The following is a 115,000-nucleotide window of genomic DNA, read 5'->3' as shown; positions in this document are numbered from 1 at the left end:
TAGTGATTTAATATGAATTTGGGTGGCAGGTGCTCTAGATAAACAATGAGTTGCAATGTACAGAGCAGGAGATTTACCTGATTACAGAAAACAGAGCTGACAGGTGTTAATAAGCATAGGCTGAGACCAGAGATGACCAGTGTGCATGTTATTGTTATGAAAACATCACCAACCAACCCTCTCAAATGTTTACTTTACAGTTAAAATGAAGATTTGGAGCAATTGGTAGTTCTTGTTAAACTAAGGAATTTGAACATCAACCTATACATCTTCTCCAATTTAACAGAGTCATTTACATTATTTATTTAATATTATGACTTTTAAGTATTATTATAAACTGATAGTGCATGTTATGAATTACAGTATATACCATAATGGCCACTTAAACATTTGAAATAACTAATAATAACACTGACTATAATGGTCAAACAATTTTCAATCAACCAGTATCGACCACTGGCCCGGTCAATACTCATATTGACCACTTTTTTGCTAACTCTGTCAAATTTCAATCGAAAGGGACCTCAATTTTTACAAAATTAACTTCAAACTCATTGCTTGAACATTGTGATTGTGTTGATTTCTCTTCCATGCTGCTTTGTTTTGTCTCGTGATGTACAGGAGGAGGTTGGAAATGGTCTGGTATTGTGAAAAGTGACCTTTTGATTATCCCTTTTGGAGATGGTGTCTTTATCAATGGCCTCTTTACTGTACATTTTGGAGTACTTTGCTTAGCAATAATATGTTGCCTTAAAACACCTGCAAATTAATACATTGTCTTTTAAATTGTTTGTTTTATAAGTAAGATACCGGTAATCCTGGTTCATAACCCAAGTTGAAAAAGCTATTTATAAACTTAAGCTTATAAGTTGTATAGTACCCTCAAGTACAATGTATGATTTATCTGACAGATAATCTGCTATAGGTTTCAATGCATGTACACTTAATGGAGCAAATTTACAACTTCTTTGTCAGTTTATTTTCAAATTAATTATATTCAAAATATAAACATACCTAACAACTTATCTCTTTCCTTCTTCATCTGGTCCACTTTCGTGACCATTAACTCGTTGAGTCTACATACTCGATTCAATTTGTTCGTACAATGACTGCACGCGAATGATGCGTCTGTTGGATGAAATTTGAGGCACTCGAGGGCATAGCTGTATTGTGCAACTGAAGTTTTTGACGACAGCGCCCTGTAACCGCGACCTTTGATAGTGGCACAACAAAACACACACTCTTTCATGGGCGCTGCCATTACTGTTGACACTAAATGGGGCAGGCGTTAAATCTAGTACTCCCGACGGTCCCGGATTGCGATGTTTTATAGATGATATTAAAACCGGCCAACAGAATAACTTCATACTTCTTGGGAACAATCTTTATGCCCAGATTGATTCATACAATAAAAAACACCAAACAGTTATAATAAGTAAGCATCTCCTGTCGACCGGTCACACCGGTAACGGGACGTTTCGCACCAAAAGACGTTTCGTACTTCGACGATTCGCACTAGGACGGTTCGCCCCATTTGTGGTGCGAAATGTCCCTGCATTTTCCAATTACTTTGGTTATTATCTATATAACTACATATCTAAGAAGTTTTGTCTGATTACATTTGATGTTAACATATATAGACAGGCATGATACTAGTCCATGTACACTGAATTTCCTCAATCAAATTAGATCTTGATTTTAATTAGTACTTGAGTGTGATTGAAGTTTCCTTTTGATTATATGATTATATTCATATTTAATGATATGAAAGTCTGGTTGGACAGGGCAGCTTAAACATTTTATATATGATTTATAGTCACATGTTCAAGTAATACAGAAACGGGATGGGATCCATTGTCAAAGCGTAGAGAAAATCATCGACTTATTCAACTCCACAAGATATACCATAACATGACTCCCTAAACAATAGAATTCAGTCTCTGAAAAATCAAGGTCACAACTACAACACAAGAGCAACTAATTCACTGCAAGAAATCAACCCTAGAACCAAGCTATATTTTAATTCATTTTTTCCATCTACAATAAGGAAATGGAATGCACTTCCTCGAAATGTCCAATTAAATCCCTCTCTATCTAGCTTTAAGAAATATCTTAATATAAGTGTCGTTGATATTCCAAATTATTTTTACTTAGGAACCAGAATCGGACAAACTCTTCATGCAAAACTGAGATTAGAATGCAGTGCTCTTAATCTTCATATTATTTCAACTTTGTCTATAGTTTATATTTATTTGATCTGTATCGACACTTATCATTCATATAAACGTGTGTTATTTTTCTCCCAATAATCATTTCCAGCTTTTCTCTTTTATTCCTATTTCTTTTTGCATGTATTGTAATAATTAGTATACGACTTATTTTACTTAGAATTTTCATTCACCTCTTACTTATAAGATATTTAGAGCGAGATTAATATAAGCCTTTTGGCTTGTTTCTCAATCTATTTCATGTATAAGACATTGTTTGTAAAAATTATCGAATTATTTACGAATAAATATTGTTTAAGCTAAGTAATACAGAACATTCAATTTTTCATATTTCTTAATCGAAATTATTCATGTATACCCGGTAGCGGATTTAGGAGGGTGTATCTAAGGAAATCATGGTGTCTAATTTAGAAAAGCAATCTTTCTTTTCTTTTTTTCACTCTCAGAGAAATAGATTTACAACTTGGAACAAATTCAAATGTTAATCTGGTACGGCGAAATATATTTTTCAAACAGAACACCATGCAATTCCTTTAACACAACACCAATTTTTTAAAATTATCTATATTAACGTATCTGGTATTGTATATGAAATTTTCATATTTTTGCCAATGCAAAAATTCGATCCATAAACCCCACATCGTTGCTATCTCTGCTATGTACGGATTGAAGAGATTATTTTAATTTTATTTTTATATATAAACGGAATCTCATAATTGAAAGGAGTCTCTTCATTATATTATCCGTGGAAATGACATCTGGAGCATATCCGCAAAATATAGATGCTAGTTTGTTGAGAGTGTTAATCCCTATAATTATAATTCCACATGTTTGATTATTTCTATAACATAGGCTATTAACTTATTTTTTAATCAGTATGGATATTTATAAACATTAATCTACAAATTAAAGAAAATAAAGACAGTCACCAATGTAAGTTTAATATCAAAGTGCGAATCGTCTTGGGGCGAAACGTCTCAGAGTGAATCGTCTTTTGGGGCGAATCGTCTTAGCACGAAACGTCCTCAGGGGCAAAACGTCCCGTATTCGTCACACCCGCCGTGAGCCAAATATCCTCATCAGGTTAACTACAAACGGAGTTATCCGTAGTCAAAATCAGTGTGCCGAGAACGGTCTAACAATTGGTATAAAACACGTCAGACAGCATTTGACCCAATGATAGGTTGTATTGGCAAACTAGATCGTTATAACGACCATGGAATTTGCGAAATACTGACTTCAATCAAGACTGTAGACTTGCTCAAGTCTCCGTGTTTAATAATCGTTACTCTCTTTAATACTTTTTAATAATGCCAAACATAGAGACTTGTAAACCCTGCAAAATCACCGACCAGAATACGGTCGGTAAAGGTATCATATTACAACACTGCAGTGTGGTGTTGCAGAATCGCTGATAAGTTGACAGTTGATGTATGGCTATGGGGATTTCCAAAATGTTACAAAGTTGAACAATTAAAACTTCTCTGAATTAAAATGAACACGGAAATATCTAATCTTCTAAAGCCATATCATAAGGATTAAATCAGTTGTCTATAAGTGACTTAAAATTTAACCAGAAACTAATCTCTTAGATGTTCCATGTCCATAGGATTGCAACAGACTTCCTATTGTTCACTTACAGTTTGTCTTAAGTTTCAAAACACGTTCATTCACCTTATTGACTTCTCTTGCACACTTAAAGCAAACTTTATCAGTATGGGTGTCTGGATTTATGTCAATGTACAAGTAATATCTTTCAATTAGCACAAAATATTCTGTCTTTGATGATCCTTGGAATAACTTTGCAAAATTCACCATTTTTTGTATTTCCAAATTATGCAATTAGTTTTTATACTGCATCAGTAAACTTAAAGAAGTTCTTCAAATGATAAAAACAATAATCACTATAATAATTCTGGCTCCACCCTGAAACCAAGCCTTACCATTTAGAATCATGAAATTTACAATTTTGGTAGAGGCCTTAAATTCCTACTCTATATCACTAAGCTTTTAGTCTTTCTTAAAAGATATTCGGTTATATAGAAGATTTTGAGAAAATTGGTCTACTTTTGGCAGTTTTTGTCCCGCCCTAAGGCCCCAGGGGTGCAGGGGTCCTGAAATTTACAATTTGTGTCCCCCTTGTCCTGAAGATTGATTGATGTTTTACGTCCTGTCCCGAAGATGCTTCATACCAAATTTGAAAGGAATTGGAACAGTAGTTATCAAGAAGTTTAAACAGTTCTATTTTTCACACATTTAATAACTGACCACTTTGGCCCCACCCTGATACCAAAACCCCTACCCCCTGAGATCATCAAATTTACAATTTTGGTAAAGGACTACCTTTTCTTTCTAAATATCCATTTAGTTACAATTTAGTATCAATAGCACAAAAGAAGATGTTATCTAAGCGTTTTACACAGAAACACTATAATAATATATCACGTTTGGCCCTTCCCTGGGGGTCAGAAACTCTATCCCGGGGATGGTGAAATTTACAGTTTTGGTAGAGTCCTTCCTGATCTATATCACAATGCATTTATTTTTTCTTACACATGTGTGGTGTCTAGAGAAAATATTTGAAAATTGGCCAATTTTTGCCCTGCCCTAAGGCCCCAGAAGTATAGGAGTCCTGAAAATTACAACTCATGTCCCCCATGTCCCAAGGATGCTTCATAGAATTGGAATGGTAGTTATCAAGAATTGTTAACTCACAATGGACGCAGACCAGTTGCAATAGGTCACCCGATTTTACTAAGGTGACCTAATAAAACTGAAAAACTTTCACAGTGTAGAAACTGCCATGTGAATTGACCATATGGAAACACTAGGAATGAAACAGCTAAACTAAAACATTTTGATTTGGGGAAAGGTCATAAAACACCTTACAGAGGGATACACGATGACAGATTTAATTAGGAGCCTGATAAGCCCTGTGCAGGGTTTACAAGTCTCTATGTTTGGTGACGTTTAATGATATTTAGAATTCTGAAACACAGAAAAATTTGAACGAAATGATAAAGTAATAAAATTAAACAACATAGAGACTTGAGCAAGTCTATCAAGACTGTTGAAACCCCTGTACCATCAACTTGTTTGTCAGTAGCTTACCTCGATTTAAAAACTGACCATACGCAGAACAAGCTCTTGCGTATCTAATCAATTGAGAGATATAAACACCATATGCAGGTGATAATGGAATATTGCCACATAAATATGGGAAGTTGACGATGGATAAACTGAAATCACGCCGTTTGTCATACAGTTGAGTTATCAGTTTGCCGTTAATGTCTACTTTCAATAAAATATTTAAGTCTGAAGTAGAAGTGGACGACTCTGTGGTGTCTTTTATTTCGAGCTCACAGGGATATATCGAATCGACGTATTGTATTAGCATGGTAACATACCAAATATCAAAGGCCTATGTCAAAAGACAAAAGGGTTATGGTTCGGACAAACTTTGTATGGGAAGCGGAAGAAGATTGATTGATTGATTGTATATTATATTGTTTAACGTTCCACTCGAGAAGTTTTCACTGATATGGAGACGTCACCATGGCCAGTGAAGGGCTGCAAAATTTAGGCCTATGCTCGGCGCTTATCGTGCCACTGGGATTCGGTTTTTGCGGTCTCATCCGAAGGACCGCCCCATTTAGTTGCCTCTTACGACAAGTAAGGGGTACTGAGGACCTATTCTAACCTGGATCCCTATATGAGTTAGCGGAAGAAGAATTTACAATAAAGCAATACCCCTCTTCTGGGGAGGGGAGACATAATAATTTGATAGTTGATCTGACACTCATGAATATGAAAAAAAACTGAAGATGACCAACAGGCATATGACATATAATTTTGTTAGGAAATTTACAGGGATCATTCATTTTTGTATTTTAATGAATTGTAGCATGAGTTCTCATGACATCAAAGAGGTATAAACCGCCTTGGTGGTCTAGAGGTTAAAGCGTTCGCCCCGCATACGGAAGGCCGGGGTTCGAATCCCGGCCGCGACAGAAATAAATTGTTATAATAGGTAGTGACAGTTTCATCGCCAAACGCTCGACATCAGGTGTGAATGTCACGGGTTCTCGGAGATTACCTTAAAAACGGATGTCCCGTGTCACAGTAGGTGTGGCACGCTAAAGAACCCTCACTGCTCAATGGCCCTAAGCGTCGAGCAAAGGCCAAAATTTGAAGCCCTTCACCGGTCTTGGTGACGTCTCCACATGAGTGAAAAATTCTCGAGAGAGACTCTAAACAAGATACAATCAATGAATCAAAGAGGTATACGGTGTCAAAATCAAAAGTGCAGATTTGTTTCTCAATCCTTTTCTCTCTGAAATATATATATTCATTAAACAAGAGACATTCTGAATTGTATGAGCTGATTTGGCTTTTTAAAATACTACAAAAACATCACAATCAAATTGATCAATTCTACTAACAAATGAATATTTTGGTTGCTTAGCACCAACACTCATAGTTTAATTTTGACCATCATTTGCCTCTCGGCATCCATTCGACACAATTTAGATATTATTACATACATGTAGTATGATGATTAGTAAATGCCACATTATTTTTTAAATATAATCTTTAGACAGATCCTCATTATGGCTCGGAAGTGACGCAGACAGCATAGTGATAGGAGAACTCGTTCCGGGTGGTTATGCTGTACAGTATACTCCACATCCCCAGAAAGAACCGTAAATGTGGCGGTGTTGCATTCATTTACAACAAAAATCTTCGTTCCATTCAATTACAGTTAGATGATTCGTTCCATCATTTTGAGCACATGGAATGCACGGTGTTTTCACAGAACTTGAAAATTCTAATATGTATAGTCTATCGGCTACCATCACAACAGCTTACTGAATTTTTCAATGAATGGTCGCACTATGTAAGTCGCCATGTAGTTTCATCGGACGAACTCATTATCAAAGGTGACATGAATTTCCATCTTGACATGGTTAAGGACCCAAATTCCAAAATATCCATGAACTCTTTCAAAGAGCATGGGTTAACACAGCATATAATTGATGATACTCATGCTCGCGGGCATATACTGGACGTACTTATTACCAGAGATGACAGCACAATCCTGAATTCCGCTCCAACCGTTGATAATCAACTCATATGTGACTCAAAAGGCGTTTCATTTTGTGATCACAAAGGCATTCATTCCATCCTCAAAGTACAAAAACCTCAAAAACAAAGGAAGTCCTTTTATTTTCGCAAAATACGAGAAATTGAACACGACAAGTTTTGCCTGGACATTGAGTCTCGGTTATCAAAAATAAAGAGCGATATTCCAATCGAAGACATGGTTGGCCTTTACGATGAGGGTATCCGTGATGTGATAAATGACAACGCACCATTGAAAGAAAGAAATGCGATCGTTAGACATATTTCGCAGTGGTTTACAAAGGAACTTAATATGCTAAAACGAACTAAGCGAAAAAAACGTACATGGTGACAAACACGTATGACTGTACACCATCAAATATATAAGGAGTCAGTTCGAACATACAGCAAATCCTTAGCTCAGAGCAAAAAGGAATATTATTCACACAAAATAAACCGAGTGTGGCAGAGACTCTAAGAAGCTCTGTTGTCTGACGAATCGGCTCATGGATAACACGTCCGATCTCATTTTACCTTCATCTTCTGAGGGAAAGGAATTATCGCAAAACTTTGCTAAATATTTTCATGGGAAAATAAGCAATATTTGTTTATCAGTTTGCGAATCTATTGCTTCGAACAATGGCGCAAAAGATCCTTTTTGCTCTGATATTCCATTTGATGGTCAACACCTCAGGAAATTTGCACCTGCAACTACAGGAGAAATTCGAAAACTCCTTATGAACTCAGCACCCAAATCTTGTGAATTGGACCCAGTTCCTGCGCATATATTGAAACAATGCATCGAGAGTTTCTTAATCATAAACAAGTCGCTTTTGGAATTCATTGTTTCTAGTGACTTTAAACAGGCAATTGTTCGACCATTACTGAAAAAGCCAGGGGTTGATAAAGAAATTTTCAAAAACTATCCCCCTGTGTCAAATCTCTCTTTCGTTTCAAAGATTCTTGAAAAGGTTATTGTAAAACGAATCGAAGCCCATCTGGAGATGCATCAACTGCATGACAATTTTTAGTCCGCGTACAGAACAGGACACTCTATAGAATTGCACTAATGAAGGTACATCATGACATCGTAAGTGCACTTGACAATAACAGTTGTTCTATCCTTGTATTGCTCGATCTCTCCGCGGCTTTCGATGTCATATACCACAATATCCTATTGTTTGGAAAACATGTTTGGTATCACTGGATCTGCATTGAAATTGATTAAATCCTATGTTAGTGATAGATATCAATGTGTTGCCGTCGATTCATCGTTGTCTGATGCTTGTCTCGTCGAATGTGGTGTGCCGCAAAGGCTCAGCCCTGGGTCCGAGACTCTACTGTCTTTTTTCAAAACCCTTAGGGGAAGTATGCAGACGTCATGATATGACGTATCATATATATGTCGATGACACGCAGATCTATGTCATCGTTGAACCTGGTGACAATTGGACTTATTTGTCTCAAACTCTCAAGTTGTTTATCGGACATGAGTATAAGTATCAACCTCCTCAAACTCAATGAAGATAAAACTGAACTTGTAGTCTTCGCACCAAACACAGACTTAAAGATATGAGCAGTTTTGATCTTGAATTTGGTGACTGTGTTGTAAGTGATTCATCTTTCGTAAAAAAAAAAATTAGGCGTATTCTTTGACAAATCCCTTACCATGGAAAAACACTGTCTCTCTATTTCCCGCTCAGCATATGTGAACGTTCGCAGAATTGACTGTATCCGTTCTTTTATCAATGATGAAACTGTAATAAACTCGCTAGTTACATCCAGATTAGATTATGGAAATGCATTGCTTTATGGTATTCATTCTCAACACACCAGCAAACTTCAGAGGGCATAAAACACAGCTGCAATATTAATAACAAGCTAAAAAAAATCCGACCGTATTACTCCTGTTCTAATAGATCTTCACTGGCTCCCAGTTGAATACAGAATTCAATATAAGATACTTCTTCATACTTTCAAACCCCTCAACAACCTATCTCCAGTTTACTTAAAGGATATCCTTACAGTTTACAATCCCACACGATCACTAAGATCCGAATTTCTGTATCATCTCCAGGTACCTCGGACACGTGCGAAAACATGGGGCTATATAAATCTTTTAATTATAATTACAATTTGCAAAGTTTTTGAAACATAAATTATGATGAACATAATGAAGAGAATTAAGGTCAAATGTCATCAAGTGCAAATTTCAAACTGTATTTACATTTCTATCATTTTTGGGCAATATTGTTTTCTTGCCAATATGATATGTCTCACTAAATGCAGTAAATGTTTATCGAAAATGATTTCATTTTTTGTTTTAAATTTATTTCATTGCTAAATAACACCATAGTAAATGTTATCAAAAAGTGCTACCAGTTTTCCTTTTCAATTTCAATGCTTAAGTCTTATTTACCATGCCTAAAAATTGATAAAGTTCAACTACATCTAGACTTGCTCAAGTCTCTATGTTTAATAATCAGTGCTCTCTTTAATACTTTTGATAATGCCAAACATATGTTTGGTGACATTAAGTATGGTAGAGAGCAGAGAAACACAGTAAAATTTGGATGAAATGATAATGTAATAAAAACAACATAGAGACTTGAGCAAGTCTAAACTACATCATGTACATGTAAATTTTTCAAAGAATGTCCAAACACTTCCACAAAGACACATGCACATCTTCAATGCTTCCATAACAGCTGCACAAGGTCTAAAGGATGTCAAATAAATGCTATAAGAGGAGTTGATTTCAAAAATATATACCGTCAATTCAAGACATGATTTAAAAATGACAAAAGTTCAACTACACGTAAATTTTTTGGAAAAATTCTGATCACTTTCAAAAAGACACATGCACATCTTCAATGTATCCATAATAAGTAAGTAAGTAAATGGTTAATTACAGTGACATGTGTTATATACAATCAGAACATGAAAATACACATATGATAGGAAATTAAACACCCGGTCCATCGGGCCTATATGTCACATTTAACAGTAAAATTGAAATACAAATTCAATTAAAATACACTGACATTACGCATGGTGTTTATATAGTATACATAATAGACTGTCTGTGAGTATATGCTAAGTATAAAAAGTTTGCCGTTTGTCTAGGAAAATAACCGTACAAAGTTTGAGGAATGTCAAGTTAGAAGAGTAAGAGGAGTTGATTACACAAAATAGGCACGTCTAATTAAGACATGCTTAAAAATGACGAAGTTCAACTACATGTAAATTTTTCAAAAATGTCTGATCACTTTCAAAAACGCACATGCACATCTTCAATGCGTCCATAACAAATGTACAAAGTTTGAGGAATGTCAAGCTAGAGATGTGAGAGGAGTTGGTTACACAAAATAGGCATCGTCTAATTAAAACATGCTTAAAATGACGAAGTTCAATTACATGTAAAATTTTTAAAAATGTCTGATCACTTTCAAAAACGCACATGCACATCTTCAATGTATCCACAGGAACTGTATAAAGTTTGAGGAATGTCAAGTTAGAGATGTGAGAGGAGATGATTACACAAAGTAGGTACTCTATTACAGGGATGCCAGCCCACCCACCTTCCCACCCACCCATCATTCACCACCCTATTAGCCGTCTGCACATTGTGCAACCCGACCAAAAACCAAAGCTTCCGTCAATATGTGTTCAAAATGCATGGAATAATTTTAGGATACTTTACCAGTGTAGCAAAGTATGTAAAGAAAACATTGTACGCACCGTGTAGGTGCCACCATGATGCCTAGCATAAACATGGGGGTAAATACAGAAGAAATTCAGGTTAAAACCTACATGATCCAAAAAAAAATATATCTGTAGCTCTGAGGGAAAATGAAAAGCCCCCGATTTAATGTAGAATTTTAAGAAGAGCAGATTTGGTTCTTGATTGTGCAGTGTCTAAATCTTTTGCATGGTAGGGTGTGTATTTTGTCGAAATTAGATAAAATATAGGCAAGAAGAGGGCACCTGCCGATCAGCTTATAGCACATCACATGTAATTTATGGTCACAAAATATTTAAGTGCATGTATTTGATATACATGTATTTAGATAAATGACAACGTTGACTGATGTATCCCCTGACACACGCACGCATATTTCACTTCATTCATGTTACAATATGAAGAAAATAACCCAAATTATGATAATATACAAGTTGCTGTCCTTTTAAGAAGGACTGCAATGCGTTGATCATATGTACGTTTTTCTAACAGAAACGTAATATTCTAAGGTGATCATGAAATCAAAACAGATTTTTAAAAATCTTTATTTATACAGGTACCTATATTTCATTACATATCGCTTCATTGGTTACCTGCGACATATCGAACGAAATATAAAATCCTGTTGTATACTTTCAAGGCTCTACATGGATTAGCTCCAGCATACATCCAGAAACTAGTTCAAGTCTACCATCTTCAGCAAACCCTTCCTTCTGTGGACTCGTTGTCCCTTCTAAAGCCACGTGCCTGTACTAAACTGTATAGCGAAAGACGGTTTGATGTTTCCTCATCAACTCTGTGGAACTGCCTTCCGCTGGATCTTTGTGTCGAAGGTTCATTAGCTATTTTTAAACACAAACTTAAAACACATCTTTCCAAACTTGAATTTAATTTGTAATTCGATAATTTTGTATACAGTTATTAACAAATTAAAATTATTCTTTGTTTTAGTTTGTTTTTTTATCGTTTCACATGAAAAGCGCTTTAGGGTAATTGTCTTAATTAGATAAAACTCTATACAAATGTACAATGATAAAAAAAAATAATATATTGCTAAATCTGTACTGATCTGCCTAATGGCGTAGCTGTAATCTTTAACCTCAGAATTAAGTGCCATTCTAGTATACATGTATATATATTGAATTTGGACCTTGGCAACAAAATACCGTAATCCAATGGCAGAGGCGGGTCTAGAGGGGGTTACACCCACTCACCTACCCTTTGGTTGAATTTCTTCTTTTTCTCTCCAAAAGATCATTTTTCCATTTCTGGGCCTTCATCCCAGCTCCCCTCTTCTTTGGGCGGAAAAGGGTACTAAATTAAGTCGCAGCCCACATCCCTTTTCTAAACCCGCCACTGAAATACCTGTATATAAATCTGGCAACAAAATATTGATGCTCACAAACTTGAATGTTGGTTTTCATTTCAAAAGGCATAAATGAAAGGTGAAGATAACGAGCAGTAATCAATCTCATAACTCCTATAAGCAATAAAAAATAGAGAGTTGGGCAAAAATGGACCCCTGGACACACCAAAGGTGGGATCAGGTGCCTAGGAGGAGTAAGTATCCCCTGTCGACCGGTCACATCCGCCGTGAACCCTATATCTTAATCAGGTAAACAGGTTGGGAACACTTCCCCTATAGCGAGATATTCTCACTAAAACGCGATTATCCCTCTCTAACGAGAGTAAATATATTCCGTACAACCGAGAAAAACACTCGTGGAGTACATCTCTTCGTGTTTCACGTGAAAAGAAGAAAAAGTGCTAAAATGACTGATACTTCTGCAAATATATCAATCAAAACAAAAACACTCACAATGTGTATTGGATTTCAGACTGCTTCCCTCTTACGCAGCAACTTTGATATGCAATTCCTTGACTATGTTGTCAATTTCATAGAAACAATTTGCATCATGTTGGGTGCGTGTGTCGCACTTATTCAGCGTTGCACGGGATTTGGCATTATTTTCAATAAAGACGTCAAAACACCTGTTTATGGTAATGTTTATTTCTCGCTAAAGAGGGATAATCGCGTTTTAGCGAGAATATCTCGCTATAGGGGAAGTGTTCCCAACCTGGTAAACGGAGTTATCCGTAGTCAAAATCAGTCTGCCAAGAACGACCTAACAATCGGTGTGAAACGATGTCCATTTTAAGATATGAACAATGTCCTTGTGCATGCGCAAGCTGACTTTTCTCCCTGTGTATAAATAAAGGTAGTGACGTTAACCTCCGGTGCAATCGGAACATCGCTTATCCTTTCCCGTCATGTCAAGTTTTTCTCGACTTGACGGAAAAGGCTGAGCGATGTCCCGATTGGCTCACTGGAATGAGTATTCTACACTATTTAAAACTACATAACCTATAGGTTCTCACACAAATTGAATGTCATGATATTTATTGTTTGTATTTTTATTGAATAGCTTTCACCTTACATCAAATTTGTTTTCTCAAATTACCAACTCCCACGAAGGAATTGAAGTTAGTAAGGTAAGTTTTAAAAAAGTAAGAAATTGGTCAGAAACAAACAATATGTAAATCAACACAATCTGAATTCAGTTAAGAACGAATTGTATACATCTATAGCTATACCATCACACGGTAATGGGAGAACTAAAAGGCACACATACTCCTATTCTTCTGTTAGATTTTAATAGAGAAGATATTAATGCTACTATATTCTATGGATAAAAATGGGGGAGGGACTATTAGCTATGCATGCAAAATCTTCGATTGTAAAGATATAAATGAAAATACATGTAGTTTCAAAATACAGTCTGTCTTTTTACACACTTTCTTTCCGAAACGAGCCGAGTGCAGACCACGTGACTGTCTTGAGAGCATACCCTGTGCTATTTTACCAACAGTTCTTGAATCTGTACATACTTATATAATTACACTTTAGTGTTTTACATATGATCTAACATAATGAATTTATTCTATTCCTTACTCCTATCTCTACAGTCGATAAACTTACATGTGCCAATTTCATTGTTTTCTTTCCCACCACGTGAGAGGAAGGCACACACACTGCATACATTATACAAATAAGAGCAACTGCCGATGGTCAAGAATGAATTAAAATATGAACTATAAAATGCTGGTAAATACATTTTACTTCTGTTGATATCTCTGAATTTGCACTTCGTGGTCCGTATCTATTGTTTGCATTTTTCTGCAACTACTTGTTAATTTATTAATGTAACTTTATATGGTTATTGTAACCTGTCAAATCTTCATTTTGACTTTTCAAATCTATTAATCGACATTTCAGGAAATAATCTGCAAATATAGGAACTCGGTATCTTGTCATTTTAGTTTGTTTATATACTTCTGAGCGTTTTGATTGGTTGGGGTCAAACAAACTAGAAACAAAGTTATGTTCACCTTCACGTGCCTTGGAGGTGAATATAAGATTTGATATTTCCAACATCGGAGCAAAATTAATTTGGGAATTCCCAAATTAATGCGATTAGTTATCATTTTTTGTTTTCGGTCGTCCAATGAAAACATATTTCTGATCACTTTGAACTAGATCTTGCACTGTAGTTGTGACCATAGATGGCCGACTAAGTATCGTTTTGTAGGTTTTTTTGTAGCTTGTTTCCATGTTTTCAATCATATAAAACGGCGTCTCGAGTTACTTTCGACTAGGTCTTGTACCCTAACGGTAAACAAATATGGCTGCACAGGTATCGTTTCGAAGAGTCTAATTGCTGATTTTTAGGTTTTGAATTAGCATTCAGTCATATAATACAACATTTTACCGACATTTTCTTGGTGAATACAATGATTTAGCTGCCCCCAAAGTACAAAAAATGTCAATTCTTTTTTATTATATGACAAATTATTTTTCTAACAACTCTTGTCAGATAATCATTCCATAAAGAGACGACAACAATTAAGCAGTAACACGTCTACTGGATAAAATTTTAAAGTCGACTTAATTACTTAATTAAGCGGTAGCAGGAATATTTCACTATTGCATGTGAATATTTGACCATAGCATGTTAAATGTTGTATAAAATGGTTTCATCGTAGCCAAACTATCTCAATCTTTATCACCATGTATTCAACTTGGCATTTCAAAATCAATTTGAGAAATATCAAAGATAAATCAAACTCTGACATCCTCACTACATTATCTATCACTAATTTGAACTTGGTTGTAAGTTCATCTCGACATAGTTATCTAAGTCATCGTCATCTTCCTCCTCAGCACGGTCTGAGAACTGGTGAATACCATCCTTTGGTGGAGCCATGGACATGCGCATGGCCAAGTAACCGTCCTTCTGACTCTCTGTGTCTGTGTCGTCATCATCATCATCAGACGGAGATCTTCTTACACGTCTCAGCAAAGCATCAACATAAATATTCAGCTTTCCTTTTCTCTTCGGTGTCTCTAGACTGTTTTCCTGTTCAGCAGGGATATCCCTAAATAAAAGCTACACTATGTGATAAAGAAAATATTTTGTGAGCAAATCCTTCCTGTTCATATTTAAAATAGACAATGGATGAAGCTATTTTAATTTGTTTCAATTTCATTTCCCCCTTTCATTATATAACTTATCTATTTTTGTGTTAGACTCGGTCTTCCTCTCTGCAACAGAACGCTGTACGTTACACAAATATACGTAATAGATGTTGTATAAGTTGAAAAATTAAAGTGAAAGTGCCAACAGATTTTATCCCTTCCTTAACTATGTACATCAATTAGTAGAGTTCGACACCTCTGCTCCGATAATAACTCGTTTATATGATGAATTCTGCAATATATATATTCTCGTAACTTATCAAATTGATTTATTACATATACTTTATGTTCAATGGCCAAACGACATCGTGGCACCGTAGTAGATGACAGGACATTTTGCTCATTGACTACAAAATTGTTTTCCGAATCTAAACAGACACATTTGGAAATCAAACACAAGATTTTGTGAATTATTGATGCTTTATTTGAAATGTTGATGGATACCGTAGGAAATAGGTTGTTTATTTTACGTCCCGTCGAGAATGGTTCACTAAATAAAAAATATGAAAGAGTTCCTCATTGACAATATCTTCGTGGTCTTTGGTGATCAGGTCTTCCAACAGTCTGTTGAAATTCCCATGGGCACCAATTGTGCTCATTTGTTAGCTGACCTGTTTCTATATTCATATGAAGCAGAATTTATTCAAAACCTAAGTGGGAAGAAAAATTCTCTCGCTGTGGCCTTCAATTCGACATTTAGATATATCGATGACATTTTGTCTATTAACAATGATAACTTTCATTCATATGGCGATTTGATATATCCCTGTGAGCTCGAAATAAAGGACACCACAGAGTCGTCCACTTCTGCTTCATACTTAGATATTCTATTGAAAGTAGACATTAACGGCAAACTGACAACTCAACTGTATGACAAGCGGGACGATTTCAGCTTCTCCATCGTCAACTTCCCATATTTATGTAGCAATATTCCATTATCACCTGCATATAGTGTTTATATATCTCAACTGATTCGATATGCAAGAGCTTGTTCTGCGTATAGTCAGTTTTTAACTGACAAACAAGTTGATGGTACAGGGGTTTCAACAGTCTCGATTGAAGTCAGCATTTCGCAAATTCTACGGTCGTTATAACGATCTAGTTCGTCAATACAACCTATCATTGGGTCAAATGCTGTCTGACGTGTTTCATACCGATTGTTAAGCCGTTCTTGGCACACTGATTTTGACTGCGGATAACTCCGTTTACCTGATCAGGATATTTGACTCACGGCGGGTGTGACCGGTCAACAGGGGATGCGTACTCCTCTTAGGCACCTGATTCCACCTCTGGTGTGTCCAGGGGTCCGTGTTTGCCCAACTATCTATTTTGTATTGCTTGTAGGAGTTATGAGATTGATCACTGTTCGTTATCTTCACCTTTCACATTGAGACGTCACCAGTTGTAGGTGAAGTACCACAGATTCAGACATGTGCTTAGCGCTCAGTGCCGTAGTAGTGAGAGTTCTTGAACGTGACAACGCCCGCCGCGAAACTGGACGTTCAATGTTAAGATCATTTCCCAAAGACCTGTGATTTTCACTTCTAAATGCCAAGCGTTTGGCAAAGGAACAACTACTACCTATGTTTATGTCTCAGGTAACGCGGTCAGGTACGAGCAGACTCGAACTCACAACCTACCGGTTACGAAGCGAACGCTTTACCACTGAGCTACCGCGATCGGTCTTTTAATTGATGTGAACTGGATGCTTTTTTTTCAGTAGCGTACATTCTTGTTCATGAATATTTTCTTTTCAGAGAAGTACGTGGAGATTCAAAGCGAACATAAGAAGTAACAGCTCCTTCGCCAAACGCCAGGCATTTTTAAGTGAGAATGACGGGTCTTTCGGATATGACCTTTAAAACGTGGCGGGCGTTGGCACAGTATAGAACCCTTATTGCTACGGCACTGAGCGCTAAGTATATGTCTAAACCTTTGGTACTTTACCTACAAGTTGTGACGTCTCAGTATGAGTGAAAAAGTCAAGACGGGACGTAAAAGAATCGATCAGTCATCTTAGGTTTGATGCGGTCACGACACGAGTGGGACTCGAACTCACAACCTCCCAGTTCCAAAGCGAATGCCCTACCACTGAGCTACCTTGATCGGTCCATGGGGAAAACAGATAATAAATTCAGTCTAAAAGTATAAGAAGAAAGTACTAAAAACCTTAGCATTTTACAATCTATTTGAAAGACCTGTTTAATCTTGAAAGTGAGTTTACCGTAGCAGACGTTTGAAAAACTGTAACACATAATGATCAAGAATAGTATATTCAATATACAATTATTGATATTTCAGAGGTCAATGAAAGATCAATACGATGATTTGACTGCCGACAAGTACGATCATTTTTACCAAGCAACAGCAATTTCTTAGTAATCTAAAGCATGGTATTGGCCTTACAAATGTCAATAAGTGTTTTCTTATATAATTGAATAAATTTAAAACGCCGAAACTGGCTACTAGAGCTTAAAAAACAAAAGCTTGTTGGTCATTTTTGGTTACTTATATAGTGTAAGGCCAAGTTGATGATACAGTTATCACAGATGAAAAGACAATTTTAATTGAAGACCTTAAATGATAACTGCAATCATATCACATTCCCAAATTAAATTTGATCTGATATTAGAAAAACCCAGATATTATATACACCGCGAAGGTACGCTGAGGTGAACATTGCGTTCTTTCTATTTTGTAGGATGAAAAGCAATGATAACAAATAGTAATGGATCTCATCAATCCTATAAAGAATACAAACTAGAAAGTAAAGCATACACGGACCCTTGGAAATACCAGAAATGGGACTAAGTGTCTACGAGGAGTAAGCATCGTTTCTCGACTCGTCACACTTACCGTGAACCCACTATCTCGATCAATTGAATGGAATACGTAGTCAAAGTAAGTATCTAAAGAAAGGCCTTATAGGTAGTATGAAACACATCAGAGAGCATCCAACCCAATGACGTTTTGAATTTGCAAATTATATCATGATAACGACGATAGAATTTGTAGAAACGCTTGTAATATCACCTTACTGAGCGGTAACCTGCCTCAATACAAAAATTGATCTAACGCAGAACATGCTATTGCGTACTGAATCGATTGACATGAACACCATATACTGGTGATGATAAAATGTGTGTGGTGCTGTATACGTATGGGGGGGGGGGTTAAGATAGAGAAGCTGAAGTCATACCGTATGTCAGAAAGGTGAGTTGTTGAGTTAACGTCTATGTTCAATAAATGTCCAGAGATGAAAGAGATATGGAAGACTTTTTTGGTGTATTTCATTTCGAGTTCACTGGGCTATATTTAATCGACATATAAATGGAAATTATTATTGTTAATAGATAAAACGTTTTCGATATACCACAATGTCGTACACAGCAAGATATTTTATTCTTTTCATGTAGAATCGTGTGAACAAAAATCTGCATCACAAGAATACAAAACAGGTCAGCTAATAACTTAACAGGTCAGCTTATAAATGTGCACAATTCGTGCTCATGGGAATTCCAAAAGACTGTTGGAAGAACTGTTCTCCAAAGACTACGTCGAAATAGTGAATGAGGATCTCCATTCTCCAGCATATTTTCAATAACAACTTCAGATTATTTGTGAGTAGAATCGGAGTGGTGTTGAACAAAGTAATTTTGTTCGTGTCGTTGGTCATTTTAGTGCTTTGTATAATTTTTTGTATTTGACCTTGTATCCATGATGTGGATCCGACACTTTTAGGTATCGGGTGTTGTTGGAACTTAGTGCTTATATATATATATATATATATATATATATATATATATATAGGGAGGAAAACCATCTGACTTGCAGTCTGCTTTTGCACAAGAATATTTTACCGTCCGAGTCCGAATCTTAAATTAATTAGAGTTATCCTTCTTTGTTACGCAAAACTACAGAAATGCCAGTCTCACAGGGGCTAAGCCCGTTTTGGGCCCGAACTCTGTGATACCATGAATATATACTAGCGGAAAAAAGAAACTGTGCATTATTTAATATATGAAAAAATAGTAAAAAATAACAATGAATAAATTTTATTTTTTTGTAATATTGTTAAAAAATGTATTCGTTACAACATTTCATAAGCCATTAATGTTAACGTCGAATAACGTCAATTTCAGCACACTCAATACGACACTGGTATTCGAACTTGAATTAACAAAGTTAATAACGCTTGTGACCACCATTTGCATTCACGCATGTTTGACAAAGGCGCCTCATTGATGTCACTAAAGTGATCAGAAATGCTTGAGGGATGTTGTTCCAGATGTTGGTTAAAGCCTGGCCTAAATCAGCCAATGTCACTGGCTGATTTGGTAAACGGCGTAGACGTCGTTCCATTTCATCCCAGACGTGCTCGGTCGGCGATAAATCGGGGAAACAGGTGGTCAAGGCAAGTGCAACATGTGGCCTTGCGTTGTCTTGCTGCAGAGTGATGTGATTTTGCTGTCTCTATATGAAGGGTATCACATGGCGCTGAATAATTTCGTTTCGATAGCGTACGCCGGTGAAATTTCCGGTTAAATTTCCATTGACAATTTGTAGAGGGGTCCTTCCACGTGTTGTTATTCCACCCCAAAGCATAACGCGTCCTGGTACCGCTCCCCAACGCGACGATACACTCAAATGAAATCTGGATTCATCAGTGAACAGAATATTGGTCCAGTCCTGTATTCTGAATCGCAGATGTCGTCTACACCATGCTTGTCTACCGCTGGACATTTTGTTCTGATGTTGTGCTCGCGCAAACGAATACGCACAGTCCAGGAATGCCACGAGCAGTCAAACCAGATTGTTGGAAAGGTCTCCATAATGACTGGATGGTGTTCTGATGAACTCCAAAGTGTCTTGCTACGATATTTTGTGCCATTCCAGCTTGAAGCATCTCACCAGCACGATTACGTTGGTTTTCGCTGAATCGTGGCATGACAGAAGGGTAAATGTTGTCTAAACTAAAGTGCTTTCCTTAACGAATAGTATCCAAACAAACCTTTTACACTTCTTACTCCAAACAGTTTTGGCCGTAAAACTCGTGCGTAAGAACACTTCAATAAACAACATGTGTTCACTAACCATGAAAGAGTCCGTGCATCTGAGTCGGGTACTATCCGATATTGTTAAAAAAACATCACCTTTATCGATTGTTTAGATTTTATAAATATAAACAACAAATATAGAAAAATTACACTAAATTTTATAATGTTCAGTTTCTTTTTTCCGCTAGTATAGTAAATATAGATTTATGGTATCACAGAGTTCGGGCCCAAAAAGGGTTTAGCCCCTTTGACCAGTCTGCCGAAATAAATGTAAAGACAATAAATTCATCGCTTTTATCTCATATTTCCACTATCATTTTTAAAAAGTGAGGAGGGGGCAGTCAATATATCGAACTTTGCATGTAATAGTAACCGTTAGTTTACATGTATATTTAACATTAGGCAGAATTCAAGACATTAAAATTCTCATAGACATATTCAGAAATTAAGTTTCTTTAGTAACAATTGATTTAAATCCGATTCGATGTACTCGGCATTTTTTTCCCGTAAGATCAATACCTTTGATGCAACTGACTAACTGCATAATACATGCACATTCGAATGATAAACATTACAAATGTTAGGACAATATGATAATAACATGATTTGGTAATGGGAGAGGGGTTAAAATCCTAATTTTGCAAGTGTATCGATTTTGTAGTTTTATGAAGGTCATTAGAAGTTAAACATACAAACTAGGTTTATATGTATACATAGAAAAGGGATTGGTCATTATTGGACCCTTGGGGTTTGATAAACCTCTTGTTATAAAGTACAATATCAGGAATGGTTTTTAATAAATGATCTGTATTATATCATCACGTAAAGCCGGAAGTATATGCTTACATGCCTAAACGGAAAAAAATATAAGATACAAACGCATGGGGAAAATAAATTTCAAGTCATTTAAGGGACAAATTGAGTCCATGATTTGTATGAAATTTATGCAAATAAATGAATAGATATGTCATTAGTGTTATAGCATGTTAGCGTATTTTACAACAATGATTAAATGAATACATGTATATATCCATGGTTTGAAATTTGTTTGATGCAGGATAAAATTTCCTATACTTGTGTGCAATTTTATTTTCATTTTGTTATCATATTTTTTTTATCAATATCATTTCATTTACTTATTTTTTTTAATCCTTTGAATATGATTTACTTAGGGGCCTATTGATGGAAACTTGATTCACTAGAGAAGATCGATACATGGTATTTAAAATTCTATAAAATTTGTAGTTCTTTTATGTTTTTTTTTATATCATTTTAATTGAGTTACATGAAAGTCAATAAAGACTTATTCTATCAATTGTTTTAACATTCTAGGAATATTCCTTACGTTAAACTAGGAATCGGGCTCGAAATTTCTATCATTTTTGTTAACAAAAAGCATGAATTACTGCAGACAATCAGAATAATTATGTTTAAAACCAATGAGGGAATAATGAATGAATATTTCTTTCCATGATAGAATTAATTTTAAATATACCTCCATAGAGAAAAGATTTCTAAAAATTCAAACGTAAATCGCAATCGTAAGTATTACAACTATGATAGGTTTCATGAAACGCTCGTATACGTGCACGTTAAAGTGATCGCAGACGTAATCGTACGTTTACGCTCTACGATCGGTTAGTGAAACGGCCGCCAGATCCCGCCTCTGTTGTTTCCAGGGTTCCGTCTTTACCCTACTCTTCATTTTGTATACTTTTACGTCCCTTCGAGAATTTTTACCCTAAACGAGACGTTAGCAGCTGTAGTTGAAGTACAACCAATTAATAGACTATTGCATGGCTCTCAGGGTTATAGGAGTGAGTGTTCTTGATTGCGCTGACACCTGTCGAGATAGGGGGCCTCGGTGCATCATTTCTTAAAGTAGCAGTCAGTGGCTATTCTACGTCTTACGTTTGTCATGCACTAGGTACAAGTACGAGCGAGGTTATAAATCTAACGATGTAAACTTTGTAACAATTGAACCATCATGGCCGGTTCATGTCCCCAGTATTATAATAAAGAGCGATAGTTATACAAAAAACTTTCCTCACCTTTGTCTAGTGGAGATGAAACCGTTGACAGCAATTGTTATCAGAATACTGTTCATCGCTAGTACTCCAAACACAATGAAAATCCAATGGTGGTAAACTCCATGACCATTATCTTTAGGATACAAGCATGAGAATTATGTCATATCGCTCAGCATTTTCCCATGCCTAAATTTCAACTCTCAATGTAGGCACACAATACGGAATATCGGAAACATTATTTCGTCTCTAATGCTGTCACGATTTTACTTTTTATTTAACAAGCACACGAAACATTCAGGTGAAAGGTGAAGATAACGAACAGTGATCAATCTCATAACTCCTATAAGCAATACAAAATAGATAGTTGGGTAAACACTGACCCCTGGATATATCAGAGGTTGGATCAGGTGCCTAGGAGTAATTGTACCTGTCGACCGGTTACACCCGCCATGAGCCATATATCTTGATCACGTAAACGGAGTTATCCGTAGTCAAAATCAGTGTGTCAGGAACGGCCTAACGATCGGTATGAAACACGTCAGACAGCATATGACCCAATGATATGTTGAATTGGCAAACTAGATCGTTATAACGACCATAGAATTTGCAAAATGCTTACTTTAAACGAGACTGTTGAAACCCCTGCACCAACTTATGTGTCAGTAGCCAGGTTCGATTTAAAAACTGACCATACACAGAACAAGCTCTTGCGTATCGAATCAGTTGAGATATATAAACAACATATTGAGTTGATAATGGAATATTGCTACATAAATATGGGAAGTTGATGATGGAGAAGCTGAAATCATCCCATTTGTCATAAAGTTCAGTTGTTAGTTTGCCGTTAATATATACTTTCAATAAAATATCTAATTTGAAGCAGAAGTGGACGAGTCTGTGGTGTCTTTTATTTCGAGTCCACTTGGATATATCGAATCACCATATGAATGAAAATTCTAATTGTTGATAGATAATACGTCGTCGATATGTCTAAATGTCGAATTGAAGGCCACCGCAAGATAATTTTTTCCTCTCATGTAGAAGTTTGTGAATAAATTCTGCTTCCAAGGAATATAAAATCATTTCAGCTAACAAAGGAGCACACTCTGATACCTGGTCACCAAAAACCACGAAGGTATTGTTTATTTCAACTTCAGCGTACTTATGCGTGGAATCAGAGTGGCGTTTAATAATAATTTATTATAATTGTTTGGATAACTGATCACTAGAAATGAATATTTGTGTTTTTCATTTTTGTTGAAGATGATGTCAAAAAGTCTAGTCTTTAATTTATCGTGAGGAATGGTCGTGTAACGTGTTGAAAAGTCATATGTTTAGATGTTGTTGATTTGAGAAAAGTTTTACGATTTCGACTTCAGACACACAGAGTCGTTTGTGAAAGTGGAAGGGGGCAACGGTGAAAAGTGTTCACTTTATATTTGCATAAAATTCTTGGTTAGTAAGTAAAGCAATTCTGTCCAAACCCCCAAAATCGTAAAGGGGGAGGAGGAACTTTAATCCTTCCTTACATTCAATACATGCATTCAATTCATCAATTCAACCTTGCATCTCTAACACAATTCACCACTACTATCCAAAAGTGACCTTTGCAAAAATGACACAATTTGTACATGTATGTGATGATTATTACGTCACATGTCAAGAAAAGTTGGGGGTGTTGCTAAACGTACATTTTACATGTACTTGACTGGAGATTGATGCATGAAATGTTATTAATTACATAGATGACTTCAGCTTCTCAACTGTCAACTTCCCTTATTTATGTAGTAATATTCCGTTATCACCTGCATATGGAGTTTGTGTCACCTACTTGGTTCAATATAATGTGCTTGTTTTGCGTATTATTAGGTTTTGTTAAATGGAGGCAGGCTACTCACAAATAAGTTGATGTTACAAAGTAATCCAATAACTTATGTTTTGGTACTAGGGTATTCCCTTGCGACATTCTGGAAAAAATCATCAAATCAAGCAGATATTTTGGTATCAGAAATGAATCGTCTTTATCCATCATTAATTTGTATACAAAATTGCCCATGTGACGCATATTTTCGTAGAGATCCAAAATTGTATAGTTCCGATATTCCGGAGCAATTGTGTGAACGAGCTTAAAATTTTACAATTCATAAGGATGCTTGTATGTTGGTATAACAAAATATCTTTATGTAACTCTTACGAAGACAATTTCTAAAATTATGAATGTATACATGTAGCTCCTGCTCCCAAGAAAGCTTTCTGTAAAGTTTCATTGACATTACCCTAGCGATTTCGAAGAAAAAGTATTATGAAATCTGTAGATACAAATTACAAACCATGGTCCACATAAAAAAAAATAAAAAATGAAACAGTTTTAAATACAAACTTTGACAAGTTGAAAAATAGGCGTTTTCCACAATTGTGCTTTTATACACGAGGTACTTGCATTTCTCTATACTGCTTTATACATTTGTACCTTGGAAATATATAGTATATCTCTAATTAATTGGTTTAGGCCAACTTAGGTTCAATTGTGTTTTAGAATAAATACAGGATCCCCCGATGAAGATTTGTTTAATCAACATTTTCATGCTATATAAATGTTTAATTTTTCAAAATATTCCATTTTCTTCCTGTAAGTAGGTAACGTAATTTTTATTACATACTAATTAGGTATATCCAATTCTCGATGCACATGAAAAATTAAAACAAATTAAGCATGGAAATTAATGCAAAGGTTTTCATCGTTTAAAATGCAAGGAAAAAAAAGAATCCGGTGATTTTATTTCACAGAAACAGGAGAATAAGAAAGTTTTGATTAAAAAATCTTTTAGTTCAATTTATTTGAAGAACAAGATTTTGGGGAAAATCAAAAGTTTAAAGCATTGTCAAAGGTTAATCTTAGTAATTTGTTCGGTAGTCAAATTTCAAGGTAAAAAGTTTCACATTAAACAATAAAGCGACCCGAAATCTGAACCCTGGACTGCTTTCAGGACTCCCCATTTTTTGATTTGGTGGAATGATAAATGATGAAAATCATATCCCAACCTTTTGTACATCCGAGTTTTCTGTCACACAGAATAGTGCCACAATGACAGACTTCTTTACATCCATGGCCGTAATACCCGGATGTGCAAAACCCTCCGGAACAATTCACACCAAACGAACCTATACAAGCTGTGAATAAAAGACATCTTGTGTAATAAATGCACGAAATGACATTAGTGAAATTATGAATCTTTGTTGACAAGACGACACCAATGCCATTTTTGTGATAGCATAATTACATTCATGTAATCATGAAAAATGGATACTCTGTATATAGTTTACTTACGTTTACACAGAAAGCCCTCTTTATGATAATCTTCGCAGCAATCAGATGATGACCTGTCAAAACAAAAAGCACTCTATCATCATGAAACCAGCAGTATAATACTATATCACAGAAGAAACAAAACATGTACTTTACCTATTTTTACAATTTTCAGTTCCGCTACTTTTCGCAAAAGGAATGATTTCCAAAACGATTAAAATGTACCAAATATCCATAGTGATATTGTACCTACAATCAGAAACATGACTCCGATATTTAAACTTGAAATTTTAAATATTTATGTCTAATAATAATTATGCTTCCGTGATTAAATTAGTTGATAATATCATTTCATCGTAATTCATGGAATCACTTGTATAGCAATGTACAGTGTGGCTTGTCTAAATACTTATAAATCTAAAATTAGAAAACATAGACATTGATGTATTTTTACCACATGTGATGGGGATGTTTACTCCCGTCAGGCACTTAATCCCACCTCTCCAAACGTCCGTCTTTACCCAACTCTTAATTTTGTATTTTTATAAGCATTATGACATTCATCACTATTTGTTATATTGACCTTTTCCAATGACCACAGTGCAATTTCTACAAAAAAATATGGATTTATTCCAATTCATTAGTATTATACAGCCTTATTTCTTCCTCTTCTAATAGTTATTATTCTTTCCTCCTGTAATAGGTCCTTGTTCAATTAATTTCTCATCTGATATGCCCTTGTTAATTTAGTCATAGTGTGTGATCATGTTTCCCCTTGCATTATATGTCCTGATTGCACTATCTCCGTCTTACGTTTACGTCATTGGTCTTCCTCCGAACTCTACGTCCTTTCTTCCCCCGACTTATACGTCCTTGTCCTTCTCCTGACTTCTAAGTCCTTGTCCTTCCCCCATCTTCTACGTCCTTGTTCTCCCCCTGACTTCTATGTCCTCTTCCTTTCCCTGACTTCTACGTCCTTGTCCTTCTCGTCTTCTACGTCCTTGTCCTTCCCCTGTCTTCTACATCTGTGTTCTTCCCCCAATTTCTTCGTCCTTGTTCTTCCTCCGATTTCTACTTCCTTGTTCTTCCCCCGATTTCTACGTCCTTGTCCTTCCCCTGTCTTCTACGTCCTTGTTCGTCTTCTGACTTCTACGTCCTTGTCCTTCCCCTGACTTCTACGTTCTTGTCCTTCCCCCATCTTCTATGTCCTTGTCCTTCCCCTGACTTCTACGTCCTTGTTCTTCCCCTGTCTTCTACGTCCTTGTCCTTCCCCGGACTTCTACGTCCTTGTCCTTTCCTTGTCTTCTACATCTGTGATCTTCCCCCGATTTCTACGTCCTTGTTCTTCCCCCGATTTTTACGTCCTTGTCCTTCCCCTGTCTTCTACGTCCTTGTTCTTCTCCTGACTTCTACGTCCTTGTCCTTCCCCTATCTTCTACGTCCTTGTCCTTCCCCTGACTTCTGCGTTCTTGTCCTTCCCCCATCTTCTACGTCCTTGTCCTTCCCCTGACTTTTACGTCCTTGTTCTTCCCCTGTCTTCTATGTCCTTGTCCTTCTCCGGACTTCTACGTCCTTGTCCTTTCCTTGTCTTCTACATCTGTGATTTCCCCCTGATTTCTACGTCCTTGTTCTTCCCCCGATTTCTACGTCCTTGTCCTTCCCCTGTCTTCTACGTCCTTGTTCTTCTCCTGACTTCTACGTCCTTGTCCTTCCCCTATCTTCTACGTCCTTGTCCTTCCCCTGACTTCTACGTTCTTGTCCTTCCCCCATCTTCTATGTCCTTGTCCTTCCCCTGACTTCTACGTCCTTGTTTTTCCCCTGTCTTCTATGTCCTTGTCCTTCCCCTGACTTCTACGTTCTTGTCCTTCCCCCATCTTCTACGTCTTTGTCATTCCCCTGACTTCTACGTCCTTGTTCTTCCCCTGTCTTCTACGTCCTTGTCCTTCTCCGGACTTCTACGTCCTTGTCCTTTCCTTGTCTTCTACATCTGAGATCTTCCCCGATTTCTACGTCCTTGTTCTTCCCCCGATTTCTACGTCCTTGTCCTTCCCCTGTCTTCTACGTTCTTGTTCTTCTCCTGACTTCTACGTCCTTGTCCTTCCCCTATCTTCTACGTCCCTGTCCTTCCCCTGACTTCTACGTCCTTGTCCTTCCCTTGTCTTCTACATCTGTGGTCTTCCTCCGATTTCTACGTCCTTGTTCTTCCCCCGATTTCTACGTCCTTGTCCTTCCCCTGTTTTCTACGTTCTTGTTCTTCTCCTGACTTCTACGTCCTTCTCCTTCCCCTATCTTCTACGTCCCTGTCCTTCTCCTGACTTCTACGTCCTTGTCCTTCCCCTGTCTTCTACATCTGTGTTCTTCCCCCGATTTTACGTCCTTGTCCTTCCCCTGTCTTCTACGTCCTTGTCCTTCCCCTGTCTTCTACGTCCTTGTCCTTCCCCTGTCATCTACCTCTGTGTTCTTCCCCCGATTTCTGTGTCCTTGTTAGTCCCCTGACTTCTACGTCCTTGTTCTTCTCCTGACTTTTACGTCCTTGTCCTTACCTTGTTTTCTACGTCCTTGTCCTTCCCCTGTCTTCTACATATGTGTTCTTCCCCCGATTTCTACGTCCTTGTTCTTCCCCTGACTTCTACGTCCTTGTTCTTCTCCTGACTTTTACGTCCTTGTCCTTACCCTGTTTTCGACGTCCGTTTTCTTCCCCTGTCTTCTACATCTGTGTTTTTCCCTGTCTTCTTCGTCCTCGTCCTTCCTCTGATTTATACGTCCTTGTACTTCCCTTGTCTTCTTCGTCATTATTCTTCCCCTGACTTCTACGTCCTCGTCCTTCCCCTGTCTTCTACATCTTTGTCCTTTCCCTATCTTCTATGTCCTTGTTCTTCCCCTGTCTTCTACGACCCTGTTCTTCCCCTGACTTCTACACCCTTCCTTCGTCTTCTACGTCCTTCCTTCTCCTATCTTCTACGTCCTTCCCTCTGACTTCTACGTCCTCCCTTCCCCTGTCTTCTACGTCCTCTTCCTTCCCACGACTTCTACGTCTTTCCTTCCCCTGTCTTCCCTCTGTCTTCTACGTCCTTCATTCTCCTATCTTCTACGTCCTCGTCCTTCCCACGACTTCTACGTCTTTCCTTCCCCTGTCTTCTACGTCCTTTCTTCTCCTGTCTTCTACGTCCTTTTCCTTCCTTAACTTATCTGTCTTCGTCCTTCCCCTGACTTCTACGTCCTAGGTCTTCTCATGTCTTCTACGTCTTCGTCATTCCTCTGACTTCTACGTCCTTGTTCTTCTTCTGTCTTTACGTCCTCTTCCTTCCCCTGACTTCTACGTCCTCGTCCTTCCCTTGACTTCTACGTCCTCGTGATACCGTTGTTTTCTACGTCCTCGTGATTCCGTTGTTTTCTACGTCCTTGTTCTTTACCCGATTTCTATTTCCTCGTCCATTCACTGACTTCTACGTCCTTCCTTCCCCTGTCTTCTACGTCCTTAAATACCTTGAAGATGTGCGTAGTGCAAGGATTTTGATTCTCAACCATTTTTAACTTTTTTCTATTTTAAAAACATTTGCAGGTTGTTTAACTTGGTCAAATTTGGGGAAATATTTTACACTGAGAAATTTTGGTTTTCTATCTACTTCTGTCATATTTTTTAAGCTAGAATATTTAATCACACGATTTAGAGTAAGTATGTCATAGCTTGATGAATACATGAAGCAAGGTTCTAAATATCATGGCTTGATAAAAACACCCTTTATTTTTTGCAGAAATTCCATAGTTGCCATTGGAAAATGTGAAGTTAACAAACAGTGACCAATCTCAAAATTCCTATAATGAATACAAAATTAAGCGTTGGACAAACTCTATTTAAATAGCGGAACATATGTTGTCGGACATGGAGTTTCAGAACATGAAAATGGATAAGCGGTGAAGTGTTGATAACGTATCTGTAAAATGTTTTACTATCGTCAGAAATAACAGACATAAAACAAATCTAATAGTTTATTTACCTCCCATGCTGAAGAGTGGTTTATGTATCTTTGGCATAAAACAACTGCTATACGAGTTATCTTTGTTGTGAAAATATTTATGATGATTGCAGACACAATTGAGTGAAAATTTAGCTATAAAAATTTGGGGGCATGATAACAAACCATTAAAATAAGCCAACCTTATCACCCCACGACAAAAAACCTACGCGGTATTCAAATACGACAGTCAATAGCATATTGGAATTAGAATTAATCGTAAAGGATTTGGCATATGTACGCTGATCTCGATCTGGTGAACCAGTGATTGAAACTGACTTAATGGACTTGTTGAGCAACAGTCATGTTTAAATATTTAAAGTTCTCAAGAAATACAATCATTGACAATATGATAAGAATGTTACTCTATTTCATAATGATGAATCAAATTATACATATTTGTATAACATATATCATTAAGGGTTTTTTGATTGTATAATGTTCAAGTTTTGTTCTTCGTATGTTGGGTTGACAACGGGTGCTCTCTGCTTCAAAATTGTCAACTTCCCTTTGAAATGGCTTCTGTAAAGAAAAGTAATACGTAAATATGTTACCGAACATATAGTATTACATCTACCAGATATGTATTGGAAAGTCTACATATTTTTCAAAGTAATGATGGAATCTTTCTCTGCTAGTGACTTTGTATATAGTGTAATAAAACATAATTTCTTTAAATCTGAAATATATGCCAAAGTCTATCATGTGAAACGGGAAATAATTACCTGTGATTGCATAGTAGGTTTAGTAGAACACTCAGCAGGAGAATAACACAGACACCTAAGAACGAACACAGAATGATCAGCAGCTCGTCAAGTTTTCTCCCATCACACACTGACATAGCAAGTCATAGGTCTCTGTTCATATGAAAACAATAAACATGTACGAGCGGAACTTCGTTTAACAATGCGTTCGTAACATATGGGCATGTATAGCCACATTTGCTTGATTTTATTCAATGACAGTCTGCTAGGTGCAGATGTTTCGTAAATTTATATAAAACCAACCACTTTTTCAAATAGACGCATCCGCATTCTTAGAATGCATCGTTAACAGAAGTGTCCTACTGTCCAGCATCTACACTAATGTTTTAGAAGTATGAGTTTGTATTTCCAGTTTTAAAAACTTAACGTTATAGATATATCTTCAGTTAGTTTTTAGATTAAAGAATAACATAGCACAACATATAGCATTACTGTATGACCAAAACTTTTAAACTAAGCCTTTCAAAATTTTGTTACACAATAATATGAAAAAGGAAAACTTCACGTACCTTTTTATCATTAGGATGTGTTTTGTAATTTTATGAGATCTTTCACGGAATAGATTGGAAATATATATGAACGAGTTTCCTTTAAATTTGAACAAATTTGTCATTTGCTAGTATTTGCCTTTGCTTCCGCAAAGCATGCCGCATGTACTTTTAGAGAGGAAGCGTTTTTTTTAATCACGAGAATATCCAACAGAACATGCTTATTATTTTAATGGATGGAAATTATGTTGGTCTCCAGCATATTGCAGATTTCCTGCACAGGTTTTGCTTTAAGTATGTATGTAAAATGTGCTTAGCACTTGACGTTTACCGTGTCCAACAGTGACATTAACATATACCCAATATTGCATCTTAATATGTAGAAGATGTAAGGGGTTCCTTTCTTAGTTGGCAACACTTTAGTATGCGCTTGAACGTATCTTGTCAGAAATATATGCTGATTCGGTTTTAATTGCATAAATTTCTGGTTCGTATTTTTCGACCTTATACACTTTGAAATATTTTTGATAAAATCAAAGGCCATTAGGCCTTTAATATCACATACGTTCCTGAAAAATAACAAGAGGCCCATGTACAGGCATGTGTACTTGTTATACTTTTTCATTTTTATATTTCGTCCTAGATGATAGTATCACACACAATTGATAACTTACAATTCTTTTATCGGTAAACAAGCTTTATCACATTACAGCGATATGCGAATTTCTATTTCAGTTCTAAAAGATCATTTGTTGAATCCAACTCGCCAATGAATTCTTTTTTGAAAGAAAACATTTTTTTTTTAATATTATCGTTTTGAAGAAATACAGATAGGTTTGCACCAATAGTGTTCAATAGGTTCAAGAGTAAATATTTTTTTTCTAAAACATACTCCTTTTTCAACATATGATCATTAAAGCCCCGCCCTGAGACCTGAACTCAAACGTCATAGATTCAACATTACTTATAATAATCATGCAAACAGTTTGCCTGCTTGCATTCCAGGAGTAAACAAGGTTAACCAAAATACGTACAATGTATATTGGATTTTCAACATATGATCAACTAAGCTACACCCTGGGACTTAAACTTTGAACCCAGGGGTATGGCGTGTAAAACATTGCTATATTCGAAATGTTATGATGTATATTCAATATCTTGTGATGTATGTTCAATATCTCGTGATGTATGTTCGCCAATCGTGTGATATATGTTCAATATCTTGTGGTGTATGTTCAATATCTTGTGATGTATATTCTATATCTTGTGATGAACACATGTATTCTATACCTTGTGATGTATATTCGATAATCTTGTGATGTATGTTCAATATCTCGTGATGTATGTTGTTCAATATCTTGTGGTGTATGTTCAATATCTTGTGATGTATATTCTATATCTTGTGATGTATACATGTATTCTATACCTTGTGATGTATATTCGATAATCTTGTGATGTATGTTCAATATCTTGTGATGTATGTTCAATAATCTTGTGATGTATGTTCAATATTTTGTGATGTATATTCTATGTCTTGTGATGTATGTTCGATAATTTTGTGATGTATGTGCAATAATTGCATTATGGGTAATATGATGCAACAGCGTACTATTAAAGTAAGGACGATTTTCATTGGTTGGAAATAACGAAAGTATCCGGTGATACAAGAAAAGATACACTAGTATGTTAAATATAACACATTGAATGACTTCTTAGGACCTGTCCTAGACATATGCCAGGCACCTGAAGTATGGATACTGCTTATTCCCCCCTTTTGATATTTTTGCGGCGACAATTTCTCCGAAATGTGTCGATTCCCTGCCTATCTCATCCCTCTTTCGATTTATGTAATCTTTTCACGCTTTTTGTAAGCTATAGAGATTGGCCTTCTACCGGTACATGTATACACATTCCAGAGAAATCATCACCGCAAAAAAAGAAATTATTTTTTTTTTAAAAAAAAGGGGGGGAGGGGTGTAGTATCCATACTTCAGGTGCCTGTGTTCCTAGAGTCAGAACTCTGGTGGTTGATTTCAAAATTCTGGTTCATTTCTTTCTGTTTTTCTATATATGCATGAATTTAGCTTTTGTCAAAGTTTCATTTAATAATAATGATTGGTTTTATATAGCGCCTTTTCCAGCGTATGCTGCTCAAAGCGCTTTACAATAATCAATGTACATTATTACCCCGGCAGACCTTATATCAATCTAGAACTTTCTCAGCCTCCTAGGAAGCATACGGTGCAAGCTGCCATTACAAGCGCTAGAGCACTAACATTCTAACAATATCTTTCACTGTCTATAGCCAGGTACCCCTTTTACACTTGGGTGGAGTGAGGAAATTCATGTAAAGTGCCATATGTCTCTGCTTTATTTTATATAGTATCAGAATAATTAAAGAAGTCCTTCAAATGATAAAGACATTTAAAATTTTGGTCCCACCCTGGTACCAAGTTTAAAAGACCTACTCTAGGATTATGAAATTTACAATTTTGGCCAAGGGTTACCTGCTTCCTTCAGTGTCAATTTCATCGAAGACGTTACTCTTGCATCACCGGATACTTTCGTTATTTCCAACCAATGAAAATTGTCCTTACTGTAATAGAACGCTCTTTTGTCATATTACCCACAATGCATTTATTGCACAAACATCACAAGATTATCGAACATACATCACAAGATAAAGAACATACATCACAAGATATTGAACATACATCACACGATTGTCGAATATACATCACAAGATATTGAACATACATCACAAGATATAGAATATACATCACAAGAAATTGAACATACATCACAAGATTATCGAACATACATCACAAGATATTGAATATACATCACAAGATTATCGAATATACATCACAAGATATTGAATATACATCACAAGATATTGAACATACATCACACGATTATCGAATATACATCACAAGATATTGAACACACATCACAAGATATAGAATATACATCACAAGATATTGAACATACATCACAAGATATTGAACATACATCACAAGATTATCAAATATACATCACAAGATATTGAATATACATCACAAGATATTGAACATACATCACAAGATATTGAATATACATCACAAGATTATAGAATATGCATCACAAGATATTGAACATAAATCACAAGATTATCGAATATAGCAACGTTTTACACGCCATTCAGGGGTTATAAATTTCACATTGTTCAATATAATCATAGAAACATTTTTTTTCTGCTTGGTGTCTTGCAGTAACAACGATTTTCTATTACATTGTCAATGCATAATGTATATAACCAATCATGCCCTAATGTGGTACAGGATTTTAGAATTTTGGAACCTTTTGAGGTCTCAATGTCCATTATAATTATGCAAACAGTTTGCTTCATTGATCTACAGAAGTACAGAAAATTGTTCCAAGATACAATGCATTTCCAATATATGACCAAGTCTACCACACCATAGGGCCTGAATCCTGACCCGAGGGGTCATGAATGTCACCGTTTTGTTAAAGGGTCCATCATTTACTGCAATCATGCCAATAGTTCGACTGTTTGATGTCAAGGAGTAAACAAGATGTTTGAAAATTACATTCAAGTTTGATGTTTGGCCACACCCCTCAGGCCCCAGGGAGGCAGACACCATGGATACACAATTTGTATTCCGCTTGACCCATATATGTTTATATATTAATAATAATCATTTTCATTCATGAAAGCTGAAGATAACGAACAGTGATCAATCTCATAAATCCCATAAGCATTACAAAATAGATAGTTGGGCAAACACGGACCCTGGACACACCAGAGGTGTGATCAGGTGCCGTATGTCGAATCGATATATTCTAGTAGATTCTAGATAAAAGACACTACACAGTCTTCTAAATCACTTCATACTTGGATATTTTATTGAACATAGATGTTAACGGCAAACTAACAATGTAACTTTATGACAAACGGGATGACTTCTTCTCCATCGTCAACTCCCCATATTTAGGTAGCAATATATAATTATAACCAGCACATGGATTGGCTGGTTGTATGTATATTATTTAACGTTTCGTTCGAGAATTTTTCACCCGGATAGAGACGTCGCCATTGCCAGTAAAGGGCTGCAAAATTATGGCCTATGCTCGGCGCTTCTTTCAGCAAGGAGGGATCTTTCTCGTGCCACACCTGCTGTGACATGGAGTCTTGATTTTGTGATCTCATTTAGTCGCCTCTTACGACAAGCAAACGGTATTATGGACATATTCTAACCCAAATCCCCACGGGTACCTCCATATGGGTTTTTGTCTCTCAACTTATTCGATAAGCACGAACATGTTCTGCGTATGATCAATTGTTCAAAGATGATTGAAGTCAACAAATCCCAAATTTTATGGTCGTTATAACAATCTAATTTACAAGTGCTGTACAGCCTATCAGTAGGTTGAATGCTGTCTGACAAGTTTCAATACTAATTGTTAGGCCTTCTCTGCATACTAATTTTGACTACGGATTATTCCGTTTACTTGTTAAAGATATGGGGCTTGTGGTGGTGTGACCGGTGAACAAAGGATGCTTGATCCTCCTAAGCACCTCATCCCAACTCTGATGGTCCGTGTTTGCACTATTCTTCATTTTGTATTCTTTACAGTAATTGTGGGATTAATCACTGTTCGTTATCTTCACTTTTTCATGTTATATAACAAACCTGGTTTACATTGGTTCATCCTTAAGAGCCATTCTCTGTAACCACTTAAAAAAATTCGGCACGCATAGTCACCGATTTTCACGAAACTCACCTGAATGAAACATCTATATAACATATTCAAGAAAATATATTTAAAAATTAGATAGTGATCATGGTTGCTATGGAAACAGGTACAATTTTATCAAGTTTGGCCATTTTCTAGAATTTGGTAGTTTTGGCACATAAGTTGAATATAAAACATTATGAATAGTCTTAAAATTCTGATTTTCATATTAAATTATAAAACAGATCCCATATGGACAATCCTAAGTGATTTTTATAATTGAACAAATCTGTAAAATTGTGTTTAAATTCAATGGTTTTTATGTCTTAAGAGCCATTCTCTGTAACCACTTAAACATTTATATAAGGGGTCCGGCACGCACTGTCACCGATTTTTTTCAAATTTGGCACATCGACTTAATCTGGCATAAGTAATGTAAAACCATCATAATTTGGTTGCTATGCAACTCTGTTGCCATGGTAACACGTGCATGCCATTCAGGTCACAAAAGAGTCAATTTTCGCATGAAAAATTACATTTTTCATTCAACTACACTGGATTAACCTGTTTGAGTTCTTATTTAATCATTATCAAATGATACCATATAGCATTTTTATTATTTAGTTTGATATTTAGTTAAAGGTTTGAATAATTCTGTTATATTTTCATTCTGTCTGGAAAAGAGGGTTGTTTGATACATTCTGAAAAAGCTAATTTAGAGGCAAATTTGAATGATGGATAAAAATTCCCGCATTCAGCTTGAAATCTATAAATGCTTGTACAACATACATTAGATATAGTACTATCATATAACAATGAGACATGTTTGGGAATCTACCATCTAAGCTGTGTTTCCATGGAAACAAAATGATGCATTTCGTCATGATATGACAGTAGAGATGCATTTTTCAATGTAATTCAAAATACAATTTTCTATGTATTCAAAGTATATAATCTCAAAGACCCAAAAAAAAAACACCGTACGGTTGCTCCACGGATCACTGAATGTGGGCGGAGCTTATCCATGGTCAATGTTATTTACCTGGAATTTACCTGGCCAAGAGATCGGTTGTTGTGTATATTTTTATGATATACACAGGAAATTTCTCAGGTTATTACAAATTATGCTTAGTGTCTTGATTTGTGCAACAACAAAAAAATAATTAAAATTTCCACCTACATGCATACTGCATTTCTATTTCCCGTAAACCTTCAAACTTGGTCATATTTATGTATTGCAAATGACAGGTTTAGCCCATTTCTAAACCTTTGCTTTTTAAAACTTCTAATTAAATTGTTATATATCGTATATAAATAATTTCCTAAATATAATATTACCCGGCGTTTCCGGGCACGTCCTGAGAGTTCGCGGTGTCGTGGGTGTAGTAGGTAAAATATCCATGTTTCGAGAGAATGAATAAATCCAAGTAGATCTGTGTACATGTACAACCAAATGAAGAATGATCAAGATACCCCTCAATATGTCTGTAGGGTTTCTGTAGCTGTAGTGTTTGCGTAATGGTGGTATCCCAAACAGAAGCTGACACGAAGTCTACCCCCCCCCCTCCTCTCTCTCTCTCTTTAGGGTTTCTGTGGACGTAGTGTTTGTGTAACGATGGCATCCCAAACAGAAGCTGACACGAAGTCTACACCCCCTCCTCACTCTCTCTTTAGGGTTTCTGTGGACGTAGTGTTTGTGTAACGATGGTATCCCAAACAGAAGCTGACACATAGCTAGTCTAACAACCCCCCCCCTTTCTCTCTCTCCCTTACTCTCAATCATTGACTAAAAGTAATTATTGTCATACGTATGCAACACTATTGCCATGCCATATTATTTCATCTATATTATTGCTACAGTTTTACACATTTCTCTCTCTCTCTCTCTCTCTCTCTCTCTCTCTCTCTCTCTCTTTGTAAATATAAAACCGTGATAAATTATAAATAGCTCAATAACTCTCTCTCTCTTTATCTTTATAAATATAAAACCGTGATAAATTATAAATAGAAATATCTCAATAACTCTCTCTATATATATATAAATATAAAGCCGTGATAAATTATAGATAGAAATACCTCAGTAACTCTCTCTCTCTCTCTCTCTCTCTCTCTCTCTCTCTCTCTCTCTCTCTCAATATAAAGCCGTGATAAATTAAGAATAGAAATATCTCAACAACTTATTTATGCTTTTTTTTTTTTTTTTTTTTTTTTTTTTTTTTTTTTACTATTGTTTGATTTCTGATTGTGTAATTTATAATCCATGTGGTATCTCAAACAGAAGCATTTTTAACAGTTTTACGCATGGGCAATATAACCATTATACATGTACATGTTGATGTGCTGCGCCAATAAAGAATTGTTCATGTTTTTATAAATATAAAGCCACAATAAATCATTAATAGAAAATATTCCAATAACTTATATGTTTGTTTGGTTGGGTTTTTTTTTTCTTTTTCTTTTTATCATTGTTTGATTTCTGATTGTTTAATCTATAATACATGTATAAAGATGGAGAGAGAAAATACGATGATAAATTGCATTGTATTGGGGACGTTATGAATTAAAATATTCTAGGTGCGAGTCAATGCTATCAAAACTCAGGTATACTGGGGCTTTCCTCGAGATCTGAAGACTGCCGGTCATCATTAGCCATGATTGTTATCAAAACATCTTTCTCGGGTAGCTGTAGACCACGGTCTCTGCAAACGTCAATCAACCTAAGCTCTATTGTTAAAAGTTTGATTGACCAGCGGCTTATCATTGATCGCGACACAGGTAAAATTTGGGGGCGTTAACTTAAAGTTGGGTCTTTAATAACCGATTGCTACTGATGTTAGATTTTAAATTTTAACAAGTGTAATATGAGAATTCATGTTGGTTGCCATGGAAACGAAAATTGCTATTTTTTTTTCAAATTCGAAATCCATGCAAAATAAATAAATTTTAGACCAAAAAAAAAATGCTTTTATAGACAGATTCAACTGAAGTCAATGTTACAGTTGATAAAATATTAATACTGATAGATAATTCATATTACATTGTTGCTATGGTAACAAAATATCATAAAACAGCAAACTTGATGTTCACATTCTTTTCAAGTAAATCTCATTTTGTTATACATCATGCATGTTCTTCAATCATAAACACTCTTAATTTGTAACAGATAATTAAATCAATGCATAGTTTTTGTTTTTTTACTTTTTTTTTCTTCAAATGTGCATGATTTCTATTTGTGTATTGTATATGTATCACAAATTGCAAATGTATATTAAGAATTCATCAAAATAACTACCATATTTAGAAAATGCATATTTGAATATTTCAGTATTTCAAACTATCATGTACTAACATTTTTTCACCTTGCCAATCGAATTAAGTGTGACATTGAAATTGAATCATTGATCTTAAAAATTGTTCAAGTTAAATAAACTAAATAAGATACATAAAGATTGTAATTTATCATTGATTCATGAGGAATTACCCCCCCCCCCTCTCTCTCTCTCTCTCCCTGCAGTTCAATATTAGCTCTGCTTACTATGTATGTGCAAGAAATGTTTTGCCAGTACCATGTATGAAATCTATTAAACTAACATTTTTTTAATACATGACATGACAATTTACAGTTACTTATGAGGAAGTATTTTGACCTTGACTCGTGACCTTGGCATTTGATTAAAAACAATTGAGGGCCTCTGTTTTCTAGAGTCTGGACGTTCATCATGGTCATTCGTTTAACGTATCTTTTTAAACATAGGTATGTGAATTATATTTCAACATCATAAGAAGACCTTGCTTGTAACTGTAACATACCAATGATGTTCATATTGAAGTAATTTAGTATGCTGGGAAAATCAATATCTTTAATATCTGACATCGTTGGAACCCACGGGTTGATTCATTGATTATCATATAACGTACCGCCGAAGAATTTTTCACTCATATGGAGACGTCACCATTGTCAGTGAGGTTTGCAAAATTTAGGCGTATGCTCGGCGCTTAATTACGGCCTTTGAGCAGTGGGTTCCGATGATGAATATTTCATAATCGTATCCTATTATATATGGTGTACCTTTATTTTAGAATCATATATTACAAAATAGACAAGATGAGCACACACAATCTTTTTCATTTTCTAATTTTGCGCATATACAGTCATCATGGCTTTAATCGTCTTCTCAATGGCATAGAGGCAACTAAAATATAATGTGATCTGCTGTCCTGATAGAAATTCTTTCCGGTTAAATGAACGACACCCTATCATATCCTTTGAGGCAACATAAGCATCGAACATACACTGATGCTTCTGACTTGGCCCCCACCAAAATGACAATATGACACTTCCTACAAAATCAATAAATAATATTAATTTTAAGAGAAATACCAAGATGAATATATGCAAGCATATCAAAATCTTATATCCCATCTCAAATGTATTACTTGTTCTCCCCATGTCATCTACATCTACTACTACATGTAGCTGTAATATGTATTCCTTATATTATATGTTTGAATGAAATCTTATTCAAACCCTTTTCTTACGGTAGGTAATAACTTACTTAAATACATGTATTCTTATCTAGATTTAGTTTTATCTAAACTCTAAGGTGATTATATGACCTCAATTAATCAACACATGGGTTAATTATAATATTCAAAACAGTGAGAATTGTTTTGCGGTATTTTATCGCTTGAGGACTTATGCGACGTTTCTCAATAATATCAATTTTCATGAATGTGCACTCTGTCTCGTTTCTACAAATAAAAATCTCGGGGTACGTCGCATTACCATGTCTGTTTTAGAGATAGCATACTGGTACTCAGTATTTTGATAGTTTCTAATATTGTTGCAATCAAAAGTTATGTATTACATCAGGTTGTATATATAAGGACAGTACAAATATATCTTAGCAAAGAATGGATCAAATCCAGGACACCTGCATTACAAGATAGGTTATCTAACCGCTAAGCAGCTACCCAGGCCGGTAAAATTTGAATTTATTTCCGAAATCATACGATAGCTTTTTATATCAAGAAGATGGGAAAAAAATCAATGTCAGAAATGTTGCTTGTATGTCCTTAATAAATACTTTTGTTTTGTTAGTGGCATGTGTAAAATGAAAACAAAATCAAGCTGAACAAAAAAGAAAAAATATAGAGTAAATTCCCATGCATAACATGTATAGTCTAAGGTGTATCAGTATTGGTATTTCTACAATATTTCAATTCTGTTTAATTAATTGAATTTATTCATAGAATTGATAATTTTCTCTGGATTTTTTCCCATCTTCTTGATATAAAGGGCTATTGTATGATTTCGGGAAATAAATTAAAATTTTACCGGCCTGGGTAGCTTAGCGATTAGACAACCTATCTTGTAATGCAGGGGTCCTGGATTTGATCCATTGTTTGCTAAAATGTATTTGTACTGTCCTTATATATACAACCTGCTGTAATACATAACCTTTGATTGCAACAATTAGAAACTATCAAAATACTGAGTACCAGTATGCTATCTCTAAAACAGACATGGTAATACGACGTACTCCAAGATTTTTTTATTTTTTTTTTTTGTGGTAGAAACGAGACAGAGTGCACATTCATGAAAATTGATATATATTATTGAGAAACGTTGCATAAGTCCTCAAGTGATAAAACACCGCAAAACAATTATCACTGTTTTGAATATTATAATTAACCCATGTGTTGATTAATTGAGGTCATACAATCACCTTAGAGTTTAGATAAAACTAAATCTAGATAAGAATACATGTATTTAAGTAAAGTCGATCTCACACTGGTGATAATGTGAGAACAGAATTTCTATGAAATATCTTTACGTTACACGGCGAAGTAAAATATTCTGCAGTGTTTTCTTTAAATTTTAATGTAGTATAATTTCTGGTGGACAACCTTGGGTTTTTTCGTTCAGACTTGCAGTGTAAACCATTTTCGGGTATGTTCTTTCTGCCTCTCTAATTAGTTTTTGCATTGAAGTTCAAATGAGGATTTTGATAATTTAAAATTTTCTCAAAGCTCCTAAATTTATGCACTAAACTGTAGGTAAAATGTGAGAAAAATAATCCTTCAGCGAATCTTATTCCAGAGTAAATAATGAAGGATTATTTTTCTCACATTTTTCTCCAGTGTGAGATAGACTTTACCCATGTGAGACAGCCATGTGAGATTTTTCTGTCTCACACTGCTGCGACGTCATTTGATTGTGACGTCATATATTTTCTATGATTTACGTTACACGGTGAAGATTTACGTTACACGGTGAAGCAAAAATATTTCGTATTGTTATCTTTAAATTTTAATGTATATAGCTTTCTGTTGGACAACCTTGGTATGCTCTTTCTGCTTATCTAATTAGTTTTTGCATCGAATTTCAAATGGGGATTTTGATAATTTAGAATTTTCTCAAAGCTCCTAAATTTATGCACTAAACTGTATGTAAAATGTGAGAAAAATAATCCTTCATTATTTACTCGTGTGGGATAGGGGAATTCCACCTCTGGAACAAGATTCGCTGTCTAGGACTCGGCAAAGCCTCGTCCTAGACTGCGAATCTTGTCCCCTCGGTGGAATTTTCCTATCCCACACTCGTACCAATGAAGGATTCTATTAGTCTTTTAAAATTAAAACTGGTACATGTGATTGATAGTAGAATAATACCGTGCTGACACATTCAGATTATGCTAATATCGTTTGCTTATTCCCATCCTCCGGCCTGGGGTGGAGACTGACCAAACATTTAAAATCTTCTAAACTCCGGAACATTTGGCAGACAATTTTTTGTAGTCATAACAAGCAAGGATGCTTCTAGCAATATTGTGAAATTCATCACTTCAATTCTAAATGATGGAAATCCCTGGTCGTAGCTATAGGGTTGGCTGTGTAACTCTTGTAGTCTTGACTTAACAACCAATCTCGCGGAGTGACAAGGAAGGAAGTATATAACATATTAGGTGTTTGTCTATTCTACTCGTGTGACCTCGTAATAGGGAAAGAATTGTTCAGCTGCGAGTTTTCAGTACTAATTAATGTGACCTATATGGATATCTAATTAAAGGTGTGTCTGTATACAAATGTATTGGGGGAATGTATTGGGAATTCTTTGAAATCAACATCATGAAACGACAATGTTAAAAATAAAAGAAGAGACAAAGCACATGAATCGTTTTCTGAATATGGATTCCAGTCTGGGGAAAGGGAGTTTTACAAACATGTCTGGTCAAACTTAATGTAACAGATAAATCTTTATATGTCCTGATCAGTGTGCCAAAAACGGTCTAACAATCGGCATAAAACACGTCAAACAGCATTTGACCCAGTGATAGGTTATATATGGGCAAACTAGATCATTATAACGACCATAGAATTTGCGAAATGCTGAATTTGAACGAGACTATTGAAACCCCTTAAATATTAACTTGTTTGTCAGTAGCCTGTCTCAATTTAAAAACTGATCATATGCAGAACAAGCTCTTTGCGTATCTGTAGTCAATCATGTGAAAAATGAATTTAAGAGAATGAGGGGGTCAGAGATGGATTCTCCTAAAGGAAATCTAATAAGGTAATTAAATTGATTTCCTTCCGTGCTTTTGATTTTTTTTATCCTCCAGATATTGCTGAAGTAAGTTGTTTCTCCGTGTTGTAATGAATTATGTGAAATGTTCTTTTAATTAAATTGTATTAACATTTAGAACTGTCCATACTAACCGTGGCACAGCTGTGCTAAGGTTTTACAGCGAGGTCGGTAATTTTGCAAGGCTTACAAGTCTCTATCTTAATTCTAACATTATTAAAAGGTATGAAAGAGAGCGTATACATGAAATTATAAATTAACATACGAGACTTAAAGGAGCATTAACTGTTATTTTGTCACAAAAATTGAATTCTATGAAAATTGTTCTATGTTTTATATTTCAGTCGTACCAGTATTTGATTATTTCAAACATTTTGTAACCTCAAAGCAGGCACATGAATATATATGTAAATGGTGATTAAATCATTATTTTCTTGCAAGACAATAGTTCCTCCGGATTCTTATATATTATTTCTTACATATATATTTCTTTACACTAAGAGCGGTTATTCAATGCAGATTTCACAGGAACAGATGCAGGAAAAAATGACACTACATTTGACCTTTGGAGATATGAAGTGCATTGTCTTGTGACTGAATAAACTCATTCAAAAGATGCCATTGCTCAAGCAATTCGGAGATCACTGAAAGGAGAGGCAGGAAGAATAGTTATGCGTCTAGGACCTCATGCAAAACTTGAAGAAATTTTAGGAAAACTTTCCTGTGTATATGGAGATGTAGATGAAAAGGAAACTATTCTGAGTGAATTTTATGGAGCACGACAGAAACAGAATGAGAATGTAACAGAATGAAGTTGTCGACTTGAAGATATTCTAAGTAAAGCAACAATGAATGGTGAGATCCCAGAGAGCAATTCAGACAAAATGTTACATGACATGCTATGGAAAGGTTTGAGGTCTGAATTAAAGGATATCACACACTATGAGAAGGAGCGGTACACATCATTTGACCAGCTCCGAGTTGCTTTGAGAACAATTGAGAAGGAAAATCTCCAAGAATATGATAAGAAAAGCTCCTAACATATTTCAAAGAAAGCTGTGGCTGAAGAAAAGTCAGAAGGTGATGATGAAATTAAAGGAATGTTGAAGCAGATAACCCACAGGCTTGAGAATCTAGAATCAGCACAGAGAGGAAGATCAAGATACAAGAATGATTCAAGAGGTTCACGTCGTCGAAGTCGATCGCCAAAACTAAGAGATTATTGGAATGATTCCAACAGTGACACTCAGGGCAGGAACGAGGAAGCACAAAATAGACATACTGAGATTATTTGCAACCGTTGTGGTCGAGAAGGGCACATTGTGAGAGGATGTCGAGCCAAAACACATGCTAACGGAAAACATTTAAACTGGACAAAGTCTGCGAAAAGGGGTCGATCGTAGACAAAATGTATCAAGAACCTATTATATCCAAATTAGCAAAACATATACCTCCAGGATTATGTGGCAAACCAACAGAAACTATTATCAATTTAAACAGTACTCACTCGTACCTTACTTGATACTGGTTCAACTGTTTCAATGTAAAACTTATACGGTACCAATTTTGATGCATCAGATGCGCATTTCGACAAATAATGTCTCTTCAGTGATGCTCAACCGAAATGTTTGAAATCCGAAATAACTATGAAGTTTTAGAGCTAAATATAGCCAAAAACAGCGTGCCAAAAAAGTGGAGCCAAACTGGAAATCTTATGTTGCTACTATGGTCCATGCATACAATTGTAATAGACACTAGTCAACAGGTCAGTCTCCATATTTTCTAATGTTTTGCAGAAATCCAAATTTACCAGTTGACATTGCATTTGGTCTAGGAAGGAAGTACAGTCATAAACCACACACAAAGTACATTCAGGATCTTAGGAGCAGATTGGTTGAATCTTACAAGAAAGCTGCAGAACAAATTAAGAAGGCACACGAAAAACAGAAAATTAGATATGATTTGAAGACAAGAGGTGCAGTGATACAGAAAGGTGACAAAGTATTGGTCAAATTGGTCAGATTCGATGGAAAACACAAACTTTCTAACAAATGGGAAGATGACACCTACATTGTTACAAATCAACCAAATAGAAATATTCCTGTTTACACAGTCCAGAAAGAGAACGGTCTGGGGGAAAGAAAGAACATTGCACAGGAACTTATTATTTCCTATTGGATACATCCATAATGAACATTCGGCACCAGACAAACCAAGACCTAAGCCTAGACCTAGAAAATCAAAGATAGCTGAAACCAGAATTCCAGAATTCAGTAGCTCATCAGATGAGGATGAAGTGTTGTTACAGAAACATGAACTGACTTCAGCCAGTCAGGACCCTAATGATCTTCCGCCTATAACTACTTTGTCCGATGCTGGAAGCGCTTCCCACCAACTGAAATAGTAGATGATATGCTTAACACCGGTGTAGAAAGCGAGAAGGTTAATGAAGATGATGCAGCCACTGGAGGAGATGAAACATCCGAAGATGAAGTGGAGGAAATTCCTAGGCGTTCTACCAGAAGGAGAGAACCGCCAAAGTGGATGACCACTGGAGAATTCGTGGTTAAATCAGCAACTACAAAGAACTGGAAAGAAAGAGCAGATTATGCTGTTAAGCTAATGGAAAGTGGTTTAATCCAAAATGGAGAGAAAATGTAAGGTGAAGATAACGAACAGCGATCAATCTCATAACTCCTATAAGCAATGCAAAATAGATAGTTGGGCAAACATGGACCCCTGGACACACCAGAGGTGGGATCAGGTGCCTAGGAGGAGTAAGCATCCCCTGTTGACCGGTCACACCCGCCGTGAGCCCTATATCCTGATCAGGTAAACGGATGCCATTTTGAATTTTATATTGACTTCATAATGTAAACCAGAATTTGAACGGTTTATCCATTATTGAAATTTTAGTTCAACTTGAAGATATCAACTCGACATTGACATTAACTTTTTTTTGGTCCTGAGATGTGACTCTTTATGGAGCGCCAAATTAACATAAACTCAAATAATTGAAGATATCATCAATTCATTTGATGCACGCAACAAATTAATTAAAGATCTCTTCAAATAATTAATGATATCTTCAATTCTGAATTATTGCGCGCATTAATTGAATTGATGATATCATTAATTCTTCAGCTGAATTGATGCGCGCTTTAATTAAATTAATGATCTCTTCAAATGAATTAATGATATCAACAATTGAATTGATGCGCGCTACAATTCAATTGAAGAGAGCAATAATTGATATAATGCGCACATTAAATCAATTGAATTAATGATATCTTTAATTCATTTGAAGAGAGCAATAATTCTTTTAGAGAGAGCAACTTTATAATTAAAGATATCTTCAATTCAACATATCCAAAATTGAATTAATGATCTCTTTAATTGAATTGTTGCTCTCGTTAAAAGAATTGATGCGCGCATTAATTCCTTATACAAAAGCATTGTAAATAATTAAAGATATCTTCAATTGAATTAAATAGATGATCAAATTATTTATACCGAGCTCTAAATTAATTATTGCGAGCAATATTTCTACGAAATTGATGTTCTCATTAATTGAATTGAAGAGAGCAATAATTGAATTAATGCGCGCATCAAATCTATTATTTCTCTCATTAATTCAATTGATGCTCTCATCAATTGAATTGAAGAGAGCAATAATTGAATTAATGCGTGCATTAAATCAATTATTGCTCTCATTAATTCAATTGATGCGCGCATTAATTCAATTGATGAGAGCAATAATTTAATTGAAGCGCGCATTAATTCATTTGATGAGAGCAATAATTAATTTAATGCGCACATTAATTCAATTAAAGAGAGCAATAATTGAATTGATGATATCTTCAAATAATTGAAGATATCTTCAATTATTTGAGTTTATGTTAATTTGGCGCTCCATAACTCTTGGATCCCATATTCCTGTTCCTGCAGTAGATGATGGGAATGACATGGAAGTCATTTTTCAAGGAGGGGGAGTATGTGGTAGTGAGTGTGTGTGTGTAAATAATTTTTTAAATCCCAATTTAAATAAGTTTATACATGTCACTAAATTATAAAGTATTACATTAATTGTTTTCCATAAGGTTATTTTAATAAACCCTTGATAAATTATTATGTCTAGTATGGATTTCCATAGATTGTCCTTAGTGACTAGTATGGGTGATTGATTTGGGAGGTTTTGGTTGGTTAAAAGTTTAGGTCAGGTGATTTTCTTAGAGTTTTTTCTAGTCTATTCAATTATCTTTGAATATAACACTTTTGTCAGTTAAGCTGAATGGTTGCATTTCCTATATACTGTGATATTTCTTTTTATGGGACTTAAATCACTGTGCTGGCCAGTGCAGGTCAGTTTATTTTAATCACATTGATGTCAAAGTATGAATGATATGTGATTATCAATTCTTTTGCATAGTATAGTTTAAATGTAATTAGGAATATTATTTCTTGTATATAGAGTTACCTGATGTGTTGATTGGTCGTACTGCTCTGGTACCACATATTGGGTAAGGATATATGATTAGGAGTAAAATCATGCGCGGATCTAGAAGGGGGGGGGGGGGGGTCCGGACCCCCTGGAATTTGCAAAGATAAAAAAATTTACAATATAACGATTTATAAGAAAAATGAGTTGACTGTTATTATATAAAGTTCGACCCCCCCCCGGAAAAAAATTCTGGATCCGCGCCTGAATATACATGACTTGTGTGTATAGTCCGCATGTATCGTATCATCTCATGATCTGTATGTATTTATGATATATTCATTTTCTGTTGAATTAATAGTAAAGATTGGCAATTTATATTTTATTCTAATCAAATCATGATAGCCTGCATATAGTAAAAGTAATTTAGTTTGACCATTTCTACAACCGGCACTAAGATAATTTCTGTGATATGAATATTGGTGAAATTATCTGTCTTTGTTCCATGTTGCTATGTCTTATTGTATTGTGTATTGAATGTGAATATATGTTTGTTTCAGACTATAATTTACAGTGCCATCAATACAATATTGAAAACAGCGATTGTGTTTGTCTTTATGGTTACTTGGAACCCGGTAACATTTTATTAGGTTTCTCTTATTCGTGTACAAAATAAATGTTTTTATTAGTCACTGATATATATTCCTATAACATTGCTAGATTTTGAGGGGGAAAAGGTTGCCATCACTTTCTCAGCTAGCCTAATCAGACTTTTATATTTAAAAAAAAAAAAATCTCATATGCACATATCCGAGAAATTATATCCTCTCACCAGAGGACGCGTTACACAAGCTTCCTGGTTCATGTCACGTGCGCCGTATATAAAGTGAAAGTAGTAACCACTGCCGGTATGGAGCTTCGCATTTTGGACTTGATATTTCTCCTCTATTTCGTATCTCATATTCCAATAACAATTTTATTTGATTCCCAAGTGATATTTCCATTGTGGCTGTATCCAAAAGCGGTTCGTATCAAGATATATTTGTTTTTTAATTTTTGTTGCTATGAATAAATTCATTGAATTTTAGTTTATATATTTAGGAATAGGCACATATACAATATAAATACAAGACAATATCACAGAGGAACACATAGTTAAAACAAAAGTTGATGTTAAATACATAAGATAAAAAGGTAAATTTTAACAGTTATTTGACTTTTTAAAAGAGCACAGTGAGTAATATGCCTATGCCAAGGATAATTAACCCATGAAAGCCATATGACATATTTCCAGTGGGATCCTTTTGATGTTATAATATGACATACACAATATATTATCATTATTAGCATAATAAAACAATGCAAACAAAAAGATATTGAAAGACATTGAGTTGAAACACATAAGAATACTTTAAATATCTTGCATTTCAACAGCGCTTAGTATTGAAAATTGTTGGAATAAATAACAACTGTAATAACTATGTATGAACAAGACAATGTGGATCAATAATACAAGAAGTCACTATCTGCCATTTTCTTCATTTCATTGAGTAAATGTTTTTTAACTGCAGATTTGAATGAAAATCTATTGTTTATACATTTTATTTGATCAGGGAGAGAATTCCAGTCTTTGATGCCATTAAAATAAATTTTAATAAAAAGTGTATGATTCCATTATCTCAACCCTTGGTAAAAAGAAATTAAGCTTACTTGATCTAGTTGATCTGGATGAACAATTTCTTCTAAAATTATTTTTCAAATAATCTGGACATTTTTCATGAAAAATATTAAAGACGTGATTCAGTCGAAGCAGTTTACTCTATTGCTAATGTTCAAATACTCCAGCTTTTCAAATATTTCAGCGTTGATACTACTTTTAGGGAATAAATCTAATAACTTTGTTTTGAATAATCTGTAGTTTTTTCTTAAGCTTAACAGTCAATCCTTCGTACCATGATGTACATGCATAGTCAATATGACACTGAATTAAAGCATTACACAGAGATTTCCTGGACAGTAGAGATAGAGATGATTTATGTCTGTATAAGAATTTCAGGCATTGATTTGCTTTTTTTAATAATACCATCAACGATTTGTTCTCCACACAATACATTATCCAAAATAACTCCAAAGTATTTTACACATGATTTACAATCTATTTTAATACCCTTACAATCTATGGAAAAAGAAGTACTATCGATGCATGGATTTAAGCTTGCGTTGTGGTCCAAACAATATACTTTCAGTTTTTCCCAGATGAAGTGAGAGTTTGTTGTCTACCAACCAGTGATGGCATTTTTCTAACATTAATGATAATTTCTTGGCTATAATGTTTGTATTAGAATGAGAGAATAAAATGGCTGTGTCATCTGCATATAATAAACCTTACAATCAGGATCAATACTTGCACTATTAAAGATCATTTACATATACTAGAAATAAAAGAGGCCTAAATAAACTGCCTTGAGGCACCCCGCATGTAACATTACATACACCAGAATTTGCATTGTTTACATTTACAATTTGTTTTCTCCTAGATAAATATGATTTAATTAAACCATTTAATTGACTTAACGCCGATGACGTTCAATTTTTCACATAATATTTTATGATCAACTGTATTAAAAGCTTTCTGAAGGTCAAGAAGAAGATCGAATCCCAGTAAAAAGGTTTTTAGCCGATTTTGATTTGATATGATCAGTGAGATGCACTAAACAGCTGTCTGTAGAAATTGAACTTCTGAATCCTGATTGAAAGTCATATAAAATATTATTAATAAGAAAACTTGAGAGTTGATTGTATATTGCTTTTTCTAAAATTTTAGACATGATGTTTAAAATGCTTACTGGCCTATAGTTTTCTGGTTTTAATCTATCACCTTTCTTGAAAAGAGGTTTAACTTTGGCAGTTTTGAGTTCTTCGGTAACTGTTTCTTCCGATATAGACTGATTTATCAGAAATGTAATGGGAATCTTAATGATAGGTGCTGCATCTTTGAGAAATCTGGCTGGTATCCCATCTAAGCCTGTACTTTTGGTGACATTAAGTCGATCCACAGAGTTCTTTATAAATTTCAATTTGGAATTCTCCCCTCCCCTCCCCCCCCCCCCCCCCCCCCCCCCCCCCCCCCCCGTGTTTTAGTGTTTTATTATATGACCAGCTGATGGATACCCTCAGCTCAAGGACCCAGAGTTGAATTAATAAAATCTTCAGTAGAAGTTGACTGAAACTTTTTACTTGTTCCCGATTACACTTAATACACATGAATGTTTTTCTTATTTTCAACAGCTTTACCCATGTTACCTGTTAGCAAAGACTTTTATGTATACATGTGTGTTTGTGTATGTACAGGCTTTGCTGTTAGGGGGAATCGTAATTTCTGTGGAAACAAGGGGGTTATTTATATTCGGTTTTCTTATCCTCCTAGTAGGGCTGAAATGATCCGCCCCCTTCACGATATGATACAAATTGCAATACTTATGCCACGATTCAATACTTTCAATACAATACAATTTACAGAAGAAACCAGTAATAACATTGAAGAAAAAATTAATTATCAAGATTCAAAATCGGGACAATGGATCGAATATTGAATTGAGCATTTATATTGAACAATATCGATATTTCGGTGAATCGTTTCAGCCAGCTACTTCCTAGTTGAAAGACCGAATATATTAAGAAATTCCCTTGTTTCCACAGAAATTAGGGGAATCGCTATTAAGAATGAGCTGTTAGGGGGATTCTAATCTCGGTTAGATTCAACTCGGCTGAATATTTATATTTGGACTGACACCATCACCGCGAGTGTCAGTTCAAATATTCAGTGGAGCTGAATCTCAGCCGAGATTCAGCTGAGATTCAAGTCTGAAAATTTATCAGTAGTGCATAACAGACATGTATAAATCAGTAGAAATATGCAATATCAAATTACTCGTGCATTGATTTCATCGAGTTACTCAGAAAATGTCTGCCAGTGAGAGATCATAATTTCATCAGGTGGCAAATAAAAGAATAATACCGTATATTTAATTAGATATTGAAGAAGAGAATAATTATATGTTCATGAAGTTTAGAGTCCAATTTATTGAATTACACATGATGATAAAGAATTCCACTCCACCAAAAGTTCAGCATGCTTCAGATCAAAATGGTAATTTGTCAAGGTGTACATCTGCAGTAGTAGGACAACTGAATAAACACAGGCAGTAATTGCGTGTATACAACCTGCACATCACCTAGAGTCCAGCTCAATATTGTGGTATACTATAAACCGACTTTTATTCGCGACAACTTTATTTCACGATTTACACATGGAGAACTCGTTCGCGACGACTAATTTTCGTGACTTATAAGATAATCTTAATCTGTACAAAAAACATTGAAATGGTTCTCTTGAAAATTTCTCTCATGGACCCACACAGGCCACATTGACAGTCAGATAACAATGACTGCTGTCAGAATGTCCACATTAAGGAGAGCTTAACATCAGATAAGTTTTACTTGACCAGTATGCGAATTTGATATATCTTTATTGATTCTATTGCAGCTTGTGGATGTAAAGACCAAGTACTGTGAGGACTTTAAAGATGTACTGATGGCAGACCCTCCGCAATGGTTCAAATCCTTCTGCCTTTGTGAAATCCTAGTTCAGTTCCCATTCTTCTTTGTGGCCACGTACGCACTGTGGAAGGGTATGCACTCTATTGTTTTGAAAACCCTGATGCGCTGTAGTTTGATGTACTTAAATACATACATTTACATAATATCAGGTATCACATGGTAGAGAATGAAACTAAAACTATGTAAACATGTCGGCTCTCAATGACTACCATGTAACGCTGATCTCGGTCAGTTTCACTGAGGAATAACACACCAGAGAAATCGGATTTGAATGGGAAGTGGAGGATATGTACAATAATATTTTGAAATTGAAAAGTTTCAAATTACCTTATTTAATAAAAAAAAAAAAATGCAGTTGTAGTAGAAAGAAATTTGGGAATTTTTTTTTTAAAAACCCTATCAGACTCTAATGCACAAACTACTCCGCAGTCAACACGTTACCCAGCTAGGCAATTATATTTAAAAGGAATCTACATTGTATTGCTGATATTTATGTCCCCCTTCAAAGAAGAGGGGCATATTGCTTTGCATCTGTTGGTCGGTATGTCAGTCATTCACTTGATCGTAATATTTCATATGTGGGTTGGTTATATGAGTAGAAGAGGACCCCTTTTGATTTTCATGTCAAAAGGTCAGTCCACTCTGAACATAGGAAGATACTGTCCACTCAATATCTTGAGAAACCTTTCCTTGATAGACATTATACTTGGTACACTAGTACATTGTTAGGAGTAGATGACCCCTGTTGATTTTGAGGTCACATGGTCAAAGGTCAAGCTGGACATAGGAATATACTCGCTGTTCAATGTCTAGAGATCTTTTTGCTTTACAGACTTCACACTTGGTACACTAGTTGGTACATCTTCAGGAGATATGACCCCTATTGATTTTTAGGGGGGTGGGGATTTCTTGTTTTGGAATCATTTGGTTCTGCAGCATATAGAATTAAGTACAATGGATTATTAAGTCCCAAAAGTTAGAATAACATGGAGGTTAATTCAATTGCATAAATAAATATCAATCATATATTCCCCATGCTTTTAAATTTTCTGTGTTACACGGTAGCTTATTGGAATAAGCCAACTCTTAATATTGTATTCTTATACGATTTATTTTGTTATTTTTATTATAGACTATCTGTTTATCATGAGTTTCAGTTCTGCAGGAATTTTAAAAATGTTCTTGTCCAGAAAGTTAGACAAATCGTGATTTTTCACTAAATGTGGTATATTTTAAGATTTCCACTTTTTAAAATTACAATTTACAAGTATTATAATATACATTTTATAAAAAAAAAATTCTTTAATCTTAGGTCAATTCAACTTAATTAGTAGATTATCATCCAGGGTCACCAAAAATTTTGGGGCGGGTAGGAGGATTTTATTTTTTTATTTTTATTTTCTGAGAAAAATATTAATGACAAACGAGTTCTTGTCAACAGAAGTGCATTATTTAATGCCAGATGGCTATCAATCTATGCTCATTTTACAGACGAATTCAAAGTTAAGCTTTAATTTCAAACACAAAAATATACGAAACTTCTTCGAGATATGAAGAACATTAATCCCTTCCTTTCATTTACGCACGTAAGAATGTGAGAAATCTTGAGAACCCTTTGCTTGACAGACATCAAACTTGGTACACTAGTACGTCTTCAGGAGAAGATGACCCCTATCGATTTTGAGGTCACATGGTCAAAGATCAAGGGTCAAACTGGACATAGGAATATAATGTCTGCTCAATATCTTGAGAACCCTTTTCTTGACAGACATCAAACTTAGTACACTGGTAGATCTGCAGGAGAAGATGACTCTTATTGATTTTGAGGTCACATGGTCAAAGGTCAAGGGTCAAACTAGACGTTGGAATATACTGTCTGCTCAGTATCTTGAGAACCCTCTTCTTGACAGACATCAAACTTGGTACACTGATAGGAGAAGATGACCCCTAATGATTTTGAGGTCACATGAGCAAAGGTCAAGGGTCAAACTGGACATAGGGATATACTGTCCGTTCAATATCTTGAGAACCCTTTGCTTGACAGACATCAAACTTGGTACACTGGTACATCTTCAGGAGAAGATGACCCCTAATGATTTTGAGGTCACATGTTTAAAGGTCAAGATATCTTCAGAACCCTTTGCTTGACAGACATCAAACTTTAAGTAGTACACTGGTGTATATTCAGGAGAAGATGACTCCTATGGATTTTGAGGTCACATGGTCAAAGGTCAAGGGTCAAACTGGACATAGTAATATACTGTCCACTCAATATCTTGATAACCCTTTTACTTGACAGACATCAAACTTAGTACATTGGTACATCTTCAGGAGAGGATGACCCATATTGATTTTGAGGTCAAAAGTAAATAGTTGAACTGGACATAGTAATATATTGTCTCCTATATTTTAAGAATTATTTGCTTGATTGACACGTACCAAACTTGGTACACTGGTACAGCATAAGGAGTAGATGACCCCTATTGAATTTTAGGTCACATGGTCAATTCACTCTTGACATAGGAAGATATTGTCTGCTCAATATTTTGAATTGATGATAATACTATCAATTAAATGAGGTGTGTGTATAACCCTTTTCAATTTTGCACCATGGGGGGCATATGTGTTTTACAAACATCTCTTGTTTAAACTATATTTTATTCGCAAAGTGAATAGCAAGGGTGACATTGGGGACTGCATGTAATTAAGAGTCTCTTGACCATCATGCTATTTGATATTTTCCAATAGAAATAGCGTTTATTTAGATAATATAGCTTGATGTCAAAGTTTTAAAGTAAATATTCATTCATGCAATGAATTTGCCATATGGTTTTTCGCTCACCTGAGCTAAAAGCTCAAGTGAGCTTTTCTGATCGCCTGTTGTCTGTCCGTAAACTTTTTACATTTTCGACTTTTTCTCCAGAACCACTGGGCCAATTTCAACCAAACTTGGCCAAAAGCATCCTTGGGTGAAGGGCCATGTCCCTTTCAAAGGGGATATAATCACAAAAATGCAAAAATAGGGTGGGGTCATTTAAAAATCTTCTCAAGAACCACTAGAGCTGGGCTAGAAAAGCTGAAATTTACATGAAAGCTTCCTGACATAGTGCAGATTCAAGTTTGTTCAAATCATGGCCTCCGGGGGTTGGATGGGGCCACAATCGGGGATCAATTTAAGTTTTACATACAAATATATAGGAAAAATCTGTAAAACTCTTCTTCTCAATAAACCACTTAGCCAGAAAAGCTGAGATTTACATGAAAGCTTCCTGACATAATGCAGATTCAAGTTTGTTCAGAGCATGGCCCCTGGGGGTTGGATGGGGCCACAATAAGGGATCAAATTATTGCATACAAATATATCGGGAAAATTTTTAAGAATCTTCTAAAAAAAAAACTACTGGGCCAGGAAAGTGGAAATTTACATGAAAGCTTCCTGACATAGTGCAGATTCAAGTTCGTTAAAATCATGGCCCCCGTGGGTAAGGTGAGGCGACAATAGGGGATCAATTTTTACTTACAAACATATAATGGGAAAATCATTAAAAATCTTCTGAAAAATCACTGGGCCAGAAAAGTTTACATTCATATGAAAGCTTCCTGACCTAGTCCAATTCAATTTTGAAAAAATCATGGCCCCCAGGAGTAGGTTGGTGTAACAATAGGGATCAAAGTTTTACATGCGAATATATAGGAAAAATCTTTAAATATGAGCTAAGGTGACTCAGGTGAGCGATGTGGCCCATGGGCCTTTTGTTATAGACCTACTATGAAACTATAGAGAGCAAGTAAAATCCAATAGGATTGACCAGGATCTTTACCTATGTTGTGGTCAGCTGGGTTCGATCACCGATGGTCAGATATATAGCTCAGTTGTTAGAGCACCTGACTAGAGGTTCAGGGGGCCCGGGTTTGAATCCCAGTCTTGTTCATTGCATTTTCTCCCTTCATGCTACATTTGGTGCTGTTGACCACCACTGGACTTGCGGGTGAAAGTCCTGCCAGCTAGGGGCAAAAAAATCTGGGGTGTGTCTTCGAGTGTGACGACATTTGAGGAGGGAGGAATGTAGCAGTCAGTCGGGTTCAGTCGCTGGTGGTCAGATAGCTCAGTTGTTACTCCGTTGCATTTTCTCTCAAAAAGAGCATAAGTCCACACCAATTTGTAAAATAGTTCTCAGGATTTTCAAATTAAAAAAGTGAGGCGAGAGGGCGAAATTATTTTACAAATACATGTACTATTTTTTATTTTGGAGATAAAAATTATGAGGCGAGCGAATACAATAAATATAAATAATTTTAATTGAATCAAGTGTGATTTTAAAAAGCGAGCGCTCAAAAATAAAGATCTAAAATCATCATATATCATTTGTTTACCACATGAATTTAACATTTTTCAGTTTGTTGATATAGTTTACAATAAATAAGAAGTATTTCAGGTTTCGAAGACTTTATTTTCTTCATACCTAACACATGTACTTTGCAACATTAACTGATAAGGTCTTTTTAAAGAATGTTATTTTAGTTTCATTTCTATAAACTTTCGATTCAGATCTATGCATGCATATTGCTAGGTATACATGTCCAATTTTGAAATCTTCAATGTATCACTTGTAGCATTTTCTTGAATTTTAATAGAACACACAGAATTAATAATCACCAAAAACCAAACTGTCGGTCCTATTTAGAATAGTCCTCAATACCCCTGCTTGTCGTAAGAGGCGAATAAATGGGGCGGTCTTTCGGATGAGACAGAAAAAGCTGTTGGAGACCTGTGTCACAGCAAGTGTGGCACAATAAAGATCTCTCCCTGCTCATTGGATATAAGTGCTGAGAATAAGGCCTAAATTTTGCAGCCCTTCACCGCCAATGGTAAAATCTTCATGTGAGAGAAATATTCTCAAGAGAGACGTTAAACAATATATAATCAATCAATTGTATGCTTTTGATGTTCTCTAAATAGTGGCATCAAATAGCGCATTAAAATTTTCATCGGCTTCCAGTTCGATTGCAGTACAATGAACAACTTCTAATCCGGTGTTATGAAGTATCGTATATATTAAGATAGACATCATGAAAACTTAAAAATCCGTATTACACTGTTAGGAAATTTAAATTCTCGAGAGCCCACGATTCTGTCATTTGTCAGCCATATGCATCAAAGTCATTCGTGCGCTTGTTGTAAAAAGTCGAAAATATTTTACGCAGATATTTTTGGTCACGCGGGCGGGTATTATTTTTTGATAATATTATAATTTGGATTACAAATAGAAGCGGCGAATCCGACGAACTAGATTACAAATTGGCATGGCCTAATAGTGACGAGATAAACTTTGTAATCACTTTAATAATATGCAGAAATATAATTTCTATTTACAGGTGTCCAAAACTGTCAATGGATAAGAGTGCCTTTCATCGTTTACTCATCACACGTTGCCACGACAACAGTTGCCATCTGTTACCACATTTTGATGGCATCCTTCAATCACCCAAAATACCCGGGACCAGAGACTCCAAGAGAGAGACTTTTCCTGCTGTCTATATATTCACCATATCTCATTGTTCCAATTTTACTTTTATTGGATTCTCTCTTTAGCAAGGTGTACACCAAGAAAGTAAAACATTCTTAGTCTTAGGTATATCATTATTTTATGTAAGGGGATTGTTATCAACAGTCTTTTTCATAATGCAGTATGTTAAAACATGAACTTTGCAATATGTAAGGAATAACACAATTGTGTTAATTTACAAGTACAATATTCATTGTAAATTTAGTGTCACTGGTAGAAGCCCAATTTGATATTGGCCTTGTTTTCAACATGTTGAACATTCCATCAATGAATAATTATGCATGTGTGTATCAAAAGATGCTTTTTGATATACATGTATAACTTTTCTTTTTAAAGTTTTTTTTTTTGCAGTTCAATTTTTTGATGAACATGGCAACAGATCAAATCTAAATCTACTTTACGTGTGCCATATTAGAGTTGAATTTGATTCTTTCTTTTTATAAATAGATATAATCAACCGTGGGTATCCTGACCGATGAATTGCATTTTATTCGACATATTTGCTTGTTAATTTGGAAAAAAACAAACGATTCAGTTTTTCCAATTTTGTGAAGCATGTATTTGTATACTCCTCTCCATTGTTAAATGTTGACCTATTTTGTGGGCATTAAGAAGGTACTCTACATCATCATAATGGCGGACTTCCTTTTACAACATGAATGGAAATATAAATATCAGCAATATACATGTGGAGTAGTTCAGTAGGTTAGCACATTGACTGCTGAATTGTAGATTGTGGTTTCTAGTCCAGCAGGGGTTTTGAAAAATTTTCCAATTGCTTTCTACGAAAAGTGCATGTTTTGACTAAATAAAGTAAATTTGAAAGTTTTCAATTTCAAAATATTGTGTATCCTCCGCTTTTCATCCATATAAAATTTCTCTGGTGTACTATTCCTCCTTAGGGTTTTGTTCAAAACACACACACACCCTTCCCATGGTTACTTTTACAAATATTTGTAGTTTTGTACCTTCATTTCTATAGCCAATATATATATTATATTTTTCTTCAATACATGTTACATACGAGATTTACTACCATAAAACATTGTAGAACCAGATATATCAGTGCTTGTAATAGATATAAAATAAACATGATGAACCATCAAAAGTTCAGTTCATTTTATGAATTCAGTTATACATGTATTTGCATATATACATGGTGTACATGCACTTAACCTAGGCTTGTGGGTAATAACTAGGGGCGAGTATCAATACACAAAATAGGTATCATTATACCTCAATATTTTGATTCGTGTATCACGATACTTATCCGTAGATGTTTTCCTGCAAAACTTTAAACAGCAAGTGGATGTCCACAATTTTCAAACTTGAAGTTTACTCAATGGTTTAATTGTTGCTGAGAATAGCAGTAGTGAAGATCCTCTTTGAGGTGCATGAAAGCTAGGCTGCATAATAAATAATATACATGTATGTATGGATGACCAGCTGCATCGCATTGATCCATTCGCATACCTTTCAATTTTGTTTCATTGACAATCTGGTTGTTGGTCATTTTAGTGCTTTGTGAGTGTATATGTATTTGAAGTGATTTCTAATTTTATAAACTGTCAATATGCATCTTTTGGGGATTGGCGGACCAGTATTGTATTAAAATCAAAGCATACTATATCATGATATACCGGTACATATTGATATATATCATGATAACTCAAGTAACTCTTACACAAATCAACAACAATTCATCTGTCAATTTCAATCATAAATGAATTTTCATTGGCTATGAAAATGAAATTTATTGTGATATTGATTAAGGGCATAACAATCTTCATTCTCTCAAGAAAATATGTAAACATTGTTAATAATCAAAGATCTGTCTGGTCATGTAAGCCCCACTGTATTTAAAGTCTTATAATACAAATATTCTGAAAAATAAAATCATGCATTGTTGAAAACTTAATTTAATATAAAATTTGAATTAACTGTTACAATACTACATTTACTGTGTATTAATGGTATCCTTTTTTGTTATTTTCCTGTTGACTCGAAGGATGCCAATATTTTTCTAAACCAAAAACTCCAAATGCTACAATTGACAGCAATATAAACAGTCCGTACACTTCCTTGTTGTTCTCTTTTATTACTTTATGTTTATAAATAATTTTCTCCTCTTCTACCTTTTTCTTTTGACGAGCTTGTGCTCTTGAATGTAAGATCCTTTTTTCCGTTATTGCCCTATAACTTTCCATTGTAATTTTGTCTAAAACGGTCTGAACGGGTTTAACTGGCAAGGCAAATGGATCAAACTCCTCCTTTTCTGGTTGAGATTGCTGGCGAGCTCCTGATACCAGCCCTCGATCGTACATTCTCCTTGAGTGGATGTTCCCCAGAACATTGTACGCATCAGCTACTAATTGAAACTTCACTCTTGAATCTTCACTTCCACTAACATCCGGATGATGCTTTTTCGTAAGCTCAATGTAGGCATTCTTGATTTGCGACTGACTGGAGCTGGATGGAACGCCTAAGACATCATAAAAGTAAGTGTTTCGTGTGTGTCGATGCTTGGGCCTAGTAGCGTATTGGCGGTTATGTGTGTGTCGATGCGTGGGCCTAGTAGCGTATAGACGGTATTGTATGTTACGTGTGAGCCTGCTATCAGTACACCATATCCTTGGAAAGCAGTTCAACTGCAAAGTCCTCATTTTCTTATAAAGTAGCAAGGTCAGTCATGTGCAATACTTCTGTAGCTTTTTGACTGGTCCGAAGCTACACTTTTGCTAAAGATATACTTGGGACAAGTTACGTAAATTCATCCAAACTTGTCCCAAGTTTGACTCGTCCTCTAGACGGACCCCCTCTAGACGATCAAAGTCCCTTTATGTCATGTTATGAAGATTAAAAGAGGGTATTACATGAAGCGTTTGAAAGACCCGGATCTCCATAAACTTTTCCGGAATCCAAATGAGTACAATGAAAATTTCAAAATTATGGTGCATATACAGTTTCCTAATGGTGTGCAAGCATGGCATCTGGTGGAAGACCCGAAAGACTCGCTCCACCTGAGATAGTAGGTTTGCATGAATACGTTCAAGGATAATCAGTCTAACACTCCTTAGGATTTGATTTAAACGAGAACTTTCCAAAAGTGTAAATTGTCAAGATTTAAGGAAAATGGGTCAAACCCACACTATGGTCATGGTCCACACCATTGTCGTCACGTCTGACTTAGATAGAATGTTCTATCGTTAAAATGATAATGTCCTACGGACCCGATTTAACGATAGAATGCGTCCTATATACCTGCAATGTAGCAAAATGAAAATTGCACACAGTGCATGTTTCGGTAAAATTATGTAACACATCACTCATATGCAAATGGAAAGTTACCTTAACGACCCACTTGCCGTTAAATCCATTTTAATTAGTTGAATTTGAGAATGTAAACCCACGAGTTTGAATTTCGCTGCTAACACCTTCCATTTTACCGGAACTTGTCATTGCGTATACGCACAGCGTGAAATACTGAATATTAATGACGTTCCAAATATGGAGATATAGCCTTTTATGGAAAATACTACTACGCTCTTTACTACTTCGTTATTTGACATGAAAATGAATTTAAAGTTTGAAATAAACGTTAGAAATCGAGAAATATATGTTAACTAAATATTGTAACATGGGATTGAAGTAATATTCTCCCTATATAAACTTTTGCTGAAATTTGATTTCATTGATAAAGAAAATTAACCAGAGTGCACTGAGGCATGCAGGAATTATGGGAAAACAGTTGATGCTTCAGAAAATGGCGGGTACGGATGAAGTCATCAACATTCCTAATTTCCTTTAATGGTTTATATGATCTCATAATCAAAATGGAATCCAACAATTGCATAAGCTGTAGAAAAACTTTTTCATGTTCCAAAAACCCTGGAAACAAGAAAAGTCTGACTTCTAAATTGGTAAAGATTGACAGAACTGTGAAAGATGTTTTACAGAAAGACTTAGGGGTAAAGACGCAGCAGATCGTTAACTTTCTGTCTCCACGCCATGTGTATAAACCGTTTTTTTTTCACCAATGCCTTATATGGTAGTGGGCCGTTCTTATTTGCAAATTAGGTAAGCGTTCGTTTTTCGAAAACAGCAGGGTGTTCCGATGGCAGTTTCCGGTAAAATGGCAGTCAGTTCGAATCGAGAAAAGTGACATTTCAAAGTGTTGAGTTTACAATATTATTATACGATTTTTTACAGTGTTAAGGACTTACAAATTACCAATGAGGTTAGTTGTATATAAATTTAACTTTAAATGTACGCGTTTATTCTTTGATAAGTTTAAAATCGTTTTGGAGCGATTCCGCAATTTTCTGCTACATTACGGGTATATGGGAGGTATTCTAACTGTGGTGAGGGCCTGTCCCGAGACACAGTTAGATTATTCTAACTACGTCTGACCAAGATCTATACAGGATCTGGAGTCAAGTCAACTCGTACCCTGACCGACTCGTACCCAGGTCAACTCGTACCCAATAGGTCAACTCGTACCCAAAAAGTAAAAGTCCCAAGAATCTGGTTACGAGTTGACTCCTCCTCTTCAATTGATGACAACTCGTACCTAAGCGATATGTCACTTATATGTGTATAGATATATTGCATTATGGGCAGATTCTTGGGTACGAGATGACTTTTGCCTTTTGGGTACGAGTTGACCTATGGGGGTACGAGTTGACCTGGGTACGAGTCTGTCAGGGTACGAGTTGACTAGAAATCCAGGATCTGTCAAGCACTATACAGATAACTTTGTGGAAATGTTATATGTTGATACATACAAAGTTTTATCTTTGATATAGGAGTTCATCTTTTTCAGTTTTACAATGAAGATGAAGCAAAGAAATATACATCAAAGTAAGTAGCCTATTCAGTAATGTTTTAACAAAGTGGTAAACATATATTTAATGAATTATTAGGTGACTTCAACTGAAACTATAGTATCAAGGACATATAATATGTTTTACGGTGTGACCGTGTTTGAGGACGAAGCAAACAAATTTTGGCGTTAGTATCTATATCCAAAACAATAAAAACAACCCAAAGTTAGCACGAAGACGGAGCTGTATCAAAACTTATTATATACTTTCAATTTCATCTCTTCTTTTTTCTTTAAAAGTTTGCGGGCATATATCACACGATATATGCCCGGAAACATTCCGGCCCGCAAACATTATGTCACAATCAAATTTCTACGCCGTTAATTTTCAAATTTTTCGTGTTTTTCATCTTTTACTCAGTTAAACCGATAAAGTTATTGTTAAAAATAAAATTATTGTTTCGAAATGATTATTATGAAATATTGAAAGTATATAATAAAAAGGTTATAGACTTTGTATGGGAAATATGACGACCTCGTTTTTTGTCGCGAACGGACCTCGCAAGCTCGGTCCGTCTACGCGCCAAAAAAACTCGGTCGTCATATTTTCCCATATAAAGTCTATAACCTATAAATCCTAATTTGGATATTTGATCCGCCTATATATTGAACGCGGGAAATATAATGCAATTGATGTAAACAGTACATTGTGACGTCATAATCAGCGTCGTTATTAGGAAATTTACAAACAGCGTTTGAACCACAACAACAAACGTGGTGTTAATCGTGGAGTGATTATATATGATTAAGAAAATAAGATTTACATGCTTTTACGAGGTCACGTGTCATGAATTCAATCACTGAATAAAGTATTCCCAACAATTTGATATGTTTAACATTATTTTGCTTAGGGAATACATGTACTAACCTCCAGTTTCATATTGAAAAATATGATCCTCATGGAACTGAAGTTCCGAGGACAAGTAAAAAATGAAGTGTTCGTTTTTTTTTCTAAAGAATTGTTTGATGATGCACATAATGTTAATGAGAGAAAATGTATCTGGGAGCTAAGAAATTCAAATGAAGATTTCAGTTTTAGCTTGCTGCATTGGTGAAAAAAATATCAAAGTATTTTCTGTATATTATCAATTTTAGTATGGAGGTATCTTGGAATTCCTGTCTCTTCTGTCCTCAGTGAGTGACTTCAGTCTGACTGGAAATGTTATTTTAAAGGTCCAGATTGAAACAAGCACTTGTTCATTTACTCATAGATTAATGAAAATGGATCAGTATTAGAATGAGTAAATTAATTTTTGTTGATAAAGATTTATCAGGAGTTGACTATTGTGTATAATTCCCCATTTGTCTAAAGTTCATTGACTCAATGACGGTAAAGATATGTAATTTTTATTTATTCATTAGGACATCATTTAATCAGAATGGATATTATATAGTGTACATGTACTTTATTTAATGCAACCATAAATGGAAGTTCAAACTATCGTTTATTTAATCGATTGTAAGCTGCCAATTCAACTCGATAATTGATAGTAACTTTGGTCCCATTTTGCAACACTATCTTTCAGGTTTTAGATTGATACATGATATTTTTCAGCACTCGTATGATAGAGATTCAGAGCCAATTGTCTGAGAGAGCTCTGGAGATACTTCGACTTCCGGATGAGCCATGCTATATTTTGGATGTTGGGTAAGCGCTGTGTATAGGGTTTATAATGTATAGAAATTTTATTGATTTATCACCTGTTCTAGCCAAATGGCGTTAATGATGTGAATGATTTACAGGTGCGGATCAGGTTTGAGTGGTGAGACAGTCACGGAACAAGGTCACTACTGGGTCGGCATTGACATCAGCTCACACATGTTGGGTGGGTAGAATTGCTGCTATATTAATGACCTTTCTCAGAAATATCAAAGGTGATGAAATATTTTACTCATACAAGAACATTTATTATGTGATTATTGAAAAATCATTAAAGTTACATTCACTAAGTAATATTTTTAGCTCAAGTGAGCTTTTCTGATCGTCTGTTTTCCGTCGTCTGTCCGTGTGTCATTTTTTACGTCTTCTCCAGAACCAAACTTGGCCAAAAGCATCCTCGGGTGAAGGGCTTTCAAGTTTGTTCAAATGCCTTTTCCCTTCAAAGGGGAGATAATCACAAAAATAGGGTGGGGTCATTTAAAAATCTTCACAAGAACCACTGGGCCAGAAAAGCTTAAATTTACATGAAAGCTTCCTGACGTAATACAGATTCAAGTTTGTTAAAATCAAGGCCCCCGGGGGATGGATGGGGCCACAATAGGGGATCAAAGTTTTACTTACAAATATTTTAAAAAAATCTTTAAAAATCTTCTTCTCAAGAACCACTGAGCCCAGGTTTTTTTTAAAGGAAAAAACCAATTCAGAGAGTGCTTAAAGGTAGGACTGGGCTCCTTCTGACTTTCAATTTGGTCATAGCTTACCTCATTCAAATAAACAGAGGCCAAATAATCTGTGGACCTGTGAAGAAGATTTATGAATGATTTGGCTACCCTGCTTGATTTGTTTTCATTGTTTGGGAATTTCAAAGCAAAAATTGGGGAAAATACCTGCTTTTTAGCATTGGGATTGGGGCCTTATTTCGGCCCCCTACAGACCCTTAAAGGGAACGTAGGGTATAAAAAAATATTTTCACATTTCAAATACTAAATATTTAGTAATTTTATGATATCTTCCAAATTTATATCTAAGAGATCTGAATCTTTACATGTGTAAAGAGTTTCATAAAAATCTTTGACATGATGAAGAATATCTGATTGGTCATATATGACCTGATCTTTATGTGTTTCTACTTTTTTGATAGTTTTGTTTAAAAAATTACGGGATTCTAAAGAACAGAAATATTTACTAGGTTTTTCCCCTTCTTCTACCCATTTAGCCCGCGATCTAATGATGTGACCTTGTAATTTTTCCTTCCTTACATTTTCAAGTTCAACCTTTTTTTCCTCTAAAAGTTTAAAATTAATGTTATAGTCCGACTCTATGATTTCAATCTCTTCCAGTAATTTTTTTTCAAGCCTGTCTCTTTCTTTTTTCTTAAAAGAAGAGTGTGAAATTGTTATACTTCGAATTTCCATGAGAAGAACTTTGAGAAAAATACTATAATTGTTGTCTGTATTGTCAGCATGTAGATATTGGTTTTGTACTTCAAGTATAGTTTGTTTGACCTTTTCTATATAGATTTTATCTGTCAGTAGACTGTTATTGAATTTCCAAAGTCCACGACCCCTTTTAAATGTATTAAATTTTAACTCTATCACTACTACTGAATGGTCTGACCTATATCCAGGCTTAATAGAAAACTTTTCCACCATATTTGAGAGGCTTTCTGATATCAATATATAGTCTAAACGAGCTTGTTTTAAAGGGTTTTTCTTCCTCCAAGTATACTTTTTTTGGTCAGGATACAGAATCCTGTAGTAATCAAGAAGTTGTAAATCATTCATCAACTCAAGAACCTTTTCTCTAGCCTTTGGGTTATTAACATTGTGATAATTTTGTGTATCTAATAAAGTCCCGGACACCCCTAGGTTAGACAAACAGCTTCAAACTCTTTGGATGACAAGATATCTGAAAGTGAAATATATACAGTTCTTAAAAATATGAAAAATAATAAATCACCAGGAAGTGATGGCTTCACCGTAGAATTTTTTAAAATTTTTTTTGGAAGGACCTCAAAAACCACATTGTATCAGCTGTTAATCATATTTTTGAGAAAAAGGAACTCCCTATATCACAAAGACTGGGGATTATTACATGTTTGCCAAAAGGTGACAAACCCAGACAATTTCTGAAAAACTGGCGTCCAATTACTCTTCTAAATGTGCTTTATAAACTTATATCAGGGTGTCTCAGTTATAGAATAAAATCTACCTTAGATTATTTGATATCGGAAACTCGGTCTGGGTTTATAAAAGGCCGGTACATAGGAGAAAACACTAGATTTGTGTATGATCTCATGTCTTTCACTGAATCCAGCAACACACCAGGTTTACTTGTACTGATAGATTTTGAAAAGGCTTTTGACTCTATATCTTGGAATTTTATATATAAAGTTTTAAGTTATTTTGGTTTTGGGGATTGCATAATTACTTGGATAAAAATCTTAAATACAAATATTAAAGCATCTGTATTACAAAGTGGTTTCCTATCGGAGCAATTTGATATACAGAGAGGCTGTAGACAAGGCGACCCTATTGCTCCTTATTTATTTATTCTTTGTGCAGAAATTTTAGCTATTCTTGTGAAACAGAATACAGATATTAAAGGTATAATAGTGAATGGTAAGGAACACAAAATTTCCCAATATGCTGACGACACAACTTTGGCTCTTGATGGTTCACCAAAATCTCTTTTTGCTGCACTTGACACTATAGACTACTACTCAAATTTCTCTGGATTAAAAATAAACAGCTCAAAAGCAAAAATTGTTTGGATTGGCTCTAAAAAATTCTCTAGTCAAGTATATCACCATACAAGATGGAAACTAGAGTGGGGATGCACTACTTTCAACTTACTAGGAATAGAATTTTCTGTGGATATGAAAACAATAGTTGATTTAAATTATAATATTCAGATACCAAAAATTAAAGCATTGATACACCAGTGGAATAGAAGAATACTCACCCCCATTGGTCGAGTCACAGTCACCAAAACACTGCTTTTACCTAAGCTAAACCATCTGTTTATTACACTACCAAATCCTGATAAAGATATCTTGTCTTTTCTGAATAATTTTTTTTTTGAATTTATATGGAATTCAAAGATTGACAAGGTCAAGAGACAAATTGTCACCCAAGATTACTTAAAAGGTGGCATGAAAATGGTTGAGGTGAAAAATTTTATAATGTCTTTAAAATGTTCTTGGATTAAAAGATTAACAAACAGTCACAAACCATGGGTGGATATTTTTTTGGCAGTACATGGCAATGAGGTGGTAAAAAAAATGATAGATTTTGGAGATGAATATATTTATACTATTATAAACCACAGCAATGATTTTTGGCGTGATGTTTTTCAATCATGGTTAGCAATGATTCGAGTAATGGATGAAAAGTATTCCATGCAAAAACTCAGTTCTATTCCAGTATGGTATAACACAAATATGTGTGTTGGTAATAAAGACATTTTTGTTAAAACATGGTATCAACATGGTGTGAAAATAATTGGAGACTTTTTAGATGAAGATGGAAATTTTTTATTACTACAAGATTTTTCACAAAAATTTAGACTAGCAAATGTATGTACAATGCAATACAACAGTATTACCAGTACTATATCTAAGTTTTTAAAGACTTTGTCTGTTAAGAGATCAGATGTTAAAAAAAAATTGTACACCATTTATTCCTTTTTACTTTGAATTTATACTGTTGAATGATAAATGTTCCAGAGTGTTATATAATATGATAAATAGTAATGATCTCATACCCAAATCAATTCAAAAATGGAACACTGAATTATCTGTACATTTAGAAGGCAATGTTTCTGTCAAAGAGCTGTTTAAAGTTTGTTTTAAAACAAGTATTGATACCCAAGTTCAGTGGTTGCAGTACCGAATTCTTTACAAGCTTCTTCCTACGAAATATTACCTCAAGAAAATCAGTATAATTTCAGATGACTGTTGTTCATTTTGTAAAGATAATGAAGAAACAATGCAACATATGTTTATGTCTTGTTCTTATACTTTAGCAGTTTGGAATAATCTTAGCATGCATATTTTCAGAAAAACATCAAAAAGAATTGGTTTTAATGTTAGTAATGTTATTTTTGGTGAAACACCTTTCAGTTTGTGTAATAAAGTTGTTAATTTCATAATTCTGTATACCAAACAATATGTTTTCAATTGTTCAAAACAAAACAAAATTCCTCATATTACTGGGCTGATACATTATCTTTCTTTCAAATACAAAGTTGAAAAATTTGTAGCAATTTAATCATGTGAAGTTTTGAAATTCGACAGACTTTGGGAAAACTGGAAAATAATTTTGATCTGTAACCTAGCTGAAGTATTCTACCAATAATGCTGAACTAGTAGTGTGAAAGAGCGTGAGAATGTATAAAATGATTAATATGTATCTTCATTACTATTACTGATGATTATGTGAATATGAAAAAAGAATAAATTATAAAAAAAAAAAAAAAAAATATTTAGTAATTAAGTCCACTGGTTAATTCCATTTGATTGTAATCTGTTGTGTAGAAATCGGCTATTAAATATAGCTACACATCATCTGCTGGAGGCTGCCATTTTGCAAGATAAAGTTATAGGTCTTTAAGATATTTCCCACAATCCCATCTGCTTATGACGTATATCGGGCAATTGCCTCTCAGTGAAAGCAGCTGATCTTTTTGAGCTATTTTCTCTTATTTCCTTAGGCTTGCTGCCATCAAATATTTTAGTAATTACTGCATGCATCTTCTTTCGCATATATATGCGAAAGAAGATGCATGCAGTAATTAGTTCTCACCAAGACCAAACTAAATATGAAGTATGTTGAAACTAATCGATTAACAAGTAAAACAAATGAAAGTGTACATTGAAACTATTAAACGTTTATTAAAATGTATTGTTATGTGGTTTTAAAGTCAGTTGTCTTTTTTTCCCACTAACGTGTAATCGATGTCGGATGACAGAAACTTACGAGTTTTTACCCCCTCTTCCCCGTAACTATTTGAATTTAGAAATTTTTCCGACATCGATCTTTTCCAATGCTTTGCAAGATTTCGAAAATATCATCTGAGAGATTTATTTTAAAATAACGATATGGAAACTGCGAATGTGAAAGAGACAACAAAACAAAAGCATTGTTCTTAAACGGACAAAATCGCCTATAGAAACATGTACTGAAATTTCTGATCACTTAAAACTGACAAGTATCTACAGGAATTTAAGGGAGTAACCTTTCAATTTTTATTGGGATATAGTGGCAACTGCGGATCCTGCCTTTTCCCGCAGCATTTTCGATCCCGTCATTTTTTTTCTTTTCAATATTCAGCACTTTTGAATTCTGGGATATTGCTATCCTGCCTTTTCTTTACATATCGGAACTCGCCTTTTTCACCCTGTATTCCCCTTCCCATACCTATTGATACTGCGATGGATTATAAGTATAGCACGGTTATTCCTGTTTAAAAGATAAAATTTATAAGGTATCTGATAAAAGTTATATCTTCTAAAGTTTACGAGATATCTTGTATCTTTTATAAGACATCTTATATTTTTTTTCTTTATAAGATATCCCATCACTTTTATACATGTAGATATCTAGTATATATAAGATAAACTTTACAAGACATTTTATTAACGTAATCTCAAATTGCGGTTGTCAAATCAAAACCGATATTGAATCGCACGCTACGTACGGTGCAACTTACACTGAAATTAAATAGTGAAACTTACACTTGTTAGGCACGAGATAATATAATGCCAAATACTTGGGACCGCCTACCTATAATTTAACCGACCTATCAAAAGCGCTCTTTAAAATCACTCGGGGACTTTCCAATGAACTATCTGGAGCACGTCATGTACTTGCCGATATGTTTCGTTCACACTTACTGTAAATCCACAGTAATAGGTTTTAATGTGTATCTCAATATCTTTATTTAATTAGATATTAATTTAACTTTGAATATTTCATATTTAGCTTGTACAAAATGTTCACTGGATAAGGATATTAAAATAAACTGAATTAGATTAGATTAGAAAATTATTGTATAAGTAAAAGTTTGTTATAAATAAACTCTGGTTATTTACACATTAAGAATTATTAGTATTTACCAAGTAAAAAGCAAATATAATTTATACTTACCCTGATATCCTCATTCAAAGAATCTTTCTCAAAATGCCGTTCAAAACATTCATTCCCAAGGTTATGTATCCGAATTCTTGCACAATGTTCATAGTTTTTGGGGAGATCAGGGATGCTAAAAGGTAGATACATGTATTCCTTTTCCTTTGACCACAGTGCAAAATTTCGATTGAACTTCCGACATTTAAATTATAGATACTCTGTAACCCATTTATAGATAGAATGTTCTATCGTTAAAATGATAATGTCCTACGGACCCGATGTGTGAGGGCCTGTCCCGAGACACAGTTAGATTATTCTAACTAACCCATTTAGTGCTATAGGCACAGCAGTTGTAATGAATTGCCGCATACACGTCATCAGCCGCCATGATAAGAGATTCTCCCATTCAGCTCAGTTTTCAGTGTAAATGACAGATTAAATCTTGTTATCAACAGCAATTATTTTTTCTATGCTTGATTTTGTTGTCTGCATGGTACCAGTTTTCACATATCAAAATTTGATTTTTGACCCTACGTTCCCTTTAAAAAATCCCTGTCAGCCAGAAAAGCTGATATTTATATGAAAGCTTCCTGACATAGTGCAGATTTAAGTTTGTTAAAATCATGGCCCTTGGGGTAGGATCGGGCCATAAGGGGGATCAACATTTTGCATAGAAATATATAGAGAAAATCTTTTAAAATCTTCTTCTCAAAAACTACTGGGCCAAGAAAGTTGAAATTTACATGAAAGCTTCCTAACATAGTGCAGATTCAAGTTTGTTCAAATCATGGCCCCGGGGGCAGGATGGGGCCAAAAGGAGGGGGGGGGGGTGAAAGTTTTACATACAAATATATAGGTAAAATCTTTAAAAATCTTTTTCTCAAAAACTTCTGGGCCAAGAAAGTTGAAATTTACACAAAAGCTTCCTGACATAGTGCAGATTGAAGTTTGTTAAAATCATGGCCTCCGAGATAAGATGGGGCCACAATAGGGGATCAAAGTTTTACATACAAATATATAGGAAAAATGTTTTAAAATATTCTTCTCAAAAACTACTGGGCCAGGAAAGTTGAAATTTACATGAAAGCTTCCTGAAAGTACAGATTCAAGTTTGTTAAAATCGTGGCCCCCGGGGGTTGGATGGGGCCACAATAGGGGATCAAAATTTTACATACAAATATATTGGAAAAAAAATCTTTAAAAATCTTCTTCTAAAAAACTACTGGGCCTGGAAAGTTGAAATTTACATGAAAGCTTCCTAACATAGTGTAGATTCAAGTTTGTTCAAATCATGGCCCCGGATGCAGGATGGGGCCACAAGGAGGGGGGGAGGTGAAAGTTTTACATACAAATATATAGGTAAAATCTTTAAAAATCTTCTCAAAAACTTCTGGGTCAAGAAAGTTGAAATTTACACAAACGCTTCCTGACATAGTGCAGATTGAAGTTTGTTAAAATCATGGCCTCCGAGGATAGGATGGGGCCACAATAGGGGATCAAAGTTTTACATACAAATATATAGTAAAAATCTTTAAAAATCTTTTTCTCAAGAACTACTGAGCCAGAAAAGCTGATATGTACATGAAAGCTTCCTGGCATAGTACAGATTTAAGTTTGTTAAAATCATGGCCCTTGGGGGTAGGATGGGGCCACAAGGGGGATCAAAATTTTGCATAGAAATATATAGGGAAAATCTTTATAAATCTTCTTCTAAAAAACCAAGTGGAAATTCACACAAAATCTTCCTAACATAGTGCAGATTGAAGTTTGTCAAAATCATGGCCTCCAAGGATAGGATGGGGCCACAATAGGGGATCAAAGTTTTACATACAAATTTATAGGAAAAATCTTTAAATATCTTTTTCTCAAGAACTATTGAGTCAGAAAAGCTAATATGTACATGAAAGCTTCCTGACATAGTGCAGATTTAAGTTTGTTAAAATCATGGCCCTTGGGGGTAGGATGGGGCCACAAGGGGGATCAAAGTTTTGCATAGAAATATATAGGGAAAATCTTTTAAAATCTCAAAAACTACTGGGCCTGGAAAGTTGAAATTTACATGAAAGCTTCCTAACATAGTGCAGATTCAAGTTTGTTCAAATCATGGCCCCGGGGGTAGGATGGGGCCACAAGGAGGGGGGGGGGGGTGAAAGTTTTACATACAAATATATAGGTAAAATCTTTAAAAATCTTCTCAAAAACTTTTGGGCCAAGAAATTTGAAATTTACACAAAAGCTTCCTGACATAGTGCAGATTGAAGTTTGTTAAAATCATGGCCTCCGAGGATAGGATGGGGCCACAATAGGGGATCAAAGTTTTACATACAAATATATAGGAAAAATGTTTTAAAATACATGTATCCTTCTCAAAAACTACTGGGCCAGGAAAGTTGAAATTTACATGAAAGCTTCCTGACATAGTGCAGATTCAAGTTTGTCAAAATCGTGGCCCCCGGGGGTTGGATGGGGCCACAATAGGGGATCAAAATTTTACCTACAAATATATTGGAAAAAAAATCTTTAAAAATCTTCTTCTAAAAAACTACTGGGCCTGGAAAGTTGAAATTTACATGAAAGCTTCCTAACATAGTGTAGATTCAAGTTTGTTAAAATCATGGGCCCCCGGGGGTTGGATGGGGCTATAATAGGGATCAAAGTTTTACATGCGAATATATAGGAAAAATCTTTAAATATGAGCCAAGGTGACTCAGGTGAGCGATGTGGCCCATGGGCCTCTTGTTTTAAGAAAGTACTAATTTTTCTTGACAGAAAAGTTGAAAGAGGACTGTATTTACATATGAATATGTTATGTTACATAGAAAGTTACATCATTTTGAAAATCTGTGTATGATTACTCTATGTATATAATATTTATCACAGACGTTGCTGTTGATCGGGAGGTGGAGGGGGACCTGCTATTGGGAGACATGGGATATGGAATACCTTTTAAACCAGGCACATTTGATGGGGTCATTAGGTACAGACGTAAATTGCTATAAATATTTTTTGTTTTAGATAGTGATATACTGATTATCACCAAATTTCTGTTGTGGGTCGCTATAACCGAAACAATTTGAATAATCAATTGTCATTTTGAAAGCCAAAAATTGTCGACATTTGTATCTTTAAATAATCAAATATTCCTGCCGCAACTTAACTAAAAACAAAAATGAATGGCGAAGCTGAGTCATCCGATAAGAAGAACAACAAAAGTCGAGAGATCTGTCCCTATCCCTAGATAACAAATTAGAAAGTATGGGAAAACTGTTCTAATTTTTAATGATTTTATTCTAATTAAGATAATTTAGGGTAAAAATGAAGTAGAATTGATATATTTATGCCATAAATTTGTAATAAATGAAATTCAATTATTTTTCAATTAATCAATCAAAAGGTTGCATCAGTTTAATCCGATTATCGATTAATTTTTCTTCCCAGATTGCCCATCACTAGTAAAACTATTAGACCAATTTTTGTTTTTAAATTGGTTTACGGATTTCAAAATTTTTAAATCCGTTCGGAGGAGGGGGAAAAAAAAATTCAAATGACAAAATGTCAAGTAATAAAAATGAACTTGATTTGAGGTCAATGTTTTATTATCAACTTTAATATTCTCTTCACTGTCAACTTAAGACGGTGGTATATATATACATGTATAGCGACTATTGTGCACTTTGACAACAATGCTGTTTCCTTCAAAAATGTTATTTGTTTATTAAATTAACTTTCTATCATTATCAAATGTCCATTGTTTACTGTTTAGTTATGTAAATCCCAAAATAAAAGAACCACATTGTTTTTCCATTCAAAAGATGGCATCCATGACGTATATAGGGACGCAAAATACTAAAATCCTGACTGACCTTACCAAGCATATATTTTGTCTAAAAATTTACTTTTAAGTTTTAAAGTCTTATTTATGAAGTCAAGTAAAGTTATAAATAAAATTCATGAACCCTATACACATTTATTCAAAATTCTGAATTTTATATAGGTCAGATCAATTTATTATTGGTAGTCAACAAATTTTATACAATGAATGAATTCAATAATGTTAAATATGTTTTCAACCTCTTTCAATATATGAAGAATTACACATATTAATTATGGAAAATATTTCATTAATAAGAATTTAAAAGTGTATCCTCGGCAAAATGTATGCATGGTAAGGTCAGGTAGGGTTATACTTGTTTAGGTGATTAGTGCAACCCAATGTACGTCATGGATACCATCTGAAAACAAGTGTTTGTTTTTATTTTGGGATTTACCTATCTAAATGGTATGCAATGCATAACTAATGCTAATTAGAAGTTAGTTTCATAAACATATAACTTATTGGAAGCAAATACATGAATATTATGGACTGTCCCGAGATTTCAACTGGTCTGTCCAAATATCCAGTCCAGCGGAATCTATTTTCTTTTCTTTATTTTTTTTTTTCTTTTTTTTTTGTGAAAAGGAAAAATTACAGCATCGGAAATATAAAAAGGAGTGAAAAACCATTTTATTTTTTTTCCAACATCCCAAAAAATCAGTGCGGCAGATCCATAAACCAACTCAATAAAAAAAAAAAGGCCTTAATATTGGGTGTGCTCACACAGTTGTCCTGATGGTAACAGTGTAGGTATTGTTATCTGCCATTGGTACATCATGGGCACCATAATGTACATTGATAATTGTAAAGCGCTTTGAGCAGCATACGCTGGAAAAGACGCTATATAAAACCAATCATTATTATTATTTTACTAATAATAATTTTCATTGGTTACCAATCCTTTGCTTGGATTAAGTCATGATAGAATTAACAACACAGTATTTTGGTATTTAGTGCCATGTCATACCTTTATAGTGAAATTGACATACACAAGTTTATACATACTTGTTTACAGTAGAATCAAAAGTTATATGCTTCCACATACAGCTTTGTACACCCATTATACTGAACTATATAAATGGTTACACCATATAGTTCTTCCAATATCTCTTTTGTTATTTATAATATTAGAATTGTTACAAATGGTAGCCATATGTTCTCAAGGGCAAGCTTTGGTTGCCAAGGATAATTTAATGTACCAAAATGCAATGTTTCAAGGCAATCAGTGTGTAGGAATGGATCCCACAGTGGTGTTACAGATCTATAAATTTATTTTATCCAGGCTTGTTTCAAAATTAATGATTTATTTTGGATCAAGGATAACTCTAAATAAATGAATTTCAAAGAAATTTCTTATGACATTGCAAAAATATGAAACAACAACTGTAAAAAATGTTGTTGTACCTGATATTTTAGAATTAATGCATAATCTGTAGTCTCCGAGTAGGTATAAACTGCTGATGATTTAAAGATTATACTGGGTATTTATAGTCAGAAGAATAAAAGACAGTGACCAATAAAAAGTTTATATGCCCGAATGATTACTTTTTATCGACAGTCAAAATATATCTCTCAATACAGGTTTATATAACCAAATCATTTCAAAGTTATGGAATGTTTGAAATGAAATTTACTACAGACATTTGAAGGTCGGATTAGCATGTCTTTCACATGGAGAAGTTTGATCACACCTACTGTTTTGCAATGTAATGAAGTGATGTACTTGATATATCAAGCATCATTCACGTAGTTGATCTTTTCTTTTGTTTTCAGTATATCAGCTTTGCAGTGGTTATGTAATGCTGATAAGAAATACCACCATCCTCCAAAGAGAATACTCAAGTTTTTCACGTCGCTGTATGCGGCAGTAGTAAGTGCAGAGAGTTTCATAAAATATTCAACCATTTCTTCTGCATGTAAAAATTGATTTAAAATCCTCAAATGATACTGAAGACGGGAGGTATTATGGTATGGCGTCGTCCGCCTGTCTGTCTGGACCTTGTGGGCAGGATACAGACCGAACTGTAAGATCCAGGATTTTACAACTTGGTGCATTTGATCACTGTGATGAGAGGAAGATGCCTTTTGTTTTTCAAGATCAAAGGTCAAAGTCGTAGTATCACTTAGTAGGAAAACCTAGTAGGAAACCCTTGTGGGCAGGATACAAACTGAACCGTAAGCTCCAGGATATTACAACTTAGTATATTTGATCACCATGATGAGAGGAAGATGCCTAATTTTTTCAAGGTCAGGAAGTCAAAGTTCAAGGTCGTAGTATTACTTAGTAGGAAACCTTGTAGACAGGATACAAACCGAACCATAAGATCCAGGATATTGCAACTTGGTACATTTGATCACCATGATGAGAGGAAGATGCCTATTGTTTTTGAAGCTTAAAGGTCAAAGGTTAAGGTCACAGTATCATTTAGTTGGAAAACCTTGTAGGCAGGATACAAACTGAATCGTAAGGTTCAGTATATTGCAACTTGGTACATTTAATCACCATGATGAGAGGAAGATACCTAATGTTTTCAAGGTTAGATGTCAAAGGTCAAGGTTGCAGTATTACAGTAGGAAGGCCTTGTAGGCAGAATACAAACCAAACTCTAAGCTCCAAGATATTGTAAGTAAGTACATTTGATCACCATAATGAGAGGAAGATGCCTAATTTTTTTTCAAGGTCAAAGGTCAAGGTCACAGTATCACTTAGTAGAAAAACCTTGTAGTCAGTATACAAACCGAACGGTTGGGGCTAGGACCGTCAAACTTTGTACAAATATACACTTTATGCCAAGTGGAGGATGCCTGTTGTTTCTTAAGGTCAAAGGTCTAGGTCGTAGTAGCAGTATGCAGACCAATTCGTTGGAGCAAGGACCATCAAACTCGGTACACATACATCTTATGCCAAGTGAAAATATTACATAGAGAGTACAGGATTTGTCTTGTATTTACGATGCAAAGAAAGTATGTCACACTCTGATGATTGCTGATACTACTTGAATCCAAGTTCTACAAATCATGGTGTAAGAAAAACACCCTATGTTAACTTTTCACGGGTATATTATGTACCGTTGGCGGTACTCTTGTTGGTCTGTCTGTCTGTCTATGTATTTGTCTGTAAAAACATTAACCTTGGTCATAACTTTTGAATGGTTAGAGTTTTCATATTCGATATGTGTATTCTTTGTGACAAGACCTTTCTTTTGGTACCAACAGGTTTGACTCGTGATCTTTGCCATGGAGTTTGACCTACTTTTGAAAAACTTAACCTTGGTCATAACTTATAATCGCTAAGTGCTTGGGCTTTCATATTTCAAAAGTGTGTTTCTTGTGACAAGACCTTTCTTTTGGTACCAAAATTTCTTTGCTACCATACGGGGAATTCATATTTAGTGTTTCACAAGCACATCTTGTTTTAAATATAGAGGTACTTTGAATTAGTATGCATGTAATTATGGAGGCACTGTGTTTCTATGGTGAACTTGTGAAACAAAGTTAATCTATTATCAATATACTTATTCGAATCAGTGTCAATTGCACTTTTCATTTGAAAAAATGTTACAAAATATTTTTGTTTTTAGACCAGAGGTGGTAAAGCAGTGTTTCAATTATATCCTGAAAACAGTTCTCAGGTAAAGTATTATAATTATACCCTGAAAACAATTCCCAGGTAAAGTTTTTTAATTATATCCCAAAACAGTTCTCAGGTGAAGTGTTTTAATCATATTTATTTAAAAAAAAAAGACCTACAGTTTTGCAGAGCCTAAATCACCAGTAAGGTCAATTGACTTGCATCACGATACGATGACCGTGGTTATGGCCCTAACACTTGTAAAGAACTCTGTGACATTTATTGACCTGCATCATGATATGGTGACTGGTTATGGCCCTGACCCTTTTGTAAAGATCTCTGCAACATTTATTGACCTGCATCATGATATGGTGACTGGTTATGGCCCTGACCCTTTTGTAAAGATCTCTGCAACATTTATTGACCTGCATCATGATATGGTGACTGGTTATGGCCCTGACCCTATTGTAAAGATCTCTGCAACATTTATTGACCTGCATCATGATATGGTGACTGGTTATGGCCCTGACACTATTGTAAAGATCTCTGACATTTATTAACCTGCATCATGTTATGGTGACTGGTTATGGCCCTGACACTATTGTAAAGATCTCTGTGACATTTATTGACCTGCATCATGATATGGTGATAATGGTTATGGCCCTGACACTATTGTAAAGATCTCTGACATTTATTGACCTGCATCATGTTATGGTGACTGGTTATGGCCCTGACACTATTGTAAAGATCTCTGTGACATTTATTGACCTGCATCATGATATGGTGACTGGTTATGGCCCTGACACTATTGTAAAGATCTCTGACATTTATTGACCTGCATCATGTTATGGTGACTGGTTATGGCCCTGACACTATTGTAAAGATCTCTGTGACATTTACTGACCTGCATCATGATATGGTGACTGGTTATGGCCCTGAAACTATTGTAATGATCTCTGTGACATTTATTGACCTGCATCATGATACGGTGACTGTGGTTATGGCCCTGACACTATTGTAAAGATCTCTGTTACAGCTGGAACTGATTACACAGCAGGCCATGAAGGCAGGATGGACGGGAGGCCTAGTGGTGGACTACCCCAACAGTACAAAGGCCAAAAAGTCAGGCAAAAGTTTATTTCTTTTCTGTTTAATATTTGTGCAAGGATTTATACACAGTTAATACTGTGAAATTGTTAGATCCTGTTTATGTTTAATCTTGGCTGTTTACATGGTAATAACATGCCTACAAAGAATTGTCTGTGAACAAGAGCAACTGAAATCAAATGTCTTCATCCATAAAGTCCTAAACATTTTCCTAAACAAAAGAAATTTTACTCTGTGAAAAGAACTGATTCTACACTTTCTGAATGTGGAAGTGTATTGTAAGGATTTAGTAATCATATATGATGTCCATAGAAAACCATTATCAAATGTGTATTGGGTATGGCTATTAATAGTATCTTTTATGTAATGTGATGTTTTTCAGAGTGTTATGGTTAGACTGTTTTTATCTTCGTTTTTAGCTCACCTGAGCTGAAAGCTCAAGTGAGCTTTTTTGATCACCTGTTGTCTGTCCATCTGTAAACTTTTCACATTTTCAACTTCTTCTCCAGAACCAAACTTGGCAAAAAGCATCCTTGCATGAAGGCTTTCAAGTTTGTTTAAATGAAGGACCATGCCCTCTTCAAAGGGGAGATAATCACAAAAACAGGGTGGAATCATTTAAAAATCATCTTTTCACAAACCTCTGGACCAGAAGAGCTGAAATTTACATGAAAGCTTCCAGACATAGTGCAGATACTATTTGTTAAAATCATGACTTAACTGGGCCAGGAAAGTTTACATTTACATGAAAGCCTCCTGACATAGTGCAGATTCAAGTTTGTTAAAATCATGTCCTCCTGGGGGAAGGGTGGTCCAACAATAGGGGATCAAAATTTACATACAAATATATAGAGAAAATGTTTAAAAATTTTCTCAAGAACCGTTGGGCCAGAGAAATTGACATTTACATGAAAGCTTCGCAACATGGTGCAGATTTAAGTTTGTTAACATCAATCTGGGGATAGGATGCCCCGGGGCCACAATAGGGAATCAAAGTTTTACATACAAATATATAGGGAAAATCTTTAAAAATCTTCTCAAGAACCACTTGGTCAAAGAAGTTTACATGTACACGAAAGCTTCCTGACATAATGCAGATTCAAGTTTGTAAAAATCATGGCTCCCGGGGATAGGTTGGGGCAAGGGGATCAAAGTTTTACATGCGATCATAACGGGAAAATCTTTAAATATGGACCAAGGTGACTCAGGTGAGCGATGTGGCCCATGGGTCTCTTCTTGTAGAATGTTTAGACAGTTTTTATGTTTGTTTTTGTAGAATATTTCTGTGTTTGTATGTTTAGACAGTTTTTATGTTTGTTTTTATACCCCCCGAACGAAGTTCTGGGGGGTATATAGGAATCACTCTGTCTGTCTGTCTGTCTGTCCGTCTGTCTGTCTGTGCAGATTCGTGTCCGGGCCATAACTTCTTTGTTCTTTGACTTAGGCATACCATATTTGGCACACAGGTAGATCACCATGAGACGATGTGTCATGTACCTTCATGACCTCCATATGACCTTGACCCTTGACCTCAAGGTCAAAATTAAAGGTTTTTTACAATGGATTCGTGTCCGGGCCATAACTTCTTTGTTCTTTGACATAGGCATACCATATTTGACACATGAGTGTATCACCATGAGACGATGTGTCATGTACCTTCATGACCTCCATATGACCTTGACCCTTGACCTCAAGGTCAAAATTAAAGGTTTTTTACAATGGATTCGTGTCTGGGCCATAACTTCTTTGTTCTTTGACATAGGCATACCATATTTGACACATGAGTGTATCACCAGGAGACGATGTGTCATGTACCTTCATGACCTCCATATGACCTTGACCTCAAGGTCAAAATTAAAGGTTTTTACAATGGATTCATGTCCGGGCCATGACCTCTTTGTTCTTTGACATAGGCATATCATATTTGACACATGAGTGTATCACCATGAGACGATGTGTCGAGGACCTGTATATGACCTTGAACTTTGACCTCAAGGTCAAAATTGATTATAGGGTTTTGACATAGTCATACCATAAGACATGGGTGTATCACCATGAGACTATGTGTCATGTACATTCATGACCTCTTTATGACCTTGACCTTTGATCTCAAGGTCAAAATTATTGGTTTATGCCATGGATATGTGTTTGGACTATATCTTCCATTTTCTTCTACAAATGCATACCATATTTTTACACTCAGGAAAGAGGTAATTTATACCTATTAACAACACCCTTTGGGAGATTGGGGTAAGCGGGGGGTATTCTTAGTGAGCATTGCTCACAGTACATCTTGTTGTAGACTGTTCTATCTGTGTTTTTGTAGAATGTGTCTGTGTTTGTTTAGACTGTTTTATGTTTGTTTTTGTAGAATGTTTCTGTATTTTGTTTGTTTAGACAGTTTTGTTTGTTTTTGTAGAATGTGTCTGTGTTTGTTTAGACAGTTTTATGTTTGTTTTTGTAGAATGTCTCTGTGTTTGTTTAGACTGTTTTATGTTTGTTTTTGTAGAATGTTTCTGTGTTTTGTTTGTTTAGACAGTTTTATGTTTGTTTTTGTAGAAAGTTTCTGTGTTTATTTAGACTGTTTTATGTTTGTTTTTGTAGAATGTTTCTGTGTTTTGTTTGTTTAGACAGTTTTATGTTTGTTTTTGTAGAATGTCTCTGAGTTTGTTTAGACTGTTTTATGTTTGTTTTTGTAGAATGTTTCTGTGTTTTGTTTGTTTAGACAGTTTTATGTTTGTTTTTGTAGAAAGTTTCTGTGTTTGTTTAGACTGTTTTATGTTTGTTTTTGTAGAATGTTTCTGTGTTTTGTTTGTTTAGACAGTTTTATGTTTGTTTTTGTAGAATGTTTCTGTGTTTTGTTTGTTTAGACAGTTTTATATTTGTTTTTGTAGAATGTCTCTGTGTTTGTTTAGACTGTTTTATGTTTGTTTTTGTAGAATGTTTCTGTGTTTTGTTTGTTTAGACAGTTTTATGTTTGTTTTTGTAGAAAGTTTCTGTGTTTGTTTAGACTGTTTTATGTTTGTTTTTGTAGAATGTTTCTGTGTTTTGTTTGTTTAGACAGTTTTATGTTTGTTTTTGTAGAAAGTTTCTGTGTTTGTTTAGACTGTTTTATGTTTGTTTTTGTAGAATGTTTCTGTGTTTGTTTGTTTAGACAGTTTTATGTTTGTTTTTGTAGAATGTGTCTGTTTGTTTAGACTGTTCTATCTTTGTGTTTGTAGAATGTGTCTGTGTTTGAGACTGTTTTATGTTTGTTTTTGTAGAATGTTTCTGTGTTTGTTTGCTGGTGGTCAGCCCCAGCAGTTGCCTAAAGGACTTGGGGAGGAGGACGCTGCATCCTCCCGAATCTCTTTCACAGACAAAAGGTAGAGTTACTGTTCCTGAAAGCAGTAAGCTGTTCAAACCTCATTTGATGTAATTTGCGTGTATAAAGTAATTTTGAATTTTATGCATTTCAAACTTTCTGGAAATATGTATGGTCTAGAAAAGACTGCTCTTACCATTGATGTATATCTTACTTTAATAAATCTGTACTACGTACTTTTAATTTGACAATACACTGCTGAAATGACTAGTGTTGAGCTGTAGTACTTAAAATTTGATAAAGAACCTGTTGACAATTGATGCTTTGTTTTAGGGAAAAAATGAAAAGTATGAGAGGAAAAAATCCCAAAACTAACAGGGACTGGATTTTGGCCAAAAAGGAAAGAAGACGACGTCAAGGAAAGTTAGTGTCTCCATAAATTCTGACATTTCTCATCTATTGTTAAAAGATGTTGGGATTAAGGGCATTTGTGTCCAATTTCTAACCTATCAAAAATTTCATTACTTTTTTTCCTTACAACTTGAAACAATGCTACTAATTAGAAAAAAATTAGAAAATATTTGATTGAATTGAGGCTTGATTAGAATAGTTTTACGCAAGCTAGAACTCTTCACAATCTCAATTTTTGGTGATTTGCACTTGTTTTGGAGTTAATATTGATGTCATTAAACTGTAGATACCTTTTTATCAGCATTCTTGTTCATGAATTTTCTTTTTTAATTTTCAGAGAAGTACGTGGAGATTCAAAGTATACGGGAAGGAAAAGAAAAGATCGGTTCTAGTAAAGATGGTTTCAATGACAGTTGTTGGAGTAAAGGTGCTGAAACTCCATAGAATATGTTTCTTAAATGTGATTAACTGCTTCCATACCAAGAAACTCACTCTGTGAAATTTTTGTATTGAAGTGTTGACTGTGCCTATCTCATTGACTCCAAAGGTTTGAGAATTTAGGAGACATCACAGATGTTATCTGCTTTTGTTTGTTAGGTCTTTAAATGAATAAAATATATTGTTGAGAGTTTGTTTTGTAAAGAAAAGGGATTTACATGTAAATCTTTCCGTTGCTCTGTATGGACATTTTGAGGAGATATTGCCATACTGTAACATTTTCTACCCTATAAACGGTGTATAAAAATTTATACATATGACCCAGTGGGCTTGATCATTTTGTTTTTGTGAAAGTACAGGTACACACGTTTTCCTTATTCTTGACAATTTTGTAATTCATGATATATTTATTTCTTAAACAATGAAAGTTAGACACCAAATATTTTAGAGTAAAAACTAGAACTGTCCTAATGGGACTAATTTCTCTGCAAGGCTCATCTACATGTATATAGAGGAATATTTGAAATATCATATAGCTGAAGACCAGAAAAATATGATTTACAACATTATTCATCTAGTAAATAAAAGTGGAAGGATACACTAAATTCCTTTTACCTCATTATTTATCACTAATTGTGTATTAACAGAGTGTAAAACTTTTCAAGAAAATCAATGCGCTAGTCTCTTAAAGAGACACTACAGCTCATTTTGCGCAAAAATCATTAAATGACAATTTTCCCAGCGCTTTTTCAATTTTTGTTGCATTGTTGAATGTATGAACTTTGCGAAAATAACACTTATCTAAAGTCAAAAATTCTCGTTTTAACGTAAAATTTAATACTTTTTGATGGCCTATACAAAAAATATCGAGTCTCCTCCTTTCGGTCTTCAGACGCATGCGCATAGACAGTAAACAGTGCAGCATGTCGTCCAGTGAGAGAAAGTGTAGTGGATAGATAGATCCAGAATTTTGACAGATTCTGTAAGAAAAGAGGTAAAAATAAAATGAGATAAAACTAATATGTGAAATAAAATTGACCTTGCGATCAGTATGACTGTTAGAAAACAAAGGGCTAGGAGAAATGATTGTAACTCAGTGGCGGATCTAGCTAGGATTTCCGAAGGGGGATGAGAAAGTCAAATATTAGCCAAAGTAATCGGCTTTCTGGGTGCAAAATTTGGATTTTCACTCACAATTTGTGGCGAGAGGAAGGGGGATCCTTGAAGGGGAATTTAAATAATTTCCTACACAACACCTTTGCTGTCATTCAAAACCACGTGATGTAAATAAGCATTCAATAGTCCGAGTCAGCATGAAGAAACCTTTGAATTCCGGACGATCTTCAAAGCGCATTTGAGAGTAAATTGATGCATCCAATTGTTCAAAATTGTCAGTATCGATATGATATTTATCATTTATCAATACGTGTTTTAAAAAACTTTATTAAAATGTGGAAAATGAGCTGTAGTGTCTCTTTAAAAATGTCTTGACAAATTCATATCCGCAGACAGACAGACAAATGGACTGATAATTAAATTATACCTGCTCCTAAACTTATGCAGTAGTCTCTGTGAGAACAGATCCTTACAAAATCTAAAAGAAAATGACTAAACTGTATATCCATAAAGTTGGTAAAAAAAAAAAAATGTAAAATGAAAATATCCACAACTTCCTTGAATGTTGACAAATTTCGATGAAAATAGCAGGTGCCATCTTCATTAATCGTAGACATACACAAGGTTTTAATCGAATCTTTTCATCAGTAATAAAGATATACTCTGGACAAATTATATCTACAGACAGATGGACAAGGTGATTCCAGTATATCCCCTCCCTCCCTAAAGTTCATTTGTGTGTAATTAAAAACGACACTAACTTTTGTTTTGTGTTATATAAATTTATTGAATAAAATATTTCCTAAGATATATGTATAATGATACTTTATTGATAACAAAAATGGTAACGTCTTGTATATAAACTAATTCAATAAATCTTTCTGCACCCACTAACCATAACAATTACTCACTTTTAAAGTATTTAAAACGTACAAAGCACTTTCCCAAGGTTTCACTGAGATGATATCGATTAAATGCAGCCACAGATTTCTGAAGCCCTAGTGAAATGAGAGGTGAAGGACAATCCATTCCTTTGATAATTATATGTGATGAGCAATTAAGCAGTTGATTATTGCATTGGTCACACAGGAAGTGATGATTTCTTCTGTCAAACGGGAAGTAATGATTTCTTCTGTCAAACAGGAAGTAATGATTTGTTCTGATGACACTGTTTTCAAGCTTTCACAGAGAGCTTTTCAAATCGTGACACCCAACCATCTGCACTGGATCTGTAAGAGATGTGATAAAGGGGAATAACTGGACATGTTTTAGTTATCCATGAATTTGCTGTATAATAGATTAAAAGAGCTACTGAGGTTCACAATTTAATTTAGAAATAACATTGAAAATAAACGAGAGAAAATATAGAAAGTAATGTTTTTCACTGAAATTTGATTGCAGTGCAAACAATTTGACGTACTTCGGATGATATGAAATTAAGCAGAACGAAGAATAATACAAATAACCAAAAGTTTGTCATCACCCAGTTCTTCATATTGTTGTGCAGAAATTGTTTAGTAAAATTGTTCTGAAAGAAAAAATCCTACAACCCATTTACACGAGTTACATATATTGAAGTCTTCCCACAAATACTCACTGAACTTCGCTTTTGAGGATCTTCTCCCCGGCCAGCATCATATCAGCAATGCGTGACACAAATGGGTCAAAGTTCAAACTGGCAGCTGCCACAACCTCATCACCTCTACAATGTATAAACACTAAGTTACAACATCTTGTTGGTTATGTTTGACTTCAGCTTCCAATGAATGCATTCAGTATTTTACTGTTATATATCATTATGATAAAGACCACTTGCTTTGTGTAGTAGGCAATGAACTTGGGAGCATCCAGGTCACCATGCACAATGATGTCATCATAGCCTGGGCCGTAACCTACGATAGCAATGTTATGAATGAAACAACTGCCTATTAACAATATAAATCAATACATAACAGGATAACAATGTTATGAATGAAACAACTGTCTGTTAATGATATAAATCCATAGTACTTGTAAATGGACCGGCTAATATAAACAATAAGAATTTATATGCACTGTAAACTGCATTTTATGCAATGTTCATTTCATTTTAACATACTGTGCAATCATTTACATGTACAATGTAAATTCACAAGAATGTTTTGTTTATTCCTTTTAATACTCTGCCTAGTGAAGATATTTTTATTTAGTCATCTGTTTATGTCGAATCATTTAAATTCACGGAGGACAACTTTTGTGGATTGTTGTGCAATTTAAAGTTTTGTTGGAATGTAGTTTGAAGGGCATACTTTTTTGTACATTGAAACTGTATTTTGTTGTGGTTTGAAAAGTGGGGGATAAGGGTTCCCACGTAATTCACAAGAATTGAGCCCCACCCCCTCAAAATATAATAATTCCACCATTATTCACATTCCGAGTCTGTTTTGTAAATTCAACGATATCAAATAGCATTCAGCTATATGTCTTGTATTTTAGAATAAGATTGTTGTTGTGTTTATTATTATTTTGTTTATTATTGTTTTGTTGTTATTCTGTCAATTGTTGTTTTGTTGTTGTTCTGTTTATCATTGTTTTTTTGTTATTCTGTTGATCATTGTTCTGTTGTTGTTTTGTTGATTGCTGTTGTTAGGGTTTTTTGTTGTTGTCGATTTACCCGTGTAGCGAATGCTTTTCTTGTACTGCACTGTCCAAAAATAGGGAACACTTTTGATTGGTTCATCTCTTCCCAAAATTCCAAGGGCTGCTGTTTTACCTGAAAATAAAATGTCATATTTTTACACTTTTTTCTTTCATCCAAACTATGAAGTGTGTGGACAGAGTTTTTATAAATCAGTTTTCAAAAACTATGAAAGTAAGAATTATCACACCATGTGCATGAGCCATCTGCCAGTGCTGAATGTTGACTTTATTATCTCCAACACTGAAGAGTGGGAATTCCACAATGTCTCCAGTAGCATATACATCAGGCTGGTTTGTCTGCATCATCTGTGAGTCAAAATCAAATCAATAGTGAGGTGTTTAAAACAAGAGGCACTGTGAGCAATGCTCACTAAGAATACCCCCCGCTTACCCCAATCTCCCAAAGGGTGTTGGTAATAGGTATAAACTACCTCTTTTCTAAGTGTAAAAAACAAATGGCATGACAAACCGAACCATATTGCTACTTTGATGTCCAGTGCACGTGACCTTTGACCTTTTGACCCCAAAATCGATAGGGAACATCTTCATCCCATGGGTAGTCCATATGTATGATATGGTGACTGTAGGTGGAAAGGATAACGCTTTAGAGCCCGGAAACCATATTGCTACTTCGATGTCCAGTGCGCTTGACCTTTTGACCCCAAAATCGATAGGGAACATCTTCATCCCATGGGTAGTCCATATGTATGATATGGTGACTGTAGGTGGAAAGATTAACGCTTTAGAGCCCGGAAACCATATTGCTACTTTGATGTCCAGTGCGCTTGACCTTTGACCTTTTGACCCCAAAATTGATAGGGAAGATCTTCATCCCATGGGTGGTCCATATGTATGATATGGTGACTGTAGGTGGAAAGAAAAACGCTTTAGAGCCCGGAAACCATATTGCTACTTTGATGTCCAGTGCACTTGACCTTTGACCTTTTGACCCCAAAATTGATAGGGAACATCTTCATCCTATGGGTAGTCCATATATATGATATGGTGACGGTAGGTGGAAAGGATAACGCTTTAGAGCCCGGAAACCATTGCGTCTACAGACAGACGGACAACCCAATACCAGTATACCCCCCCCACAACTTGTTGCGGGGGGTATAATAACATATTTACATTTCCAATGTTTTGCCTTTGAGTAATGATGACCATTTCCTCATGAATGCATTGCAGTTGTGAACAGTGTGTGTATGAATCTTGGTTAATATAGTATGTTTATTTTAGTTGCTGGGAATTCCAACAAAAATGAAAGCAGAAAAAATTAAATCCCTTTTTAAAAATACATGAGGGTACGAGTTGCAACGCTCCACCCCAGCATACTCTTCATGAAGCACTAACGCCAACATTACTTGGAAAGTATTTAAAGTAGCGGTATATGGAAAGAACTACCTACTTTATCAACAGAGAGGAATCCTCTATTCGACATTTCTATGCCAGAACCTTTGATGAAGTCCGTAGCGGGGACAACACCTGTAACAGAAATGCATGGACTTTTTAGTCTTTTAACTGCAGCAATTTTTAAAACTTCTTTCAAAGTTGTATTTACAACGATTTCTGAATTGAAAATCATGATTGACTTATCTTTCTTACCTACTCCCATAACACACAGATCAGCTGGTAACCGTGTATCATCTGATAACACAGCCTCTGTCACTTTGCCATCACTCCCTACAAATTCTTTAATCCCCCTCTCAAAATAAAACTTGACTCCATTGTCTTCATGCATCTGTAAATGAATTATTCATCGTAACAACACAGAATATGTAGAACAAGCTAAAATCACAATTGTATGAATAAAAGGGTGAAGATAACGAACAGTGATCAATCTCATAATTCCTATAAAGAATACAAAATTAAGAGTCGATCGGCAAACACAAACGGGAGGAGTTGTATGGGCCACAAAGTTCTCAAGTCACCTTTAAAACACCTTTATGTGGCCCCTTACTGAATTAATGATTCTTTGTTGTTTTATATCCCTTCAAGAATATTTCTCTCATATTGAGATGGTCACTAACTGATGGTGAAGTGTCACAAATTGAAACCTATGCATGGTACTCAGGGCTATAGCAGTAAGGGTTCTTTAATGTGTCAACATCTACTGTTACACAGGACCTTGGTTTTCGAGGACTCATTAAAAAGACCCATTTCTACCTATTTCTATATCGATAATTAACAGACATGAATGCATCCTATGAAGGATGTTTGTGTAATCAGCAAGTACCAATTGTTTTAAGTTATTGTTCTTGGGAAGATTTTTTCTAATATACTCTATGTACAACTGTGGGTAGATACTGACACTAGGGTCATGTGGGGGTGTAACACGTGATGAAAAGAATCTCCCATGGTTTGTGGTTTGATATGATTTATATTCAACTCATGTGTTTTCTATCCCCTCACCAAGGCTCAGGGATGGAAAACGCAACTCGTTGAATATAAATCATAAAACCACAAACCATGGGAGTTTCTATATTTATGAGTAGTTGTATTAAGTTGCATAAAACACAGTGCCCAAATTAACGATAATAGTAAAAACCAAACAACTGAACTACCATTCATATAACATTTTAGAGAATCATTTGCTAAGTATGTAAAATTTACCTTTTTAAGCACGGCACCAATTTTCAATCCTAGAATATTTTGAAATGGAACATTTCCTCTACCTATGACAGAGACGGTTCTAGCCTTTTCTACTAAATAAGCTGCAACCTCCATCCCTACGCAGAACATTGCATTCATAGATCATTTAGAAGTCTCCAGTTATAAGAAATGAATGCAAGGAAGTTTTGGGAAGACCGTACGTGCATTAGTACTTTTCTGGGGATATCATGTCACAATAATTGTAGAATTTACTTGACGTTAAATCATTTAAATTTGTGGGGACCAATTTTCGTGAATTGCCTGTATTTTAAAATTTTATTGGCCAGCTATGGATGCAATTTCGTGAATATGTCTTTTGTACATTGAAACATCATATAAATTTTGTATTTCATTGTGGTTTGAAATTTGTGAGGTAATTGGTACCTACAAATGCATGAAAATTGAGCCCCCATGATAATGAATGGTTCTACAGTAATACGTAAGCATCCTATTTTGTTCATTTTAACATAAGACCTTTGACCTAAAATACACAATCTGTGGTGCACATTTTTATTGCATGCATTATTCTCATGCAAGTCCTTCTCGTTTCTTTCGACCAACAAAAACAGCAAGTTGACTTTTTTTGGAAACATTGAAAAATGGAAGGATTTAAAAGACGTGAAAAGAGTTTTTCATCACAACAAACATATACCATATGTCCAATAATTAAATAAATCATTAAAAAATCATTTTCACCAACTGAAAATATCTACAATCATAGTCCTCGCTATCAATTATGCACTACAATCCTAATCATACACACAGTGCAGAGGCTACAAAAGGTATTAAGGCAACTACTGTAAAAGCATGGTGAATGAACTTAGTATATTTTATGTGCTTGTGATATAGTTGTTAGGAGTTGTGCAGAACTGTGAGTAAAGAATGCTCCATCTACAACAAATGATCTAGACATCACAACAACACATGTTCATACTACATCAGACATCACAGAGACATGACACATACCCCAATCACCAACAGTGACAGAACATGAACCTAAGAGACATGTCTTCTCGTGTTTTCCATTAAATTTCAGCATATGCACAGTTTTAAAAGGCAGTAAGACATTCAAACCCTCATGCATTTTCAAAAACGAAATTCATTTCTTAAATTCATATGATCATATGCCCTATATGTGACAAATCCCCCACTGATGATAATTTAGAAAATGCATTGAAGGTGGCGATAAAACAGGAAAACACTGTATCACTAAAAACAAAGAGTCTCTGAGGTTAGTTAGTCACTTCACACTGATTACGAAAGGGACATGAAGCTCTGGGTGTTACCTTCTGTAACACTGATCCCACTTTTTCTCCGAGAACCAGCTGGAAGGGGACTTTGATAATGTCCACCACTGACACAGTGGCAGCCGTGCCCGCCAGTGAAGACGCCACCTCCATCCCTGCTCAATAAAGGCAACCTAATAGCAATGTGTATTCAAACAGCATCTCCAAAGCATCTATCTATCAGTGCACATACTGTATGTACATATAATTTATGTGTATTTTATATTTTTACAAAGAAATCATCCTACATGTATAATGACAGACAAAATATTTGGCTTTAATGTATGTTAGGTTTTTCACATGTTAGATGGTTCAAATTCTGGTAAATGGACTGTAAAAGCAGATCACTAAACATCACAATTTTATGTAATATTACTAGTAAATGTTATAGTTATCTCCTCCTTAATTGATTTGAACAAAATAAATTTTTGCCAGGTGATTATCATAACGCACTATATTCTTTTTCATATAACATTAAATAAACAAATAGTTTTATGCACAAATTTACTCTCTAAATTCTTTCTTTAAAACTTCTTCTGTATAGACTTATTTCCCATAGGGTGCAATGCTAAATGCTGCAATATTTCACAAGAATATAATTAAGTTTTCTAAACTCTCTAGGTAGATTTGTCTGAAATAGTACACCAATGAAGATCATGAACAGTGATCTATATATAATAAAGAATATAATCAACAGAATTTATTGCTGTAATAGGCCCCTGGTATCGTACTATCAACATACATCTTATTCCTTGCATTCATTTCATCAAAAGATTCATGTACATCATAAAATACATCATCATATCATGCATTTGTTACATACAATTATTTCAGATTAATAATCAAAGATTTGTTACACATGTAGGAAATAATATTAGGAATGATTTTATACTATTTGTATGATACATACTTGAATTTTTTATTTACATTTGTACACATGTTTGAATTTCAAGTTTATTTACATAACCTGTTTTTGAATATTAGATGCACGTAATTAGATTGAAATATTGCACATGACATCATACAAACCAATAAATGAGGACCCGATGATGACAATATTTTTGCCACTGGCCTTCTCAGCAATCTGATTCGCATCTTCTGGAGTTCTCAGCTGAAACACGTTTTGTAGGTCGATTCCGGGGACAGGTAACACTCGAGGACTGTAAATAAATAATCACAAAATCCCTCAATCATTTAGACATTATATGTTCTGTATGTTCCTCAAGGCTAACATCAATTTAAATCATCACTATTGATATCCAATGCAAACACTATGATTATATTAAATAAAGGTGATTTTATAGTGCATAGATTCAATTATACCAGTATTCATAATCAAATGTGAGAGAAATTATATTCAAAATAAGTTAATAGAAGAATCGTCTGTAACGAATTGACTTACCGCCCTCCAGTGGCTAGGACCAGAGAGGTATAGGACTCTGTGCTGCCATCTTGGAAAGTGACCGTCTTGTTGGTTATGTCTACTGCAGTGGCCTGTAAATTGTACAAGTTCATAGTCATATGTACTATATATGATCAAACTGTATACAGTGTACCTTCACTGATGATAATTATAAATAAAGGGAATCAATTTCATTAAGACCTACATCAATGCAATTTTTACCTGTTTCTGTTTCAGAATGTCAATATCGGCTTTGGCATAAAAGTCTGCACTTCTTAGAGCTAATTGATCCGCTTTTTTGTCCATTGCCTAAAAATATAAAATAAGCTGTTTGACTTTTATAATTCCCTTATTGTCTTCAATTCACTTAAAATCTGCATATACATCTTTGCAAAGATGACTCTTGATAATTCTAAGTTTAATAAGGGACCTTAATAAAATTTCGAGAGTTCGAGCGATCAAAGGTCAAGACAAATCCGTAAATTAAAGGTCCAATCATTATGGTTAAGATTTTATAGTAGCCGGATTATTTACAACATTCAGAGAAAAACTGAATGAAAATGAAAAAAGTTCTTATAACCTTGCTAAGAATGGGTCTGTCATATGGAATGTTACTTTCTTGTGTTGCTATAGTAATTTCTCCAGTAAATCCTTCCTGTCTCAGTGTTTCAGCACACATCACAGATGATGGCCCTGAAAATTATATATAATTGTCATTATAACAATAAGAAATTCCCCAAAAATTTGGACCAATCGTCATAATACCAATCACAGACTTCCAAAGATCATAAGGCAGCAGACACCAATGAATCAGGCAAAATTGAGATATTCTGAAGCAATACAAAAAGAAAGAAAGAAAAACGTTCTACCCCCCAAAACAACTCAGACACAACAAGAGAAAACAATGAACATACAAAAAAATACTCAAGAGATGGAAAGTGAAACATCAACAGACTAAAAGCCAATATTTCTTCAACAGAAAAATCTGTGAGTTAATATGAAATAATATCTTATGCACAATTCACTCATTGCCCTATGATTACAGATGCTAGAATGAAATGTAAATGAAATCAGCACAACTTCTGCCTCACCTCCACCTATGATGAGGACTTTCTTGTCACTAGGTTTAGTTGCTCGACACATTGCACGTTGAACCTTAGGAACAGCAAGAGTTGATTTATCAGCAGTGACCTTGACCTTGCCATCAGTAACATCAACCTGGAAAAGAACTCACTCAGTAAACATACATGTACAACAAAAGATACTAAACAAAGTCCAAAAGTCTATAACTGACCTTGAACTTGGGAATGCTATCTAGGCCAGGGAAATCTTCTATGTCCCCTGTTTTCACACTAAAGCATGCTCCATGCCAAGGGCAGCGAATTTTCCCATTACAGTGGCTCCCATTGACAAGTGGGGCCCCATAGTGTGTACATTTAGGTCCAAGGGCATGAAATTCTGAACCCTCACGAACAATAAGGACCTTTCCATCTCCAAGGTCAAACTCCTTCATGCTGTGATTAAAAAGGACAACTGATTATGAAACTGCCTCTCACAATTTAGTTAAAATATATATTCATTATCAGCACAAGTATTGATTTACCAGAACAGAAAGAATATTTAATAAAGAAAAAAATGACAATTGTTATAAATGTGTATATTGAAAAACAAGAAACGTTATATAAACATATATGCCCACCATGTGGCAATTCATATTGAAATAGATCAACTTTAAATATAGAAAGTCTATAATGATTGATAGTGAAAAATGGGGTTATCTGCTAGTCAGGTGCAACCACAATATTAAGTTTAATCTCTATCAGGCAAAGGGTTTTAAAGATAACAACCTGTGCAGTACTTTTTATATTCAGAGTGAATTGAATTTATGAATTTGTGATTCAAAATGAAAAGGTGTCACAAAACCATAAGACATTTGGCCAGTGGGGGTCATCTACTCTTTAGGGGGTACCATTGTACTAAGTTTGATGTCTGTCATGCAAAGGGTTCATAAGATACTCAGTGGACAATATCTTTCTATTTCCAGAGTAAATAACATTTGACCTTGCAACCTCCAAATGAATAGGAGTCCTTATGTAGAACTAGTGTACCAAGTTTGATGTCTGTCAAGCAAAGGGTTCTCACGGTATATAGCAGACAATATCTTCCTGTATCCAGATTGACTCTTGACCTTTGACATTGTGACTTCAAAATCAATAAAGACCATCTACTTTTCAAAGGAAACTGGTACAAGTTTGCTGTCTGCCAAAATAGGGTTCTTAAGAGATTGAGAGGACAACATTTGGTCTATCGACCGACCAACAGATGCAAACCAAAATGTTTTCAAAGGGGGAATAATTAGCAAATAACTGATAATCATTAAACAAAAGTCCTAGAGTACATAATAAACCCATAAAAATACTTTTTGTAACAAAATGGCTAAGAAATAAGACATCACAAAATGATCTGCTTATGTCACTATGTGCATGACAGATTCACAGAAAAATTTCAACATGTACCAGTATTTTAAAACATTTTAAATAAGAATTCAAATGATTTGCAAAGTTCACTCACTCCCCATCCTTGAGATCTGATTCGTTGCAGACAACTGCTGACACTGTGTTGGCCATGTCTTCCGTTGGATCTTCCTGTTGCTCCTCGCCTACACTGAGTGTGGCAATGTGTACAGTTTCTCCTAATTCTTTGTCTGGTTCCTCCGCCTCTTTTTCTGGTTCCTCGTCCTCTTTGTCTGGTACCTTCTCCTCTTTGCTTGTATCCTCCTCTACCTGCTAAACATACCAAAATCCCACCTTTAACAATTTCAATCCATATTCTGATGATATGCATAACCCAAATATTTGTGAGTTTGATGTATTAATTCAAAGACTTTGTAGGAGTTGTTGGGTTTTCTGTTTTATGACCTAGCTTCTCTTTAAGGCAGCAATGTTAACATGGTGTAAATAAGGTGTTTTTCTGATCGTCAGACATGCATGAGAGCTACAACAACGACAGACAGCCAGTCCCTATCTGCATGACGGCCTGCTGTCTAAATATCTCAATGATCACAAACTGACAATTGTGGACATGACTGTGGCTATTCAATTGGTTATCAGCCACATAAAATGTTCAATGACATGTTCTCTGGTGATTCTATTAATGATAATGTACGACATAACAAGACATAACTTTCCATATAACTACTTATGTTACATATCACACATCCGACAAACTGCAGTATGTGCATTACTTTACTAGTATAGTACCGTGTATATCAACAGGTTTGATTTCAACACTTCAGGGGTCTGTGTTTGCCCTACTCTCAAATTTGTAATCTTTAAAGGATTTGTGAGATTGATCACTGTTTGTTATCTTCACATTTTTCAAATCATATCAAGATAACGAATTCTAAAAAAAAACCTGTAGTTCGTTGCTAGCTTAATGATTCTTCTAGATTAAGTTACCTGTTCACTGCTAGCTTAACAATTCTTTTAAATTAGTTACCTGTTCAAGATGTGTCTCCTCTGTGGCAGTTAAAGCTGGCTCATCCAAGGTGTTTGGTGGTGCTTCTTCGGTGGTGTCTTGGGTAGCCTCCTTTGGTGGTGCTTCTTCTGTGGTGTCTTGGGTAGCCTCCTCTGGTGGTGCTTCCTCTGTGGTGTCCTGGTTAGCCTCCTTTGTAATGTCTTGCTGTGGTGCCTCCTCTAGGGAATCTTGTTGTGTGATAGTCTCTGATGGCACCTCCTCAGTTTTTAACTCTGTTGTCTCCTCAGTTCCTCCCTCTGTCTTCTCCTCTTTTGTATCTTGCTCCTCTGACTCCTCAGTTTCTTCCTGGTTTTTTGTTAGCTCTTTTGCCTCTTTCTGAGATTCTTCAGCGTCTTGCTGGTTTTCTGTTGACTCTTCAGTCTCTTTCTGAGTATCCTCAACCTCTTTTTCAACTTCTTTCTGAAGATCCTCCTCCTGCGAAGGACCTTGTTCTGTGGGTTCTGACTTTGAAGTTTCTTCTTTGCTTTCCTCTGCTTTCTCTGTACCTTCCTCAGAGATCTCAGGTTTATTTGTTTTTTCTTCTGATATTACAATAGCACTATTACGAGGTGTTACAAAATCTGTAGTCTCAACATCAGGAGTAATATCTATTTCATCAGATTTGTCAGACTGTTTGGTGTCTGAAGTGATTTGTTCACCGTTCACAGCACCAAATTTGTCTTCTGCATTAACACTAGTCTCCTTCTTCGGCTCCTCCTTGGTGATGGGGAGACTGGTTCTATTTATAGGTTTACTATTACCATTTTCTGGTTTAGTGGATGGAGAGGAAATCACAGAATCGGGGTCGATAGTTTTTGAAGTCCTGGCTTCAACACCATTAGATTTCTTACTACCAGACCTTTTCTTCACTGTATCACCCGCAGCTACAAATAATGTGGGGAAAAAATAAATACTGCTAGAAATTCAAATATACATGAAATTAAACCAAACGTAAAATCATATGATGGAGTGTTTGTGTTAAAGGATGGCAATATAATAATGTGATGGTGTGTATGTGTTGTAGGCAATACAGTGAAAGTCTTCAAGGCAATATAATAATGCAATGGTGTTTAGTGGAATTGTATTGTTGATTGTATCTTGTTTTAACGTCCCTCTCAAGAATTTTTCACTCATATGGAGACGTCACCAATACTGGTGAAGGGCTTCAAATATGCTCGGTGTTTTCGACCATTGAGCAGTGAGGGTTCTTTAGCTTAAATTGCCACACCTACTGTGACACGGGACATCCGTTTTTAAGGTAAGTGTACATGAAGGCAAAGGTGGTAATTGAAAGCAATATAATAATGTTAAGGAATATTATGTAAGTGTTGAACGCAATATGATAATGCAATAAGTGTTGAAGGCAATATAGTAAAGTGATGGTGTATGTATAAGTGTTGAAGGCTATATAATAATCCAATGGTGTGTATGTGTTGAAGGCTATATAGTAAAGTGATGGTGTGTATGTGTTGAAGGCAATATAGTAAAGTGATGGTGTGTATGTGTTGAAGGCAATATAGTAAAGTGGTGTAGCATTTATATGTATGTGTGAGAGAGATACTGATATGAATTGCATCTTGTTAATGCTATGCTTATATACACCCAGTATCAAGAGGATACTCCACTTTTCAATGCGCTTGCTAAGTCAATAAACTGTATTAAGGAATTTTTGTGGCTACATAGTACTGATTATGATAATACCTGAACATTGCAATTCAACAGATAGTTTATCAAATGGGCTACCTGCAGAATTAAACTTATATCTTCCAGTCACGAGTTTGTGGGCATGTCTACATAATATTTGCACAACTATATACATATACACCTTTAGTTGTTTTCTTTAGTACATGTAGCTACTAATCAACCAATCAATACAGATCTTTACATAATAATGCACCTCTTCACAAGAATATGTTTTTTAGAATAATGATTAAACCATGTTTCAGGGTTAATGTCAAGGTGTTCTCAAATCAAACTTCACGGACTCAGTAAATTCCATTTCTGTTTGTTAACACCAAGGACCTAACCCTGACCCAGGGAGCTGATACTTCAGGATAAATGATTAGATCTAATTAAGTATGGTACAAGGTTTTGTATAATAGATGTTTTAAATTAACAATGAATTGAATGTCTTATATACATATTGTACCTGCAAACTTTCACAAAATTTACAAAAGCATACCTTCAATAACAAGATCGATGTCCTGCACATTTAAATCACCTTACAAGTGTAAGCTACCCAGTTTGTAATCTTTAAGTACTCAAGACATTTCAAAACATGACAAGTCACATGACTTGAATGATAATTTATTTTTATCATGTTAAATTGTTTATATGGGAACATAAATTAGAACATGTTCTATGTGGATCCACAATTCCGACATGGGCATATAAATCATGCAGACTCACTAAGATCCTGTAAATATTATTTATTCACTTGAATATATCAATTTGAGAAATTTATTTACCAATAAAATATCAAATTAGATCTGTGAATTTCCCACCTGCAGATCCAAAATGGAAGGGGGGGGGGGGATAATGAGGTCTCTACCCGATAATTTTGACACCTACTTTAAATCATATCTATAACTACATTCAAATATCGACCACTTGAATGAGTTGGGACTCCCTTTGAAAAAATTGTCGACATAAAAAAAAATAGTACTGGAGCAAGCTGTGCAAGTTTTTTTTAGACCCTCCAACAAATACGTACTATATACAATGTATATACATGTATATTTATTCACCTGTGAATCAAAGGACCTCAGGGAGGCAAGTATCAAATAAGTGGAAAATTGAAATGTTCCCCACCATGTGATGCACATTACTATTGATAAAATAGACATCTTGACCTTATAGAGAAAACAAAGACTTCATGATATCAATTAAGACAGATCACTGCTTTGTTCATAGCCTGTGCTCTATATATAACACTACTGACAGTCATGATATCATTGAGTACAATTGATAGCATTAATAAACAAGTACTAATTAATTACATATCCATATACATGTCTATACAGGTATATGTTCAATGTATTTGAGTATTTGATGACAAATTAGAAAATGATATTCACTCACACAGGTAACAAAAAAAACCCCAAACAATTTCAAATCCTTTAACTTTTCACTAAATATCAAAATAAACTGACTGATGTGCATAAAGTTCTACAAATTTATACAAGTATCAGATCTCTATAATATAGAAGTGCAAAACATGGGGAATTGGACATTTGGTTTTTGTATGACGGTCTCATCTGGGATTCGAACCATCATCCTTCAACAAAACATATGATCGAAGTAAGAAATCCACAACCCTCCATTGTGCAACACTAAGGCCTCTACATTAGATAGCAGGTAAAAATTACAACCATTAAACAACTACAGAAAAATGTATACCATAAAAATGTACATACATTCATTTAGGAATTTTATCAAAAATACATGTATAGCATTTCTAATTATAGTAACATTACAGGGGAAGGCGTCAAAGTAAATCGGTGTTACCCTTGACCTTTGTGAGTACCTTGGTCTGCTTGTAAACGGAGTGATATACTGTGCCGTCACATTCAGTAACTCGTAAGGGTGCACAGATAGAACGTCTGATTTAGAGTAGACAAGAATCTCTCAGGAACAATGATTTATTCAATACTTGTCTTTCTTAAGCTTCATAAAGATGACATTCGTATCATGATATAAAAGGCCCCTTTCCCAACAATCACCTATGCTATTTATGGAAACATAACAAGAACATGTCCTGCTATAAAAATGCTGTGGTTTGAGAATGTGTTATGATGGTTTTTGCCCAGTTAACACAGGCTAATGTCTACAGACTTAAGTTCTCACCTTATCATGTGTTTACATGACTTCAACCTTCATAGTCTGTTTCTTAATATATTAGAATCAGTTGCTCTTCAATTTTTAGTTATATGGAAGAGTCTATGGAAATCACATCTAGTGAATCTCATATCACACCGAAAAGTGAAGATTAACGTTCCCCGTTAAGAACAAGACAGGTTTTTACAACTTATATGGCCCCCTTCCCCACAATAAAAAACAGGTGACCAAATGATTTGAAATGCAATATAGGGATCATTTACTAATGCTAATACATGTAAATTGAAGGTTGGTTAAGTTTAATTTCCCTGTAGTTATTGACCATTTTCATCTGAAAATCAATAGTGGTCATTTAATAGTCATGACCAATTGAAATGTGATGACCATTGGATAGAGTTTCTTAGTTATGATAGCCAGACAATAATTGCTGTATGCATGCCAGAAAGCCCTGTGACCTTGGATAATTTGACCTGAAAATCTATAGGGGTCATCTCTTAGCCCTAAAGAGGTACTCTACATCGTCATAATGGCCAACTTCTTTTCAAAACATGAAAAAATATAAATATCAGCAATATTTGTAATTCATTTCAAATATCATTGCCTAGATGAGTATAAGTTCAGTGGGTTAGCATCTTTGACTGCTGAACTGTAAATCGCGGGTTTGACTCCAGCAGGGTTTTTAAAAAAAATTTCAGATTGCTTTCTACTATAACTGCATTTTTCAACTAAATAAAGTAAATTTGAAAGTGTTTAGTTTCAAAATATAATTGTACATATACTCCACTTTTTATACACATCAAATTTCTCTGGTGTAGCATTCATCCTTAATCAAGTAGTTTGATGACCATGGGGCATTAAGGATTTTTTAGTAATCAGATAGACAATACTTGCTGTAAGCATGCTATAGAAAGATTTGTGACCTTTCACCTTTTGATACAGATCATCTGGTCATCATGACCAACCTGCCAAAGAAGTCTGTTGACTATTGGATAACAAAGATTTCTCTAGTATTTTTTAAAAGAGGTCATACAAAATGTTCTCTATCGACTTGCAGAGTCCCTTTTCTTTGAAGTGAGGGATACTGAACATACTTCAACATATACATATACAGGAATCTAATTTAAACAGTACACGGAAATGGATATATAAAGGTGTGCACTGTTTTTACAGTACTGTGTTTAAAATATATATGACAGACACACAAACATAAAAATTTTGACACATGATGCTCTTGAAGTTGTCAGGAAATAAAATAACACATCGGGTTACAAAAAGTTTGTTTTAGATGTATCTCATTTGTCATACCTTAGTATTAACTTTACTCATTATCACATTTAAGCATAAAACGACAAACACATATTTCTTCTGTCAGTATTAAAAGCATATTTTAAGCAATTTATCAAATTAATTTTCTACAGGAAATTATCTGTTGTGTGTTTAAGTACTTTCACACCCTTTATTTTGTAATCTCTTTAAACTTTAAATTGATAGGTTGATTTATTTTTACTTGTGACCATGACCTTGTATGGGCGTGGCCAAATGATTTTGAGTTAAGACACATTCTTTGGTCATTAGCAACTTTTGTGCCAATGAAGTTCGAGCTATACATGTCTCTTCAAACAAAGTTACGTATAATCCTTTTTTAAAATTTTTTTTTTACCTGTGACCTTGGTCTTGACTAAATGACCTTGAGTGAGGGAAATGACACACAATCTTGTGATAAGTAAAAAATTCTATGAGCCTCTTGTGTCTTGATCTCCATAACAAAGTTGTGGCCTTGACAAAAACAGTGTCCTGGATGGACAGACAGATGAGTGATTCCCATATACCCCCCCCCCCCCCCCCAACTAAAAAAAACCGCTATGTTTGTGGAGGGTATAATCAAGAAAAGTTTGATCCTTTTTTTTCTAATGATAAAGTTCAAACAGTATTTGAGAAGTGAAATAATAACTCCCCAATGCCTGGTCACTACTTCACTACATCTAATAAACTGGGTGGACACCGGCCATTTCACCAATCTAATAAACTGGGTGGACAGTCCGGCCATTTCACCACATTTAATCAGCTGAGTGCATGGACTCATTTCTCCACATTTCACCACATTTAATCAGCTGAGCTAGTGAACTCATTTCTCCACATTTTACTAAATTTAATAAGCTGAGTGGACACATTTCTCCACATTTAATAAGCTGAATTTGACCATATTGCAATTTGGCTAAAATGATATAATTTTTTTTACACCTTAAAGAAATAGTAATCTTTAATGGTGGTCTCTCTGAAGTTTAAACATAATTAAATCTAGTGCATTATAAAATTCTAATGCTCATGGCAAAAACAATAATCACATATTACAACATCCTTCAAAATGTTCTGACTTTGCCGGCAATAAACAATGTTTTGCTCACAAATCAGGATTACCTTGGCTTTTTACGGCTCTTTCACTGGATGCACAGACTCCCATTATAGATTTGTGTACTGGAGAGAACAGCTAGATCATTGGATTCTTCACAAACACAAGGCAAAAGTCCAAAAGAATTTGCAGAGCCCAAACAGAAACAAAGGGTGGGGACACATATAAAATGATATAGTTTATCTCCAAAACTGGACTGCTATAAAGTCAAGGATTCCTATAAAACCATTACCGTGATAACAGTTCACAAGGGACAATAATTAAGAGTGATTTCTTCTCAGAAGTAGATAATTATACCTAGATTTCATTTAAATAACCAAGGTTCTCCAGCTCATAGGTTTACAGAAATTGGTGAAACACCATACTTCAATCTCTGTGTAACTATTAGTACATAATCAGTACACATGTATCAGTAAACTGCACTTCAGTACAAATTCATTTACATAATACACTCAATAGAAACTAATATGTTTGGTTGCCTCCTAAATGGATGTGAGAGTTGTTTCCCTTAATGCAGCAACCCATGATTACTACTTCCTCATTATCAAATCTACATAAGCAATCCACAAAGGTCACAATATGCCTTAAAGGACCAAATGACTTAAAATTAATTTCCTGCTGGCCTCTGCCTCTCCCTGGTAATCTGTTCTGGATGGCTGAGTGACTAGATAGACATCCGAAACCTTCCAGAAAGATGAGCATGACTTGTATCAGTCAAATCTCTACCACCTCATTCATTTTCAGAAACTCTCCATTTTCTCACAAAATCTCCAATATATTGTCAAAAAAATAAAAGATAAATAAATATAAAAAATGAAATAAAATAAAAAATAAAACCATTTTTTCCAGCTCTGATCATCATTTTGCAAAATAAACTTCATATGCCTTTTCCACCATGCATTAGAGTGTATAATTCTTACTTTTGAAACACTCTTTAATATATTCACAAAATTGCACATGCTAGAATTACGAAACTGCAGCATATCATTAAGTAAAGATTATGCCACAACTTTCCTTTTTTTGCAGAATATCATTAGCAAACATTTGTAGTTTCCAGTGAGACTGCCATCTAAAAATCAGACTACATTCTTTTTCCTTTTTATTTTTTGAATATATAAGAAGAGCAGTTTTGCACTTTTCAGGTTCAAATTACATGCATAACCCAGCTCTGCTGATCAGTGTAGCTTAGGCCTGAGCAGTGTCTCTCATCTTTATTTTGAACATTTGTTGGGGGAAAAAACCAAACAACCCAGAATTCTCCTTTATAATATGTAAACATTCATCCTTATATTGCATATTATAATTCATTTTGAAAGATCTGAACTTGAATGACCTTAACATTTCAAGCGAAAAAATTAATGTTCAGACAGATCTGAATAATAGTAAACTGTCTGGGATACAATTGGTATGTCCTCTATAAAATACTGATAGGCAGACAGATGTATAGATGTACCAGTATATTTGACTGAGGGCCCCGGGATCAATAGTTAGTATATTAATTCCTCAGTATTAAAGGGTTAATTACTTATTGTTAATTGCATGGACATTTGATTTTGCATATTTTCAAAAGATATAACATACGAAATAAAAAATATAGTATAATCCTGAACTTAATACTCATGATGAGGAGTAACATTAGTATATACATGCATTGTATATACACTTGTTAACATCTAGGAATTTGTGTACTATGACAAAGGAAAATGATGGTGAAAATGAATTCAAGAATGCAAATGAACTATTCATTCGTATACGAAACAGTATTACTATTGTTAGAATACTCAACCAATTTAAATGTTGTATAAATGAAATTGCTTTCTTTCTTCCTCAAATATTTACATAAATCAACTCTTGTTTAATGCACCAACATTACCCCTAGATTTAGTTCATAGTTTATCGCTATATTTACTATCCATGGATTTTCTATGTGCCTCTGTGCTTTATTTCATTATCAGTAAATAGTTCCCAATTAACACTGGTATTTATTACCATAAACCTATTTAAAAATCCCAATTATTTCATAGCCTGAACATTCATGCACAATTTTCAGGCCACTGCATTTAAAATACAGCGATAATCAAGAGAAAATATTTTCTTCCATTAGAAGAAAACAAGTGGCAAGCTTGGCAATATGACCTTAACCTTTATCTCTTTGACTTTGAACTTTCATTTCATCAATGAACTTGGCCTTTCAGTACACTAAGTTGTATATATTAGAGTTTTTATCTTGCATGGTTGTGGTTAGCCACTTGCCCACTCACCAATGCAAGTAAAATTTTAAGTGGGCAATCAAATACCTAGAACCCAGTCACCTGCATGGCAAACAAAGTTTGAAAGAAAAAGGAGAGAGAGAGAGAGAGAGAGAGAGAGAGAGAGAGAGAGAGAGAGAGAGAGAGAGAGAGAGCACAAAAATTAAAAAATATATCAAAATTTCACATCTTAACAATTTTTAAGTCATATAGATCTCAATATGGGTCCATAAACTTGGAAAATTCAGGGGCCTATGTGGCTCCAAAAAGTTCCAACTTTTGACCACATATAACCCTATCTTGTATGGCTCAAAAGTTATGACCATGTACATGTACCTGTTAAAGCTGTGAACAGAGAAAACCAAACACAATGTGTAAATATGTAAAACAATATTCTACCATTTGAGGATGGAGGGTTGCAAGATTTTCTTAAAGAGAAAGTGAAGAAAATAATCAAGATGGGGTTCACTCCCCCTCATAAAAGCTACAGGGTTACAGTATTTTTGATGAAGAGGTAAAAAACATCTACCATTGAAATGAACAAAAATTTATATTATAAAAAATGAAAATTTGGAACTGGAATTAAAAAACTGATTGAAAATACCAATAAAAAAAAGCATGGACAAAACTTCTCTTAAAAAGCTGCAATGAATCATAATACTTGAAATTCTTGCAAATTCCTGTTTTATGATTTCCAGAAACTGAGACATTTCATAAATGAATTTGGATGCCCATTAACAGGTGCAAACAGCTCCACAAACACATAAGTAACTTACTGAAGTCGTATGATTTGGATTGTCCCTTCCCCATGATGGTTAACTCCCTTAGACAATGTTCACTGATTTCTTCATTCCAGTACAGATTTCACACAGTCACCTGAAATAGAGAATACTGATGTCACAGTACTCTATGTCTATATAGATACAACAGTAGCTGTTATATAAGACCCCCTTGGTAAGTCAACCTGACAGAACGGCCTGCACTTAAGGAAATAACACAGAAAAATGAAGATAAAGATCCAAACATACTTCCTTTATGTATGCTTTGTCTAGCACACAAAAAACTGGTGGTTCTGGACATAACAGATATTGTTTACTTTTTTTCAAAACGAAGAAAAGGCAATTATAATCAGATTATTAAAAGACACATCCTTTAACCACTCCTCAGCTAAGTCTGAATAGTATATACCTAAAACCTGTTGGACTACCAGTGAATAACAATCAAACAGCAAGACTAATGAATGAAGCATAAAAGCTGAAAGGCTTAAAGATCAACAGATATTAAAAACTGATCAGGCCAGAAAACAAACATTACAAAGCTTTGGGTTGTCCATTAGGTGTGACAGCCACCACTTACAACCTCTTGTCGTCTGTGTCAGCTGGCTGGATTGTCTGAGGGGCGAGGTTAGTTGTTGGCAGACACTGGACTGATCGGTGATCACATCTCTGACTGCCCCCTAGTCATTCCTGGGATCATCAATACACAATGTCATTTACACTCTAGTGCAATTTACATGTAATTTTCTCCAGGCACAAAGTTTTCACAGTCTATCTAAATAGAGCTGTTAAAACACTATAGAAAGAAATTCATTTACCATTTTCTTTAAAACCATTACCTGTACAAAAACAAACCTTCATGGAAGAGTAGCCACTATAACTTAATTTCTTACAAATTGTCTTTTAAAGATCAGAGTAAAAGGCAATTACCACAACACATAAGTGCAGTCGCACACTACAGATGTAGGTAAACTGCGACTTTTACGAAAAAGAATTGTCCTGGAAGACTCCTACACATGTGTCATCATGTGTCTGTAAAATCTCAACTGTCAAGCACTGACTGGGAACATAGATCATTTGTCTCTCACACTACATCAGTCTTACTGCATACTGACAAAACAGAACTTGTGTTAGTGACTGTATACAAAAATAACCTATAGGATAATACATATGCAAATTTATTCATCATTATAGGGAAAGACAACATCATTTCTTTAAATAATCATATAATGTGTTACTAAATATGAAAACACATAAACTTAATAGTTTTTAAAATTATCCCAATAAGCGTAAATTTCACATTGGTAAAAGAGTATCTTTAGTAAATTTTAGATATTGAACATAACATGATCTATTTCGATACATTAACAAATTCACAAAAAAATACATGCATTACGCAATACATTGAAACAGAAAATATATTTTGAACAAACCTGGTGCACAATGTACATTAGAAACTTAATATCCCAAGTGTTATGGCTAATTGCACGCTACACAAATGAACTTGTCCTTGTGCATTTAGCATTACAGAAAATGGCATAAATATGTCACATCTACAGTCATTCCTAGAACATAACAACTACACGGTGAGAATTCACAGTACACTAGACCACATAAGGCGTTCACCACCAAGACATCTCCATAAACTGACCACGGTCGTCTGGCACCCCCTGGTTCTGAGCTATTTCAGGAAGTACTAATAAACAATTAAATGCACATGTGTTTATAGAACCTATTTATTTGTACATCAATTCACTGTATTTTCTTTTTACATTCAATGGACCTCTAGGGTCATATTTCAGCATAAAAACTAATATCTTCATCATTATAAGGTCAGGATCGAATACATGCCCCCACATGATATTCAAAAATGCTACCTAGTGACATCATGATAATTCTTCATGCCTTTTAATATATGAAAAGGGCCTCATTTTGCTCAACAATTCATATGAAAAGTCATCAAGGTTAATCAAAGACTGCAGCGAGACATATGCAGAGAGACAAACACAAAGTCCTACCTCCCCCAACATTTTATCTAGTAAGGGGTATAAAAAAGACAGATAGCACTTGTCTGCCCGGATGTCATCTTTGAAATATTTAACTAACAAAATTAGATTTGCTCAATATTTGCTGGATAGGAAAAGGTACAAAAACCTGTTCTTTTTCAATGAAATTCAAAATCTTGAGGAAGAGCACTATCTAAACTGACTATATATCAAGATCATCAGTATTTCCTGTAGAATAATAACTAATCATTAGATAAATCTGAAAGCTGTAGATACATTTTTCTTCAATATACTAGTACAGTATAATCTGTCTAAACCGGCTATGTGTGGTTCAAAAGAAATTGGCCGGTTTGCACAGAGTCCGGAGTGCAGAATGTTGACAAGAATGAGAGTTGCTTCCCTTGTATTCACTATCTATGCATACGTGTGTAATGATTGCTAACGTTTTATTATATCACAAAACAATTCAAAATGTAAAAATATAAATGTCAGTATTTTATTGTTGTGCTCAGTTGAAAAAGTTTTAATTTTTATTAAACAGTTTAAAATCTGGGAATTATTTGCGCAATTTTCTGTTGGTAAATTGTCGATTTTGTCTACATCATCGCCGTTATCAAGTGCTACACTATGTACGTTCGTCAGGTTTGTGTTGTGTTCGTCTAAAATTTGTCTTTCCCAGCTTTCATTGTAAAAGTATCGCTTTCAACTGTCTCAATTTGTGAAACGGAAACTGATGTAATTCCGAGTGATCGACCGGACATGGCGAGTTGTGCTAACTAACTGCATATCATCACTGTCTGACTCGCCTTAGAGCTCCGAGAAGTCCATGAGGGGAAACCCTGCTTTTGGAAAACATAACGGGATTGTTGACGATTTTGTTTCATTCCAAGAATGCATCGAATTCATCGATTAATTGAACTTTGTCTTTTATTGTCAGTTCTCGTCTGTCGTTAGGGGGAGAGCACCATTAACTCCTGCGTGGTGCTGTCATAATTGAAAAGTGCACCCCCTAAAAATCAGGTTTTATTTTAAACTGATCGTGACTCATCGCCAGTTGCACTCTTTTACTTACCTGTGGCTTCCCTTGAGATACCCTTTGTGTACACCGCGTGTGATCAACCGAATACCGACAGGTTGGTCATCGTGGGGTGGCTGGTTTAAATGTGATAATAAGAGCTAATTACGAGCAGTTGGGACCTTGTGTACACCGAATACAATTAGGGTGGTGTATCATCGAGGGGCCGGTTTACACGGGATAATTAAAGTTAATTGATAGCAGTTGGGACTGTGTAAGCCGGCTGATATACAGAATATGCAGTATCCGGAGTACAGGGAATTATTAATAAAGGATTTGTTAAAGAAATGTTAGGGACTATATTTTGTGGCCGGAATTGACAGAGCGCCGGAGTACTCAGAGGACGGTTTGGACAAATTATACTGTATTAAGTAATCATATAACATGTACTCTCCCCTTACAAAATTGCAGACACATCATTTTAGGGGGTACTAATAATACCCTCTTCGTTAAATATATTTACATTCACCAATTTTTGTACATGTACAGTGCATGTCAGTAATAAGCATATGGGGGGGGGGGGGGGGGGGGGGGGGTCAGATTACACAGAAACAAGAAAATCACACAAGAAAATTCTGTGAATTCATTACCCCTATTTCTGGTTCCATCATTTCATTAATTTTGCACTTTTTAAACAGGGGAAACAATTTATGAAGACAGATTTCTGGTGATCATTCAAAGACAATTTGTTACCTAATGTGAGCTAATGACCTTGGCCTTTAGATCTTTAAAGTGGCAGAGGTCATTCCTTTGTGATACTGATTCTTCATGTGAAATCTCCTTGTTGAATCTTAAACAGTAAAAGATACCAATTACAAGTGATTCCTTGGCATGTGAACCAGTGATGTAACCTTCTAACCTCCAGCAATAAAGGTCATCATCCATTTGGAAGCTGCTGATTTTCAAAATAGTAGGAGTCATTGTTACATTTAAGTAATGTGTAAAACGTGTGAAATTCTAATATTTGCTTTTTAATTTAGTCTACCGATGTAGCATTCCCAACACGAGCTATACAAGATATTTATGACTTGTTTTTAAGTTTTAAAGAAATGCTAAGGCTCAAACAGTATTTCAGATATCATCTAGTCTAAGAATGCATTTCTTGCATCTCTTTGACCTTGGGTCATCTTTTAGGAGACCGCCATGTGAAGCTTCATTGTGGAAATATAAAAGTCTATGATATATTATCCAGAAATCATTTCTAACGATATGTGACCTAATGACCTTAGACCTTCAAAACAATAGGTGGCACAAGACTCTTCATGTTATGTTCCAATAGTATTTGAGACATCATCTGGAAACCTCTTACCATGCGTGACCCTAAGTGACCTTGACCTTTGACTTTCTAACCTACAAAGATTAGTTGTTATCTTTAAGTCAGGAATAATCTCCATGTAAATAACACATAAGCACTGATAAAACTATGTTTTGACAAATATTGAAATATCTTTAATTAACACTCAGCATAAAATATTGATGATTTGAATAGATCTATTCTTGTCTATAGGTTTTATTCCTTGAGTATTTTCTTTTCTTTTCATTAGTGCCCTTTTCTCTTTGTTCTTTTTTTGTTGTTTTGGGTTTTTTGTTAACATTTCACTTTAAATTCCTTGTAATACGGTTAAACAATTTATTGACATACAAATAATCAGACGTGTAACCATTAAATGCTTTATAAAACATTGTCTCTTTGTGATTTTTCCTTTTGGTATCCTATGGTGCCCATCCAAGTTCACTATGAAGTTCATTCCTGGATGAGCTGTACCTCATTACTCTTATTATGCTTGCAGTGTCATACCTATTTGAAAAACTTCCTAGAGTTTTGTATCCTTTTTACTATATCCACTCATGCCCAACAAAGTCTGCATATTCAAGCACTGGTTGAATGAACAATCATAGTTTAGTTAAACTGAAGATTCACAACTATATGTATTTGAGCTATGAATATGAAGTTGTTTACATCCTAGCTGTTGTAATTGACGTGAGCTGATGATGTGTTACCATCTGCCTGAAATAAAACACAAAGTTTGTGATTTTTTATTTCTTAATATGGTTACCAGTTATTAAAAGTGATTGTGGGATATTTTATTAAGTTCTTTTATGTGAAATCAACATTTAGACTACATTTGTAAATCAACAGCCCATTGCGTACACCAATTATTTATTTTATTCCATATCAGATATCAAGGATTGCGCTCGACCAATTTTACCATTGTCAACAGTAACATACAATTTTTGTTAAAGTCAGACCTGTTGTTATGTCATTAATGTATAACAGAAATAGAAAGGGTCCTAATACCAAACCTTGAGGACCTCCTGCATCATATTACCTTTAAATGTTAATGAGTAACCATCAGAACAACTTTTTGTGCTCTTTTATTAATATAATTTTCAACTAAGCTATAAATATTTCCCTGAATAACCATATAGTGCTTTCTTTTAAACAGTAGTCCAATATGCTAAACTCTACCAAAGGCTTTGGACATATATGACAATCTAATATTATATCTTTTTCCTTTATACAGTAAAACTCGAATATAGCGAACACGGATATAGCGAAATTACTGCTATAGCGAAGTGAAAACGATTTCCCTGGCAAATTCTTTATATATTCTATATAAAAATATGCGTCTATAACGAACACGGATATAGCGAATTTACGGATATAACGAAGTAAATTCCTATTCTCCTTGAATTAAAAATGAACGTAAGAATAACCTTTTATAACGAATTTATTTTTTTTTCATTTTAAACTCTGTGATTTTTAACAATCGTCTTCCATTGATATAAAGGATCCACACTTATTGCGAAATTTTTGTTTGTATTTTTTCAAAAAAGGTTGTTAACGCAAAACAATACTTACACATACGTTTAGCAAATATATTGTCGGTATTGTTTACTATTCTCGTTAATTAAATTTGAAGTTTGATTGCATTTATTTTATCGTACACTCCTTTATTTGTGTAAAGCAACAAGTAAATGACAATTGCAATAGACTGTACATGTATGTATTGCGCAAACTTTTGTTGACAATTCTCTCTCGACATGTTCTTGCATGACTTAATAATCCATCAAGATAAATTATCATATATAAATCAATGTGTGTATTTCTTGTATGAAAATATTTCTTCTCGAAAATATATATGCTTCATTTCTCTTAAAGACAATACAAACACAAGCATATCGATTGCTGCTTTTTTATATAACTGGTATACATGTAGAACAAATCAGTTTTATAACGAATTCGTTATATATGAATTAGCTATAAACGTATAGCGAATTACGCTTATAGCGAATTTTTATGGAGGGTCCCCAGAAATTCGCTATATCAGAGTTTTACTGTATTGGTTTGATTTTAAAGTGTTATATATTTTTATAAGTTTATTGACAGTATTGAATCACCCTGATTAAATTTGGTCATTTATTTTGATGAATAAAATTAAAGATGTTCAAAGATTATTTTTGCAATATATTACACACAATGGCTGTGATAGATATCAGTCTATATATAATTACTTGGATCTGAGGATCGATCACCATTATAATCATGAATACAACAAATATGAAAGCATTGAGTAATTCCTGCATTATAGATGATGCAAAGTACCCCATACTGTGATCATGCATCAACTGCATTTCTCCCCTGCAATGAATTCACATGCAAAAGACAATATATTTACCAATATCTTATTAGTTATAAATCAATATAATTCTATTTCTTGATAAAAATGAAGACATTTCAACTTGTTAAAAAAGCAACTTTGTTTGCTAAAAGAAACAAGTTGAATAAAAAAAAAATGAATAATGTCTATGTTGTTTTTGATACGGGGGATATAAAACCTGAGTAACCATAGGGGTAATTTTTTGTTAAGCAACTCAAACATTTATTCCTTAAATGAACAAGATAAAAAATCCATGGAAAAATGTTTACAGTGAATCCAGCCCTATGTTGACCTCTAACGGGAGTTCTGAAAAAGAATACTGTTATGCTATTTTGTTTAATAAGCCTGCTGAACATGCATTAGTTTTTAAGTAATTTGAAATTTCACACAATGTTTCATTTCATTTGGTAGAGTTATGGGGAGAAATATCAAACCATCATAAAGTATCTAGCTATTCAATTTTCTTCAACTAGATGAAACCGTATAAAACAGCTCTTGATGAGACTATTTGAAAGTTTAATGTATTCAGAATGCAGGCTAAGGGCCACTGTTTAAGTTATAATCCTCAAAGTATCAAAAGATCCATCAGCAGATTGAACTGTCTAAATTCTTATTAGACGCATTATCTCTTCATTCTCAAAATTTTATCAAACCCCCATCTCACAAAGAAGTAAGCGCTACATTTTTAGCATTGTTTAAGTGGTGAAAGTTTAACTATACTACTGGTAATCAAACCTCCTGCTTACCGAGTTGAAGATGAGCAATTATCAACCTGTGTTACTATACATTGTTATATCCTGTGGGTGAGAACAGGCATTAAGACTAATCATTAATCAAACATCTGCCCACAGAAGGACAGATAATGAAAAAAATAATCATGTTGTTCAACTAGAGAAATTTTGATTTATTATGATTCATGGATATGGGTGTAATAATTTAGACCTGTGTTTCATTCCTGACATTTATCATGCTATGTGCACACAATTGCTTTTGAGCTGAGCATATTTCCCACTCCCTAAGATCCACTAAATAAAATGTATTTGTTTGTCACATATGATTGAATATTTCTATATCATAATGTAAGCATTATAGTGCATAAAACACCACTGTACCAATACATACACTTCAGCAGTATAACTTTCATGTTTCAAATGCGCATTATCTTAGTGAAGGACATCTAATAAGTGTGAATTAGCAGAGGACATCTCACTACAGAGCAGACGACAAGACAGTATGCATGCTAAATTACATGTAATTTGGTTAAATTAAATCTTATGTTTTTCTATGTATCATAGTTGTTTTCATAAGGTGCTTGATAGATACAAAGAAACAAAATGAAATACATAAAGTGTAAAAACTGACACACAACATAAAATGCTATTGGTACAAAATCCGTCTAGACAGGGCTGTCCTTTCCTCATAACAAACGAATATTAGCAGAGATCGTCTACTACATATTTGGTTCTATTTTATGTACAAATTGCATGTAATGATGTACGTTCATCATGTGTTAGTACATTATGCAGCACTGAAGTCTTCATCTCCTGGGATTATGATAAAATTATAAATATGATGAAAACTCAATGGGTCTGCAGATACCATGAAGAGGTGAAGTTAAATCAAGACAAAGTTGCATACAGCACACAGACGACATTATAAATCTAAAGCGAATCTGCAATATGGTATATATGCAATTTGAATTCATAAATTACTATTTTAATTTTTTTTTTTAAAGTTCAAGGCATATAAAAAAAGAATATAGTCTTTACTTACATACAAGTTTCAAGCCTGATGTTTTTCTAGATCTTCAACATCAACACTGTATAGATGTTCACAGATACACAGTATTATAAAATAATTAACCATTTGAATTCTGCTAGCCTGCATATCTGTGACATAACTTGCCATAAAACACACATTTTAAGTAACTGCTGTCAAACTGGAATAAATGCATAATTTTAATTAACAGTGCATATTTCTCTCAGGGCTATACATTTTTTCCCCCACAATCTAAAACTAATTGTCAATCTGAAATCCTTATACTGTGTTAACTACAGTGAACCATTTCATATCCTAGGACAGAGATCAGACTGCTTCATCTCAACAAATAGCATACATACATCGGTGTCATCTGAATAAAGCTTCATGTGGAAGTCTGTTCTCAATCTCACTCAGTGTTTATAATAAATTAAGCTATTTCAAGCGATTAAATGCAAGACGGAGAAACTCGACTTCCACCCCATCTATTAATCTGAAAACCTCCCAGTTCATTAGCATGCGTACCCTGCTGCCAGCCAGATGTGTGTCTACATGTCAATACAGAAGTACATTCCTCACCCCCATCCTTACATTTAAAAACCATCATTATCCTGAATAACCTGTTGATAATAGCCTATTTTTCTTTGAATGCATTCAGATTTTATTTTTAGAAAGTTACTAGCATTATTGAAATGGTAAGTGTAACTTCATAAGAATTTACATGATCATCTGTCAGCTTCAGTGAATTTCAATTTATAGCTAGTAATCAATTCAATTTTACCATAGATATGGAAATTTCCATGTCGGTGTTTTGTTGTTGGAATAATTGGGCCAAAATGCTAGTGTTTTGTGCGTATGTCAATATTTTGCAAGTTCACTTTTTTGCCAAATGTTAAGATACAAGTTTCACTAACTTGTCTAATCCGGATATTGTTGGTACCAGGAAAAATTCCCAGAT

At 34.8% G+C, this 115,000-nt stretch overlaps 5 protein-coding genes and 1 long non-coding RNA gene across 32 annotated transcripts in view; 2 read left to right on the top strand and 4 right to left on the bottom strand.

Moving 5' to 3' along the window:
- Positions 1–13,475: 13,475 nt before the first annotated feature.
- On the bottom strand, positions 13,476–26,356 carry LOC125657596 (uncharacterized). The gene is made up of 5 exons (XM_048888279.2): positions 26,179–26,356; positions 26,044–26,096; positions 25,758–25,886; positions 22,737–22,848; positions 13,476–15,528 (listed from the first exon to the last, which is right to left on the bottom strand). The coding sequence occupies exons 1-5, from the start codon at positions 26,256–26,258 to the stop codon at positions 15,246–15,248; spliced, it is 657 nt and encodes a 218-aa protein (XP_048744236.2). The 5' UTR covers positions 26,259–26,356; the 3' UTR covers positions 13,476–15,245.
- Positions 26,357–29,739: 3,383 nt separating this feature from the next.
- LOC125657664 (uncharacterized) lies at positions 29,740–31,439 on the bottom strand. The gene is made up of 3 exons (XR_007363417.2): positions 31,312–31,439; positions 30,764–30,895; positions 29,740–30,560 (listed from the first exon to the last, which is right to left on the bottom strand). It is a non-coding gene; the product is annotated as an uncharacterized LOC125657664 (long non-coding RNA).
- Positions 31,440–48,895: 17,456 nt separating this feature from the next.
- Positions 48,896–59,348, top strand: LOC125657617 (sigma intracellular receptor 2-like). Its single transcript, XM_048888316.2, has 3 exons — positions 48,896–49,077; positions 52,600–52,744; positions 58,050–59,348. Exons 1-3 carry the CDS (start codon positions 48,964–48,966, stop codon positions 58,298–58,300), a joined length of 510 nt encoding a protein of 169 aa, XP_048744273.2. The 5' UTR covers positions 48,896–48,963; the 3' UTR covers positions 58,301–59,348.
- Positions 59,349–59,974: 626 nt separating this feature from the next.
- LOC130049875 (chaperone protein DnaJ 2-like) lies at positions 59,975–61,110 on the bottom strand. The gene has a single exon (XM_056148062.1). It carries the CDS (start codon positions 60,901–60,903, stop codon positions 60,208–60,210), a length of 696 nt encoding a protein of 231 aa, XP_056004037.1. The 5' UTR covers positions 60,904–61,110; the 3' UTR covers positions 59,975–60,207.
- Positions 61,111–61,155: 45 nt separating this feature from the next.
- On the top strand, positions 61,156–83,808 carry LOC125657523 (probable 18S rRNA (guanine-N(7))-methyltransferase). 3 transcript variants are annotated; one of them, XM_048888138.2, is made up of 12 exons: positions 61,195–61,268; positions 63,063–63,100; positions 64,218–64,256; positions 64,678–64,770; positions 64,866–64,948; positions 73,794–73,890; positions 76,561–76,657; positions 78,369–78,419; positions 79,395–79,480; positions 82,729–82,830; positions 83,103–83,192; positions 83,518–83,808. In XM_048888138.2, the coding sequence occupies exons 1-12, from the start codon at positions 61,224–61,226 to the stop codon at positions 83,570–83,572; spliced, it is 876 nt and encodes a 291-aa protein (XP_048744095.1). In that variant the 5' UTR covers positions 61,195–61,223; the 3' UTR covers positions 83,573–83,808. The 3 variants fall into 3 exon arrangements, with proteins under 3 accessions (XP_048744106.1, XP_056004030.1, XP_048744095.1); XM_048888149.1 differs by lacking the exon at positions 64,218–64,256 and having other exon boundaries at positions 61,156–61,268; XM_056148055.1 differs by lacking the exons at positions 82,729–82,830; positions 83,103–83,192; positions 83,518–83,808 and adding an exon at positions 81,975–82,587 and having other exon boundaries at positions 61,192–61,268.
- Positions 83,809–85,495: 1,687 nt separating this feature from the next.
- The window catches only part of LOC125657300 (apoptosis-inducing factor 3-like), a 32,319-nt gene continuing 2,814 nt past the window's right edge, over positions 85,496–115,000 (bottom strand). Inside the window, exons 2-22 of one of the 25 annotated variants that reach the window (XM_056147981.1) lie at positions 114,058–114,103; positions 110,421–110,630; positions 109,316–109,412; positions 106,472–106,651; positions 105,542–105,641; positions 96,252–97,153; positions 95,325–95,539; positions 94,048–94,267; positions 93,845–93,971; positions 93,334–93,446; positions 92,976–93,062; positions 92,754–92,845; positions 92,381–92,511; positions 91,352–91,467; positions 89,019–89,154; positions 88,822–88,898; positions 87,602–87,719; positions 87,388–87,486; positions 86,551–86,626; positions 86,332–86,436; positions 85,496–85,963 (exon numbers count right to left, since the gene is read on the bottom strand). In XM_056147981.1, the coding sequence (XP_056003956.1) occupies positions 85,909–85,963; positions 86,332–86,436; positions 86,551–86,626; positions 87,388–87,486; positions 87,602–87,719; positions 88,822–88,898; positions 89,019–89,154; positions 91,352–91,467; positions 92,381–92,511; positions 92,754–92,845; positions 92,976–93,062; positions 93,334–93,446; positions 93,845–93,971; positions 94,048–94,267; positions 95,325–95,539; positions 96,252–97,153; positions 105,542–105,575 (2,703 nt within the window). In that variant the 5' untranslated portion in view covers positions 105,576–105,641; positions 106,472–106,651; positions 109,316–109,412; positions 110,421–110,630; positions 114,058–114,103 and the 3' untranslated portion in view covers positions 85,496–85,908. Of the gene's footprint in view, positions 85,964–86,331; positions 86,437–86,550; positions 86,627–87,387; positions 87,487–87,601; positions 87,720–88,821; positions 88,899–89,018; positions 89,155–90,026; positions 90,143–91,351; positions 91,468–92,380; positions 92,512–92,753; positions 92,846–92,975; positions 93,063–93,333; positions 93,447–93,844; positions 93,972–94,047; positions 94,268–95,324; positions 95,540–96,251; positions 97,154–105,541; positions 105,642–105,793; positions 106,232–106,380; positions 106,703–106,974; positions 107,245–109,315; positions 109,413–110,420; positions 110,631–114,057; positions 114,104–115,000 lie in introns of those variants that run through there. The other 24 variants (XM_056147995.1, XM_056147991.1, XM_056147937.1 and 21 more) reach the window with 24 other exon arrangements.

This window comes from Ostrea edulis, chromosome 1 (genome assembly GCF_947568905.1).
Source record: "Ostrea edulis chromosome 1, xbOstEdul1.1, whole genome shotgun sequence".
In the NCBI taxonomy this organism is placed as follows: Eukaryota; Metazoa; Mollusca; class Bivalvia; order Ostreida; family Ostreidae; genus Ostrea; species Ostrea edulis.
Note: the sequence above shows the minus strand (reverse complement) of the source record. Positions and strands in the feature narration are given on the sequence as shown.

Excerpts from the sequence above, each read along its gene's own strand:
- LOC125657596 (XM_048888279.2), bottom strand. The coding sequence starts at position 26,258 with ATGGATATTTGGTACATTTTAATCGTTTTGGAAATCATTCCTTTTGCG. Across the intron at positions 25,887-26,043 it reads AGAGGGCTTTCTGTGTAAAC|CTTGTATAGGTTCGTTTGGT; the intron begins GTAAGTAAACTA and ends TTTTATTCACAG. Across the intron at positions 15,529-22,736 it reads TTCATCTCCACTAGACAAAG|GGATATCCCTGCTGAACAGG; the intron begins GTGAGGAAAGTT and ends GCTTTTATTTAG.
- LOC125657617 (XM_048888316.2), top strand. The coding sequence starts at position 48,964 with ATGGAGCTTCGCATTTTGGACTTGATATTTCTCCTCTATTTCGTATCT. Across the intron at positions 49,078-52,599 it reads TGTGGCTGTATCCAAAAGCG|CTTGTGGATGTAAAGACCAA; the intron begins GTTCGTATCAAG and ends ATTCTATTGCAG. Across the intron at positions 52,745-58,049 it reads CACGTACGCACTGTGGAAGG|GTGTCCAAAACTGTCAATGG; the intron begins GTATGCACTCTA and ends TTCTATTTACAG.
- LOC130049875 (XM_056148062.1), bottom strand. The coding sequence starts at position 60,903 with ATGAGGACTTTGCAGTTGAACTGCTTTCCAAGGATATGGTGTACTGAT.
- LOC125657523 (XM_048888138.2), top strand. The coding sequence starts at position 61,224 with ATGGCATCTGGTGGAAGACCCGAAAGACTCGCTCCACCTGAGATA. Across the intron at positions 73,891-76,560 it reads ACATTTGATGGGGTCATTAG|TATATCAGCTTTGCAGTGGT; the intron begins GTACAGACGTAA and ends TTTTGTTTTCAG. Across the intron at positions 82,831-83,102 it reads ATCTCTTTCACAGACAAAAG|GGAAAAAATGAAAAGTATGA; the intron begins GTAGAGTTACTG and ends GCTTTGTTTTAG.